At 40.2% G+C, this 144,179-nt stretch overlaps 3 protein-coding genes across 5 annotated transcripts in view; 1 reads left to right on the forward strand and 2 right to left on the reverse strand.

Moving 5' to 3' along the window:
* The first annotated feature begins 9,801 nt into the window (after positions 1-9,801).
* On the forward strand, positions 9,802-85,282 carry LOC137024656 (E3 ubiquitin-protein ligase TRIM16-like). The gene is made up of 9 exons (XM_067392447.1): positions 9,802-9,949; positions 10,417-10,534; positions 10,880-10,987; positions 27,428-28,004; positions 80,006-80,101; positions 80,188-80,421; positions 81,327-81,486; positions 81,640-81,687; positions 84,295-85,282. The coding sequence occupies exons 2-9, from the start codon at positions 10,485-10,487 to the stop codon at positions 84,822-84,824; spliced, it is 1,803 nt and encodes a 600-aa protein (XP_067248548.1). The 5' UTR covers positions 9,802-9,949; positions 10,417-10,484; the 3' UTR covers positions 84,825-85,282.
* On the reverse strand, positions 57,303-59,961 carry LOC137024658 (uncharacterized). 2 transcript variants are annotated; one of them, XM_067392450.1, is made up of 4 exons: positions 59,414-59,961; positions 59,193-59,333; positions 57,914-57,970; positions 57,303-57,566 (listed from the first exon to the last, which is right to left on the reverse strand). In XM_067392450.1, exons 1-3 carry the CDS (start codon positions 59,948-59,950, stop codon positions 57,917-57,919), a joined length of 732 nt encoding a protein of 243 aa, XP_067248551.1. In that variant the 5' UTR covers positions 59,951-59,961; the 3' UTR covers positions 57,303-57,566; positions 57,914-57,916. The 2 variants fall into 2 exon arrangements, with proteins under 2 accessions (XP_067248551.1, XP_067248552.1); XM_067392451.1 differs by lacking the exon at positions 57,914-57,970.
* Positions 85,283-139,283: 54,001 nt separating the features above from the next.
* Positions 139,284-144,179, reverse strand: part of LOC137023992 (guanylate-binding protein 4-like) — a 19,733-nt gene continuing 14,837 nt past the window's right edge. For both annotated transcript variants that reach the window (XM_067391138.1, XM_067391136.1), the window contains exons 10-11: positions 141,232-141,654; positions 139,284-140,774 (exon numbers count right to left, since the gene is read on the reverse strand). In XM_067391138.1, coding sequence (XP_067247239.1) covers positions 140,332-140,774; positions 141,232-141,654 — 866 coding nt within the window. In that variant the 3' untranslated portion in view covers positions 139,284-140,331. The remainder of the gene's footprint in view (positions 140,775-141,231; positions 141,655-144,179) is intronic.

Genomic DNA, 144,179 nt, shown 5'->3' on the forward strand with positions numbered 1-144,179 from the left:
AAACCTGCATAACTTATCTGCCTCAACAAGATAAGGGCCTAATCCACCTGAGATAACAGAACAGGGAGTACCACAATAGTTTTACAACCTAGCTGTTAACTCAACCCATGCACCTACATAAATAAGGGATAGTGGGCATGTGGCCTAACAACTCCATCGGGAGGAGGCCAAAACTAGGAATATGTATCCAATGAGGATAATATAAATAAAGTTATTCGCAAATAACCCTCCTAGCTCTAGCCTAGCCGCTAAGCTTGTGGGCAAAGAAAAACAGCAAACAAAGCCTGTTTTAAATATCACTTTCAATCCCTATAAAAAGAGAGGAAAGCAACATACCCAAGCAAAAATGTCAGGCGGCCGATCAAAGCCGTCGACACTGTATAAACTGAAGTGACGAGTTCTAACTCAAACTATTCTAGAAAACAGCAGATGAGACGCTACTCTAAGCAGGTGGCAAAGACATATGCTAGCCACCTAACAACTTCAGTTTTGCCCAGAAAAACCCCTTAATTTTTTACTACATGCTCAGAAAACTATACAGGAAAATAAGGTCTTATTTTAAACATAAAATATAGACCCCTCCCTGCGGCTTAATGACCAAAGACTCCTAATGCTCCTTCTCTCATGAAAGGGTGGAATCTAATGTTCTTTTAAGCCTAAAAGATCCTCTTACTATCAAACAAAATAGCGGGCCGATAGAAACTATGGGCTCAGCTATTAGTCTGACCATAAGCAGCATCTGAGCATGATATATTTATATATATATATATATATATATATATATATATATATATATATATATATACAGGAGGTGGAAGAAGAGGGAGAGAGGGTAGATAAAAATCGCCCTATTTTTGTAGCTGGGCAATCGATTACAAACGCAGCGTTGTTTACAATCGATCACCCATCTCGCTCTCACTTCTTCCTCCTCCCATCTGTCTGGGTTCAGATCTAAATCTGAAACGGCTAGGGGTTTTTCCATGCCCACCCAAATTCAGACGCAGAGTTCAGAAAGAAATGGAAAGTCATGGAAGCCGCCGTATATATGGACAGAAAGGAACCGCTCGTCGAGTCGTCCTCGCGCGCGGTCCCTTTCTTAACGCGCTCTCACGGCAGCTGCAGCCCGCCGAGAGGCGCGTCCCAAACACACAGCAGCTCACATGCACAAGCCAGAGGAGCGCTCATCAGACGCGATGATGTCAAAAACGAACGTCATCGTCATTCACTCGTTCTCACCAACCCCGAGGAAGTTGAGAGGAGAATACAATTCCCTCACAACTCCCAACAAGCTCATCTGCGAACCCTATGATTGTAGGCACGGTTTTGCCTCGGCATAACCTGGCCAGAACCACCAGGCACAGATGTAGACACCCCTTCCCTCGAGAAGAGTGTCAAACGAGAACGGAGCGTCCACAGGGTGACGCTCACAGTAAACAACACAGACAGCGCCCTCAAACACTGTCTATGCGTGCTCCTCTCCAGACAGAAAACGCCCAGAAAAAATGTGTATATCAAGTGTCAAACACGGGGACACAGATACACATACTTTCTTGAATGTTTGTAAGGCATATGAACACATAGGGTGTGCGTGTATTCCTGTGTCAAGAATCTTGGACACGGATCAGCACACTTCCTAAAGTTCTTACCTTTCTCAGACATTATCTTGGATTGGAAGGAATTCTTAATAAAGAATACACAGCAGAAGGTCGATACAACAGTCCCGAAAAGATGATGCATACTGACTGCTTCCATAGGCGCACCTTTATACTTTTGGAGTTTTTGGTAGTGAGGTTTCGAAACACCGGGTCACGTGGACGTTCCCCATTGCGTCATCGAATGCAGAGTAGAAGTTCCCTTTGAAGGGGAACCTGCATATGGCCCTGCTTCTATTCTATCTAACGAAATATGAAGTAAACGTGTATTTCTTTATATATGCGCATTTTTGGACTAAAAGTTTGTATGTGCATACACTGTGATCAAAAACAAATGGGAGCAAATGCAAATTAATGTATAAGTTTGTCCCTCAGTATTCTATATATACATATTTTATATATATATATCAGGGGCATTTCCTCCGAGTAGGCAAGGGAGGCAGTGCCTCCTCAAAAAAATAGGATGAGAAAATAATCCATATTACATATAAAACAAAACACCCACAGGTAAAGTTACACAGAGGAGTCATGCTTTGCAGTCTATGGAGTCATGCCTCCCTTTCCTCTCATAGGAAACCATAGAAAATCATCAGACCCCCGGCGTGCGGTGGGTTTTGTGGGGGGTAATTGAGAATGAATGGGGGAAAGTCACGTGAGAGGAGGCAAAGTCTCCATCACGCTATGATTGGATGTAATTGGTTATGATTAATTTGTGCAATAAATCCCGCCTCTTGTTGACGTGCGCCTTTCGCGCGTAGGTTTGACTGAACAAATGATGGCGTCAATCGGAAGACTAATTGAAAAGTAAGCAAACAGATCACAGTTAGATATCACCGCTTTATGTCACGTCAAAATCAAACTTGAAATGGACTAAAAACATGATGACTGCAGGGTTTTTAGTGCAATCAGTGTGGTGAAATTAAAAATACAATTCGTGTCTGTGACAGACGGTGTTAATGGAGCATGACTGATGATCCAAAATTACAGTGGCCCAGTAGTGCACAACACAACGAAATTATACAAAGGAATAAAGCCACAACACAATGGAATAAAGCCACAACACAATGGAATAAAGCCACAACACAAAGGAATAAAGCCACAACACAATGGAAGCAAGCCACAACACAACGAAATAAAGCCACAACACAACGGAAATGCTCCCAACCACTAGGGGGCTCTCAGAGCTCGTTATTGTATTCCTTGGCAATGTTTTATGGAGTCGGCAGTGATACGAATACCACGATTAGTTTCAACAGTATATAACCACTGTATATCAACATGAAATATTAATTCAAAATCACTTGAGTGCACAATAGCTTCAAATTTATACCTGCGAATGATTTGATGTGCTACCACGGCGAATGATGAAGGGAATGTCTGGCAATTCCACCAATTGGTTAAAACGTATAATTTGTATTCATTAAAATTACTTTTAACATTTAAAAACAGACATGTTCAAATTCCAAAGCTTTTCAGTCTTACCAACAGGAAGTAACAATTGCTTTGGAATTTGAACATGTCTGTTTTTAAATGTTAAACAAAGTCATTGTAATGAATACAAATTATACGTTTTAACCACTTGGTGGAATTGTCAGACGTTCCCTTCATCCGTGGCAGCGTGTCAAATCATTCACAGGTATAAATATGAAGCTATTGTGCACTCAAGTGATTTTGAATTAATATTTCATGTCGATATACAACGTTTACATACTTAAAACTAATCATGGTATTGATATCTTTGTAAGACTGTCGACTTTATAAAACATTGCCAAGGAATACAATAACGAGCTCTGAGAGCCCCCTAGTGGTCGGGAGCATTTCCGTTGTGTTGTGGCTTTATTTCATTGTGTTGTGGCTTTATTCTGTTGTGTTGTGGCTTTATTCCGTTGTGTTGTGGCTTTATTTCGTTGTGTTGTGGCTTTATTCTGTTGTGTTGTGGCTTTATTCCGTTGTGTTGTGGCTTGCTTCCATTGTGTTGTGGCTTTATTCCTTTGTGTTGTGGCTCGATTTCGTTGAGTTGTGAACTTATGTTTGCTTTTTTAATTTCGTTGTGTTGTGCACTACTGGGCAAAATAGCCTAAGTTGACAATTATATATATATATTATATATATATCAATCATATATATACATATAATGGAGGCCAGCTAGTAGTTGCTGTGCGAGTAAACCTCACTCCTCTGATCTCAAGAGATGCTCTAGCGACTGATGCTAGAGGTTGCAGCCTTCAGCCTCCTTGTTAGAGCATCCAACTCCCACGCCAGAGACCCAGGTTTGAAGCCCTTGCAGAGCGGGGCAAGTAGGACCTGGGTGAGGGGTTACGTATATATATATATATATATATATATATATATATATATAGAGGCCTTTTTTTTTTGCCACCCCAAGATTTGCTGTGGCCTCATCTGGCCACCCCTATTAAAATTTTCTGGGGACGCCACTGGTACTGATACAACCATTAGAGTGTAAATATAGTGTTTAATATATTTATTGAATTTTAAATTTATACATACAAAAACAAAACAATACCCTCCCACAAAAAGCACAATCCCCTGTGCCCGCTGTCAATCACACACAGACAAAAATACAAATAAACAAAAAGAACAGACCCACAGTAATAAAGTCAGCCAGGATATACTATACAAAACTAAGTTACTCTTTCACCTTTGTAGATGGTTGATCAAAAAAGTTTAAGAAAGGCCTCCAAACCTGATTAAATTTATTTTCTGAACCCCTCAAGACAAATCTAATCCTCTCCAGTTTTAGATGGAACAACACATCTTTGATCCAATGTGACACCGTGGGTGGGGCAGCATCCTTCTACTTCAAAAGGATCAAGCGTCGAGCCAACAATGTTGAAAAAACAATGAGCCTCAGACCCCCAGCAGGTAATGCTAAACCCTCAGTATTGACCCCAAAAAGAAATAGTAATGGATTCAGTGTTATTTTGACTCCAAGTACACAAGTCAGTGCTTCACAGATACCTCCCCAAAACTGTTGTAGTTTAGGACAATACCAGAACATGTGTATTAGAGTGGCCTCTACTGTTTTACACCGATCACAGGTAGGGTCAAGTTGAGGATAAATCTTAGCTAGTTTCGATTTATGAAGATGTACCCGATGAACCACTTTAAACTGAATGAGACAGTGTTTCGCACATATTGAAGATGAATGAATCTTCCTCAAAACGTCATCCCAATCTGATTCACTGATGCTAATTTGTAGATCCTGCTCCCAGGATTTCTTAATAGCAAACATAGAAGGGGAGTCTAAACGTGAAATCAAGCCAAGAATTGTGGAAATAGGTGGGGTTAAAGATCATCACATCATCCATCACGTTATTAGGAGGCCTGTCAGGGAACCCCGGGATGGAACCTGAAATAAAGTGCCGGACCTGTAGATATTTAAAAAAATTAGAAGCTGGTAGATTGTATTTATCAGACAACTGCTGAAAGGATGCAAATTTGTTGTCCAGAAATAAATCATTAAAAAATTTCAGTCCCTGCCGCTGCCACCCATGAAATGCGGCATCCAGCATTGATGGTGGAAAAAGGTTATTAGATGCCATTGGAGTTAACAGACTCATCCTTAAAAGACCAAAGTGTTTTCGAAACTGAACACATATTTTAATAGAATTTTGAACAATAGGATTGCTAATTGTCAGGTTTTTAGCTAGCGGAATTGATGCACCAATTACAGCCGGCAGCGACAGGGAGTCAGAAGAGAGCCTCTCCATTTCCACCCATGCAGGCCCACTGTTGTCCGAATAATGCACCCAGAAGGACAAACAACACAGATTGGCAGCCCAGTAATAATAGCGAAAATTTGGAAGAGCCAGACCACCATCTTGTTTCAATTTCTGCAAATGTTCTTTACGCAAACGTGGCATTTTGCCATTCCAAATAAATGATGAAATTACAGAATCAAGCTTCTTAAAATAAACATTGGGGATGTACACAGGAAGACTTTGAAATAAATATAAGTATTTAGGTAGTATAGACATTTTGACCACATTCACTCTCCCGACTAGTGAGAGGAAAAGAGGTGACCATTTAGACAATTCCTGTTGACTTTTCAATTGCAGTTTAGTGAAATTTTCTTTGAAAAGGTCACAAAAATTTCCTTGTAACGGTAATACCAAGATAAACAAAACTATACTTAGCAATCTTAAAAGGTATGGTAATTTTGGCTAAAACAGAATCAGTTAGGTTAAGTGGGAGTAATTCACTCTTGTGCACGTTTAGTTTATAACCTGACACCTCCCCAAATTTAGTCAGAAGATCCATAATATGAGGGATAGTCGTTTCAGCCCTAGAGACAAACAGCAGGAGATCATCGGCATAAAGAGATAATTTGTGCTCAGTGCCCCACCTCAAGATGCCGCGAATAGACTGATTACTTCTTATAGCTATGGCTAATGGCTCAATTGCTAATACAAAAAGGAGGGGGCTGAGGGGACAACCCTGACGAGTGCCACGGTATAAACTGAACGGTTTTGAATAAGTGTTGTTGGTGAGCACCACAGCTGAAGGGCAAGCATACAAAAGCCTCACCCAGGATAAAAAGGAACTGCCGAACCCGAATCTACGCAAGGCCTCAAAAAGGTACTCCCATTCCACTCTATCGAACGCCTTCTCTGCATCCATAGAGAGAAGGCATTCAGACTCAGTTACACTAGGAGTATACATGATGTTAAGTAACAGACGTATACTAAAAAAAGAATGCCGATTTTTAACAAAACCTGTTTGGTCACGAGATACAATGTTGGGCAGAACTCCCTCTAAGCGGCAGGCCAAGACTTTGGCCAAAATTTTATAGTCACTATTCAAAAGTGAAATTGGCTTGTAAGATCCACAATCTAAGGGGTTTTTATCCTTTTTTGGGAGCAAGGTAATGCAAGCCTGGTTTAGATTATCCGAAAGAGCCCCTCTGTTAAGAGAGTCTGTGTACAATGTGGCCAAGATAGGGGTTAATTTATCAGAGAACGTTAAATAAAACTCATTCGGCAAACCATCTGGGCCTGGTGACTTGCGGGACTGTAAAGATTTAATTGCTGCCAAGATCTCCTGCTGCTGTATAGGTGCATCCAAGGCTGAGACCTCATCGAAAGACAAAGTTGGCATATGTAGGCCTCTAAAAAAGTCAGAAAGAAGATTAAGAATTACAGGTATTATTAGAGCTATACAAATTGTTGTAATAGCTCCGAAAAGCATCATTTATCTGCTGCTGGTCAGTAACAGCCTCACCATTCCCAGATGTCACTCCATTAATGGTTTGCTTCGCTCTTGCACCCTTCAACTGCCTTGCCAGAAGCTCGCCTGCCTTGTCTCCATGCTCATACATGCTACTCCGGTTTTTTAACAGTACATATTCTATAGAATGTGAAGTAAGCAAGTCATATTCTGCGCCAAGCCTCAAACGCTCTTTATACAGATCTTGAGAGGGATTCTGAGAGTTTCTATTATCCAGATCGGCAATTTGTCTTTCTAATTGTTTTTGTTTAGAGACAGAGTCCCGTTTCTTTTTAGCCATAAAGGAGATCACCTGACCTCTAAGGTATGCCTTAAGAGCTTCCCAAACCAATGAAATAGGAACATCTGATGTCAAATTGATTTCTAGAAACAACGAAATTTGGTCAGAGATAAATTTTGTAAAAGTGTCATCATTTAAAAGAAGAGAGTTAAATCTCCAGAGCCGCCTGGTAGGGAAAACACCAGGTATGCTTAGTTTTAATAAGAGAGGTGCGTGGTCAGATATCACAATGGGTTGATAATCACATGACTAAATATTGGTGGTCAGTTTATTGTCCGTAAAAAAATAATCAATTCTGCTATAAGATTGATGAGCATTTGAAAAGAAAGAATATTGTTTATCCTGTGGGTGCAAAAAACGGCAAATATCTGAAATACCATAGGTGGAGAGGAATGACTGTAAATAGGAAGTGGATTTAGATACTATATAACCAGGCCTAACAGATGACCTATCCATCCCGGGATCTAGACAAAGATTAAAGTCTCCCCCCCCCCCCCCCCCCAAGATGAGCATGTGTGAATTTAAACAAGGTATCCGTCCGAGAACTCGTGCAAAAAAGTGTGGATCATCACAGTTTGGAGCATATATATTGGCTAATATAACATTAAGATTATAAAGTAAACCAGTGACTATGATATATCTACCATTGGGGTCAGCCAAACTTGAAGAAGGAGTAAAGCGAACACTTTTGTTTATCAAAATTGCAACACCTCTCGCTTTACCCTGAAAAGTTGAGTGAAAAAGCTGCCCCACCCATCCACATTTCAAACGGGCAATATCCAAGGTTTTAAGATGCGTTTCTTGAATAAATGCTATTCCTGCACCCATATTTTTCAAGTGCGTAAGAGCCTTCTTCCTTTTGACTGGATGGTTAAGGCCTTTAACATTCCAGGTGATAATATCAAGTGAGCAAGCCATTAAAGGGTAATATGTATTTTAAGAAAATAGGAAAGTTTCATTATTAACTTGCATTACACATAATTAAATAAGGTGAGTAAAAAAAAATAAAAAAAGATTGTAATAACAATAATATCCTGGCTGAAATTCCTGAGACAAAGTTCAAAAAAAAAGAATTTGTCTGTTAACATTCACAACGATGCACAGAAACCCTCCCAAAAAACCCCTGAACCCCCAGGTGACACCAGCTGCCAGAACAAACAGCACACCGACCCTATCCAATTGCAGAACTTCCATAAACTACTTCTAACTAAACTCCACAGAACCCCATAATAAAAAAAATAGAATAAAAGGAGATGAAACCTACCACACAAAGAGACAAAAAAAAAAAAAAACCAACCCGCCCGTCATGCATATTTGTGATTATAAACACGTCAATAACATGGCTGTACTGCGGCAGCGGTTAGCATAGTAAACGATACACAACTGTTAAAACTTCTTCCAGTTAAAATTGTCCCATACTTCACCCGCTACAAAACAACCTGTTCAGTCCGTCTTGAAGTCCTTCACAAACTTTTCAGCCTCGGCCACAGAGCCGAACATGGATCGGGTACCATCTGTTTTGGTGATGCGGAGTCGCGCCGGGTACAACAGCGACGGTCTCATTCCCATCTTGTATAAGTCCAACATCACCGATTTGTACACCTTTCTCTGGGCAACCACTTCGGGGATGTAGTCTTCGTATATCCGGAACGGTTGGTCCAAGTACTTCAATTCGACTCTCTTCCTGGCCTCCCGGATCAGCAGTTCTTTATTTTGATACCGGTGAAAACAAATGATAACAGGCCGCGGCCTCTCCCCGGGACCAGGTTTGGGGGTCAGGCCACGATGTGCACGATCCAACTCTGGGGGGGAGGGGAAAGTATCTTGCCCAAAAACATCCTGTAACAGCCGTGAAAAGAATTTAGATGGTTGAGGACCTTCAATCCCCTCTGGTAGACCCACAATGCGCACATTATTCCGCCTGTTTCTCCCCTCCATGTCCGCTAGCTTAGTTTTAAGCTTTTCATTACAGGCCTGTAGCGTCACACAGTTAGCCTCCACTTTGGCAAGACGCTGATGGAGAGTTTCGACATCATCCTCCAGCGATGTCAAACGTTCATCATGGCTATCCGATGTCTTCTGAAGTCCATCCAGTTTCCCATTCACTTCGTCAAAAAAAGTTGCTTTCAATTCTGCAACTAGAGCTGTCCTGTGTTCGGCTAGCAAGGCTGTTATGTCGGCTCGGCTAATAGCTGCAGAGGCAACAGCCTCCGACTCCGTTGTTTTTTCAGTTAATTTACTGGATTTGGGTGGCATAACGGGACAAAATAATAGCGCAGACCTCTCAATGTGTCTCAAGGGAGTTTCACATCAAAATAAGCAATTAGGTAGGTTCAATAAGTTAAAGAAAATCAGGTGGTGGATAAAGACGTCTCTACCCCATGCTCGCCAAACCGGAAGTCTAGAGTGTAAATATTTTGTTGTTTTTTTTCAATATATTTTTGTACATTAAAACTTACAAGTCATGTGAATGAATGATTTGACATCGTTTACGTTTATGTACTGTGGATGGAATTTTTAGATGGCCCTTAAAGCAGGCGAATATTGAAAGTGAAATTAACTTTACCACGCTTTGCTTCTCACCTTCCTGCACTGCAGTTAGAATTGATACATGGCGGGAAGAGCTTAATAACAGAGATGAAATAAGGAAGCATCCATTATAGAATTATGAAACAGTCCTAAAATGGATGGATATTTTACGTGAGGAAAATAAGTATCTAATCTCTGAAAGATCTAAAAATCGATTGGAACCACATCGTCTAACAATGTAAGTTACCAGTACTTTCGTGGATTATGCCTCAGCCACATGTTGATTTAATTGTATAATATCAACATTGCAACTCCATGTATATATTAAACTATGCCTCAAACAATCTAAATAGGAAGCAAGTAAGGATTAATACAGTATTCCAATTTTGTACATATCAGTAAAGGATATTGAAAAAGTTTTCATTGTTTACATAATCAGGTTTATGATGGCAATAATGGATTAATAGAGGTACGTTAGATTATTCAATATGCAAAAGTATAGTGTGACGTATACATTTGTGCTGAATGTGAACAATTATATTAGAATTAATGAGAAATAAGAAGTGACAATAGCAGGCTTTATAGCCCAATGTTATTGGCAGGTTATTTGAAGGCAACATTTAGATTATTAATTAAAAAAAACAATGCAAACTAAACATCTGCAGCATTTAAGTCATTAAATCTTAATACAATACACATCAACAGTGAGGATGGAATGCACACTCCAAATTCCAGCTTCTACCCATTCTGCTATTGAATGAAGACGGTAAACCATGGACAAAGCGGAAGGGATACAAGATGATGACTTGTCTCAGTGTAGCCGGTAAGCTAATGAAGTAAACCTAAAGAAAATTGCTTCTCTGTTAAATACAAGGACACATTTAAGCAAAAATAAATAAAAACAAAACACTACAGATGATAAAATTTAAATAAAGTTCTAGTTCTATTTGTTTAGTCTACTGATCATCCTTTGAACCTCATTAGCACAATATATCCACAATATGTAAGAAATGTGTGCATTTATTTGTTTATTTGCGAGTTCATTCATAGTAAAATATTTCATTAATTGCCTTTCACTGCATGTAGTAACCAGTTCCAGGTTGTGAAGTGAAGAAACATGTAAACGTCTATAAATAATTGTATCATTAATGTGTTTTTGCATATCAAGCAAACGGCAAAGATCCAAATCACCACCACCCAGCATGTCCATAGAGAGTACCTGCTCTATAGATCATCCTCTGAACTTCGAAGATGGCAAAATGCAACCTATGGGCAGGTAAAATATGCATCTTGAAATGTCTAACAAGAGCAATCCAATATTAACAGGCAGTAAAATATTCATAAGTAGGGCAGTGTGCGCATTTTCAGGAATGCAATTATATTCATAGTGGGACATTTTGTTCTATAATTAAAAAATATTTAATAATAAATAAAGATACCAATGTTTTTCTTCTTTTTTTTTCTTAGCTCAGAACATTTTACTACTGTAAAAATAAGTATTAACTTTATTATATTAACATTTCCATAAGCTTAAACGCAAAATGTACAGTATTTCATATCTGTTCTAGTACTCAAATTATGTTCTTAATTTGCTTGTCATTGGCATAAACATACATTGGGTTGTCATAAGTTTGGAATTTTTTTATTTTATTTTTTTTGAAAAAAGGTCTTTTATACCCCTTTTCCACCAAGGCAGTTTGAGTGCTGGTTCGGAGCCAGAGCCTAGTTTCAAATCAGTTCTTTGTCTTTCGACACACAAAGCACCAGCTCTGAACCAGAAAAAGTGGTTCGTAAGTATCACCAAAACATTGCTGGGCTAGAAGTAAGAACCGCTTGTGTCAGGGGCTGGGGGCGGGGTTACCGTGACCAACAAGAAACTTGTGACCGCCATTTTTGAAATAGCAGCTAATCGAGCTAATAGCAGCTCGATCGTAATCTCCGTCTATATATAAAAATTACAGTGAGCCGTGTTTGGATGCCGATGTAGGTTCGCACAGCCATGAGCATCAACAGTAGTGAAACATCCGCGATTGTTGATAGAAGGCTTGTTTGAGATGCATCGGAGCAGCGCGATTCGGCGGGTGCCGCGGATCCGCGGGAGCATTTGTAGAGCATACGACTCCTTGTACTTTTGGATCGTTCTCGCTGAGCTTTGATGTCATGCGCCGATCGCTTTGCGAGAAGCCGATGCATCTCAAACGAGCCTGGTGTGTTTGTGTTTGGCGCTGCAGCGCTAGCTTTGCTGTGAAATATGAGACGTATACAGTGACGCAAGACCTGGCTCTGTGCTGCTCTCTAGCCTGTGAAAAGGCAAACCGGTTCTTAGAAGGCTCGTCAGTTGAACCAACTCCGAACTGGCACTAGCACTAGCTCTGAACTAGCACCTGGTTCGTGCTGGTGGAAAGGGGGTATTACAGGGTTGTGTCTGAGTCCACCATTGTCAAGTCAGAGTTGAGACCAAGTCCTTAATCCATGAAGTCCGACTCCAAAGTTGGACTAAAGTCGGAGTCCTTGACATCCGAATCCGTGTAGAGTCCATCCAAGACCTGAAAGATTTAAATGACTTGAAATTGCAATTGTAAACTCAACACTTAGCCTTTAAATGAATATTTTTACCTTCACAAAACATGGCAATTTACAGTTGCATTCATAAGTTTACAGATTTTGCAAGGTGATACTCTACATGATGCTCAAGAAGGCAGCACAATATGTTAAGAGTCAATGATAAACTTTTGAACAAAATGATGGTGTACATTTTTCTTATATTTTCATTTAGAGAAACGAGTAAATATCTTATTTCAAGACTCACAATTTATCTCTAAAAGGCAGCACTAAATGAAAAAAGTTGGTATTATTTTAGTTTATGGTCAATATTCTCACTATTATCTAGTTGTTTATTATCATGCATATTACTAGCATATTGGCTGTTTATTAGTACTTATAAAGCATATATTAATGCCTTATTCTGCATGATCATATTCTACATCCCTTAATCCTACCCAATACCTAAACTTAACTACCTTACTAACTATTAACAAGGAGTAATTAGTCACAGTTAATAGTTAGTAAATAGTGCGATTTGGATCCTGATCTAAAGTGTGACCAAAAAGTTGTCCTCAGTGTGAAAAAAATGGATCTCAAAACCAATCACTGCTGGAAAGGGGTTCAAATATGCAGAAGATCCTAGAAAACCAAACAATCTGTGGGACCTGGATGATTTTTCTGAAGAATGTTGGCCAGTTTAACTTCTTCTCAATGCAGCTTCACAGTGATAATAGGAAAATTAATGGACAGAGATTGTTTTGGCTTCACAGCAGCTCTAGGAAAAAGTTATTATCGAGCTAAAGTACATTTTTGATCAAATCACTTCCGTTGTAAGAATCATTAATTATGAACTTAGGGGCTATGGAAGCCCATGTAGCAATATTCAATTTAAAATGTAATATGCAAAATGGCAATGCAATATGTAAAATAGCAATGGATTTCTGTATTTAAATTTACATTTTCCATATTATATGTACAATGTTTGGAGCAAAATGATCATTCAAATTCAATAATATAATTTACATTTGTTGTTTCCTACACTAATTTTGACATATATTTTAAACATATATTTTAATGCTTTATAAGTTGCAAAATGAAAATGAAAATGTATTACAGAAATGGTTATATATGTTTTAAATGATCAAGCAAAAATTATAGCAAAATGATAATTTAAATGTAATTTTTCTTAATTGCATTTATACTCACAGTGCGATTGCATTTTCATTTAATGTAGCAAAATTCAATGTGGATTTGAAAATGCATTCTGAGATGATCACGTCTCCACCCCACCCCGTCAATCATTGCATCAAGGTGGGGCCAGGTGTTGGAAACATGGCGGCAGCAGAGCTAAGAAGAGCGAGGCATATACTGGCAGATGAAGCTGAGCAAGAACAGAGATATGTCATTTTTTTCTGAAGATTATGCGCATCCTTCAGTCATAGAACCAATATGTTATTAGAAGCATAGATATTTATGGTTAGGACGACTTGTAGAGAACGCGCCTGGCATTTCCGTATTCTCCAAAATGCTGTATGTCCTATGCCTTCCCTATTCTACTTACAGAACGAATGCAGCGCCAGTGAATTTTTTTCGGAAATAGTAGAATAGGGAAGGCGTAGGACATACAGTGTAAACTTTTTGGAGAATATGGAAATGCAGTTTTGCCAGAAGCACTTAGTAGGCGAACATTTGTTTATATAAAGCATATACATTTAATTTTTTCCGAAAATGACCGGTCGTTTCTCTAGATAAGACCCTTATTCCTTGTCTGGTATTGTTTAAAGCCCTTTGAAGCTGCACTGAAACTGTAATTTTGACCTTGGTTCGGTTCCTGGACTTACCTGTGTCTCAGGTCAGCCTATTCGGTGATGCGGTCGAGAGCTTCGCCCAGCAGTTCTCGGCCGCACAGAAGCAGACTGAGGCCATCAAACACATCTTCCCCCGGTGGTCCACAAACACATCTTCCTCCGCCGGCTGCGCAACCTCAGTCTGCTCATCGCCGAGGGCTCACATGCGTTGTCCTCCGCCCCTGCTATGTCTGCAAAGTAGCAGCCGACACCCGCCAGACAGCAGTGAGCCGGTCGGGCCAAGCCAGGTGGCAAGAGAAAGGATGTCAGCTCTTCAGGAGATGATGCCCGAATCTCTCCCTCCCCCGGAGGAGGGCCAAGGGGAATTGGTATCGTATTGTTCCACCGCTGGCTCTCCGGAGTCCAGTGTTACCCACCTTTTCACAAAAAGATCTGTTTCCCAATCCTCCAGGTCCCAAGAGGGTGTGGCTGGCGGTGTGCGGTGCTCCGCCTTGCCACTCTTAGCCCCCTCTCACCTCGCCAGCAGGTTCCAGTGTGTATGCTGAGGCCACCTCCCTTGCGCTGTCTCTCCCATATACACTGCCACCTTGCAGAGTCCGACAGCACTTCTGGCCGCTATGACGTCTGAGTTGGGTCCTAGTTCTCTGCCTCGCTCTCCACTGCCCCACGTTGGGTATGTAACGTCTGGACCAATCAGCCACACAATTATTCATTGTATTTAATGAATTACCCATAAACTCACTCTCCCTATCAAAGTTCTCTGAACTCATCCCCCTAAAACTGTAACCAGCATCCCAATGTTGCTAGCACACAGGCCAACCTAGGTGTCCTGTTACAGTTATATGGTACTTTTATGATCCAGAAGAATTCTGGAGAGACTAGTGACTCATTCTTCCTGAGAAGGACAAATAAACTCTCTTAATCCTATGTATTCTCTATATAACCACTTGGGAAATGTATAAACATGTATCCAAGTTTCCCATCTCATGACTTTCCTTTTATAGGCTTTATTCTATGTATTAATTCTCTCTTTTGAACTATTTTGGTATTAATGTTCCATAGTTGCAAATGTATAGTTAACTGAGATCACATTGGCAGCATGCTTGGTATCTACGGACTCCAACTTTCATTTCCTATTTGGTAATTTATGTCACATGTTACTAACTCTGTGACACATTAGTATTATAAGAATCTAGAAGGTTATTCTCTCATTCATCCAATCCAGTGTCTTATGCTAATATCTTGCTACAGAACAAAGACTCGTAAAACTTCCCTCTGAAAGGGGAACTCCTTATTGGCTCAGACACCTCAAGAGGGTGTGACATCTTCACCCCTTATATTCACTGATCACAAGGAACCCCCTCTCTTCCTGCTCTTCCTCCTCTTCTTCTCTTTTACTGATGAATGCTGACGTCAAGATGATGCTTTAAGAAGCTAGAAGCTTCTAAGGAACCCCAAGCTTGTGCCAGGCCTCGGCCTAGAACTTCCATTTACCAAAGATCCTCTGAATCCAGCCGGTTCTCTTTCGTCAAGAAAATATCAGCAAAGATTCAACAGGAGCCTCCACAAATTGCATCAGGACAGTTTTAATTCAACTTGGAGAGACATGCAAGTATCAAACTTAGTCTCATTATCGGATACATTGAGTATCCTTACCCCTTTTAAAGAAGGGCCTGTTAAAACTAAACTGATGGTTTGCTCAAGGCTGTTGATCTGCTGAATGTCCAACAATGCTGTAACTTCTTGCTTCCTGTACTCTGCTTTCTCTCTCTCTCTTGGTAAACTGTATGCATGTATGTGTGTGAATGTTAGAGTAGTTTAAGTGTTTAGTCTAGTTAATAAAGTCTTGTTCATGTCACACGTAAGGTTGTCCGTGTTTTGCGCTCATGTACGGGAGTCCCTATTCATGTCGGTCCTGACTACAGGCTTTTAGTAGAATAAGATTGTTATTTCCCATAACCTGGAAATGAACATTTCTTAGTTAATAAACAATTAACACTGTGTGTTCATTGAACAACAGGTTAATTGATTGTAATATTAATTTTATTACATTAAGTTAATTTTATTGACTGATTAAAATATTAATAATTAATTATAACTAGTTATGATTAATTATATTTATTTTGAGCTAATTTGCTACAAATGGTGGAGAATGCGGGCATGAATAAACAAAGGTTATGAGCTTAAACCACTGTCAATTTAAAAGTGTGCATTTGATAATTCCAGTCAGAATATGTCAGACGATGCGCATTTTGGTCACTAATTGCTGGCTTGTTAGATGCTGATAAAGTGATGGCTTGAATTGACATCTCTACTGTAACTGAAAGAGTGTACTCTTGACACATTTTAGCATATGTTCAAATGGTATCAGTGTAAAGTTAATCTGATTTTAGCGAAGAAATCCTAATCTCAGTATTAGAGCGTAAGCCTGTGTTGACGAAGGAATCTCAGCTCAGCGGCATGTAAACTGTACCAGAATTGATTATTCTGCTTTGGTTGGAGAAATACCAATTGCAGTATTGCTTAACCTGTTTCTGATGAATGAATCTCAGTACAGTGTTATATAAATGTAGATTTGGGTAATGCTCCCCTGTTATAGTTAAGATTGATGTCATTCATCTTAACTTTGCCTGCACCTACAAGCATAGCTACCTTTTGACCAAAACTGTGTTTCACTCGCTGAAAGGAATATCAGTATTCATGCACAAGACGGACTTAACTATATATGCTTAAACAAGCTTTGACTTACAGCAAACTGTGTAATTACCCTTTTAACAAGTACAAGACGTTGTTTAAAGTAGAGAGAAGAGTTTACATGAGTAAAATTTGCAAATGCCAAAACATATTTGCATTTTACTGAATGTAATATCAAGTTTTTGAAAATCTGAAAGTATAAGCGTCACATTTTAACTCTATACGTAACTTGTTTGAAATGAGCAGACAGTCTCAATAAACTGTTTGAATTGCCCAGATGTGCATCGGTTCCCATGACAACGACTTGTCACAGGAAGTGCTAACTCATCACCCTGTGATGCCATATTGTAAACAAACCAGGCTAGGTGGCTAAGCTAACCTCACCTAGCAGCCCTGCACCTCAGGCTAAGCTAACTAATAGCTTCTACAGTTAGTGGTTAGCATCATTTACGTGAAGCCTTTAACTATAGCTTGTGTGTATGCAGTGTGAACTGATCTAAACCACATTTAGATCAGTTCCCTTAACCACATTCCTGGTTTTCTGATTTCTTTCTTTCCTTACCTTTAATTCTTCTCAGCTAATTTCACCTGCACTTAGGTGCATTTCTCCCTGAACACTGTTCAGCTAAATCTGCAGTTACTAGGGTGATTAAATCTAAATTTAATTACATTTAACGAGTTCGTTTGCCCATATAATCTTTAGGATATTAGGTTAGCTAATTTGGCTTGCTGTCCACTGAGGAGGGGCTCGATGAAGCATCTTCAACTCGAGCTCTGATACACCCCCCAAAAAGTGCAGAATAAATTTGGGACAGCAAGTTGGATGGTTGAAAATGCTTAAGGATTTAATGTATATGGGATACCCAGATGCTTAATGCTTGTTAACCCCCCAAAATGAGCGAAAGATTAAAGCGACATGAAAAATAGAGTTGAGGTGAGGAGTGGCACTAGTGTTTCCTATGCCGGAACACAAGGTGGTTGTGATTAATTGGCCTGGAGTCATGAATGAATACTGCTGCGGCAGTGATATTTAATGAGGCTCCTGTGGGAGCTGGGCTGGAACGCGTCGCCCTACTATGTCCACCATGTGGAGCTATGAGCAGGCTTCTGCTGCGGCAATGTTATTTAAGGAACTCTGTCGGGAGCTTGCGTTTATTGCTGCTGTGTGAGTTTGACTAGGATGCATCTCGCCGCTGCACTGCTGCGGCAGTGACTTCTAAAATTACTCCTGCGGGAGTATCTTGGGACTGGAGGTTTGAGTACGTGGTTGGAGAACGTCCCGCCGCAACGTCTGTAACATGGGGGCCCATGAATTCAGAAGTACATGGGGCCCCCAGCTGCCAACAGGGGGGAAGGAGGTCCTCGTCCCAAAAGGGAAAACGGGCCACTGATATCCAGTGCGAACCTGCCTGCCGTAGAAAAAGGGAGCCTACGGTATATAGATAAAACGCAGAGCTACCGTCCTTCCAAGGTGGTTTGGATCACATAAGGACATGAGGGCCCACTGCAATCCTTATGGGACATACGATCCTTGGTACCTCCAGTCCGCTTGTTCAGATAGGAGGGCCCACACTGCGATCCGAACGGGAGAGCCTCCATGGTTAAGAACATGAAGAATCACACTGCGATTCAGAAAGGGAGAGCCCCCACGGCGCCTGAACGGAAGCTCACACTGCGATTCGACCGGGAGAGCTCCCGCTGCGTTTCGAAGGAGAGAGCCCCCGATAAAATAAACGGGAAGCTCACTCTGCAAGTCGAACGGGAGAGCCCACACTGCAAGTCGAACGGGAGAGCCTGCACAGTATCTGGACAGGGGAGCCCACACAGCAATTCGAATGGGAAAGCCCACTCCAGGAGTGGTAGCTAACACACATCCGAAAAGGGGGAGCTCTCACTGCATCCAGATGAATATGAGCCCTGCGGGGCTTGGTAAGCGGGGAGATGCAAAAATAGTAGGGAGAAGCGGTCCAGACTCAGAAAGATGCTAGTGTTTGTGATGTAGAACTGTTCGAACATATGTTGTTTTAAAGGCGGGGCATCGACCGATCATTTTAATTTGGTGTTCGGATAGGCCCCTCTGGGCTGCTGTGATGGCTGCACCTTTGCAGAAAGATAAGAAAAAAGGATGGTTACAAGGTTGTCTGGTGTTTGGCTGAGGGGGATTGGTTTTGTAAACCTTTGATGAGGAGGGATATCTGGGGACTTGAAGAGTCGGGGCACTGTTGGCCATGGATGAACTTGGAGAGCAATGTATGCCACTGAGGTAGATTTTGATTGTTCCTGAATTAAATTGGTATGATGGAGGTAAGAGATGAAGGATACTGAAAGGAGGGAAAACTCCTGGAAAGCTCTGTGGAAGTTTTTTTTTTTTTGAAGGAACTCCAAGCTGTCCAGTAGGTTTGGAGTGTTCTGAGAGAAACGGCTTGCAGTATGGTATTTGTGGATGCGTTATGAAGAGGTCTTGAGGGAATGGACCAGACGAATGAGAGTTCTGAATCAGGAGGAATTGAAGTTGATTGGAGTCTGCTTCCAGAGCCAATGTTCTAAATTTGAAAAAGAATATAAAACATCTGTGATTTTATTTTGGTGACCTGGGATATGTTCATCTATGATGATGAACTGGTAACAGGCGGAAATTCTAAGGGGCAATTAACATTTCGGAACCCCATAGATTGGCTGTTACTACTATGGGATACAGGTTTATGAGAATGATTGCTTGGTCTATGTTGTGGTGGTGGAGAATTCATCTAATTTGGTTACTCCAATTGGGCTTATGCGGAATAAGGTGGAGAATCAAAATGGGCCGATCATGAATCTGGAATCTAGTTCTTTTTGATGAGGCCTTCCACTATATCAGGTCCAGCTGTTGCAGATTATAAGTTATTGCAGATCAAGCTGGAGTCAGGTATACTTTCCAGACTGCGGCTGAAATGTTCTGTCAGGCCTGAAAAAGAACTGGTTGGAAATTGTCTGGATGGTGTCCATTTCACTAACTAACTGGGAAATAATGATTGAAGAAGAGAGAGGCTGCTCACTTAGCTGCAAAGCTTGAGGTAGATATAAAAATGACTGCTCCAAAGGAAGAAGATCAAATGTCTGCACCTGATGGAATTAGGGAACAGTTATGGGTTGAGAATGTTGGTTGTTCCATGTTAACTGCGTTGGGAGGAGCTGGAAGAGGGACTGCTGTTGCGAGAGAATGGGCTGGCAAGCGGCTCAGACCTGAAGAAGTGTTTGGTGTTGGAAAAAGATGGATGCTGGGAGGAGGGCTCCATTACTGACTAGTGTCCAAGATGGCTGAAGTGAGAGAAAGGGGTTGGTGGGCAAAAAGAGTGTTGAGATCATTTGCGGAGACAACCTCATGCTAGGATCTGTGCCAAGAAAAATGTTAGAAGAAGTTGGGGAACAGAAGGGAGGGGAGGAATGAGGTAAGTTGTAAACGGATAGAGGGTGAGGGATGACTAGCGGAGGCAGCCTCACGCTAGGATCCGCTTCCTGGGTGAGCAAGAAGTAACCATCTGCGAGGGCATCCTGGCGCATGGGTTTATCATGATGAAGATTGAAAAAGAACTGAAAAAGCAGAAGAAATTAGTGATGTTACATATGAAACTGAAGCTTCAAATCTCATATCGAATACACAGCTCAATTATAATGAATGCATATGTTTTCAGAGGAGTGGTGATAAATGAAAGACGTCTCAACTATCTTTCCAGTCACATGAATGCCGTGCGTTTCAGAATGTTGAACCCAGACCACTACTCTACAGGTTTACGGAATTTAAAGTCCATTTACTAATATATATATATTACATTACAGTACATTACATGATCGTACATTCTGCCATAAAGACAGTATAAAACCCTATCATAATTAGAGCATGATTTACTTGCATCAAACTCTGTTAGTATTTTTATTGTTATATTTAAGTTTATTGCAACACATTAGTATGGAAAATATATTATCAGAAATCTACACGTTTAACATTGCCAGGCTTTAATTTGCTTAATGGAATGACTGAGCTGTACATCTATATTCTTTGGCTGCACTGGCTGGTTTATGGCTGCTGTAAATGTATTTATTTTTTAAAGCTTCAAGATTCAAGAGGCTTCATTTCATAATCCATAGAAGGAAGTAAAGTGCGGGAGACAGGAGTAAGTTTGGATAGTTCTTGCCTGAGGAGTGGAGCTGCATATGGGAAGAGCTGGAAAAGCGGGACTGTTTTTGCGGCAGCTGTTGTTGATCGGGCGGAAAAACGGCGGACGAGGAAGTGCGTGCGGCGGCAACGGACTGTGGATTAGCGTGCTGTAAATGTTTATGTTCAGGACATCAGGTCAGAAGAGAAACTTCTGAGTCTTGCTTTTATGATGCTGAAGTGTTTGTTGGCATGCTGGAACTGTTGTTAGAACTAAAGAAGATCGTAGAGTTTAGCTTTTGATGATCTGCGGGAGAAATTAATTCCAGAGCTGGAGAGGACTTGACGTAGGCTGTTGGCGGACCATTTGAAATGGGTAGAATCAGTGTATTAGCGGCGGTAGAATGAAGAGATGAAGTCTGTGAAGAAGACAGATGAGGCGCAGTTAAACGGGCGATCCTGAGCGTGGAGGAGAGAGTGGCTATCCGCAGCGTGGTCTGTATGAGCACTCAGAAAGAGCATCCGTGTTTGGATCTGTGAGATCCGATCTTACGCGAGATGTGACTGTTGGTGTCTCGGGGAAAGTTCGTCGTCTGAAGGGGGATGGTGGAATTTCCGTGGTGTTGGACATTGTTCAGTACGGCACTACCGGATGCTGAAACAGCTGAGACTGAAGAGAGGTAAGCAGCTGCTTATATACTCTGGCTGTTGATTGGAAGATTAGATGGGCTCGCTCCTCCCTAAATTACGTTTAGGAACTTCACGTAAACTGTTTAACTAAAGAAGAATTCTAGGATTTATTGAGATATTTCAATAACACGTTGACTAAACTTCTGGGAGGGACACACACATGGTGTGGTCCTGAACACGCTGCAGCTGTGACCAACTATAGAGTGATTTCCAAAGCTAATCTAATTGTTAATCACTAGTGCTATTGACTATTCCCAATACCAGGTCATTCTGCTGTTTTAATCACTTCTTTAAATATTTTATTGATTTTAATTATAATAGCAGTCAGCTATTTGTTTTTACTAGTATTATTTCTTTCATCTATGTGATTTATTTACATTTTCCTGTTTAGTCTTGTGTGGTTTAATTTCCCAATATAACCACAAGCAACTAGACATACTCTCCTTCTTGATTTTGTTTATTTACAACAGTTGCTTCAATTTTATGAGCCAGTTACAAAGGAATCCGAATGATTGCTATGGCATAATTTTGAGCACCACTAATAAGCACAATCTAATAGGAAAGCTCTCCTCTTCCTCTCTCTTTCTCTTTTCCATTTGTTCGGAGGTCAAGCCTGTTGTGAGCCATCAGTAAGAAATACTAAGAAATAATCTGACCACAAGAACCATCTTAAGTCATTTATTAAACCTAGCTGTATTTTATACACCTGGCTGCTCACTGTGCCTTTAGCCCTAAATTCTGTTTGATCTTGCAGTAGTCTCTTGCCCTTACTCTCACCACAAGCGTGCCTAAATGTTGCAGATGCTCAGCCTAACTGCCCAGATGGCAGACCAAAAGGACTGGCTATGTGTCGTGAGGAACACCCTCCTAACCAGTGCTGCTGAGCAATTACGGCACCAGAGCCAAAAGCAACTGGACAAAGATGGAAGAGTACAAGCTTCTGACCACTCACACAACACCAGCTCAGAGACCTGAGCTTGTCTACTGTCTACATCAACCGCAATGGAACGACCACCACTCCAGGAGACACATACAACCGGAGCCCATCACAGCCTTCCAGCCTTGTGTGCTAGTGGTGTGTCTGATCTTTCTACACCTTCACCGTCGCTCGCTGGTGTCCATAGAAAGAACAACAACGACCGAAAGGGGGGATGTAACGTCTGGACCAATCAGCCACACAATTATTCATTGTATTTAATGAATTACCCATAAACTCACTCTCCCTATCAAAGTTCTCTGAACTCATCCCCCTAAAACTGTAACCAGCATCCCAATGTTGCTAGCACACAGGCCAACCTAGGTGTCCTGTTACAGTTATATGGTACTTTTATGATCCAGAAGAATTCTGGAGAGACTAGTGACTCATTCTTCCTGAGAAGGACAAATAAACTCTCTTAATCCTATGTATTCTCTATATAACCACTTGGGAAATGTATAAACATGTATCCAAGTTTCCCATCTCATGACTTTCCTTTTATAGGCTTTATTCTATGTATTAATTCTCTCTTTTGAACTATTTTGGTATTAATGTTCCATAGTTGCAAATGTATAGTTAACTGAGATCACATTGGCAGCATGCTTGGTATCTACGGACTCCAACTTTCATTTCCTATTTGGTAATTTATGTCACATGTTACTAACTCTGTGACACATTAGTATTATAAGAATCTAGAAGGTTATTCTCTCATTCATCCAATCCAGTGTCTTATGCTAATATCTTGCTACAGAACAAAGACTCGTAAAACTTCCCTCTGAAAGGGGAACTCCTTATTGGCTCAGACACCTCAAGAGGGTGTGACATCTTCACCCCTTATATTCACTGATCACAAGGAACCCCCTCTCTTCCTGCTCTTCCTCCTCTTCTTCTCTTTTACTGATGAATGCTGACGTCAAGATGATGCTTTAAGAAGCTAGAAGCTTCTAAGGAACCCCAAGCTTGTGCCAGGCCTCGGCCTAGAACTTCCATTTACCAAAGATCCTCTGAATCCAGCCGGTTCTCTTTCGTCAAGAAAATATCAGCAAAGATTCAACAGGAGCCTCCACAAATTGCATCAGGACAGTTTTAATTCAACTTGGAGAGACATGCAAGTATCAAACTTAGTCTCATTATCGGATACATTGAGTATCCTTACCCCTTTTAAAGAAGGGCCTGTTAAAACTAAACTGATGGTTTGCTCAAGGCTGTTGATCTGCTGAATGTCCAACAATGCTGTAACTTCTTGCTTCCTGTACTCTGCTTTCTCTCTCTCTCTTGGTAAACTGTATGCATGTATGTGTGTGAATGTTAGAGTAGTTTAAGTGTTTAGTCTAGTTAATAAAGTCTTGTTCATGTCACACGTAAGGTTGTCCGTGTTTTGCGCTCATGTACGGGAGTCCCTATTCATGTCGGTCCTGACTACAGGCTTTTAGTAGAATAAGATTGTTATTTCCCATAACCTGGAAATGAACATTTCTTAGTTAATAAACAATTAACACTGTGTGTTCATTGAAAAACAGGTTAATTGATTGTAATATTAATTTTATTACATTAAGTTAATTTTATTGACTGATTAAAATATTAATAATTAATTATAACTAGTTATGATTAATTATTCATATTTATTTTGAGCTAATTTGCTACAGGTACGTCTGTGGTGCCTTTGGTCCTGCTAGCTCGGAGTCTGGGAGCATGGTTAGTGCTTCCCAGACCGTCCCATGGGCTCATTCATACCATCAGACTCACCCGGCATCCCCTGGGGTTCAGGGCTGTCCACTACACTCGTGTGTCCCTGGACAATCCACCTGCTCTCTGGGCGGAGATTGCTGTCCTCCTGGCAAAGGATGCAATCAAGCCGGTCCCTCCAGCCGATATGAAGTCAGGGTTTTACAGCCCCTACTTCATTGTACCCAAGAAGGGCGGTGGATTATGGCCAATCCTGGATCTGTGTGTCCTGAATCGGTCCCTTCACAGGCTGCCATTCAAGATGCTTGTGCAGAAATGCATTTTCAAATGCATCCATCCCCAGGATTGGTTCGCAGTGATCGACCTGAAGGAGGCGTACATTCATGTCTCGATTCTGCCTCGACACATACCCTTCCTACAGTTTCCATTCGAGGGTCGGGCATATCAGTACAAAACCCTCCCCTTCGGGCTGGCCCTGTCACCCCGTGTCTTTACCAAGGTTGCGGAGGCGGCCATTGTTCCGCTCAAGGAACAGGGTGTTCGCACTCTCAACTACCTCAACAACTCTCCTCAGCTGGTTGGGTCTTCGGGTCAACTGGGACAAGAGCAAACTCGCCCCCGGGCAGAGGATCCCTTATCTCGGTATGGAACTGGACTCGGTTGCCCGGACAGCGCACCTCACCGAGGAGCACTGGCTTCAAGGCCGGGTCCCGAGATGGGCGTGGCACCTTGGCACCATGTGGGGAGCCACGTACAACGGGCATGCAGTGTCAGGTCTGTGGACGGGGTCCCAACTGCATTGGCATATCAATTGCCTCGAGTTGCTAGCAGTACATCACACAAATATGCGTTTCCCCCAGTGAGCCTTCTTGCACAGCTCCTGTGCAAAGTCAGGGAGGACGAGGAGCAGGTATTGCTAGTGGCTCCGTATTGGCCTACTCGGACCTGGTTTTTGGAACTGACGCTTCTCGCAACAGCACCTCCTCGGCCCATTCCTCTGAGGAAGGACCTTCTGTTTCAGAGATGGGGCACCCTCTGGCACCTGCGTCCCGATCATGTTCGATCAGGTCTGTGCTTTCCTTCCTGCAAGACGGCTCGGAGTGAAGGCTGTCTCCACCCTCAAGGTGTATGTTGCCGCTATTGCTGCACATCGTGATGCAGTCGATGGTATATTTTGGGGAAGCACAACCTGATCGTCAGGTTCCTGAGGGGGGCAAGGAGACTAAATCCGCCTCGCTCTTCCTCTATACCCTCTTGGGATCTCTCCCTGGTACCTAAATCTCTCTGGGGTCATCCCTTCGAGCCTTTGCTGTTAGTAGAGTTAAAAGTACTGTCCCTTAAGACTGTCCTCCTGGTTGCATTGGCCTCAGTGAAGAGGGTAAGGGACCTGCATGCATTTTCGGTCGATGAATCGTGCCTGGAATTCGGCCTGGTGACTCTCACGTTATCCTGAGACCCCGGCCTAGATATGTGCCCAAGGTTCCTACCACTCCCTTCAGAGATCAGGTAGTGAACCTGCAAGCACTGCCTTTGGAGGAGGCAGACCCAGCCCTGACTTTGCTCTGTCCTGTCCGCACTCTGCGCCTGCACGTGGATAGAACGCAAAGTTTTAGGATCTAACTCTTTGTCTGTTACGGAGGCCAGCAGAAGGGAAAGGCTGTCTCCAAACAGAGGATGGCTGACTGGATAGTGGACGCCATCGCCTTAGCTTATCAGTCCCAAGGCGTGCCTTGCCCGCTCGGGTTAAGAGCTCACTCCGCTAGAGGAGTTGCCTCTTCCTGGGCACTGGTGCACAGTGCCTCGCTGACAGATATCTGTAGAGCTGCAGGCTGGGCAACACCCAACACGTTCGCTAGATTCTATAGCCTTCGTGTGGAACCAGTTTCTTCCTGTGTACTCTCCTGTGTACTTCCTGTGTGCTCTAGAGTTCCCCGTTGGTGAACCCTATCAAGTTCCTCTGCCTCCCCTTGCGGCTCGGACATTGCAGAGTGTCTGATGCCAGGCCAAACGTCCGTCTCCGACATTGATGTTTGGCTGGGTCCCATATGTCGTGACCCCTCCACGTGAGTGGTCCCATATGTGTATTGTCCACGGTCAAACTTCCTATGGTGAGCCTGTGTCTTTCCCTTAGCAGAGCCAGCTCTGCTGTCACCTGTCAGTTGAGTCTCCCCCTATCTCTAGGCTGGAGCCATCCTAGGCCAGTCCATATGCGTATATCCACCTAATTCCTCCCCTGCAGGGTACGTTGGCTTGTTTAGTTTCACTCTAAGCTGATAGGGCTCTGTGGCGATATCCCAATTCGTCGGTCACTACTGACGTACGTCTCTGTTATATATATAAGTTATATATATATATATATATATATATATATATATATATATATATAAGCAATTTGTTATATATATATTGAAATTAACATTAACAAAGAATTAATGCTGTATACATACAGGTCATTATTAGTTCATATTAACTAATGTAGTTAACTATTGAATCTTATTGTAAAGTTTTAACATTTTCTCTGTGGCTATATACATAAATATAATTTTCTCACCCTGGATCACAAAGACTGTCAATAAACACCACTGCACTGAAGTACAATTGTGACTGAGGGGCTGTTTACATGACACCATTTTCAACTAAAAACGTAAAACTTTTTTTGCGTTTTGGCCATTTTTTTACACAACAACAGTGATTTGGCGGCCTGAAAACACAAACTTTTGAAAGCGGGTTTCAAAGTACAAGTTTTTGAAAACGGTCTCGGTGTAAACAACAAAAATGTAAATCTGTGAAAACGACATGACATCGTGCACATGCATATTACATGTTCAGTCTATAGTGTTTCATTGCCATCTAATGGCCTGGCAGCAGAATACAGTATTTTTAGTCATTTTCACGGATCTGTGTAAATACAGATAGTTTTGACAATGGTGTCATCTGTAAACGGAAAGATAAAAAAGAAAACTTTTTTTTAGTTTTAAGCATATCGTTGTCATGTAAACTTACACTGAGCCATCATTTTTTGTACGGGACTGTTATTACCATCATGCCTTGTCACACTGCTTTACAGACCCTGTTTGGGGTGTCACTCAAACACAGAACCAGGAAACAGGAATTACCTGAGTTCAGAGAAACTGAAACTGAAGTGTAGTTGATCTGTTGTGTGTTTGTGTCTCTGTATTCATGCAGTAAAAAGGCAGAAGCCAGATTATCTCAGGATGAATTCCTGTGTCCAGTGTGTCTGGATCTCCTGAAGGATCCGGTGACCATTCCCTGTGGACACAGTTATTGTAAGAGCTGTATTACAGGCTGCTGGGATCAGGAGGATCAGATGAGAGTCTACAGCTGCCCTCAGTGCAGACAGACCTTCAGTCCAAGACCTGCTTTAGCTGATAACACCATGCTGGCTGAAGTGGTGGAGAAACTGAAGAAGATTAAACTTCCTGCTGACTGTTACGATGGAGCTGGAGATGTGCAGTGTGACGTCTGTACTGGAAGAAAACACAAAGCCGTCAAGTCCTGTCTGGAGTGTCTGAACTCTTACTGTCAGAATCACCTTGAAGAACATGAGAGTTTCTTTAAAAGAAAGAGACACAATCTGACTGAAGCCACTGGACGACTGCAGGAGATGATCTGCCAGAAACATGACAAGCTCCTTGAGGTTTTCTGCCGCACTGACCAGAAGTGTATATGTGTGCTGTGTGCGATGGATGAACATAAAAACCACGACACTGTATCAGCTGCAGCACAGCAATCAGAGAATCAGGTATGAACTTAAAGACGTCTCATTATGCTTATTTACAGGTTCATAATTTTTTATGGGGTCCTACTAGAATACATTTATATCATTTAATGTAATTTAATTGTAATTGTTAGTTTACTTTATTAGGGGCCAAGCACCAAAGGTGCTAAGCCGGGCTGTCACTAACTACTATTTTGGTAATTGAGTAATCGTCTCAAGAAGAAGTAATGCTTTTTTTGTGTAATCATTCTCGCACTAAGAGCTCCCCTCAACAGCCTAGTCAATGTACACATAAGTAGCTCAATGTGTAAAGCCAGAAATCTGATGAGCACTTTTCCTAAAGAGAGTGGGTTCGAATCCAGGGTGGAGAAGTTTTAAGAAATTATCTGGGTCAGGATTGTACTGATCTTTATTCCTCTTGGATAAGAAATAAATGTTTTTAATCATGCTGTTTTCATTTTTATTTAACCCTCTGGAGTCTGAGGCTGATTTGGGGCCTGGAGAACTTTTGACATGCCCTGACATTTGTGCTTTTTTCAGTTGTTCATAAACATATTAATGGAAAAAGTGTCATTACACTGTATTCAGCACAAACTAGGCTACAATAATATGTGAGGAACATGTATGTACATGTTTGTGTTTTTGAAGGAATAACATTTATGCGTGGTTGTTGAAAAAACAAAAAACTTAAGTCACTGAAATAAGGCCAAAAAAAGTATAATAAATCTGTGTTCATAAGACTTTAGGGTATTGGAGGTTGTAGACTAGAGTTTTTGCTTCAAAATTATGTAAAAATTATGCTGCCTACTCCTTCATATTTAACAATATATTGATTTAGTTTTTGTAAGACACTTTTTGCCAAGAAACACAGTATGCAAGGAGGCGTGAATCACCACTGAAAATGGGCCATTCTCACCTGAGAAGACAAAAGAATTGGATAGTAATGAGCTGAAATGACTTGCATATTAATGAGGCATTTCAGTCAGGTAGGCTGTGAAAAAAAACCTTCTGTGATGTCTCAAGCTCATTATGATATATGAAACATACAGAAAAATATTATTACAATATAAAGTAATGGTTTTATATTATACTTTAAAATATAATGTATTTCTGTGATGCAAAGAGTCTGAATATAGGCTTTTAGTTTAAAAGCATGCACATTTGGAGAAATATTGGATTCTCATATGCTTATGTCAATTTTCTATACAGAGGAGTTATTTTTATTTAATATTCACTGTCATTACTATGAGCGCTGGTGTTTTCAATTCATCCTTGAAGTCGGAGGGCGCTCTGTGCATTTTAGTCCACAAATTCATCTAAAAGAAGAAGAGGCTATTCCATGAATGGAGTTTCCAATACATACAGCAGCAGGAGGGCGCTAAAGAAACAAAAACTCATCTAAACTTCATCTGTAGAAGACAAGTAAACAGGAAGTAACTGCATGTCTTCTAGAGATCGCTAACCATGACTTTTACATCCAGATAAACACTTTTCAAGACAATAAATACACGATTGAGATAATAAATGCATGTATTGACTGAATTAGCGTCTGAATAGCGCTGGCTCCGTGGGCGTGGCCGCATTAGCAGATAATGAGCTGAATCACGGATTTCTGACATGGCTCTCTTTTCATACAGATTACATAAACAAAGAAGGTTTGTTTTCGATTTGACTTACATGATTTAAAACCTGACATCTTAACGTTTTTTTAGACATAAGTGTAATTTTTTTGTCATTAGTATTCACTAAGTTACAGTTCATTTTCTGAGAACTATCAGATTGGAGTTCGTTCAGAGGGAGAGGAGAAATCACGCATCATGTTAGTTTTCTTTATTTTACAAAAAGCACAAAATTCTGTCAGACCTCAGAGTGTTAAACTTTTGTACATTCTGAATTCATTCTTACCCATAATTCTGAACTGGCTTTTTTTTCATGTTCGTTCAATTTCTGCTGTTTTTGCTCTTACTGCTTCGCATTGCCCTACAGCATGATGAGCAACCGAATTATCAAAACTAAAATTATTAACTATAACATGCGGTGCATTTCTTCAGCATCTGGATGAACACACATCTTCCCAATGGCGCAGCAAGATGAGTTCTGTGCACCTGACTCAAAGACTTTGGGTTCAAATCCTGTGTGGGGCAACTTTTAAAATTGTGTGCAATGCAGTGTCATTTCAATTTCTTTATTATCAGGGTAAGCATTGCACTAACATTTAATCCTCTTGAATTAAACAAGTGTTTTTGCTCATTCTATGTGGATTCTCACCTGAAGTCGAGTGCCCCGAAAGTTGTGTGATCAAAAAGGATGGTTATAGCAGTCTTTGCTTACATTGCTATCAGAATAATTGAAAGTCAAAGTTAATTGGCTGTTTTCATGATATAGTCATATACTCATTTTTGCCTGTGTTAATTCATCATATTCATCATTTTAGCATTGTGTTTAAAGTAGTGAGCTAGAGAGCAGAAGGTTATGATTAGATGTTGGTGGTGGTCTTCTAAGTAAACCTATTTAGTTAATTGTACTGACTTTTATTTATGCATTATTTCTACCTGTTCTAAGGAGAGCATCACTGACTAAGAGCAATAATACATTTTATTGCAAAGTGTAAAAGTATACTTTCAATTCCATACAAGACATATTCAAGTATAAATTACCATTCAAGTTGCTCAACATTTTAACTGCTGTCCTGAAGACAGTCACTTACTCATTTTAGTATTTCAAAACAAAAATGACTAATAATAGCCTACTACAAATTAAAAGAATATTATTCAAATACTCTATCCACTAAGGTCCACTTTTATGACCTACTTTTTCTAAGAGACACCAAGTCAATGTGAAAAAATGCAATTAATACACCAAGTAGTGTCTATTATCCATTCAACAGAAAGAGGAAAATTGATGGAGTAAATGGAAGTATATGGCTACAGAGACAAAGTTGAATCAATCTTTTATTTATCACATTCTTTATATTCTTTATTCAGTTTTCTTTGAAAATATTTTTCCCTTAATACCCCTGTGAAAAGGCGATAGTGGCAAGGAAAATCTCCCTTAGATAGTATGGTGGAACATCATGGGCAGAGTAATGAGACATTATGGACATAGTTGTGCAGCATAATCAGCAGAGTGGTCATAGAAGAAACCTTGAGTGGAACCAGACTCAGCAGGGGCAGGCCATCCTCTTTGGCTGGCACCCTCCATTCAACATTGTTACTGTGGAGATTATGTCTTCATTTGTAAAATAACTTCACTTTTTGACTGCCTGTGTCTGTTTAGAGTTCTTTCAGGACATTTTGTTAATTGATAGTTGACACTGTTGCTGCTGTCTATTAGTAGAAGGGAAAAAGCAAATAAATAAGGTTATCAAATCACAAAATTATATAATGTTTTCATTAACAACTTAGAATTTATTCATTGTACATTACCTTTTTAATCAGTTGTACACTTCTTTACAAGAGTTCATGGAGCAGAGAATCTCATGATGGGTGTATGGAGGAAGTTATGACTTCAGTGCATTTCAGAAACCTTAAAATATTACATTCATTGAATATTGAGCTTCATAAGTGAAGGGTTTACACAAAATATTTTGCAGCTAATGTAGACACTGTTAGCTCACCTTTTTGTCAGTAGTGGACATTTGTATAGGAGTTCATGGATTTCAGAATATCATAGTTGTCATAAAAAAAGTGTACTGTTAGTAGATTAATTAGAAGGTTAATCAGTGCTTGAAGTAAAGTGTTAATTTCAGTTTTGCAGACAACAAAATTAAATTTACCTTTTATCAGTTATGTGTTTCTTTATAGGAGTTCATCATGGAGTACAATCTCATGATGGACATATTGTGGAAACTATGACAATGTATTTCAGAAATCTGAAAATATTACATTCATTGCACATTAAGTGGTTGATAAATGAAGATTTTACAGAATTAATGTAGACATTGTCTGTTAACTTACCTTTTTGTCAGTTTTGACATTTTTATAGCAGTCTGTGGAATAACACCAGTAGTTATTGAGTTGTTGCACAAATATGAAAATAGATTAAATCAATGCTTGAAGGAATGAGCATCAAATTTTGTTTTGTTGTTATGCAATTAAAATGACTTTTTTATCAGTTGTGCACTTCTTTATATATGTTCGTAGACCAGAGAATCTTGTCATGGGTATATGGAGGAAGTTATGACTTCAGTTTATTTCAGAAATCTACAAAGATTATATTCATTGAACATGACCTACTTTAAAGTCAAGGGTGTAGACAGCAAAAAAAAAAAAAAAGTTTTGCAATTCATGTAGAAAATGTCACTAAGCTTACTTTTTTGTTAGAAGTAGACATTTTTAAAAGAGTTTGTGGACCTCAGAATATCACCAGTTATTCAGCTGCACAAATCTGAAAAGTGTATTGTAAGCAGGTTAATCAGTGCTTGAAGTAAAGGGACAATTTAGGTTTTGTAGACATTATACAGTTAAATTGATCTTTTTATCAGTTGTGCACTGCTTTATAAATGGAGTACAGAATCTCATTATTATATACTTTTAAATAGTCTTTTATGGAGGAAGGTATGACTTCAGTGCATTTCAGAAATCTGAAAAGATTACATTCATTGAACATTAAATGCTTGATGAAGGTATAGGGTTTTTTTTTTTTTTTTTTTTTTGACAATAGTAGAGATTTTTATTGGAGTTTGTGGACTTTGGAATATCATCAGTTACTGTGTAACAAATGGGAGGCTCAGGCAGGAGATCCAAGTGCAGCATTTATTTACAAGTGAGAGTGGTCGTACAGGCAGGGTCAAAACAGGAACAAACAGGAACAGTGAGGAACAGGCAGAGTCGTAATCCAGGTACAGGCAGAGGTCGGGACTGGCAGATATCACTCACAGGTCGGTACACAAAGCAAGGGTCAGGACAGGAAGCAATGGGTCAATAAACAGGAAACAGGCAGTAACGGCAACAAACAGGCAGACAGGAATAATAATGCTCAGAAATGACACACTGGGTAATCAAGACTTCGCGATTGGATGGTGTGAGTGAGAGTCCTTTTATAGTCCAGGTAACAAGCTGCAGCTGGGTGTAGTGATTAGTGTGGAGTGTGCATGAATGTATGTGGCAACAGGTGATTGGTGGAGTGAGTGCATGTGATGACAGGGAGGATTATGGGAAATGGAGTCCAGAGTGAACAGGAACAGACTGTGATCGTGACATACTGAGTGGCACAAATCTAAAAAGTGTATCAATAGGTCAATCGGTGCTTGAAGGAAAGTGTGAAATGTTGGCAAAACTTTTAGTTGGCAAAAAATAATATTAAATGGACCTTTTTATCAGTTGTGTGCTTTTTTTAGAGGAGTACATGGAGCAGATAATCTTTTCATAGGTACATAGAGGAATTTATGACTTTAGTTTATTTCAGAAGTCTGCAAAGATTACATTCACTGAACAAAGTGATTGATAAGTGAAGGCTTCACACAGCAACAACAAATTTTGCAACTAATGTAGACACTGTCTGTTAGCTTACCTTTTTGTCGGTAGTGGAGATTTGTACATTCATTGAACATCAACTGCTTTATGAGGAAAGGGTTTAAAAAACAACAATATTTTGCTACTACTGTGGAGACTGTGTTAGCTTACCATTTGTCAGTAGTGGACATTTGTATATAAGCTTATAAATCTGAAAATATATTGTTAGTTTATTAAGCAGTGCCTTTAAAAAAAGTTTAAAACTTTAAAATATGTTATGTACACAAGGACAAGAATGTCAACTTACCCTTTTATGTGGGCTTTTTTATCGTTTATTGGCTGTTTCAATTTAGTAATTTTAACTCCAGTGTTGTTTGGATGGCTTAGGTTATGTGAGAAATTAGACTGAAAATGTTTCAGCTAAAAATTGGAAATCAGAAAAAACTAATTGAACATAAAAGGAATGTATAAATTAAACACTACAAATACCTTGGCTGGACCAGAAAGAAGGGCATTTATGGGAGAAGTAGGATTGTGCATGATGATCATTGGATAGAACTTGGTATGGAATGGCCTGGAGCTTAGAATCTCGAGATGGGTGTCACATGTTATGGACAAAAACAGAACAGACAGTGTAGTGATACAAACTTCTTCAGTGTGTTGCATAAATCAGGTATATTACCTTACTTGAGCAGATAACTTGCTTGATAGTCTAATAACGTACCATTTCTATTTGCAAACTTGTACAGGACTTTGGGAATCTCAATCTCAGAGTACGGCAGCACGTTAGGGGCAGGGAAAAGAAAAGAATGCAGTTAAACAGTCTTCAATATGCATGAGAAATGTCAATATACCTTCTGAAACTAGTACTTGTTCATGATAACTGTAATATGTTGAAACAATTGCAATCGTAACTTGCTCTGCATCTTACGGAAGCCCTAAACAGCCATGGATTATTATTTTTTTTCTATCTTATTTTCTCATGATCTCGAGATAACAAAAGGTGATCATGACTTAATATTTTCTCGTGATCTCGAGATAACAAAAGTTGTTTTCTCGTGATCACGACTTAATCTCTGCTCTAAATTATACAAATGTGCCAACAGGTGGCAGTATATTACCAAATATGACTGGTGATGTGCTGTAAATATCCACTTTACTGTATTAGTTTATATTGGCTCAGATTGTAGTTGAGTTTCGGACAGAGAGAGTTTTCATGTTCGCTTTATTTTGTGCAGTATTGTGTGCCTTAAGCGATTAACTTAACTGTTAAATGACTGATTATAATTATTTTGCTTGAAAGTGTATCTTATCATTCTATCAGTTGCATGACTCACCAGTTTCATGACCGCAATAGTTTGGTGTGATACTAAACTTATTGTTTATTAAAACTAATTTTGATGTCACTGTACAGTATTCTGTTTGCACCTTATTGAGTATCTTTAAGATGCTATTTTAATCATCGCAGTTTCAGTGTTCGTTTACCTAAATATGTCACTTAAAGGTGCCCTAAAACGTCTTTTTAAAAGATGTAATATAAGTCTAAGGTGTCCCCTGAATGTGTCTGTGAAGTTTCAGCTCAAAATACCCCATAGATATTTTTTTTTAATTCATTTTTTAACTGCCTATTTTGGGGCATCATTAACTATGCACCGATATATAGGTTGGGGCCCCTTTAATTCTCGTGCTCCCCGCCCCTGGAGCTTGCGCTTGCCTTGAACAGCATAAAAGTTTACACAGCTAATATAACCCTCAAATTGGATCTTTACAAAGTGTTCATCATGCAGCATGTCTAATCGCGTAAGTATTGTATTTATTTGGATGTTTACATTTGATTCTGAATGAGTTTGATGGTGCTCCGTGGCTAAAGCTAACATTACACACTGTTGGAGAGATTTATAAAGAAAGAAGTTGTGTTTATGAATTATACAGACTGCAAGTGTTTAAAAAATGAAAATAGCGACGGCTCTCTCGTCTCTGTGAATACAGTAATAAACGATGGTAAATTTAACCACATTTAACAGTACATTAGCAACATGCTAACGAAACATTTAGAAAGACAATTTACAAATATCACTAAAAATATCATGATATCATGGATCATGTCAGTTATTATTGCTCCATCTGCCATTTTTCGCTATTGTTCTTGCTTGCTTACCTAGTCTGATGATTCAGCTGTGCACAGATCCAGACCTTAATACCGGCTTGTGTAATGCCTTGAACATGGGCTGGCATGTGCAAATATTGGGGTCATACATATTAATGATCCGATTAGCCTATATGTATTTATTTATTGTAAACTTTATTATTAAGTGAAGTAAACATTTAGCTGAAATAGCAAGATCGCATGATTTATCCGCAAGAGCGCATGATTTATCCATCGATCAGATGCTCGTCACAGTTGTGTTCGTTACTATAGCAACAGTAGAATCCGGGTACAGCGTGTTTCAGAATCAATCATTGTAAAAATAACTTTTATGTCATGATCACGAGAAAACAACTTTTGTTATCTCGAGATCACGAGAAAATTAAGTCATGATCATGAGAAAACAAGATAGAAAAAAATAATAATCCATGGCCGTTTAGGGCTTCCGTAGCATATTTAATGTAGACGTGGTCTATTAACGTACCTTTTTCAGTTGTAGGATATTGCACATGTTGACTGTATCCATGGAGTTCCATTAATGTTGCAATTGAAGATGATGTTAAGATATCCTCATTGAATTCTCACATAATCACTTTTTTTTTCTGGATGTTTTTCCAGCTCAGCAATGACGTGTAACATATTTTGTCGAAACATGTCAATTTGATATGAATTAGGGCTGTACAGCAGAGCAGCATTCAAACTGATATGTGGAACTGAGAAGTATAGACATTCCAAATTGCAAGGTTCTGAAATGATGACTTGAGAAAGCATGTTTTCACAAAAGTAAATTATAACTCCACCTACTCACTGCTATTTTAAATTAGTGAAAAGTGGAGTGCTGTTATCATAGCACCTAGCTCTTGGATTATGCTTGAAATTAAATCCTGGTATCTGCAGTTCTTCAGCTTTTAGCCACATTTCAGTTAAACAAATACAATCTGCATTCATAAGTTGTTTGTGTGCTTGAATACCTTGAACTTGAGCTTGAAGACTTTGTACATTATGAAGAACAATTCTAAATATACCAGATGTCTTTGAAACTGTAATTTTCTAATGGAAATGTTGGCTTTTTTTTATTACCAAGTTAATTTAGAGACCTGTCCATCCTGTTTTTTCCTTCTCCCCCTTTTTCCTTTACTTGGCAACACATTACACACTGGCTGCAGCATTGGAAGGTTAATGCTTGCATTTGCAGCTTCAGGTATTTAAAATTCAGATGACCTGACCTCAGTCCTCAAAGATTTGCATATCTTGTGCGTGCCTTTTCCAGCACATGTCTCCTTGGTAATTCATGGACTCCAATGTAATTCCTACAGTCATTTATGTTACCCTGGTTTCGTAAAGATTCATTAAGGTGTGTTCATGCCACCAAGACACTGTCGAGATCTTGTGTCATCCAGGTCAGCATGCTATTTATCTTGCTTCTCAACACCGCTGTCAGACTGATGGCTCCACACTGCCTGCTGCGTGATTTTCCAAAGTGGGCATGTTGCTTGATGAAAGGAATAAAGTGGGCATGTTGCTTGATGAAAGGAACCTCTTAGCACTGATCTCTATAGAAATTTGGAACATGCAGTTGAAACATTCAAAGCGTTGTCATCAAGTTTCATAGAAATTAGTTTTTTTGTTTTTTTCTTGTTTGTTTCAGGTTTGTCTCAATAGTGTCATAGTTTTTCAAAAGAGGTAACACGGGTCCTCTTTCCAGAGGGAACGTTGTCCCCTGGGCCATTTGTTTAAGGGGAAGCAGTGGAACCCCTGCCATTTTTTCAAGAGAAGGCGGCCGAACCTCTGTCAAAAGAACCTGCATATCTTCCACCAGAGGAAGCGATATCCCCTGGATTTGAGGGTGCGATGTTCTTTGGTAAAGGGGAAGCTATGTCCCCCTCTGTAAAGGGAAACAATGTCCACTGGTTGTTAAAGTGGAATGATGTCCCCTGTGCCTTTTTATTCAGAGGACGCAGCAGAACCTCACCTGTAAACACATACAGAAAGATTATGCTTAAATGACTCAGATTTGTAGTTTTGTAAAACACCCAGCAATACTCAACTTCATTGCACTATTTGAAAATGATTTTCTTTCTTCGTGTATCACCATTAACTGATTTTATGTTTAAAACAAGAAAAAATATCTGCCAGTGGTGTAAGAAAAAAAAAACTTTCACTATTGAATTAAATGTAACTTTCTTGACCCACTGTCAAGTGGGCAGCACGCGCTATTGTGTTTTCACATATGCTGTTTCCCACGTCATCAAGTTTCTATAAAACTTGATGACAGTGCGCAACTGATCCGAGGCTGTATATCACAAACACATTTATTTTTATTTCAATCCAAAAGTTGTTTCTGAACATGGCATGTCAACATTGCGATTCTCTTTGTATAGACTTCATAGATGTCATGTCATGTCATGAGTCAGGTTTGATATTCTCCCTGTTTCTCTTCCTCCTATCATTATTGCTACTTAGACTCAGCTGTTTGTCACTGAAATCAGTGCTTGCGCTGATCATTTCCACACCTGTTTCTTCTCTACTCTAATTTTCTCTGCTATTTCTCTCTGCTGTTTTCTCACCTCTTTGCCAGATTATTATACGTATTCTCCTACGTGTTATTCGCCTCTTTAAGCTTACCGATCTCCATTTATGTTATTTGTTTTCTGTAGTCTTAGTCTTAGCCCTGTTTGTATAGCCCAGCCATGTACGTCGTACCTGTTCTCTGCCTAGTCTCCCTGCTGCCTGAGATCGCTTGGTCACCTGCCACCTGCGGTGCTGTATCTTCTGGTTCGGGACTGAGTTGCCTTTTGGTGCAAGCTCTCTGCCAGGCTCAGGACTCCTCTTCTATTTATTTGAACTTTTGTTCTCCAGCTATGAGCATCCAAGAGTCTCTGATCTGGCCATTTGCTTCTGGGTCCTCTGTCTCACCCCTGACAGGTCATGTTTAAATGCACTACATTTAAACATTTTATTAATTTCATTAAAGCATGAATATTTATATATTTATATAAAGTAGGGCTGGGAGGTGAACTTGTTAATTAGATTAATTAATTATAGAACAAAAATATTGCGTTAATTTTCTTAATGCACTTGCCCTGCCCCCAGACCTACATGGGCAGGGGCGGCGCCAGCCGATTTTGCCAGGGCTTCAGCCCCGAATGTTTTGAGTCAAGCCCCGAATCTTTCAGGTTTGAGGTTTCTTAACAGTGCTGTCAAAATATCATTTTTCTAAACATATCTCTCTATTAAAATATGTTAAACAGTTCAATACCGCTTTTCTACAGTACTATCCATACATACAGCGGTAGCGCTTTCTCTCTCTTCTCTCCGACAGTGCGTTCACGCACACCGCAGTTGTACAGAGCCACGCCTCCTGTCACTCACTCAGAGCAGCGGCAGGCTTCGAGACTCTCTTTCGGTCCGGTTGAAGGGTTTTTGTTATGATATAGCAGCTGATAATACAACTTTGGCACATTTGTCAGCTAAACATTCATTCAGTGTTTCCCATTAATGACCCGGTGCCACCGTTTCATATTAAACCGAAAATTTAAAACATGTAAATGGTCTACGTTGTATTTTGCCAACGAACTAAAATCGAAACCGTGATATGGCTTTGTGCCTTTATAAAACAGCAAAATACAGTGATTAAGTATATATACAGTCTGTCTGCGCTGCAAGTGCGCACATTTGCTCACGCGATCAGCTGGTGATCTGGTAATCAAAATAAAAGCTCAAGGATTTAGGCCTATCTTAGAAATTAGTACAAAAGTCTTATAATTTCTAATAAAAAGTGTAATTTACTTAGAGAGCTTTTTTTTTTTTTTTTTTACAATATATGGATATTAGTCATATGAATAATTATATAGGCCTAAAACATTATTATATTATTATTTCATTGTAATAATTGTTTGGCATCCTAAAACACCTAAAACCATGTAGACACTATATCACAACTAAAAAGATGATACTACAGACTAAAAAGAACTAAACCCTCTTTCATGTCGAGGTACAATGCTGTTTCTTTGCACACTGTACATGGGTTGAAGCTCTTAATTTTAAGCTTCCAAAGTGCCCCAGATTGATGCATTTAACCTTAAAATGTACTAAATTTTCTTACGGGGGAGCATGCCCCCGGACCCACCTAAAGGAGGTATACAAACTTTTACAAATTAAAGTGCCAAATCATGTACATTTTATGAACTTTATTCAAGAATACTATAAAAAAGCTTCTTTCATGTCAGTAAAGCTGTTAACAGAAAATTAAAATGTCATTGGAAAAATATAGATTTGGGCTAAACCCCGAATGTTAACAATGTCTGGCTCCGCCCCTGTACATAGGTCATCTGACATTTCATACAGTTGACTGATGATAAATGTACAGTAATGCAGGGCAACAACTCACTGTATGATATAGCCTATAGAATGCAGTTAGAATGTCCATAAATATATGAAAGGTGATCGATTTGAACCCTTTGAAGCATACGACAACACCAGTAAGATCAGAACGTTGACTGCTAAATTCAAACGTGCTTTCACGCTTTGGCTGCATTGGCAGCACCCATCAACTGATATGATTTAAACAACAACACATTCAAATATTAGGCGCCGATTTATGTTTCTGTTAGTGTCATTCCTTGCTTTACCCAAGGCACATGTGTTTACTTTGTAACAGAGAATTTGAATTATATGCATCCAAGGTGAAATTACTAGTTCCCTTTCGAAAGGGAACTCTACTCTGTGTTTACCGCATATGGGGAACCGTTACTCGTGACAGGTGTCCGAAATGCCAAAGAATCACACCACTCCAATCCTATTGGCTGGCGACAGCGTCATCATGGCGCAAACCCGGAAGTATAAAGGGGGCGCGTGAGGAAGCAGTAAACTTCTTCTCGTCTTTCGGGACTGTCTTGTTAGGGCCCAAGCGAATTAAGCGCGCAGGGCCCTCTTGTTCTTCTAAGGATTATTAGGGCCCAAGCGAAAATTCGCGCAGGGCCCTCTTGTTCTTCTAAGGATTATTATTATTATTTTTTTTTTTTTTTTTTTTTTTTTTTTTTAGTATTACGGGGCTTTTTGGGGGCCTTAACATGCTCAAAAACTCTTGAAAATTGGCACACACATTGGAATCCGCGGCCATTAGGACGCCGGAGAGGCTGGTACCCGGGCGTGGCAGGGGGGCTCGACAGCGCCCCCTTGAAAAAAGTCTGAAAATTTGGTCCATATATTAAACATGCTTGCACGTATTAGTATGAAACTCGGTACACATATAGACCTCATCGGGCCGAACAACTTTCGCGCTCTAAGTTAATCGCCACGCCAACAGGAAGTCAGCTATTAAGGGTTGTTTGAAAAACGCATGCTCTGGAATTTGATATACTCCTCCTAGACGATTAATCCGATCGCCACCAAACTCGGTCAGCATGAAGTCAAGACACTGATGATTAAAAATTGCCAGGGGATTTTTGATATCTCGAACGGTTTGGCCGTGGCGAGGCAACGAATTTATGGCGAGAAAAAGGAAACAGGAAATGTGTTATAACGTCTTAATACATATATTGATCTTTATGAAACTTCACGAGTGTGTTCGTTATAGGAGTCTGATCACATGGATGTGACTATTGTGAGTCAAAGTTATAGCGCCACCAACTGGCAGCAGGAAGTGTATCACTTTTTGAAATGTTTTGAGATCACCCTCTTATTTTTACCTGATTTGCTTCAAACTTCATCAGTGTAATGTCAATACACAGCAGATGTAGACCTATGACAGGATTTTTGATATTTGAAATATTGTTGCCATGGCAACAGGTCAAACTGTAATAATATTCTTGAGTGTTTTTGAGGCTCTTAACATGCTTCAAATTGCATGAAACTCGACACACACATCAATATTGTCAACCAGTAGACATGGACAAAGCCATAGAAATGGGCGTGGTGGAGGGGCTCAGTAGCGCCACCTTTTGACAAAAGTGGGGGTTAGTTTTTCCTACAGTCACCAAACTCGGTACACATATTATTCTCATCAAGCCGGACAATTTTCTAATTTACATTCATTAGCTCCGACCAACAGGAAGTCAGCTATTTTGGTTTGAATGTTAATTTTTTGAAAAACAGGCTATGAATTTTATACTACTACTCCTACAGGGTTTATCCAATTTACACCAAGCTTTTTTAACTTGTTGCGAACACATTGAAGTTGTTTAATTGCAAACAGATTTTGGATATCTCAAACGGTTTGGCCGTGGCGAGGCAACGAATTTATGGCGAGAAAAGGGAAACAGGAAATGTGTTATAACTTCTGCATACATTGATTGATGTTTATGAAACTTCAGGAGTGTGTTGGTTGTAGTAGTCTGATCACATGGATGTAACTATTGTGAGTCAAAGTTATAGCGCCACCAAATGGCAGCAAGAAGTGTATCACTTTTAAAATGCTTTGAGATCACCCTCTTATTTTTACCTGATTTGCTTCAAACTTCATCAGTGTAATGTCAATACACAGCAGATGTAGACCTATGACAGGATTTTTGATATTTGAAATATTGTTGCCATGGCAACAGGTCAAACTGTAATAATATTCTTGAGTGTTTTTGAGGCTCTTAACATGCTTCAAATTGCATGAAACTCGACACACACATCAATATTGTCAACCAGTAGACATGGACAAAGCCATAGAAATGGGCGTGGTGGAGGGGCTCAGTAGCGCCACCTTTTGACAAAAGTGGGGGTTAGTTTTTCCTACAGTCACCAAACTCGGTACACATATTATTCTCATCAAGCCAAACAATTTTCTAATTTACATTCATTAGCTCCGACCAACAGGAAGTCAGCTATTTTGGTTTGAATGTTAATTTTTTGAAAAAACAGGCTATGAATTTTATACTACTACTCCTACAGGGTTTATCCAATTTACACCAAGCTTTTTTAACTTGTTGCTAACACATTGAAGTTGTTTAATTGCAAACGGATTTTGGATATCTCAAACGGTTTGGCCGTGGCGAGGCAACGAATTTATGGCAAGAAAAGGGCAACAAAGTGTTATAACTTCTGCATACATTAATTGATTTTGATGAAACTTTGGCTTAGTCTTCGTTGTACAAGGCTGATCACATGGATTTGACTATTGTGATTCAAAGTCATAGCGCCACCAACTGGAAGCAGAAAATGTGTCACTTTCAGCATACATTGAGATCACCCTCTTATTTTTACCTGATTTGCTTCAAAATTCATCAGAATAATGTTAAAACTTGGCACATGTAATCCTTTGAAAATGGGCAGGGAGGAGGGGCTCTATAACGGCACCTTGTAGTGCAGTAAATGTGGAGTGAATTTGACACAGTCCTTTGATGTTTAACCGTTTTAAGTGCCTATTGCCCGCTGTGCACAGTTGCCCTGAAGCCACCGGGGTGGCGGTGCCACCGGGCTTGGGCCCGCCATCGCTGCTCGCAGCTATATTTATTATTATTTTTTTTTATTTTTTTTTTTTTTTCCGTCTTCCGGGGCTTTTTGGGGGCCTTAACATGCTCAAAAACTCTTGAAAATTGGCACACACATTGGAATCCGCGGCCATTAGGACCCCGGAGAGGCTGGTACCCGGGCGTGGCAGGGGGGCTCGACAGCGCCCCCTTGAAAAAAGTCTGAAAATTTGGTCCATATATTAAACATGCTTGCACGTATTAGTATGAAACTCGGTACACATATAGACCTCATCGGGCCGAACAACTTTCGCGCTCTAAGTTAATCGCCACGCCAACAGGAAGTCAGCTATTAAGGGTTGTTTGAAAAACGCATGCTCTGGAATTTGATATACTCCTCCTAGACGATTAATCCGATCGCTACCAAACTCGGTCAGCATGAAGTCAAGACACTGATGATTAAAAATTGCCAGGGGATTTTTGATATCTCGAACGGTTTGGCCGTGGCGAGGCAACGAATTTATGGCGAGAAAAAGGAAACAGGAAATGTGTTATAACGTCTTAATACATATATTGATCTTTATGAAACTTCACGAGTGTGTTCGTTATAGGAGTCTGATCACATGGATGTGACTATTGTGAGTCAAAGTTATAGCGCCACCAACTGGCAGCAGGAAGTGTATCACTTTTTGAAATTTTTTGAGATCACCCTCTTATTTTTACCTGATTTGCTTCAAACTTCATCAGTGTAATGTCAATACACAGCAGATGTAGACCTATGACAGGATTTTTGATATTTGAAATATTGTTGCCATGGCAACAGGTCAAACTGTAATAATATTCTTGAGTGTTTTTGAGGCTCTTAACATGCTTCAAATTGCATGAAACTCGACACACACATCAATATTGTCAACCAGTAGACATGGACAAAGCCATAGAAATGGGCGTGGTGGAGGGGCTCAGTAGCGCCACCTTTTGACAAAAGTGGGGGTTAGTTTTTCCTACAGTCACCAAACTCGGTACACATATTATTCTCATCAAGCCGGACAATTTTCTAATTTACATTCATTAGCTCCGACCAACAGGAAGTCAGCTATTTTGGTTTGAATGTTAATTTTTTGAAAAAACAGGCTATGAATTTTATACTACTACTCCTACAGGGTTTATCCAATTTACACCAAGCTTTTTTTAACTTGTTGCGAACACATTGAAGTTGTTTAATTGCAAACGGATTTTGGATATCTCAAACGGTTTGGCCGTGGCGAGGCAACGAATTTATGGCAAGAAAAGGGAAACAAAGTGTTATAACTTCTGCATACATTAATTGATTTTGATGAAACTTTGGCTTAGTCTTCGTTGTACAAGGCTGATCACATGGATTTGACTATTGTGATTCAAAGTCATAGCGCCACCAACTGGAAGCAGAAAATGTGTCACTTTCAGCATACATTGAGATCACCCTCTTATTTTTACCTGATTTGCTTCAAAATTCATCAGAATAATGTTAAAACTTGGCACATGTAATCCTTTGAAAATGGGCAGGGAGGAGGGGCTCTATAACGGCACCTTGTAGTGCAGTAAATGTGGAGTGAATTTGACATAGTCCTTTGATGTTTAACCGTTTTAAGTGCCTATTGCCCGCTGTGCACAGTTGCCCTGAAGCCACCGGGGTGGCGGTGCCACCGGGCTTGGGCCCGCCATCGCTGCTCGCAGCTATATTCTTTGCTATTGTTTTTCATCACCGGTAAGGAATATTTGCAACATGTCTGACAAACGTTTCAGGAAGTGTGCTGATCCTCGTCCCAGGTTTCTTACACCGGAGGACTCATACATACGTGCTCGTGCTCGAACCCATACTCGGCCCGGAGTAAGTCGCAGAGATGGCGGAATGCAAGGATGAAGAAGCAGGACCTGAGGGAGGTGATCGAGCATAGGCGCCAGCAGCACCAGTGATCGATCTCCTCTCTCTCGCAGGGGCTACAGTTTGCCCTCACTCTTTCTTCTTCCTCCGCCTCCCGGGAGCATTAAAAACAACTATGTGCTTGGGCTTTTAACAGTCAGGCTGACGGTTGGGCCCATGATGAATATTTTTCTGAAGGCCCGTCTTCTGGCTTGATAGTGAAAAGTACTTTTAGGCTTAAAAGAACTTTGAATTTTATCCTTCTTCATACAAGAGAAAAGGAGGAGAAATCTTCATTCTACCAGCTGCAGGAGGTAAGCTGGGTCAATATTTTATTTATTATAAAAGTGTAGACCTTGTTTTTCCTGTATAGTTTCCTGAGCATATAGTCAGTAATTTAGAAGGGGTTCTTTTGGGCAAAATAACTGAATCGCTAGGTTGGCTAGTTTTAGTCGTAGGCTGCGTTATGGCCACTAGGTTTAGCCTCCTGTGTTAAGAGTAGCTTCTCAGCTAATTGCTATGAGTTTAGTTTTGAGTTTGCACTTGTCACTTCAGTTATTTGTGTGCGGTCGGCCTTTTTCGGCTGCCTATCACGGTTTGCTTGTAGCGCTTCATTTTTTCTCCTCATATTTAAGGATTCAAAATGAAGCCCAAGCTTGCTTGGTCTAATAGGCCTTAATAGCGGCTAGGCTAGAGCTAGGTTTACGTGTTTGTTGTCACTTCACCCCTATTATTACTATCCCTATGAGGTTGTATAGTTCCTAGTTCTGGCCGCCTCCTGAGGGAGATGCTGGCCGTATGCCCATTTCCCCTGCGATATGTGTAAGTGCTATGGCTGGGGTCACAGCTAGGTTATACCTGGTAGCATATTTATTTGTACCATGTACATTGTCTGTTGGAATGTGTATTCTTAGCTCAGGTTGTGTAGCTAGTTACCCACAATTAGCTTGTTGGGTCTAGAGCTGGTCCACTTTGAGCTTGGTCCCTATTAGGGCTGGGCGATATATCACATGCGATTGTCACGTGCATTTTGTCAGTAAAGCCGGTTCCCTGATTACCACTAAATCGCCATCACCTGCTTTCAAATGGAGCGGCATTTAATAGACAAGTTCACTGACAAGCCACGCAATATCGCGTTCATTATCGAAGGCGATTCATCTGCGATATGAACGCGATTTTGCGTGGCTTGTCAGTGATCTACGGTTCTGTCTATGTCCATTTGAAAGCAGGTGATGGCGATTTAGCGGTAATCAGGGAACCGGTTTTACTGACGAAATAAGCGTGACAATCGCATGCCATATATCGCCCAGCCCTAGTCCCTATTTATGACCACTGGCTGGCGCCACATGGTGCTAAAAGTAGTAGGCACTGCCAGGCCTCCTTTTCAGTTTTCATGTTGGCACAGCTGGGCTGGTTATGTTTGAGACTCATCTCCATGGTTGAGTCTTGTTTGTTGACTCTCACCGCCATCGACCACACCCACTTCTGTATGAGTAGGCCCTAGGTCAGGCCTGTCCTAGAGTACCATGGAGGAGTGTGTACTCCTCTTATCCAAGTGTTAAGGTGTCTTATCAAGTACTTGGCCTACTGGCTGGTTTAGTCATGAAGCTACCACTGGCTGATGCCATGTGTTTATGGAGGTTGAAGTCCCTACCAGGGCCTCCTTTCAGTTGCATGTGGGCACAGTTTGTGTTGGTTTCTATTTGACTCCTCATCATGGATGGGTCATGATTGCCACTTGCTGACGCCACATGTTTACGGGTCGTAGGCCTTTTTAGGCCTCCTATGTATCATGTTGGAGTTTTGGCTGTGTACTCTTCTCGCTTAGAGAGTAAAAGGTGCTTTTACTGAGTACATTTTCTGAAAGGCTTGCCGCTCAGGGTGAGTTCTTGTTAAACCGATTGTTTGGTCAGTTTTATGCATTTACTTCCTTGAGCATGGTCTCCTTTAGCTCTAGTTGAGCTAAGTAGATACCTTGTTTTTAACAAAGTTCTATTTTTGCTCCTAGAACTTTAGTGGCCGCTAGTTGACGCCGCGTGTGATAGGTAGGCCCTCGAGGCCTCCTTGGGAACATCCTGGCATCTACCTTTTACATTCTCTTATATTTTCTTTACTAAGAGAGTAAAGAGGATTTTATGTTACTGGCTGGCCAGGGCTCTGGGTGACTTATTAACCTCCTTTGTAGTCATTTTTTCCCCCGCCTGAACCTTGATAACACTGCCACGAGCTGATGCCATGTGTCTGCTGAGGTTATAGGCCCATGGGGCCTTCTTTAGCATGTGTTGGCATACGTTGTACTCCTCTTGCTTAAAGAGTAAAAGGTTCTTTTACCGAGTACACTGCTCGCTGGATTGTGTTTGGATAGACTGTTTGTGGGCACTCACAGTTACTTAATTGCGTGGTTGGTCGTGCGCTTAGCATGTTATTTGTCAGGTTAGTGGCCTTATGGGCCATCCTGGAATACCACCATGCGATTTGAGCTTCTGGTGTGATATTGGTGTAACCTTTCGGTTTCCTAGCCACATTCCCTGTAAGAGACCACTTTCCACGGAACACTGGTCCCAGATGCCTTGAGCAGCCTTTGAAGGCTTTCTGCGGAATGCCTCTTTTAGGCTCAGCTTGGGCTGTGGGCTGTAGGGAATGCTGTCACAGTTGATCCCGGCTTTTCTCTGGAACTGCCAGACGTTTTTCCTAGTCATTTGGCATGCACTCTCCTTTAGCATGGCGGCGTGGGTATATCGTTCCCCATATGCAGTAAATGCAGAGTAGAGTTCCTTTTCGAAAGGGAATGTCTCAGGTTACGTATGTAACCATGGTTCCCTGAGAACAGGGAATGAGACTCTGCGTTGCCCTGCCATGCTTCGGGCTGCCTGCTGGACAGTCCCTCAAGACGAGTAGGTGTTTACTGCTTCCTCAGGCGCTCCCTTTATACTTCCGGGTTCACGCCATGATGACGTCATAGGCTGTCGCCGGCCAATAGGATTGGAGTGGTGTGATTCTTTGGCATTTCGGACACCTGTCACGAGTGGGCTGAAAAGTTTGGTAACCCCTGTACTAGATGATAATAAAAATCAGGTGATTGCTAATTAGCACTTGTGTTTGCTTGAAAGCTCGCCTCTGTATTGCAATGAATGCAATGTCCTCTGTAGCTCACTGTGATAAGCCACAAGCCCCGAAACTTTCAAGTTGCTGGTTCCAACCCTGTGTGGCAAAAAAAAATTAATAGTGTATTGTGCTTGTAAGATTTACATTGTAGAGGCTGAACCACTGAATTATGGCATCTGTGTGAACACGTCTGCCCAGTGGTGCAACAAGATGAGTGACAGGCAGCTGAGCCAGAGATTGTGAGTTCAAGTCCCATGTGGGGCAACTTTAAAATTGTGTGTAATTTCAATTCCTTTTTTATCTGGGTAAGCATTGTACTAATCTTTATTTCTCTTTGATTAGACAAAAGTATGTTTTTGTTCATTCTGTGTTCATTTTCATCTAAACGTCTGCTAATTTTGAGTTCATTCTCACCTGTACTGTAGATTTTCGTCCTAATTTGGTTAAAGGTCCCTTAGAGCCCTATTTCACAAGGTGCAATATAAGTCTAAGGTGTCCCCAGAATGTCTCTGTGAAGTTTCAGCTCAAAATACCCCATAGATTTTTTATTATACCATGTTTTAACTACCTATTTTGGGGTGTAATTAAAAATGCGCTGATTCAGTGCATGTACACCTTTAAATGCGCATGCTCCCTGCCCCGAGTTCGCAACTCTATAATACATTGCATAAACAAAGTTCACACAGCTAATATAACTCTCAAAATGGATTTTTACAAAGTGTTTGTGATGCAGCATATCAGATCACGTAAGTATGGTATTTATTTGGATGTTTACATTTGATTCTGAATGAGTTTGATAGTGTGCTGCGCCTAACGGGGCTAAGCTACACATTTGGAGAGATTTATAAAGAATGAAGATGCGTTTATGAATTATACAGACTGCAAGCAATTAAAATGAAAATAAAGATATGGCTCTGGTCTCCATGAATACAATAAGAAACAATGGTAACTTTATCCACATTTAACAGTACATTAACAACATGCTAACAAAACATTTAGAAAGACAATTTACAAATATCACTAAGTATATCATGATGTCATGGATCATGAACAGTTATTATAGATCCATCTGCCATTTTCGCTATTGTCCTTGCTTGCTTTACAATAGCCTACCTGCATCCTACCACCTAACTTCTGATGATTTGGCTGTGCAGCTCCAGATGTAATACTGACTTGTCTAATGCCTTGAACATGGGCTAGTATATGCAAAAGTTTGGGGCGTACATATTAATGATCCCCACTGTTGCGTCACAGTCGGTGTTATGTTGAAATTTGCCTGTTCTTCGGAGGTCTTTTGCACAAATGAGATTTACATAAGAAGGAGGAAACAATGGTGTTTGAGACTCACTGTATGTCATTTCCATGATACTAATTATTCAGCTATGCCAAGGTAAATTCAATTTTATAATCTAGGGCACCTTTAACATGCTGAAGAACTTCTTTTCTCAAGACATTCTCAGCAGGCTGGTGAATCTGCATGACCGATTAGCTCAATGTGTTAAACCACGGATCCCGAATCCTTTGCATTGTGGGTTCTAAAGTGTGACACATGCCCAAACCGCAACATGTACTGTGGCAGGAAATGATGCAGAAGTTGCATCTGTTGTGATGGTGTTGTGATGTAGTGTTGTGATGGTACCAAAATTCCAGTAGTCTGTACCAATACCATGATAATTTTATGGTTCTCTGTACCAATTTCGGCAAAATCTGTTGGAACTATTTTACTATTTTATATAGCCTACTTTAAAAACATATTAAATATGATTTGGAGCATGTGTGTATGTTTGTGTGTATATATAGGGTACGTCAATGAAATAAATTTTGAAAAAAAAAAAAAAATGCTCAAACATCCATTTTGTACTGTTGAAAAAACCAGCATATGCTGGTTAAGGTATAGGTTTTTAAACTGGTATGTGTAACACAGATGTAAACATAAGAGAGAGAGGTGGACTCAAATGCAGAAGTTAATTCAGCATTAACTGATACAGACAAGTATTCAGATGAATAGCTTAAAGTGCATCATCATCTCACCCACATGTGATCAGAATATATATTGAAACTCACTAATGAGCGCAATGACGCGAGAATAACGAGTCCAAACCCACTCGGGTTACTATAAACGTTAAACAAGAAACTAGTGCAACTGAACGGCTTCCAAGAAGCACATAACTGGAAAACATAAAAAAAACTTAACTTTTATCCTCCGCAGGGGCAAGACATTCAGGCTGTGTTTGATTTTGCGCTGCCAGAAAAAAGCGAAAGTAAAAATCACCAGCGTCCCAGCCAGCAATGACATGTGGGGCCCAGATGAGGGCTTCATGGGCGGCAAATGTGGGCCCCATTATGGGCTTGCACCCGGGATCCACATTGGGGCAAGCCGTGGAAGCCCAGACGTACTAAAAGTGGGACCTGTAAGGGTACTGCATGGGTCTTAATTGGGCAATTCATGTCAGACCCATTTGGGCCCCACCTGCCCAAAGGGGTCCAAAGTGGGCTTTGCAACATGGCTACACAGATGGGCTTTAAATGGGATCTGTAAGAGTCTTATGTGGGTCCTAACTGGGCAATTCATGCCAAACCCATTTGGGCCCCACCAGTCTGAAGGGGTTTAAAGTGGGCTTGCACCCGGGATCCACATGGGGGCCAGCCGTGGATGCCCAGATGGGTTTTAAGTGGGATCTGTAAGGGTCTTATGTGGGTCTTAACCGGGCAATTCATGACAGACCCATTTGGGCCCCACCTGCCTAAAGGGGTTTAAAGTGGGCTTGCACCAGGATTTAACCGTGAATGCCCATATGGGCTTAAAGTGGGCTCTGTAAGGATCTTATGTTGGTCCTAACTGGGCAATTCATGCAAGGTAAGCCCAACCATTCATTTAAGGGAACAATCTAAGAAAAATTAAAAATGAAGAATGAATGTAAGTACAAGATAAATACAAGACACTTGATGCTTTGAACTGGAAGAAATATATTAAATTGAACAACAAAAATTATCTTTAAAAAACAATGTCACAACATACGGTAAACTATAAATATATTTAAAAAAAATATCTGAAAAAAAAAAAAAAACCCTCCAAAAATACAATACAAAATACACTCATTATATAATACATTGAACAACAAACATAATCTTTAACAATTAAAATTTTACAACGTACCGATAAATAAATAAAAAAATATTTTTTAAAAATGTCTGAAAAAAAGAAAACAAATCATCTCTCCAAAAAATACATCCAAAACAGTCATGGCGTTTGTGTTGATGTTCTTTTTTACCCATAGATATATGAGCAATATCACACTCGTAGCCGTGCGATATGGCTGTATATCAGCACGCTGTGATTCGTCCGTAGGTAATCACTGCGTGCTCATATACAGCCATATCGCACGGCTACGAGTGTGATATTGCATTTATACAACAGTTCGACGGCACGACTTCGGTAAAGTTGGTTTTATATTTGCACATTCGGACTTATGATAAATTCAAACTTTCCAATAAATGTGCAATAAATTAAACCATACGGTAAAAAGAAATATTTTCAAACATATTTTTAAATATATTTCAAAATATACAAAAAATGGCCAAAAAATATATTCGCTATAAATATATTTTCACATATAAATATATTTTCTAAAAATATATTTTTGGCCAATTTTTGTATATTTTAAAAAATATATTTTCAAATATATTTATACAAATATATTTTCCTAAAATGTATTTTTTGGCCATTTTTTGTATATTTTTAAAAAATATATTTTCAAAATATATTTTACAAAAGCATTTAAAAATATATTTTGCCCTACATATATTTCAACCCAAGAAAATACATTCACGTCACATTTGAAAAACCTTTATTTGTTGACTATAACACGTGAACATTTGAATAAAAATCAGCAAGGAACATACTTTACAATGTTCAAAAAATTAACTTTTTTGCTTTCAAGAAGTCTCAGTTTCCCCACATCAAATCCTCAAAGCCTCTTTGGACACATTTGGAAATCTCTTCTTGACTGTGAGACAAAAATCAGTTATTTTTTTAACTTAATGTTTCTAGTAAATTTTCCTTTCACTAAGTATTAACTTACCGTATGGCTGCCATGGTTTCCTCATCAAAGGCACTTCTTCTCTGTCTCTACCACTGTACTCATACAAAAGACAAAACACAATTACTGAACATCAGTACAGGTACAGAGGGCATGCACTTTGTCCTCTAACTAGTTTTGGATTTCCTGATATTTTTGTTTACACTGGAACTAAAACAATTACAGGTATACTGGATTTTAAAGATATTTAATGGGCATATTTTTAGACAGTACAGTAAAGAAACTGATGATTGAGGAGAGGTCGAATTAGCCTTTCTTTACACTTCTGCATTGCATTTTCACTTTTACAAATGAAGGGATAGTGAAATATCACAAAGTCACTCAGTTAAGCTAACTTAACAAAGGGATATTTACCATCATGCTGTTCCAGTTGATTATGACATTCTCTTTTTCTGTGGAATACAAACAGTGATATTTAGAAAAATAATCCATCTCTGTGTGTTCACGCAAGAAGGTCAAAAACCAAAGTGACCTCAGTTGATTAATCAACTTCTTCTGAAGTGAAACAATAGGTGTGTTTTTGGAAAATACTGTTATGTTAAATTTGTTATATTACAGATTTGCCAACTGTCCAATATGGGCTCAAAGTCAACATGTTGTAATTTGTGATGTGTTTTAAAGCTTGTGGAATCATTTGGATGTACAGACTTTAAAATATTAGAATTTTTCTAACACACACCTAGTGTTTCACTTCAACTAGGGTCATGTTGACTATACAAAACAGCTTCACAGTAATAAACATGAAATAAAGTGCCACAGAAATGAAGATGACTTGACTATGAACATTATCCTGTACCTGTGACTTGTGGTTCTCCAGCACAATTGTTGGGCTGCTGGGGCGGACAGCAAGTGGACAAGCGTCTTGACAGATGGGTTTTGACCCGCACCTGTTCCAGACAGAAACAGATATTAACACAAGTGCAGAGAACATATCAATTCATAAATTACACAAATAAAATAATATAATTTGCTTAACAGTGCTTAATTTAAAAAAAAAAAAAATCTTCTTCTTAAAGTGTCTCATCATTCTCACCTTGTTGCTGTTGCACAAACCGTCTCTGCTTCTGCTACTGAAAATAAAAAGCAGATTTTTTCAGTAATGAATGACACATGTAAACCTGTAAGTCGTGACAAATAAGCATCTTCTGTTACAAGCAACTTACTGAATCACTGGCTCAACTGGATAATCGAAAACAGCTTCATTCAGCAGAAAGTGAATAAAAATTATATTATAGTAAGGCTATATTAATAATGATAATAATAATAGTAGAAAAATTGAGCGTATGAAATGCCATTAATGCCAAACCAGCATATGCCTGAACTTTAATAACGAGAAAATAACGTGTGCCTAATTAACAAGTTTAGTAAAACATTAAATTTAGCCAAAAAAACAAAACAAAAAAAACTTACGTTACAGGCAAGGGCGTAGATTTGGTTTGAACATTGGGGGGGGTTGAACGTTGGTATGCTGCCTGTTGTTATTTTTTTTTTTATGTCTATTGTTATTGAATAATTTCTATCTATCTATGTATCCATCTATCCATTTATCTATCTCCATTTATATATCGTTTGATTAAAAATGAGTTGAAATGAACACATGCTTTAACTGATTACAAATTCAACATATACAAATATGAAAGAGACAACATTTAGACATTTATTTTAAGATTTTTACATTCCACCTTAATGCATTTACATTTTTTTGAAAGGGAAACACATCGGCTCTTGAACAACAGTAAACATGAAATGTAGATACACCACCAACGACGTTTACTCAAATAAAACTCTCTTTGTCCAAATGACTTGAAACTTTGTACAGTTGTTAACACCTTCTAGATCTACAAAGAAAAAAAAACTGGAGTGATATCTTGTTTTTATGTTAGTGTAAAAAAAAAAAGGTCACACTCAGGGTCTTCGGGGTCTCCACAGACCACAGGCAGCAATTAACAAAATAATTGTTTTGTTTTTTAATAAAACAAATGTAATTTTACTCTGTTTATTAATGTTTTTACTTCATATTTATGCAGTTTTTGGAGGATTTATCATTTCTTTAAATTTATATAATTTTTTTTTTTTTATACAAAAACAGCTTATGTAAAATTCACTTTATAAAAGACCCGCATTTCTAACTTTCATTCATGTGGATCACATGGATAATTTGACATGGTTTAGTGTTATTTTTGCCCATCTTTTGGAAAATGCAGTTTTAAAAGTAAAAAAAATATATATCACTTTATCCAGTAGATGCTGCAGAGCTCCACTATTTGCTATTTGACTGACTGAAAGATGTCTTTTCTAAAGTTTTTTTTTTTTTTTTTTTTTGGATTCATATCTAAATGTTATGAAATCACAAATAATAAAAATAAAGTTTTTCTAAAATGTTGATTTTGAGGATGAATTTTGTCCAATTTCTCATCATAATGTAACAATATTGAAAAACTGATTTTTTCATTACAAAAAATACAAAACTTTGACAAAAAGTAGCCTTTATTGTTATAATTGTGATTTCATAATATTTAGATATGAATTCAACTGAAAATACTTGTGTAAAGAGTCTTTCAGTCAGTCAAACAGCAAATAGTGGAGCTCTGCAGCATCTACTGGTAAAAGTGATATTTTTTTACTTTTATAACTGCATTTTCCAAAAGATGGGCAAAAATCTCACACTAAACCATGTCAAATTATCCATGTGATCCCCATGAATGAAATTTAGAAATGTGGGGTCTTTTATAAAGTGAATTTTACATAAAGCTGTTTTTGTATAAAAACCTATTTAAAAAATATTTTTTAATTTATTTATATAATTTTTAAAAATATGATAAATCATCCAAAAACTGTACAAACAAAGAGTAAAAACATTAATAAACAGAGTAAAATTACATTTGTTTAAAAAAACAAAACAAAACAAGTATTTTGTTACAAAATAGCATTTTGTTGCCTGGGGTCTCTGGAGACCCCGAAGACCCTGAGAGTACTTCCCAAACGAAGACCGCACAAGAGTTAAATGAAAGCTCCAAATATCTGCTTGCGTCTCTCACAAGCATCAACAAATTCTTGGCACACCAACTTGTTGTTAAGGAGGTCCAACATGTCTTGGTGGACATGACAAACTGCCACATGATTCTGTCTCTTTTGTGACATACTTGAGCGTAGCCAAGTTTTTAACCTTCTCAGGGCGCTAAAGCTCCTTTCTGCTTCAGAAGATGACACTGGTACAACCAGCAGCCACCTGACCAGAGTTTCCACTTCACTGAAAAGGCCACGGACTTCCACTGACAAACCTTTAAGAATGTTTGCTGCTTCCATACTGGATCCAAATGGGTAGTTATGCCTGAACATTGGTAACTGAACTGCAAGCAACTGGCTGTTGATCTCAGGATACTCACAACACACTGAATCAATTTGTCCAGTGAGCAGAGTGTCCTCTAGTTTCTGCAAGGTCAGCAGATCTTCTTGATGAAAACGTTCATTGAGCTCTGACTAAACAACATCAAGCACCTGATAAAACTCAACTCTGTAATACTCTGTTGCAGTTTTTGGCTTGTATGTGCTTGCGTCTGTACTAAAACGCTTAGGAAGTCGCCTTGGTTCTGGGACTTTGATAGGCTCTAGATTTAGAGAATTCACAATCACATTTGCTTGCTCAAAAAGACTTTGAAAGGCATCTTCATTTCTTTTGTCTTTCAAGACAGACTGAACACAAGAAATGGCAGCTTTCATGCCAGAGATAGTCTGTGTCTTTCTTTGGAGAGAAGCATTCAAACACTCCAATTCTCCAATCACAGCTCCTGCCAACACAAGACCCAGTAAGGTCTGGCCTTTGAGAAATTGTTGGTGCAAGCCATTGGCGGTGGCTGCACTAGGAGCATTACTGTTTGACATTTCCTCTAAGGAAGTGAGCACAGAATCATACTGCTTGAGAACAGATGTTACTGCTTGGTGTCGTACTGTCCATTGTGTTTGACAAAGAGGCTTTAGAGTGCTTGCGATACCATGATCTGCCCTAGCAATCTGGTTAAACTGTTCTTTGAATTTACCAGACAGGCTATACAGATTTCCTAGCTGATGCACCCAGTCAAGAGAATCTCGCAGCAGTTTTGAAGCTGTGCATGCCTTTTGGGTAACTAGGTTTACACAATGTGCTCCACAGTGCACATATAAAGATAAAGGCTGTTTCTTTTTGATTACAGCCTGTGCTCCTGAGTATTTGCCAGACATATTGGCTGCACCATCATATGTCTGGCCACGCAATCCAGATAACAGGGTATCTGCACATTTTTCAAGTGCAAATTTAAAGACTTTTAAGACCTTTTCAAGACATCTAAATGGAAAAATTAAGACTATACCACGGCAAAAAAAGATAAATACGACAACTTCAAACTGTTTTCTGTAATAGTTTTTTTTACTAACTTTTGCACACATTTGGTGAACAACAGGGTGCATAAATGTCAACTGTTAGATATGCAAACAGCTTAGATAAGCCAAGTCTTGTGTTTTGGGCCTGCAGTTGCAGCCACTGTAGCAGCAAGGAGAAGACTGAGTTACTGGAGCAAACACCTTGAAACATTTAAAAAAATATATGAAAAAATAAACGGCAAATAGTACCAGTTGGACAAGAACCGCAGCTGGCATTATATGAGAAATTAAAACTGTATAAAACTAGCCCTAATGTAGAGGGGGATCCTGCACCTCAAAATGTACACCTCAAAGTACATAAATAACACAAAATATCCACTGCAAATGGTAACAAAATCAGTATAAAAAAAATTATAAAGATAAAAAAATAAAGTGCCATTTAAAAAATAACAAATAAGATTGAGGTGTTAAATTTTTTTGAGCTCAGAGAGTTTGTCCTCAATTTGTCCATTTACTTCCTTCAACTCCTCCTGCTTCTCTTTGGCCCGTCTTCTCATTGTGTTAGACTTTGTAATCAGCGTAGCCATTTTGGAGCCTGCAGAATTTTCTGCCTGTTCTGCCATTCGGTCAGCGTCACTTTCAAGTGACTTACAAACCTCCTCAATGGACCTCTTCTTTTTCTTCAGCCCTTCCAGATCATCTTCAATGTTTTTCCTCTTCTTGGACTGTTCCTCTTTTTTCTTTTTGCGTCTTTCCTCCTCTAAGTGCTCCCTGTAGCGACTGCGTGCCGAAGCACAGTAACTGATGAGCTCCTTGGTCAGAGGCACTTCCGCTACCCAGCCACATACTTTATAATGGTCACAAATCAGCCTCTGGGTGATCACTGTGTCCTCCGCCATATTACATGTTTCCACCTCTTTATTGGTGGAAAACCCACGCTCAACTTCTGCCTGTCCATGGGACAGAAGAAGAAGTGACTGACAAAATGTCCAGAGTTCAGGGTAGGACTGAAGATATTGCTGCAAAAATACATCCACTCTTGACTTCTCAGAGGGCCTGAAGGACAAGAATTCAACAGCTTTGGCCTCATTAAAAAGGACCTTTTCAAACTGCTGTGCAATCACATCACCTGTAACAATGCACAAAAAATATTTTCAGTACATTTTAAGAAAAGTATATGATAAACAGGTAACACTTTATAATAACGTTCAGTTGTAAGTCATTTATAAGTGGTTAGTTAATGATGAACTAATAATTTACAAAACATTCATAAATGATTAGCAAGTGATATACTAACATTTTATGTATGTTTTGTAAATTCTGTTACAATTCATTTACAATTGATTAGTAAATTATTAACTAATCATTTACAAAACATGAATATGCGTTTAGGAAGAATAATTTATACTTTAGATTAGGGGATGCAGAAAGTGTTGTAAATGGATTTATTCATTCATGTTGAACACTGTTACTTACCTGTTACAAATGATCTGTACGTGTATACAAGCCAACACTTTCTGCACCCTCTAATTGCTACATACACACAAAAAATAACAATTTATTAAACATTTATGAAATGCATATTCATGTTTTGTAAATGATTAGTTAGTTAATAATTTACTAATCAATTGTAAATTACTTCTAACTGAATCTACAAAACATACATACAATAATCAACATATCACTTATTAATCAACTTATCACTTATTAATGTCACTTATTATCACTTATTAAACTTATTAATATCACACATTAATAATATTAATTATTAATGAACAATGTCATGTTTCGTAAATAATTAGTTAATCATTTACTAATCACTTCTAAATGACTTACAAAATATACATAATATGTAGTATATCACTAGCTGATCATTTATGAATGTTCTGTAAATTATTAGTTCATCATTAACTAACCACTTATTAATAACTTACAACTGAACGTCATTATAAAGTGTTACCCAATATGAAAAGGCAAAGTTACTTTCTTGTAAATAACATGCAACTTAACTGTCCCATTGTATCAGAAATGAACCATAATTTTTAGTCAGTGTACAGGATATCAAGAATCTCTGATCACTGAAATCACAACATAAATATACTGATCTAATACACCCTTTCAAACCATGTATTAGTTCATGTGTTAATGTTCATACCATTCATGATGTTGATACAAATGAGAGGAGGTGTCATATTAAGATAATAATCTATTCAATTCCATTCCATTCTATTCTTATTCCTATCATTTACCAGCAGATATCCCGCCTGACAGTTGTTTCTCTTGCACAAACTTCTGAATGAGGCACTTCATTTTCTGAAGGCACTCATCAGGGTTGGTGCACATTTGGCCTGGATCCAAGCATGTCATGTTGCGGACTATGGCGTACTTCAGGGGGCACTTATCAAGAGCCTTCTTGCACATACTTGAAAGGGCATTCTGGCAGTCTTTCTTAAACTGCAGGACACCAAGCTCGCTTACACCGCTTTTGGCCCCTGCTTTTGTGAGTTCTTGACAAAGAAAAATGGTTTGTAAAATCTCCAAACTTTCTCTAGATGCTCAGCAGTAAGTTAGCATTAACTCAGCTGTCCAGATTAAACTATTTGAAAGATATTTCAAAATAAAAATGGCTCTAAAACATCCTCAATTAGCCTGACATCTTTGACTTGACCTCACATTTCCCTGTCATACATCTGAAGATGAGTCATTAGTAAATTTTTCTGAATGGTTAATGTACTGAATATACTGGATGTCTCACCTTGATGACAGCTGCTGCACCCATGCCTATGTCTACATCCTTTGGACTAAGCCAAAGCTTGTGGTCAGTGACTTCAATCCTTACCAGCTTATATGGAGTACTAGGCAGTGCATCAGGCTTCATAAATCGTTTGAGAAGACTCTAAAAATAATTAATAAGATTAAACCTGTTCTATGTCCTGGCCATTTAAGTGTGTTGTGAACTTTATGATGAATAATTACCCTGATCAAATCCTCCAGATCTTTGCACAAAAAAGGCATCATTGGAGCATCTGTCTGGTATTTCTCCAGAAAAGGTTGGAAAGCTCTTGATATGGCCATGAAAAAATGGAGCTTGGCCTGCAGAAGGGGATCCAGTCGAGCCTCAGAGAGGGTGTCATATGATGATGTCCCTGGGTTCTTCACCACTTTTGACTTCACCTGGTCCACAAACTTCTCAATGGCGGGCCAAATCTCTATTGCTCTTTGCACAGTTGGCAAGTTCTCAAGCCACCGATGACCACAGAAGGGTAAGGGGAATGTTGTTGACGACGTTGATGAAGTGAAATCCTCTCTCCTGGCTGGGGCATTGTGAAAAAGATAGTGCAGAGATTTAAGCACCTTCTGTATCTGCCACACCTCAAATCCACTCTTGAAAGCATTATGGAGGGTATGTAGACCACAACTTCCAACAATTATGAGTTGAACCCCCCCAAATTGTACGCCATGCTCCTGCTGTAGGAGGTTCACAAATTTCCAATTAACAGAGGGTCCATCCATCGACAAAGAGATCATGTTCCTCAAGTTGAGATCTTTGGTACACTCCTGAAATCACGAAAAATATAAATATAAATATAATATATTATATATTATATATAATAATATAAATAAAGCCAACTTTATTAACAATAACCGCCATGTTATTTTATTAATGTTTTCATTTAAGTGTTCACTCAGATACGGTTTATAACAATATATTACAACATGTTAGTACAGGACATTGCTTTAAGATAAAGATAAGGGCAAGACATATTAGCCTATGTGATATGCTTTTGTGTCAAAATGACTTGAGATTCTTAAAATAGAAGTATAATTGTTATAAACAAACTATTTTACTTATTTGCAGCATAGGGTACTCCTGGCTTACTTCCAGGGCAAGTGTTATTTTCCCTTCATCCACTAGATGTCACACTTACCCACCATCACAAATATTCATTGCAAGGAAAATGCTTGATTACAGCGAGATTTTTTTTTCTATTCTAAGGAGCATGAAAATTATATAAAAACACTATGTCTACGCATTTTGGTTAGTAAAAGACTAGAAGGGGGATTGCTTACCTTAAAATGTTCCAACAAATCCTCTGCTGTAGAATGGCCCATGAATTGGGACCCAAGATAGCGCGATTGAACGTGATGAGTGCCAGTCTGATCAGTAACCCAGTGTCTGACATGCAGGTCCAACTGTTTACTATTTGTTGCTCTGTTCATGCTTTCGTCAAACATAATGACAAAGTTTCCCTGGTTTATCCGTGCCACAAGCTCCTTTTTCACATAAGGAGCAATGCCAAATCGCGCAAGATAAGCCGTCTTGTCTCTGCCACAACTAAACGCGCTCACACACTCGGAGTCCGGGAACATCGCCTGGAAGACTGTGTGAATGTCATCGTTTGACGTGTAAGATTGGTGGCGGCTAACTGTGCGTAAAACCCAGAGCACTTCTGCCTTTAACGTGGCCGTGTTAGAGAACGTACTGAAGGCAGAGGTAGACGCAATAGGCCGACTAGTAGCAGATGTAGGCCTACTTGGCTGAGCACTGGGTGATGGCGTTGTAAACATTTGAATAGGTAAACTACCCGACTGATCCGCAATGTAGCGCTTGTGTTTCTCGCATTTCGCGTGAGAATCTAGGGCTGTTTGACCCATTGTCCCCAACTGTATATTTTTTTTGCAGAGATCACATCGCGCCTCTTTCAAGTTGGCAGTTTTCTTCAACCAACCCTTATATTTATCATCCTCCAACCACCTGTCGTTAAACAGACATTTGCCCATAATGTCGCTAAGCGCTTCACTAGCTTTCCAAACTCCTCCTCCCGCTCACTCGCGTAGGCTAGGCTACCTGCATATCTCTCACTCACAGTCAGTAAGCTCTCACTCAGCAATCACTACACTTTCTCCAGTAGCCTTCTAGTTCTTGATCTACGAAATGCAGATGACACCCGCACAGAACAAATACTGCCCCCAAGGTACGCTGGTCAGTTAGAAAATTGCGTCTAAAAAATACACGAAACCGGACGGAGACATTTCACTCGCTCGGTCCCATGCGGAATTTAATACCTCCCTTGCGAAAATTCAAGACATTTCATACAATTTAAGACTTTTTTAGGCCTTAAAAAACGAAATTTGTATTTAAGACTTTTTAAGGATCCGCGGGGACCCTGAGATAATGGCAAATGTAATCGAGAGAGTACATCCATTGCCATTTTCGCAAGACTCTCTCCTGTAGTTTCTGTCACTGCATAAAAACCAATGAATTCCTCATGAGGAATCAAGTCATGGTCAACATAACGAAGACAAATAGACTCTTGCTCTGTACCTGAGACATCTTGTGTTCCATCAACAATTAAGGCAAACTGAGTAACAGGAAGAGATCGAATGTTATTAGCTATTCCTCTGATGATGTCGTTGCTCATTATGCCAAGTAGTTCATTCTGAATCTGAGGATTTGTGTAATTGTGCTTTTGTGCTAGCCACTTGTCAAGGGCTGGATCATCTGCTGCCATGCATTTTAGAAGTTGGGAAAAATTCCCCCTCTCTTCAGCATGGCCTCTCAATGCAATACCTTGTCGAGCCAAATACTGAATACTTCCTACAATCTTTAGCAATGTATTTCTTGCTTCCTCCTGTTGTCTAGAAACAACTGAGGAAAGTTGTGATGCTATGCTGTTTGTTTCCTGAGCATACACAGTTGTTGCATGGCAGTGGGATTGGCTTTTAGCATGGGCTGTAAACTTTTCAACTGCCTTTTTCCAGTTCCTAAAACCAGTACTCACAAACGCAGGATCCATCTTAGAGGCAAGCATTGTCTTCTTTGAGAGGACTTTTGCACAATAAAAGCATAAAACCCCTTTTAATGTGGTACTGTAATGCAGCCATGGGAACATCTGAAACCATTTTTGCTGAAAGTGTAGCGCATAGTTTGCTCTAGTCTGTACTTCTATAAACTTGGGATCAGGATGTGCAGGCTTTAAGCAAGTGACGATTTCTGAATCTTCTCTGTCCCTGTTGTCTGTGCTCAGCTGGTCTCTAACATTAGGTTCCTTCTGAAACTGACATTACACACAACACTGTTACACACTAAATAGTTCCCTAGTATATTGTGTACAGTATAGAAAATTGTACATTTAGTTTGTCATATCAAAAATTCTTCCCTATCAGAAATGTTTTATTCTTACCTGCTCATCTGAAATTGCTGTTTGACAATTGTCCTCACCCTGTCCCTCACGCTTTCCCTCACTGTGATGTACACATATTAGTTTTAGCTGAATTTATTGACTGAATGACCTTTTCATTAGTGTTTGTATGTCATTACCTGATCAGATGTTCTTCCTGTCCTTCTTTAGATTGGTTTAATCTGCTGCTACTTTCACATTGGATCTGATATAAGAACAAAACCACTAAGACATACAGCTAAAATACCAAAAACTAAATTACATTTGACTATTTGTAACATTTAATTTGACTATTTTTAATTGACCAAGTAATCCTCGTTAAATAAAACTCATAAAAATCACAGCATACTTTTAAAGATGTATAATAATCTGATGATAAACATTCTTGAACATTTCTGTACTCCTCCCTGTTTTCTTACCCGTTTGTCTGAAAGAGCAGCCTGTCTTCTCCCTGTTTCTCACTGTGATACAGAAAAGCCGGAATGTAAAACAGTTTCTTGACAGCCTTAATAGGAACTTGACTTAGTATAAAGCTGTTTACTGGAGTCTTTAAAGGGATAGTTCACCCAAAAATTTAAATTTGATGTTTATCTGCTTACCCCCGGGGCATCCAAGATGTAGGTGACTTTGTTTCTTCAGTAGAACACAAATGATGATTTTTAACTTGAACTGTTGCCGTCTGTCAGTCTTATAATGCTTGTGAATGGTATCACAATCTATAAGAGTCAAAAATATGCCCAGACAAATCCAAATTAAACCCTGCGGCCCATGACAACACATTGATGTCCTAAGACACGAAACGATCGGTTTGTGCAAGAAACCGAACAGTATTCATATAATTTTTTACCTCTAATACACCACTATGTCCAACTGCGTTCAGCACTCGCTTAGTGAGGTCTGATCGCGCTCTGACAACGGCAGTGATGTCTAGCACTCATTGAAGTACTGTATAAGCACGAGACTTATACAACTGCTGAACGCAGTTGGACATAGTGGTGTATTAGAGGTAAAAAATTATATGAATACTGTTCGGTTTCTTGCACAAACCGATCGTTTCGTGTCTTAGGACATCAATGTGTTGTCATGGGCCGCAGGGTTTAATTTGGATTTGTCTGGGCATATTTTTGACTCCTATAGATTGTGATACCATTCACAAGCATTATACCGCTGACAGACCGCAACGGTTGCAGTTAAAAATCATCATTTGTGATCTACTGAAGAAACAAACCCTGCGTTCCAATGTCCATACTATCCATCCTAAATAGTATGTGAGATTAAAATAAGTGTGTCCCAAAGCATAGTATGTTGAAAAGAGTATGCCAAAAGTCCCCGGATGGTCTACTATTTCCGGTAGATTTTCAAAGTGTGGATCCGTGCACACTATAAAGGCTAATATTGCCCACAACCCATTGCACAATGGACGAGGATTCAGTTCAGAACTACAAACACGAGTAAAAAGAGTTAAAAAACTACAAAACATGGCGGATACACACGATGGACGCTGAGAGGTTTGAGTGACTAATAATCAGTTTAACCTGATAGAAAATATATATTTAATGTTACCCGTGTTGTTTTTCATCTGCAAATACCAATGTGGACTTTTATAAAGATCCGAATGGCCATTAACTTTTAAATGCATCATTATGAATTAATATTAGGACAGTTCTCCACATGAAAGACTCGCGACTGCAGATCAACGTGCTGCATTTCTCTCCGACACGTTAGGAAATTAACTAAATGAAATGTGGAGGGTGTAAGATGATTGACAGGCCAGTTTACGGTGACAGGATGCGACAGAGAGCAAAGACGCAATTGTATGACGTGTTAGTATGTCCCAAAGCTTGTCTACTCTTTTGCTACACACTCAAAAGTAAGTACTTTTTGTTTACAGAAAGAGTACATACTTTTAGGGCATAGTATAAGTAGGCGAATTGGAACGCAGCAAAAGTCACCTACATCTTGGATGCCCTGGGGGTAAGCAGATAAACATCAAATTTTCATTTTGGGGTGAACTATCCCTTTAAAACATTAAAAGCATTAATGTATAGCCTAACTTTACAAAGCTGCTGTTTTTCTATACTTTTTCCTATTTTATTTTATTGATTGAATGGCATCTTCTTTACCTGATCACCTGCTCCTCCTCTCCCTCTGCTGACTTTTCTACCCTGCTGCTACATTTACCTCGAATCTGTTATAAAAACATGTTAAGAGCTTATACACCTCATAACGTTATGAAATGTGTATAATCATTCATCAAATTTTAACATAGTAGTATGTTAAAGATTATAAAAAGAAAGAAATTAAGTATTGAAACCGCCAATAGGCGGCAGCGATTCACTGTTTCAATGAGTGAGCCACTTAAATCGTTCATTCATCCAATTCGTTCAAAAGTCAGATTAATTTAGGAAGAAAACAAACACCGATGTGAATACTCATTGATAATTACAGAGACTATTGAAAAATGAACTAGCAAAACAGACGGCTGTTTTGGCAACTTGTTATACTGATAGTTATAGCTAAACACATTGCAATGGATTAGCTAGCTAAAATATATGTGGTGTGTACTTAGCTATTACACAATATTCTCATACCTCATTCTCAGTACATGCTTTATGTTTTTTTGCGTCCCTCTCTGACCAGCAGTTAAATATAGTCCGCTGTGCAGCGCTTCTCTTCATTTTTGGCGTTACCCGTGTGCTCTCCCATTCAAACACTCGCGTTGCTTTGGTGAAAGTGTGATTCATTGGTTGGGCGTTACCAATCGGTTCAATGGAGGGGGAGTATTTTTTGTCTAATTTAATATGACAAACTCATATTTGATTAGAAACAAAATTAGTGTTACAAAATAAATGAATTCTACATATTTTTCATTTGATCTACTGTGATTTTCATGTTGAAATATTGGGGGGGTTATAATTGATGGATTTGAATATTGGGGGGGTTACCTCCCCCCCACTCCCCCATAAACTACGCCCCTGGTTACAGGCCACTATCAGTGACAGGAGCATCATAGATCGACAACAGCAGGCAGCACCGTCTCCCAAACACTCTAAGTTACAGCTGAAATTTAAAAAGAAAATATTAAACGTTAGTTTTCACTAGTGTCCAAATTAAAAACAACTAACTTTAAAACGGAAATCTGAAAATATCAAATGCGTCTCATGTGAGCAAATAAACAAACGGGGCATTAATTTGACAAATAAAGTAAAAAAAAAAAAAACCCTTGACAATAAAACATTATACATTCAAAGTAGCAATGAACATTACATATGTGAAAAATGACGACTAAAAATAAAGTTATAACGTTAGCTCTTACCTTTTACTCCGAGAACTCCCGGTTGACTGACGACCGTTACAGTTCAAAATGACGCGCATGCGCAGTACTCCAAAAGTCCGTGAGCGCTGCTAGTGGTTTCCCATTCAAATTACATCACAGTTAACATCGTACATCTAGCGATTTTATTAATCTATTGTATTTGATGTAGATCTAAACGCTATATTACACTGACAATAAATTACAATTAAATAAATATATTAATGAATTAATAAGTAATAGACTAAAACACACATTTGTGAGGTGCCATGATTACACAGATCTGTATTTTTAGGGAAGATATGTGAAGTGTTAATGTGGAAAATATGTGTAAATTCATGTTTTTCTGTAAGTGTTTAAAATTCTTCAAACATAATGGATAGTTTTGTTCGCAAGGCTTTCTTCCACGCACATTTGCATTGTCGACTGTAAGATTGGAAATGTATTTTCTTGCGCCCTGAAATATATTTTTATACATAAATATATTTTTCCTGCCCCTGAAATACATGTTTAAATATATTTTAAGTATATGAAGGTTGAAACAAAATATATTTTGTTATAGAGAGTAGGCAATTACCTGTCTGATATATTGCATTACATTCATTCTTCAAGTCGATGTCCATAATATTATATCCATTATAAAAGTCCGTTTGAATGTCCCCTGAGGAAAGCAATTTTTTTTTTTTTTTATTGAAACCAGTTACAAGCAAACAAACAAACAAGGTACATAATCAAATCACAAAATAACATTGCAATTGTAGCGTGTCTGGACCGGTCACTCTCACATTCACACAAGGACCACACGACCACTTGTTGAGATTCAGCACTGTAATTCTGTAATTAAGAGAAATAATCAGTGGAGCAACGGGGCGACAGCTTCTCCCACTCTGGTACACACAGAATATTGTTTGGGGAGTAGCGAAAATCACATGCGTCATCGGCTTTATACACAAGTAGACTGACATTATACAATAATGGAAAAGAATTATATAAATATAAATCAGTTATACTGCTTATAAATATATAAATATCTTGTTTTTCTTATACATCAGATCAATATTCTTATTCTATTACAATAAATATATTACAGTAGTGTATAATATAAAATAATTTGTATATTACAATAGTATATTAAATACAATATCTATATTACATTATTAACATATACATTAACTCAAATATTTATACAATATAACTTCCTATAATAACATATAAACAATTATAATACCATTTGTATGTATAAACCCATATTTCACACATTAAATATCAAAAATGGAATAAAACATGGGATATAATCAGACCGTACCATGTGCAGGCCGCACAAAGTGCGTCACAGACAGCATAAACAATTAAATCTGATTGTCTCTCCCGTAACACACTCTCTGTACAATATACATTCATTATCAGTCAACTAAATCTCTTTTCTTTCTGAAACAAAACGAATTGATCGAACATACCTGTAATTAAGAGAAATAATCAGTGGAGCAACGGGGCGACAGCTTCTCCCACTCTGGTACACACTAAGCATGCAATGCTAATTAGTTAGCGTCATGATATACATCATTTAAACCAAATAACACATTAAACGATACATTTTCATAATAGCTAACATAATCAAATGTTACTATAAGTCAATCACATTCTTCCAGCAACAAATATGCATTTTAAACAAGTAACATCATCATACCAGAATATTGTTTGGGGAGAAGCGAAAATCACATGCGTCATCGGCTTCATACACAAGTAGACTGACGCAATCGCTTGCCGTGCAAGAAGAAACCCTGCAGGTGCGTTCCACTGATAATGTTCCCTCCCCCAACAAATCCCCAAAGAAAAATTCCGCTACTTTAGCGTTATTTTCACATAACTTGTGAACGATAATATAGAAACAAAATTTCGTGAAGTTCACTATATCAATTTTTACATATGTAGAAAAATATAAGCATTTATAAACCAATTTAAGAGAAGAAAAATAAATAAATAAATAAAAATAATACAAATACAGAAGGAAATAGACAAAACAAGTCAGATTAAATCAATAAATTTTTCACACCAGTTACACAATGATCAGGTTGAGCATAGCCAATAACAAACATAGATCACAATAAAACAAACTGACAAAAAAAAAAAAAAGATTGCTTTCCTCAGAGGACATTCAAATGGACTTTTATAATGGATATAATAAATAAAAATTAAAAATAAATTAAAAAAAATAATAATAATAAGTAAATTAATATATATATTACAATAAGTCAAAAGGGGCTTTATTTTAAATTAATTTATATCTGTCTAACAGAGAAATCAATTTAAGGGCTTTTGTGTGTTTAACTAATTTTAAGGATTTGCACAAGAGTTTAACCTCATTCAACCACTGGTTGAAATTAGGACTAGATTTAAACCATCTGCACTTATGAATGAAAAACTTTCCAAGACATAACAAAAAATTACAAATAAACTCAAACTCTTTGTTTTCCAAAAAAATACCAAACCTAATTATCTGTACAGTAAAGGAAGGGAGTTCAACCTCCCTAGACCATAACCAGTTTTGCATATCTCTCCAAAAAGGTTGCACCATCTCACAAAAAAAGAACACATGTTCTAAATTTTCAATATTTGTTTCACAAAAAACACAATTATTCCCATCAAAATAAAATTTTAATCTTAAAAAATCATTGGTGGGATAAATCTCATTTAAAATTTTGAAATTCACTTCTTTCGCTTTAGGAGGGAGGGGAAAGGACAAATATTTTTTTCTTATTTTTTTAATTTCAGAGTTATCAAAATCCTTAAGTATATAATCCCGTTTAATAGGATTTGGATAATAAGCATGTAAAATTAGTTTTCTAATGACTCTGTTTGTGCATTTTTTGTCACAAAAGTCACAACCTTCCAAGGAGAGCTGCCTCAATTCTGGGGAGACCTTGGAAAACAAAATGTCTTCTCTAACCATTAATCTTACAGCAATTGGAATAGCTCTAATCATTCTATTGTAAATATTGACTGAGCACTGCAGTTGGTATTTCTCACAAAATTCTCTGTACAGTAACAAATTTCCATTAACATCTAAGAAATGGGCCACCGCCCAAATCCCTTTGGCTTTCCATTCCTCAAAATATACAGATTTTCTGCCGAACCTTATATATCTGTTATTCCAAACTGGAGTGTTGTGAGGAGTGAAGTTATGTTTGAACAATAGTTTCCAATACAGCAGCACTTGCTGATGAAAGGTTGAAAGTTTAACTGGTAGCGAGGTACACTCAAAGTCACAACGTAAAAAAAATTGTATTCCGCCCAATTTGTTAAAAATTGCATTGGGGACAATAAACCAAAAGGAGTTACTATTTTGAACAAAGGATTTTAACCACTTCAATTTCAAAACCCCATTCATAATGTCGAAATCAATCGCATTCACACCACCTTCCTCATAATTTTTAATCATATCATCCTTTCTTATATAGTGACATTTATTCCTCCAAATAAAATTAAAATTCACCCTATTTATTAATTTAATCATTCGTGTCGATATGGGCAGGGAGAAAGCTGGGTAGATTAATCTGGACAAACAATCCATTTTCGACAAAAGAACTCTTCCAAAGATTGAAAGATCCCTCTGCAGCCATCTATTTAGTATAGATTTACATTTATCTATGTTATTCAACACATTATTACTCTCTATTGCTACTCTATCTTTAGAAATAATTATCCCTAAATATTTAACTTCCCTATTGATTTGTATATTAAATAATGACTGTAAGGGGAAGTCATGTAATGTTAACATTTCACATTTTTTAAGATTCAAATGTAACCCAGAGGCCCTAGAAAACTGACTAACAGCATTTAAGGCTATTGGAATTTGATGTTCATTTTTTAAAAACAACGTTGTGTCGTCAGCAAACTGACTGATAATTATTTGCCTATTCAACACTGTTAAACCTTCAATACCATTATTTTTTATCAATATAGATAAAAGCTCTGCCACCATTATGAATAGCAATGGTGAGCTACCACATCCTTGACGAATCCCCCTTTTAACTGGGAATCTTGTGCAGGTTCCATGACCAAGAGCTACCAAGCTATTTATTCCATTATATAACATTTCAATTAAACTTGTAAATCTTGCTCCAAAACCAAAATGTTGCAAAGTTTTCAAAATAAATGGATGTTCAACCACATCGAATGCTTTGTAAAAATCTAAAAAAAATAAGAAATCCACACCCTTGAATCACATCACTATAGTCCATTAGATCTAACACCAATCTAATATTGTTATGAATTGACCTTCCTCCCATAAACCCAGATTGTGTTTCACTAATTATAGTAGAAATACCCTTTTTTAGCCTCGCAGCGATAGCCCCAGAAAAAATTTTATAATCTGTGTTAAGCAAAGTGATAGGCCTCAAATTGTCTAAAAATCTTTTATCTTTGCCACTTTTGGGAATCAATGTAATTAAGCCTTGTTTCATACTTTCTATCAGTTCTTTTCTTTCAATACATTCTAATAGGGAATTAAATAATAGTTTTCTTAGATCTCCCCAGAAAAAATTTAAAAAATTGTTAGAGAGCCCATCTGTCCCTGGGGATTTATTTAAAGGCATCCTCTCCACCACTGAATCCAATTCTTCAATCTTAAGATCTAAATCACATAAGACTTTAAACGAGCTCTCAATACGTGGAATATTGTTTTGAATTTTAGCAAAAAAGAGATCTGACTCAACTGAGGAGAAATCTGAAGAATAAAGTTTTGAATAGAACTGGAACACTTCTTTTTCGATTCTTCTAAAATCTTTACATTCCTCTTCTAGGATCATTAAAGTACTTATAATATTTCTTTGTTGTCTGCTTTTTTCTAAATTACTAAAATATGAAGAGTTCTTTTCGCCTTCCTCAATCCATTTGGCGCGGGATCTTATATAAGCACCTTGTGCTCTCTCCAGATACAAATGATCTAATTTACATTGAAGCTCCATCACCTTCTCCTTTTCATAATTATTTAAAATTGGTTTGTTACAACACTGACTTATTTCACAAATTAAATTCCTTTCATATTCCCTTTTTTCTTTGTTTAGTTTCTTAGAGAAAGTAATAGAAAATTCCCTAATTTTAAATTTAAGAAATTCCCATTTACTTATATTACAATCAAAAGAATCATCTCTCTATAACCCTTATTAATTCTCTGATTTTATTGCAAAATTCTTCATTATTTAAAAGAAAGGCATTGAACTTCCAGTAACCTTTGTTTCGAAAATGCTTAAATTTAGGTTCCAACACAAGATCTATAAAGCAATGATCCGTTAGTGGAGCTTTAGACATTGTAGATTGTGAAGTATATTTTAAAATGTTGTCACTGACCATCCAATAATCAATTCTAGACTTGCTCTCCCCATTAGGCTTAAACCATGAAAAGCCTTCAACTTCAGGATTTAAATATCTCCAAACATCATTCAAATTGTTTTCTGTTTTCAAAAAATCCACACTAATATTAAACCGCCCTTTGTCAAGTCTAGGAAACCATCGATCTTTCCATTCATCTGGAACCATGTTCCAGTCCCCTCCAACTAACACATTATCTGATGGGTATAAAACTTTGGTTTCTGAAATTATCATTGAAATATCTTCAACTAATTTTTTGTTTTGGGCTGCATTATTAAAGCCATAAATATTAATTAAAATAAAAAAAAAGAACATCAATTTTAAGTACCACCATCAACCAGTGTCCACTTTCATCAGCTTTATAAGTGATAACTTCTCCAGGACATTTATTGAAGCATATTGCCACTCTTCCAGAACGATTTGAGCCATGACTAAAAAATATCTTGTCACCCCATTGATTAGTCCAAAAAGAAGCATCCAAATCTGAAGAATGAGCCTCTTGTAGAAACACACAGTTAGCCTTTTGCCCTTTACAAAATAAAAAAACAGCTTTTCTTTTAACAATGTCCTTTAAGCCCCTAACATTCAGTGAACTAAAAATTATTTTGTCCTTAATCATCAACGTTAAAACAAAACAAAAGACACAGATGAAGAGAACTAGTAAAACACAAATTGAACTACTACTAGTAACTCAGTCTCTGTGTGAACCGAAGCCTAAGATAGCGCTCCCGTGCCCCATTGAAAAGTTCCAACTACCTGACAATTCGAAACGTCGATCCGTCGTCCATCTATGAAACCGTATGGACCACGAAAAAAAGCAAGTTTTCCTGCCCGCCTTGCTTGATCGATTTGAGGCCACAACTTTCATCGGTCTTCCAAATCCTCCCTTGGAAGCATCTCGGCGAATCGAATTCCTTCCGTCTTGCAGATAAGAGAAGCTTTTGTGCGACGCCAGATTTCATCTTTCACCCGCCTTTGAGTGAACAGCACGATGACATTTCTGTTTTTATTGTCCATCCTTCTCCCCAGCCTATGGACAATGTCAACAGCCTCATCCATTTTTGCGTTCATCTCCGGTGCAATTTTAATGAGTAACTGGATGACATGTGATCTGATATCTTCATCTTTTTTCTCTTCTATGCCTTTGATACGGAGACACCACCTCATCCTATATCTTTCTTGTTCTCTCACTCTCTCCTTAAGATCACAGTTGTCTTTGCGCAGATGTTCATTTTGTGTCTCCAAGTCCTTTACTCTCTTCTTGCACTCATTTACCTCTTCCGTGTTGAACTGAATCGCTTTCGTTAAGCTTGCAATCATTGCGCTACTCTGCTTGGCTTGTTCACTCAAATCCGCCAACTTCTCGTCCACCCCCTTTTCCAGATTTAAAATTGCATCCAGAATGGTTTCATTAGAAATCTCATTCTTCTCTCTTTCGGCTGTTGGCTTAACCCTTTTTTCTGCCGGAGTTTTACATGGCGTCGAAGGAAGGGAGCCATCACCTCGTTCTCTTTTATTTAGCACAGTAACCTCCATCGTGTAGTCGTGCTCCGTTTCTCTGGCCTCATCTTTCTTTTCGATATTAGGTGACAAATCTTTTCCTTTGGGGTCTAATTTCAACTTGGCAGGTTTAATCAGTTTTTGTGCAGACATCTTGACATAAGCTGTTGGAATTACTCTCTTTAATCAAACTTTTGGGAACAACTATCACGAGCCTCGGAAAACACGACTGCTCAACCCGCCATCTTAGCACCGCCCCCCCGGAAAGCAATCTTTGTATAACGCCACAGCGCTAAAAAAAACTTCCTTTGCAAAAGTTCCTTTCAATTTAAAAGTCTCTTGTGCTTCACTGACTCATTCCTCCTGTAAAGTGTTGCTGCCATCTAATGGCGTATTAATGTAACTTTCACTCAATCCATATTACTTACTAATGGACATATTTATATAAAATAATATTTATTGAACAACAAATAAGCACAATTGTACAGTTCAGTCAAACAAAGCACTAGTTATTTACAAAAAACAAAAACAAAACAAAAAACATTTACGCTTGTATGTGGGTTTTACAAATATTTAACGAATGAAAAGAATTTTAAAGAGCTTGTGACAAAACCTCTTAACTCCACTGGATCCTCAAACTGTCAATCAAACTTCATTACATTATTCCGCCTCCCCTCGTGAATGAAGTGTGCACGCAGTTTGGACATCTCCTCTATGCAATGCTAAGGTAAATAAAGATCTGATGTTTGAAAAAAAAATTGTAAAGCGTTTTCTTTACTCAAAAAACCCTATGTTTATAAAGTTTAATGTTTTACGTATTTGAAGAGCAGAGAAGAGTCTTCGTCTGATATGTCCCGTCTAGTTGAAGCCAATATGCTAGCCTATATATAATGATGTAACATAACGTCGTTTATTATCAAATTTAACATAGCACAATTCGACTTGCTCTGGAACAAATAATAGATTAATAAAGACCAAAGATTGCCTGTTCTATGTACTCAAATTGAATAATGTCTCATGTTTAACCACTATAAGAGCCAGCGGCAAATCCACGAAGCACTGGCCGAGATTAAGCTGTTCTCGGCGGTTACAGAAGCACTGAACGGCCACTGACGCCCTGGAGCTCACATCTCAGAAAGCGTCAAAACAAGTTGTAAAATAGGCGCTGTTATTAAATATGAGTCACATATTTCAGGTCTAAACAACTACATTATCGCCTAAAAACTATTAAAACTGCAGTTTGTGGTACAAGAAGTAGTATTTGTAAAGCTTGCGGTTGATTTGGTCGGCCGCCATGACGGTCACTTCAAGCGCAGTGATACAAACGGTGAAAAGATAGGAGGAGTGCTGTTATCGCTGAAATATTGCATGGCTATCAGCCAATCAGATTTGAGAACCAGACAGAACTGTTGTATAAATATATATAAGACCCATATATGTGTTCCCAGTTCAAACCCATGCCAACTTGGCCCATAAATATATCATGCAAGACCCATATATGTGTTCCCAGTTCAAACCCATGCCAACTTGGCCCATAAATATATCATGCAAGACCCATATATGTGTTCCCAGTTCAAACCCATGCCAACTTGGCCCATAAATATATCATGCAAGACCCATATATGTTTTCCCAGTTCAAACCCATGCCCACTTGACCCATAAAAATTCTATGCAGGACCCATATGTGCATTCCCAGTTCAAACCCATGTCCACTTGGCCCATAAATATGCCATTCAAGACCCATATATGTATTCCCAGTTCAAACCCATGCCCACTTGACCCATAAATATGCCATTCAAGACCCATATATGTGTTCCCAGATCAAACCTATGCCCACTTGGCCCATAAATATGTCATACAAGACCCATTTATGTGTTCCCAGTTCAAACCCATGCCCACTTGGCCCATAAAAATTCTATGCAGGACCCATATGTGCATTCCCAGTTCAAACCCATGCCCACTTGGCCCATAAATATGCCATTCAAGACCCATATATGTGTTCCCAGATCAAACCCATGCCCACTTGGCCCATAAATACGTCATGCAAGACCCATATATGTGTTCCCAGTTCAAACCCATGCCCACTTGGCCCATAAATATGCCATTCAAGACCCATATATGTGTTCCCAGATCAAACCCATGCCCACTTGGCCCATAAATACGTCATGCAAGACCCATATATGTGTTCCCAGTTCAAACCCATGCCCACTTGGCCCATAAATATGCCATTCAAGACCCATATATGTGTTCCCAGATCAAACCCATGCCCACTTGGCCCATAAATACGTCATGCAAGACCCATATATGTGTTCCCAGTTCAAACCCATGCCCACTTGGCCCATAAATATGCCATTCAAGACCCATATATGTGTTCCCAGATCAAACCCATGCCCACTTGGCCCATAAATACGTCATACAAGACCCATATATGTGTTCCCAGTTCAAACCCATGCCCACTTGACCCATAAATATGCCATTCAAGACCCATATATGTGTTCCCAGATCAAACCCATGCCCACTTGGCCCATAAATACGTCCTGCAAGACCCATATATGTGTTCCCAGTTCAAACCCATGCCCACTTGGCCCATAAATATGCCATTCAAGACCCATATATGTGTTCCCAGATCAAACCCATGCCCACTTGGCCCATAAATACGTCATGCAAGACCCATATATGTGTTCCCAGATCAAACCCATGCCCACTTGGCCCATAAATATGTCATGCAAGACCCATATATGTGTTCCCAGATCAAACCCATGCCCACTTGGCCCATGCCTGTCCCTTATGGGGCCCATGTAATCAGCTCATATGGGCTTCCTATGTGGGACTCGTACTACAAAACCTACATGGGACCCGCTGATTTCACCCAGCCAAAGCCCATGCCCACACAGTACCCATGGAACCTGTAGTTAACCCATCTGGGCCCCACGTGTCATTGCTGGCTGGGGTGTGTGAAACGCGCTATAAAAATAAACTTGACGCGCCTTATAAAGTCTAATAACAATCAGAAACTGTGTTAAATAGAAACTGACGTGCAAGTAAAAAAGATTTCTGTCCTACTGTGTTTTTTTCTATTTTACCACATTAAAGTATGTGAATAGTCTATAAAAGGCCTAAATGCGAACAAAAGAAAGAAACGTTTATAATCCCCTGCATGAGTGAAGATTTGGGAAAAGAAACAGAGATTCCATGTTCAGTGGAAAAACTAATGTAATATTGTTAAATTCTCTGCTGGGTGATCAGATTGTGATTCGCAAAACAGAATACAAAGCTTAATTTTATGGACTCACGTACCTCTGTCATTCGGCATGAACCAAAATGTTTCCATGGCTGCGATGTCACATTTAATTGCTAACCTATTATTTCTTCTGTAAACAAAGCTTTGTGCTTCACTCGTGTCATATTCAAGTAAATACTGGCACAGCCCTATCAGTGGGTACCGAATATACCCGGATCCTCGGTACTACAGAATAGGGTTGCACGGTGTACCGGTACTACGGTAGTATCGCGATACTAAAGCTTCAAAATACTGGCGATGCCATTGTATTTTTTAAACGGTAGTATCGTCAGTACCGTAAGGAATGTTGTATGTGCGGCAGGTACACTTCAATTGAACATGCGTGCCTGCAAAAACATTACAAGAGACTGCCGTTGACTGTCTGCTGTGCCCTGTGTAGTAAATGCTCTGTAGAATTAGCGCCTTATTGTTTCCTGATGCTTCAGTTAATTTTGCAATGAGATAAAGTTGCGCTTGCACGTTGTTGTTGTCATTTAATCTGAAGGAAGGGTCTGAAATTCACTTAATTAACATCATAAAATCTTTATATAAGACTGAATTCTCGCAGTTTTCCGTTGCTCATTTGGCCACTTCTGGAAAAGATTAAATAGTTTGTTTCTAGAAACACGACAAACACGATTCAGACAAATGCACTTCCATTCATCAATAAGTTATAGCGGGTTTGCTCTCGGTTCTTATCAATCATACCAATCGTGATTTTATAATAATAAATGTATTATATGTTTTAATATACATACTGCTCTCCAGTCAGGGTTAGATATTTCAAGATAGGCTGGCAAAAATGCTCCTGATAGTTCGTGACACGAGCAAGAGCGCTGTTTTTGTTTCGTTTCTAAATGAATCTGTTTTTGAACAAATTGTGCGAGTCACTGACTCACTAATCCATTCATTAAGAAAGTCATTTGCTTCGTTCCTGAATGAATCAGCCGTTTTGAACGAATCGGTTGAATGATTCATTGACTTGATCATTAACACTTGCTGCCACCTACTGGCGACTTTAGTCTCCCATCTAAAAGTAGGTCTATTCTATCATTTTTTACCATCTAAAAGTAGGTCTATTCTATCATTTTTTACCATCTAAAAGTAGGTCTATTCTATCATTTTTTTCCGCCAACATTTTTATTTCTATATTCAAATTTTATATTTGAAACATTAATATCATAACATTACTTATGCAATTGTAATTGAAGTGTAAATGCATAAATGTTACATCGTAATGTCAGTTCATACAGCTTTTGTGCAGTGCTAAGATGAATTTTGTTTACAATGATTCATTTGATTGGTAATAAAAGCCTGTTATTCATTCTCATTAATGAAGTAGGCTATTCAGAGAAAACATGTTTTCATGTTTTTTATGAAAGTTTGGTTCATTTTGTATACTGCATGGTATCGCGATACTACTTGGTATCGTGATACTTCAGCTGGTATAGTATCGTAAGACATTTTTATGGTATCGTGACAACCCTACTACAGAAATGCGGGAATCGTCACATTTTCAAAATTTCAGTACCGACTTGGTACCAAAGTACCGGTAATTTTGACAACACTAGTTACAGGCATTGTGCCTAAGAACGATCTAATTTGAAGCTATAAAATACAACATGCAGTGCATTTATGTACAAATTGTTTTTCTTCTTCCCAAATGGTAGTCAATGGCAGTCCTATGAACCATAAGTAGGAATACGATCAAACTTGGCACACTTGTACTGATGGTAATTAAAAGTAATTTGACCAACATTGGAGCATCTAGGACCAACTCTATAGCACCACCACCAGTTCAAAGATTCATTTTTGTAAAGGTTATACATTTTGAACCTTTTGTTTTAGAAAAATGAAACTTAGTTGATCTCTCTCATGCTGATCACATTCAACATCTTACATTAAGACTCCACTCAGTACAGTAGTGGCAATTTCGTGGATGAAATGAATGAGAGTGTACCCGGTAGGTCGATCATTTATTAGCATATGAGTCAATCTAGTTCAGCAATCAGCAGAAAGCGGATGCAAACCGCAGTTATAGGTACTGCACAGACGCTTGTTAATATATTCATATTTAACTTACAGAACTCCACGTTTAACATGATCACAGATTTACGAATGTGTAAATGTCTGACCAAACAATTAAAATGTTAATTATTCAAGAAACCCTTTTGCTTTGGTGATCCAAACCACTTATTTTATTTATTTAATGAGTTCTCTAGTAATGGGCAGTGTTGGGTAAGTTACTCAAAAAAAGTAATCCACTACAAATTACAAATTACTACATTCAAATTGTAATTTGATTACATTACTGATTACTGCATGTAAAAAGTAATCAGATTACTAATTACTTTACATTCAAGTTACTTTGAAACCTACAAATATACTTGACTTAAAAATATTCGTTAATCATCTATAGGTAGATTATTCATTCAAATGCAATCATAACAGTCGCCTGAAGGCGCTCAACGACCACGTCATCTGTGAGTGTGAGATTCTAACAAACTAAAAATAACTTATAAATATATGAAATATAAATTAATAAATATATGAAATATTGTACACTTGTTAATGTTTATTTTTGTTTGCCGTTTTTTTTAATAGTATTTAATGATTATGAACACATATTAAGCATGACAAACCATTCAATCGATTAAACTACAAAGCTGGCAGGTATGTATGATTACAAAATAAAGTCATCAAGATTATTATTAATATTATTTTATAAAATAACATGTAGGATAAAAGTAGGCCTAGTTTTATCACGTGTTGAGCCGTTTCTGTGACAGCTCCAGCTCTCCGACACACAGTTATAGTCTACATCAGCCTCCGAAATTACTCACTTCATTTCGTTCACTCTTTGCAGATATAGTGCACTCAGATGACATAGGCTACACTATATAGGGATTAGTGAATCGGAGAATGAGTGAGCGGTTTTGGACACAGCTTAAACATTCCTTGCTGTGTGTAGCATGTATGTGTGTGGTATCTTAACTTTGTTTATGTTTGTATGTAACTGCATTAAAGACAGGAAAAAAATGCTGAAAACATTTATAATAACGTTTGAAAACAGTATTGTTCAGAAGTTACCTTCTCTCCCGATCCTGAACAAATCGCCTAAAAATCCAATCTAGCTTGTTTAGGAGGTTGGACCGCGCTCGTCTTGGGAGCGGGTATTCTCCTCCACGCGTTCTCCGGTGATTAATAATACCGCATCCGCGCCAAACGTGATTTCTTTAGAAATGCACTTTACCTATTTTTTTTTTCTTGTAACGCAAGTAACGTAATTTTATTGACATCAGTAACTGTAATCAAATTACATAAATTTAAAATGTAATGCGTTACACTACTGCGTTATCAGGAAAAGTAATTAGACTACAGTAACGCGTTATACCAAACTCTGGTAATGGGTCTAGATTAGGCACACATAAGACCCTCTTTTTCGCCACCTGCTGGCGTATTTATGTAATATGAAGAAATGGTCACTGAACAAATCTGAACGAATCATTTTGGTGAACTAACTGAAAATGAACAAATCTCTTGAAAGAATCAAAATGAAAAATCAAATATGGTGGCATGTTTAGTCAGGTGGCATGCATGAGCCAGTGAGGTTTGATGTTATTGACGAATCACCATATTTGATTTAGGCTCTAGAAACAGAGACATTCTTCAGAATATCTTCTTTTGTGATCTGCAAGAGTTTTGAAAGACATGAGGATGAGTAAACAATGAAAGAATTTACATTTCTGGGTGAACTATCCCTATAAAACTAGACATTTATGAAATAATGATGCCGTTGACATTATAACCTTACCATGCAAGATCTTTAACCCCTCAATCTCAGCACTTCACTGATACTATATTCATATCTGTTTACTTGATGATTTATGTGATGTTTCTCCTGTCATTGGTTTGTCCTTTAGCACCAGCTGAAGGAGACACAGAGGTGGTTCCAGCAGAGGATCCAGCAGAGAGAGAAAGATCTTCAGCAGCTGAGAGAGGCTGTGGAGTCTCATAAGGTGAGTCTGGAGAAGAAGAGAAGTTTGAGAAGTCTCAGTCAGGACTCACTGAAGACACTGTGTGATTGTGATGTGTGTCCTAACAGAGCTCTGCACAGACAGCAGTGGAGGACAGTGAGAGGATCTTCACTGAGCTCATCCGCTCCATTGAGAGAAGCCGCTCTGAGGCCACACAGCGGATCAGAGATCAGGAAAAGACTGCAGTGAGTCGAGCTGAAGGACGATTGGAGCGACTGGAGCAGGAGATCAATGATCTGAGGAGGAGAGACGCTGAGCTGGAGCAGCTTTCACACACACAGGATCACATCCATTTCCTGCAGGTAACAGAGATCTAGAAGAACAGGATCATAGTGGACTTGAGCAAGAGACTCACAGAGAAACATTTCATGAGAGCAGAATGAGCCGTTGACTGAAGTGTTGATCTGTGTGTTCGGTTATTATATAATCATCAGTCAGACTCTCATCTGATCATCTTCTTTTGAGAGAAACACACTTACAAATGCAGTTCAGCTCCGGAAATCTCTTAGGAAACATTTTTTCTGAAAGATATATTGAGTTTCCAGACAGAAACAGCTCAAAACTTCACTAATATTTAAACTTTGTTTTATAACAATGTGAAATCCAGCCAGATTTCCCAACATCTCTTATCATTTTACAATCGCTGACTTATACTACAATATTGAGTAACGTTTACAAAAATCAGATAATCCTTTTTCATAACTTCACCAGTAACACATTAATGAATTTGACCGTGAAGTCCTCAAACAGGAAGTGAGGCTGCATATTAGCAATGCTTCAGTGTATTTAAACCATAAAACCTGACCTTGTGATCGTGTCCTAAGAGTCCTTGTGAATTTCAGAGCCACTAACTGCTCAAAAGTTATAAATAATGATCAATCTCAATCTTTGAACTGCTTTTCCTGATCAAATCTACTCAGTGCTGTCATGTGACTCCATTGATGCTCTTAATTTGTTACATTTATGTTATTGTCAGATGTTTGATCATCCAAGTGTTTTCCTAGAGAGTTCACATACAGTGTCTCAAACACTAGAACTTATAGCTCTAACATGATATAATGAATATGAGAAGAATGAATCTGATGCAGTGAAAGTGCTGGATTGAGGAGAGTTACTAAAGATCAACAAGAGCTGCTCAAATCTGACAGTAGTGCAGGTTATTGGCTGAAGTGTGGAGGTGATGAGCTTTGATTTCTGTTTTCTGTAGAGTTTCCAGTCCCTCTCAGCTCCTCCTGAATCTACAGATGTAAATGACAATCCCATCAGTTCTCTCTCCTCTTTTGATGTTGTGAGAGAATCTGTCCGTCAGCTGAGAGACAAACTGGAGGATTTCTGCAGAGAGGAGCTCAAGAAGATCTCTGACAAAGGTAAAGTCCTGGAGATTCATATGCTCTCAGAAATGATCCTCCATCATCTCATATCATGTAGAAGATTATATTAAAAATGTCTTAGGAATGGATGTAGGGATCATTTTCTCTGGACTTGATAATCACACTCTTCATGTCTGTTGATTTCCACAGTCACTTTCACCAACATTGTTCCCAGGACCAGGAATGACTTCCTACAATGTAAGTCACTAAGAAAACAAGCAGAAAAACTCACTGAGTGTGTTCATGTTCTTCCTGTAGAAGGAGAAAGAAAACATGACAGAAGAGTTTTAGAGTTGATCATGTAAATGATGATTTGCACAGGATATCTGGTAAACTGTACTTAGACACTGCTGATATATTGAACATTGACTGCATTTATTTGATCAAAAATACAGTAATATTATGAAATATCCCTATGATTTTAAAGAACCATTTTCTATTTGAATATATTTTAAAATGTAAAATAAAAATGAGGAATGTGTGGAGGTATTTTTTAGGGATGTCCCGATCACGTTTTTTTGCCCTCGAGTCAGAGTCCGAGTCATTTGATTATGAGTATCTGCCGATACCGAGTCCCGATCCGATACTTCTATAATATACATAAAAAAGAATAAAGAAGAGCGAAAAAACAGATCCAGGAACAGTGCTTTTCAGGTTTTTCAGGTATCTAACAGTAATCATAAATTGTAATCAAATATAAAATATCACTGCATATTATCTTTACTGTATAAAATAAATAAAGATTAATCATTATTGAAGTTACAAAAACTATTCAGTAAAGAGCAGTGAGTGATTTCTTTGTTATTTGTTGTTTGATTTAACATTAAAAACAGGCAGCAGGAATAGTTGTTTTCCCTTTAAGACATGCACGATCTAGTTCATATACTCTTACACATGCGGCATGTGTATGCGCTGTCTTTCTCGACTAATATACGTTCACTTAAGACATAACCGACTATGTTTGCTAGGATACTCGCTAGGACGGGCATGTTGACATAAGTTTTGTATGAATGTGGCCGCCAAAGCGCAAGACTTGAAAGCTAAAATTGCGTTAAAGACAGAAAATCCCTTTTTTACAATAAGAAAACTTTATTTAATTTAATGTGAAAATTAAATTATATCTCAGTATGGGCGTTTTCACAATTCTTATGCAAGAATAAAGCAGTCAAATACATGACAAGCCTGAGCTTTGACTATTTCTTAATTAAAATAAATATTTTATATGTCTAACTATAGAGATCTTAAGTAACTAGAACTTTTTGTACACCACGTACATTATAAACCACTGAAATTGGTTGATAAATGTAAACGTTATTTTCGTTTTTATCCAGAAAAACTGCAGCTCGTCCGTTTACTTGTGTTTGTTAACAGCGCAGTCTTGCCCCGCACAATATGGCGGACTCGTTGACGTATCGCAGCAACAGTCCAAAGCGGCCAATAGGGCGTCTAGTGTTTATTATATGTCTATGGTTGTAACGCTTTGTCCACGTTGCTATTTTAAACAAACCATATTAACCAATAGATGCATCGTCATTCGAGATGGACCGCGGTGCAAGTGCGTACCGAACCGTAAGTGGTGAACCGTACGGTTAGATTTTTTTTTACCGAGAACCGTTGCACCCAATACATATATATCCGAGTCCTGATCGGGAGGTAACGTCCGATTCCGATCGAGTCTGAAACCACGTGATCGGGCCCGATTTCCGATCACGTGATCGGATCTGGACATCCCTAGTATTTTTTATCCAGAATTTTTGATGAAAGGAAAGATTGAAATAGAAATATGAAACATGAAAAATAGAAATATGGAAAAACAGGAAATACTGTTTGGAAATACTTCAACAACACAATATGGAAATACTTCAAAAACAGGACATCTTCTAATACTAAGGGATAAAATATGATTATTTTTCACTAAAAGCCAATTTAAAACATCCAAGATTTAGAGGTAAAGTCACAGAAGTAAACAAGAGTTTTAGGACAGTACGAACAAACTGAAAACTTTGTAAATCAAATTATTACGTTGGCTTGAAAAAGTTAAAAACTTACTGATCTGCTACTTAAAGGATTAGTTCACTTTGAAATTAAAATTATCCTAACCTTTACTCACCCTCAAGCCATCCTAGGTGTATATGATTTTTTTCTTCTAATGAACTTATTCTGAATTAAATATTAATAAATATCCTGACGCATCCCAGCTTTATAATGGCAGTGATGGGGATAAATGAGTATGAGCTGAAGAAAGTGCATCCAACCACGTGGTAGAAATCGCATTCCAGGGGGGAGAAATGGGAACGTGGAGGCACCGCAATGCGACCGCAAACGGCACTTTCACTTTCGCGATTAAAGGGGCAGGGGCTCAAGTATTGTGAAAAGTGCTATACAAATAAATGTGAATTGAATTGAACATTGCATAGCAACACCATAGCAACCACTCAGATTACCCTAGCAACCATACAGCAGCAACTTAGCAGCCATCCACCATAGAAACCAATTTTTTTAAACTTTCAAGCCAACTTGAAGTTTGTCTACAAACTTTTTTTATCTTACACTTATTGTTAAATCTACATAAAGGATCCTCGCTGAACTAAAGTATCCATTTCTTTTAAAAAGAATGATACTGACCCCAAACATTTGAAGGGTGTTAATATAATAATAAGAATAATTATAATAAACACAGAATAATAACCAACATTAATACTCAGGGAAGGCATTTAGAAAATATTTGATAATGATAAAGATGATTTGTACAGGATATCAGACAGATTCATGATTCCTGATTCTGATGTGTTTTATCTCCATCAGATTCCCATCAGTTCACTCTGGATCCAAACACAGTGAATAAAAACCTTCGTCTGTCTGAGGGGAACACAGCGATTACTGACAATAACACAGAACAGCCGTATCCTGATCATCCAGACAGATTTAATGAATGTAATCCTCAGGTGTTGTGTAGAGAGAGTGTGTGTGGACGCTGTTACTGGGAGATTGAGTGGAGCGGGAGACGTGTGTTAATATCAGTGTCATATAAGAGCATCAGCAGGAAGGGATCAGGTAAAGATTGTTGGTTTGGATCTAATGATCAGTCCTGGAGTTTGATCTGCTCTCCCTCCAGTTACTCATTCAGACACAATAACATCGAGACTGCTTTCCCAGTAAAGTCCATCAGCAGGAGAATAGGAGTGTATGTGGATCACAGTGCAGGAACTCTGTCCTTCTACAGCGTCTCTGGAGACACAATGAGCCTCATCCACACAGTCCAGACCACATTCACTCAACCGCTCTATCCTGGGTTTGGGGTTTATAATGTTGGATCATCAGTGAAACTGTGTTGATGAATCAGAATAGACTGTAGAGAGATTCTACCCATAATGCTTTGAGCTCATGATAAATCAGTAAGTGAGATGTTATAGAGTCTCTTATTTTCTCTTCATTACAATAATACTACAGCTGAACTTCTGTCAGTGAAATAACATGTCAGAATAAATGTGTGTAATTAATCCTCATATAGACAGCAAGATCAGTGTGTGTTTGTGAGTCATAATGAGTGACGGTGTGTATCTGTGCTTTTATCAAACTCTGTTGATGGAAATCAGTCAGTCACATAAATCATTTTTATTATATCTGTCAAAATTACCTTTGAATTGAAATGATCACACGCAGGATTCATTGAAAAATTTAACATTCAAAAAGTAATTTTCTGTAAAATGTATAAATGTCAATTTATTTATTAATAAATGTGAAATATATAGACCCAGATCATCTGATCATACTGTAAACTCTTGATCAGTGAAAGTATGAGCACAATTATTGTAATCTAATCCAGTTTACTTTAAATAAACCTCTTACTGAACAGAACTGAATTTACAGACCTGATGCTCTGACAACTCTGAGAAAACTTAAAAACAATGATTGATTCAATCATCATCAGTTCAATCCAGATAAGTCAGAACTATATCAGTCCAGATGAATCTCATCATTACTGTAAATGTCAGAATTGTTGGAGTTTCTTTGTTCAGTGGTTCATGCTGCTTGTCCTGATCTAGAAAGTATCCTGACATGACAAAACCATCATCGAGTCTGTCTGATTACATGAAGGAAGAGAAAAAACTGAGACAGATTAAATCCAGAGGAACTGCAGCAACGTTTCCAAGACACTTGAAGAAACCTTACTGCAAATCTATCTGAAAAACTGTGTGCAAGTGTACCAGGACAAAAGCTGTTTTAAAAAACAAAGGGTAGTCACAACAAATATTGATATGATTTAGTTAATAGAAGTTAATTGATAAAAATCTATGATGTTATTTTTTAAACCATCCTCACTTTATAGCATTTTTACACAAGAGCCTAAATTATTGCAGTATTTATAATATTGCAGTTTAAATAGCAATATGACAAAATAATTGCAATATATTAAATCACATTGTGCAGTCCTATTTAATACAAAGAAGAACTGTGCAGAACAGTATACTGCATTTATACTATTGTGATATTAATTATTGTGTATTCTTGCTGATAAATAAATATCAATAAATATAAATGCTTTGATACAATGACAAACTTTAAATTACTTTGATTTGAAGCTAGAAACTTGGGAAGAGGGTCTTGATTCTGATTCTGCATGAAACACAACACACTGATCAACAACGTCCATCTAGATCATAAAGACTTTTTTGTTTCTTCAGACCATTGCTCCCAGCTAAAATATGAGTCCTCTATCCGTAATATTGCTTTCACCAGTGAAAAAATCATCTCCTCTGAATCAGGAGAGAAATATGTACAGATGAAGCACAGTTTACCAGCGAAATGAGTCCAAAGCAGATCTAAACCGATATTTTCTTTTTAATTGGAGGAGGCGTTATTATGGGCTCGTAATGATAGCCAGAAGCGACTATTTAAAGTTAAAACGTCTGAATGATGAATTTAGTTATTACAAACATGCAGCTTTTGCTTCACAAGATGTTAATTGATGGACTGGAGCCATGAAGATTTCTTGTGGATTATTGTGATGTTTTTTTCATCAGCTGTCATTCACTGCAAAGGATCCATTGGTGAGTGATGAAAAGCTACATTTATTTCTTAAAGGACTTGAGGAAGCATTGTGTTTTTTTAAGGGGAGGTTCATGCATCAAAAACTAACAAATGAAAAAGCTGGATTCTTGGTTAAAACGATTAATTTAATCTAATTGTTTGTAGCTGTATACAAGCAATAATTATATAGATGCCTGAAAGATGAGAGCATTTCTCCCTTTACATCTCGGATATTATGATGATGAACAAGATTTGCTACCTTCAGGCCGGTAAACAGCGAGCCTCTGTGATGAAGACGAGAATTGTGGGTCTGTTCAGATCAAAGTTAAGCAGTTATTTGTCTTATACATCAGAGTCCACACACTATTTTAGCATTCTTCCAAATCACTCCCAGATATATGTAATGGGTTATATTACTTATAATTTAGTTCTTCACTTTTATGGACCAATTAGGAAAATCTGAAGATTTGTTTGTTCGACTATGGAGGTAGAGGGTAATTGCTGAAGGAACGACAGGAGACCACAATTAAGGTAAGTACGTAGATTTTTTTCATAAAAGTTCCCTTAAATGCTGGCCTTTCCCCTTTTTGAAAGTAAACAAAATAAATAAAAAAACAATTCAAAGTTACATCAATTCAATGAAAAGAAATAAAAGAACAAATCACTTGTAATCACGATTAATCGTTTGCAAAAAAAAGTCTGTGTTTACGTAATATGTGTGTTCTGTGTATAATAATTATGTATATATAAATACAGACACATACATGTATTTAAGAAAAATTTTAGATTTATATATATATATATATATATATATATATATATTTATATGTAATATAAAATATTTATTTAAACATGCATATATTTCTTAAATTTATACATGTATGTGTGTGTATTTATATATACATAATTATTATACACAGAACACACATATTACGTAAACACAGACTTTTTTTGCAAACGATTAATCGCGATTAATCGTTGCACATCCCTACTTAGAGCAAATCACTGTCACACTAGAATAGTATGAATACAATAGAAAACAACAGAATGACAACAATTTGTCCTGATTCAACAATTTTTTGATATCACGCACACGTCGACGATCAGTTCAATTTCCAAATGTTCAATAACTGATATCAGGTCCCGTATGGAGAAAACACAGTCTTCTATGCAGGAATAGTTTTACCTTGAGCAGGGGGGAAAATTGTTAAAATGTAGTTTATTCGGGTGAATAGTGCATTGCATGAGATGGCGGCGATGTGTGTGCGTCGCGTGAAGGATATCACAGTTACATCTATGTTATATCTAGATGTTATATCCTAACATCTCAGTTAAGGAATATTTATATATAGATAAATAAACATATCGATCTATTATTTATTAATTTTTAATTAAAAAGACGTGTATATACAATTATATTTTGTAAACTAAATATATATTTTAGTCTTAATATAATTTGTATTTGTACACTTAGGAGATATATTTTATATATACTGTATATTGCATTCATTGTGTGATCTGTGGTTAACTACCTGGGGTACTTAACATGTATTTTGTGATTAACAGGCACAATTAAGAGCAGTTGCAGATAACAGTGCCTGTCTGTTTTACTACACAGGTATGTTAAATGGTATTCAAGAGACACTGCAATGCTGTTGTGAATTATTGGTATATAAGAATTACATGTTTGTGAATTTATCATTATTTTATATGACTTATTATTATTATTATTTTTTTTATTACACATACTATTATTATATATAATATTATATTATGTGTATGTGTGTTGTAAAGTGTATCTTACGCTCTTTTCTGCAATGCCATCAGAGAGCAGAGGCACAATTAAGAGCAGAGTTGCAGATAACAGTGCCTGTCTGTGTGTTTTACCACACAGGCACTGCGATTAAATCATTCATGGTAAAAACCAGCTTTGTGTGGAAGATTCTTTTATTTTAACATTAAATTAACACAACGCAGAGGAACAACTGCTACACATGCATAATTGAACTCACCACATCCAGATATTCACTTCAAAGTGATACAACGATGTAATTCATCTATCGATCGTCACAGGAGTAAAATAACCACTGAATCCACTCAATATCCTCCTCTTTCAACTGACTTGAAGAGTTTTACTTTATTTCTACTTTCTTGATAGCTAAATCTAGCAAATTTGTTTCCGTGTTCTTCCTTCTCAGGTCTTGCGCAATCAGCCTTGTCCGCAAGTGGGCGGTCCATATATCAACAGAACTCTGATTGGATGACACTATAACTTGTTTAAATATTACAAATTCTTTTTTTTTTTTTTTACACTTTATTTTATGAAAAGTATTTGTTAATATTGCCAATCTTCAATTATTTACTTTTCTGAACCTCATAGATTTATATATTTTGACCCCTAATTAGTCTGGGTTACACATACTTCCAAAAACACTGAAAGGGCTGAAACAGTTCAGTGCTTCACTAGATAGATCTAACTGACACTACAAGCCGTTCACACACTGGCAATAAAAAAAAGTTAATACATGAAAACCTTACATATATTACATTTGAAGTAATTCTAAATAGGGATGCACTGATATTTCGGCTGTGTAATATTTTTGACTGAAACAGCTGTTCCCTTTCGATACTTCACTCGTACTGCGTATGGGGGAAGGTCTCCTTTTTCCCCGTTACTGAAGCCTTTTTCAATAACGCAGTGTAACTGCATCGTCATTGGTTCACTCATAGACAAGTTGTTGAACCAATGACGGCGCGGCATAGCTGCGCGACCTATGGCGACAGAGCGCGCGAATATTCCCGCCGAAATGGGCGGGGCTTAGGGCTATATAAGCGGGCGTCTCGCCATAGGATTTCAGTTCTCTCTCCTTCAGCAACGACTTCACATCGCTCCTCGCTGATCTCCGGCTGAAGCCTTCGCCGCCTTGAAGAAGCTCGCCTGGAAAGAAGCTCTCGCCGCCGTCGAAGAGGCTCCCGCAGCGGACTGCTGAGCTCGCCGAGGAAGAAGCGCCGGCGCCCTCGTTGACTGCCGCCTCGAGCGCCGTTACGAGCCGCCCGCCTCCCGCTTCCGGCCGCCTGCCAGCCCGTCTCCTGCCGCCATCCGGCGCGCCTAAAAGAGCGAATTTCCCGCGGTTTATTGACGCTCTAAAAGAGCTTCCAACAGCGGTTTTCACCACTCTAGCGGCCCTCGCCGCTCTAAAAGAGCCCCTCAAACGCCGTTATCACTGCGGCGGCGTTGTTACAAATGCCGCGCCACTCGTGTGGCACATGCAGAGCCCCTCTGCATGATGACGACGGACACGGTGAGTGTGTCTGCTGCCTGGGCAGACCCCATGCAGAGGCAGCGCTCTCTGGGACCTCGTGTTCTCACTGTGAGAACATGAGTCTCGCCTCTCTGCGCTCGCGGATCGCATTCTTCAGTGAAGGCGATCTCGCCGCTCGCGCCCTCCCGTCTTTTTCCTCCCGCGAGCCGGCTAGGAAGAGACAGCGGGGCAGAGCGGCCCAGCGCACGGAGTTGGATGACGTCACGCCGGCTTCCCCGCGTGCCTCACCCTCTCCCCCGAGAGAGCAGTCCCCCGTCCTGTTCTCCCGCCCTGAGCTGCGTCCCTCGGCAGATGCGAGTGACATCTCTTTTGGCGGTTCTGAGGACGAGCCGCTTGATGACTTCATGTCTCTCGCGGCCTCTGAAACCGAAGGTTGGGCCGGTGATTCTGACCCCGCCCACCTTTCCTCGCTGGAGCCCATTGACTGCAAGCCGGGTATGGATGCCGAGCTCTTCCGCATCCTCTCGAAAGCTGTAGAGGTTTTGGACCTCGAATGGGCTCCACCAGAGGAGCCATCATGAAGCAGGCTCGATGAGTGGTTCCTGCCGGGTTCCCGCCAGGCCCCTCGTCAACGCGCTGCACCGTTTTTCCCAGAGGTTCACAACGAGCTGACGAAGTCGTGGCGCGCCCCGTATTCTGCCCGCCTATGTACTACTATTTTTCAGCTCTCACCTCTGTGGATGGCTCTGAAGAGAAGGGTTACGAGCATCTACCGCCCCTGGATGAAGCAGTGGTGGCTCACCTCTGTCCCCCCACAGCTGTGGGTTGGAAAACTAGGAGGGCCCTTCCATCCAAGCCCTGCAGGACCACTTCTGCCCTGGCTGGCAGAGCATATACGTCCGCGGGCCAGGCTGCCTCAGCGCTGCACACCATGGCTATTCTCCAGGTGTTTCAAGCAAAGCTCCTCCGTTCTCTGGATGAGTCCGGCGTCGATGCACCTGCCTTCCGTGACCTCCGCAGCGCCACTGACTTAGCCCTGCGTGCCACAAAGGCCACAGCTCAGGCCATTGGACGATCCATGGCCAGCCTGGTCGTGCTTGAGCGCCATTTGTGGCTCAACCTGACCGAGATTAAGGAGATGGACAAGACGGCCTTTTTGGATGCCCCGGTCTCTCCTTCTGGTCTCTTCGGGCCAGCAGTAGAGGGCTTTACGGAGTGTTTTACTGCAGCACACAAGTTGTCTCAGGCTATGCGACACTTCCTGCCAAAACGCTCTAGCTGCACCCTCCTTCACGCTTTTCCCCCGATCGCTCTGATCCCACAGGTCATCAAACGAATCAGGGAAGACAAGCACAGAGTCCTCCTGGTGGCCCCGCTCTGGAGGAGTCAAGTTTGGTCCTCAGAGCTGTTCAAGCTTTCCACAAAAGCTCCGTGGCCGATCCCCCTGAGACGGGACCTCCTCTCTCAGGCGAACAGGACGATTTGGCATCCCCAGCCAGAACTCTGGGCTCTGCACCTCTGGTCCCTCGACGGGAGCCTGCTGCCCTCCCCCGGGACGTGTTGAATACCATTTCTCAGGCGAGAGCTCCGTCCACGAGACGCCTCTACGCCCAGAAATGGTCGGTCTTTGTTGACTGGTGTTCTACACGCAACATAGACCCAGTGGAGTGTGACGTATCTCCGATACTGTCTTTTCTCCAGGAGCGTTTGAATCTGGGTCGCACACCTTCAATGCTCAAAGTTTACGTAGCAGCCATTGCAGCGTTTCACGCTCCTATTGCTGGCCAGTCAGTGGGACGAAACAACCTCGTGGTGCGTTTCTTGAGAGGTTCTAGGCGATTAAATCCTCCTCGTCCTCTCACTGTTCCCACCTGGGACCTCTCTTTAGTCTTCAGAGCTCTTAAAGGGCCTCCCTTTGAGCCACTGCGTTCAGCTGACCTCAGGCCCCTGACTCTCAAAACCGCTCTGCTACTTGCACTAGCATCGGTTAAGCGAGTTGGTGACTTGCAGGCCCTCTCCGTGAGCCCTGCATGCCTTGAGTTCGGGCCCAATGATTCCAAAGTCGTTTTGAAACCTAGGCATGGCTACGTCCCTAAGGTGCTCTCGACTCCATTCAGAGCACAGGTTATTTCCCTCTCAGCGCTTCCTCCCTCGTCGGACGAGCGAGAGCTGGAACTACTCTGCCCTGTCAGGGCATTAAGAACCTACGTTGATCGATCACAGCCTTTTCGGCAATCTGATCAACTCTTTATCTGCTTTGGTGGCCGCACCAAGGGGTCTTCGGTCTCAAAGCAACGTCTTTCGCGTTGGATAGTTGACGCTATTGCTCTTTGTTACTCTTCTATGGGCCTTGACTGCCCCATAGGAGTTAGAGCTCACTCTACTAGAGGAATGGCTTCCTCTTGGGCCTGGTCTAGTGGAGTTTCGATTAAAAACATCTGTGAGGCGGCCGGCTGGTCTTCGCCGTCCACTTTTGTCAGATTTTATTATTTGGACATCCCGACCTTGCAAGCTCGGGTCCTCTCGGTATGATCCAGCGGCCTCTATCGAGCTCCGCTTCATGCCACTCTGGGAGTTAACTCCCTTTTTGTAGTGTAACGAAGGGTTCGACGGCTCCGGCCTTCTCACTTGTCCTCTGGTTCCCTCGCGGTGCCCAAGACAAGTCCAGTCGTTCCCCATACGCAGTACGAGTGAAGTATCGAAAGGGAACGTACTCGGTTACTAACGTAACCTCGGTTCCCTGAGATACGGAACGAGTACTGTGTTACATGCCGTGCTACGAGGCTGCGGCTTCAGTGTCGTCGCTTCAGTCGAATGACCTGAAATCCTATGGCGAGACGCCCGCTTATATAGCCCTAAGCCCCGCCCATTTCGGCGGGAATATTCGCGCGCTCTGTCGCCATAGGTCGCGCAGCTATGCCGCGCCGTCATTGGTTCAACAACTTGTCTATGAGTGAACCAATGACGATGCAGTTACACTGCGTTATTGAAAAAGGCTTCAGTAACGGGGAAAAAGGAGACCTTCCCCCATACGCAGTACTCGTTCCGTATCTCAGGGAACCGAGGTTACGTTAGTAACCGAGTACGTTTTCAATTTTGGGCCTAAATCTGTTAAATAAACAGACATTTAACATCTATTTCATGCACACAGCATGGAAAAACTAAAACGGTTAAACTTATCAGCTGTGTGTACTAGCTCTGGATTGACATTAATTTCTAAATTTTAATAGGTAATGGTATGGTTTCTTAAATCTAAAATCTTTTAGGTCTGTTAATGTGAACAAATTCACTAAATATTTGTAGCATGCCTGCCATCCATTGAAAAAGCTTTGTGCATTGTTATTTATTTTTTTATATGGAACAAAGTCTCACTTTTGTTGATTTTATGATGTATTCAAACAAATGTCATGTTGGCTGTCTTTAATATAGCATGGCAGATCGCTGTAGCATGGATCAAGGGAACGTGAACCGATCATCTCATCTTCTCTTTACTACTAGTTACAGCTCAAAATAAATATGAATGAACATCAGAAGGTATGTTGAACAATACAGTACAACTTACTGAAATGAATTATGTCTGTAATCGTAAATGAGTGTTTCAACAGGGGAAAGATGTCAATAAAACAGTTTGTAGGCTACACAATCTTACATTACATAAATAAAATACATACTTTTGGGTGGGAAGTAAAGAGGAGGTCTGGTTTCCTGGAACATTTTCTATTTCCAAAAACAGTTTCCCGACTGTTAATGATCTATCTCCGTATGTAATGTCAGATATAGGAACCATTCATCTACACTAGAGATAATGATGTAACATTGTGATGTGTGGGTTTGGGACTACACTTCCCATAAGTCTATGGGGTAGTGTAAAGCTTCGGTGCATCTATTTATAGCACGCAGACTACGTCCTTTTGGAGTGTATTCATTATTTCAGAGAATTTGAGAGATCTCACAGTTTTCCTCACTGTAGGGTGTAGTGCACAATACACATCTTCAGTTCCCTTTCAGTCGGTCACGTTCGACGTTCGTCAGTAGTGACCGACGAATTGGGATATCGCTAGAGAGCCCCTATCAGCTTCGAGAAGACTAAAACAAACAAATGAACATTGGCGTGCGATATTTGCATAACGCACCCCTCCCCATCCGGGGCATATAAAAGGGGGAGGAGATGCAATCGCACTCTTGTCTTTCGCTTCGGAGCCAAGCTATTGGTGTCCTACAGCTAAGAAGATCTTTAAAACAAGAAGAAACAGCGTTCTTACCGTGTTTGGTGCAATGACACTGCAGCGAGTCCACGAGCTTCCGGGTCCGGGCAGCAACATCGGCTGTGAAACAGCGTTCCGCTGTAATTCCAATTGTTTGGTCTGCGATTTGGCCGGGTCCCGTGTGTGTGTGTTTACCACACTCCGTGACACTCCCTGTGTGCCTCATTCACAAAAGAGCTGTGAGTTCCCCCTCTATTAGACTTTACAGACGAACCCTGCATCTGGGGAGATGGCATTTCGTCTGTGCGCTACTGGGTGTGGTCGTTCCCTGGTCCCTGCTGATGGGCACAATCACTGTATCACGTGCTTGGGCGTTCAGCACACTGAGGCCGCGTTTGTAGATGGTTCATGTTCTCATTGTGGGAACATGACTATCGCGGTGCTGAGGTCGAGACTCTCGTTCCTTGGTTCTCAGGGAGCGGGGGTCCCCTCCCCTATGCCCCGTGCGGCCGTTTTCTCTGGCTCCGGTCGGGGTGACGGTTCGTCGGCATGTAGGCAGGGTGACTTGAGGGTCACGGGGCTTCCCCGCCGAGCGTTGCTCCGCGGGCCCCTGCCGCCTCTGCAGCACCGCAGCCAGTGGTGTTACCGCCGTGTCATTCCGGGCCCTCTTCGGAGCGTCCGGTATTGTCCTTCGGTGCACCTGCGGAGGACCAGATGTCGATCACGGTATCGGAAGGCGAGCATGAGTCCTCGGGAGAGGATGACTCGGCTGAGCCCCCATCTCAAGGGGTGGCGGCTGTGGCCGAGTCGGATCCTCCACCCTCCACCCTGTCCCGGCCCCTCTCGGCTTGATGATTGGTACCTCGGGGCGGGTCGCGCTGGTCCTCAGTGTCCCGCCCCGATGCCTTTCTTCCCGGAGGTGCACGACGAGGTGACCAGGTCTTGGCGGACACCGTATAGTGTTCGTTCAAGGCCAGGCCCCTCGTCCGCCTTCACCACCCTGGATGGCGGAGAGGCTAAAGGCTATACGGGGATCCCTCCAGTCGAGCGGTCTGTAGCGATGCAGTTGTGCCCTACAGCCGCCGGCTGGCGTGGTGACCCGCGCCTTCCGTCCCGAGCCTGTAAGTTTTCTTCCTCTCTGACGGAGAAGGCTTATAGAGCTTGTGGGCAGGCCGCCTCCGCCCTGCATGCCATGGCCCTTTTGCAAGAATATCAGGCAAAAACGTTATCGGAAATGCCACAGGGTGGTCTTGACCAACATCTGTTGGGGGAGTTGCGGGCTGCCACCGATCTCGCCCTCCGGGTGACTAAAGTGACAGCACGCTCCGTTGGTCAAGCGATGGCTACTATGGTAGTCCAGCAGCGCCATCTATGGCTAAACCTGGCTGACATGAGGGAGACCGATAAATATCGGTTCCTGGACTCCCCCGTGTCCCAGGCTGGCCTATTCGGCAACGCAGTGGAGAGCTTCGCCCAACAGTTCTCCGCTGCCCAGAAGCAGGCTGAGGCGATTAAACACGTCTTGCCCCGCCGGCCCGCTGCTGCCGCCACTCCGCCGGCGGCGCAACCTCAGCCTGCTCGTCGCCGAGGGCGCCCAGCCGTCCTCGTCCTCCGCTCCCGCTAAGTTGGCCAAGCAGCAGCCTCCACCAGCCAAACAGCAGGGAGCCGGCGCCGGCCGGGGCGCCTAGCCCGCTCAAGCCAAGCCAGGTGGCAAGAGGTCGAGGAAGTCGCGATCCTGAAGCGGGCGACCTGGAGGAGGAAGTAGCAGCTCTTCAGGGGGGGATTCCATCTGCCCCTCCACTCCCGGAGGAGAGCCGGGAGAAACTTGTTGTGTCTGTCCCGCCGCTGGCTCTCCGGAGTCCAGCGGTACCCACCTTTTCACAGAAAGAGCTGTCTCCCTTTCATCCTCCAGGTCACAAGAGGGCGCGGTTGTCAGGACCCGGGGCTCTGCCTCGGTGTCCGCAGCCCCCTCTCATTTCGCCAGTGGGGGGCGCCCCGATGGTGCAGGCCGTACCACGTGTACCGTCTCCCATCGGTGCTGTCACCCCGCAGAATCTGACTCCACTTCGGGCCGCTGCGCTGTCCGAGTCGAGTCCCAGTATTCTGCCTCGCTGCCCCACTCCCGGTGCGCCTGTGGTGCCCTTGGTCCCGCTCGTTCGGTGTCTGGAAGCCTGGTTAGCGCTTCCCAGCCCGTCCCGCTGGCTCATCCGCACTATCAGGCTCGGCTATGCGATTCAGTTCGCCCGGCGTCCCCCGGTGTTCAGAGGTGTCCACTACACTCAGGTGTCACTGGACAGTGCTCCTGTTCTTCGGGCGGAGATTGCTGTCCTCCTGGCGAAGGGTGCAATCGAGCCGGTCCCTCCAGCCGATATGAAGTCAGGGTTTTACAGTCCCTACTTCATTGTACCGAAGAAAGGAGGTGGGTTACGGCCAATCTTGGATCTGCGAGTCCTGAATCGGTCCCTTCACAGGCTGCCGTTCAAGATGTTGACGCAGAAACGCATTTTTCAATGCATCCGTCCCCAAGATTGGTTTGCAGCAATAGACCTGAAGGACGCGTACTTTCATGTCTCGATTCTGCCTCGTCACAGACCCTTCCTACGGTTTGCGTTCGAGGGTCGGGCATATCAGTACAAAGTCCTGCCCTTCGGGCTGGCCCTGTCTCCCCGCGTCTTTACGAAGGTTGCGGAGGCGGCCATTGTTCCCCTCAAGGAACAAGGCGTTCGTATTCTCAACTATCTCAACGACTGGCTTATTCTAGCCAGTTCGTGGGAGCAGTTGTGCGAACACAGGGATCTGTTGTTGGCACACCTTAGCCGGTTGGGTCTTCGGGTCAACTGGGAGAAGAGCAAACTCTCCCCCGGGCAGAGGATCTCTTATCTCGGTATGGAACTGGACTCGGTCGCCCTGACTGCGCAACTCACAGAGGAACGCGTCCAGTCGGTGTTGAACTGCCTGAGTACGCTCAAGTGCAGGACAGCGGCCCCACTGAAAATGTTTCAGAGGCTTCTGGGGCATATGGCATCCCCAGCCGCAGTCACGCCGCTTGGATTGCTTCATATGAGGCCGCTCCAACACTGGCTCCACGGCCGGGTCCCGAGATGGGCGTGGCAATGCGGCACGTTCTGTGTTCCTGTGACACCGAGCTGCCGCCGTGCCCTCACTCGGTGGTCAGACCCCTCGTTCCTGCGGGCAGGAGTTCCCCTCGAACAGGTGTCCAGGCACGCTGTGGTTCACACAGATGCCTCGACCTCAGGGTGGGGCGCCACGTACAACGGGCATGCAGCCTCAGGTCTTTGGACGGGGCCTCAGCTGCATTGGCATATCAATTGCCTCGAGTTGCTGGCAGTTCGTCTTGTGCTGGGCCGCTTCAAGGAGCTGTTGACAGGCAAACACGTTCTAGTCCGCTCAGACAACATCGCGACCGTAGCGTACATCAATCATCAAGGTGATCTACGCTCCCGCCGCATGTCGCAACTCGCCCGCCATCTCTTGTTATGGAGTCAGAAGCATCTGAGGTCGCTTCGCGCCATTCATGTCCCAGGTGTGCTCAACCGTGCAGCCGACGAGCTTTCACGGCAGCCTCCACTTGCGGGCGAATGGAGACTCCATCCCCAGGTGGTCCAGCTGATTTGGCATTACTTCGGCAAGGCTCAGATAGATCTGTTTGCCTCCCAGGAGAATGCTCAGTGCCAGTGGTTCTATTCCCTGGCCGTAGGTTCTCTCGGCACGGATGCACTGGCACACAGTTGGCCCCGGGGTCTTCGCAAGTATGCGTTTCCCCCAGTGAGCCTTCTTGCTCAACTCTTGTGCAAAGTCAGGGAGGATGGGGAGCAGGTCTTGTTGGTGGCCCCTTATTGGCCCACCCGGACATGGTTTTCGGACCTGATGCTCCTCACGACAGCCCCTCCCTGGCCCATTCCTCTGAGGAAGGATCTTCTGACTCAGAGACAGGGCACCCTGTGGCACCCGCGTCCCGACCTGTGGAACCTCCACGTGTGGTCCCTGGACGGGATGCGGAGGTTCTAAGTGATCTCCCGCAAGCGGTTGTAGACACTATCACTTCTGCAAGAGCTCCTTCCACTAGGAGTCTCTATGCGTTGAAGTGGAACCTGTTCGTTGAATGGTGCTCTTCTCACCGAGAAGACCCCCGATCATGCTCGGTCAGATCCGTGCTTTCCTTCCTGCAGGAGGGTCTGGAGCGAAGGTAGTCTCCCTCCACCCTCAAAGTGTATGTTGCTGCCATTGCCGCACATCACAATGCAGTTGATGGGAAGTCCTTGGGGAAGCACGATCTGGTCGTCAGGTTCCTGAGGGGAGCGAGGAGACTGAATCCGCCTTGTCCCCCCTCCATACCCTCTTGGGATCTCTCCTTAGTTCTTTCATCCCTTCGGCGTCATCCCTTCGAGCTCTTGCAACCAGTTGAGTTAAAAGTACTGTCCCTTAAGACCGTCCTCCTGGTTGCATTGGCCTCACTCAAGAGGGTAGGGGACCTGCACACATTTTTGGTTGACGAATCGTGCCTGGAATTCGGGCCTGGTGACTCTCACGTTATCTTGAGACCCCGGCCTGGATATGTGCCCAAGGTTCCTACCACTCCCTTCAGAGATCAGGTAGTGAACCTGCAAGCGCTGCCTTCGGAGGAGGCAGACCCAGCCCTGGCTTTGCTCTGTCCAGTCCGCGCTCTGCGCGGTAATGTGGATAGAACTCGAAGCTTCAGGACCTAAGATCAGCTCTTTGTCTGTTACGAAGGCCAGCAAAAGGGAAAGGCTGTCTCCAAGCAGAGGATGGCCCACTGGATTGTGGATGCCATCGCCCTGGCTTATGATTCCCAGGGCGTGCCTTGCCCGTTCGGGTTGAGAGCCCACTCCACCAGAGGAGTGGCCTCTTCCTGGGCGTTGGCTCAGGGCGCCTCGCTGAAAGATATCTGTAGAGCTGCGGGCTGGGCGACACCAAACACGTTTGCTAGGTTTTATAGCTTACGTGTGGAACCGGTTTCTTCCCGTGTACTCGCTTCCACTAGCCGGTAGACGCGTTGAACCTGTTCTATGTGTCGGCTTGCAATGCCATTCCCGCCCTCTGGGCTGGATACGTGCACTTTTGACTCCAGTCGTGTTCCCCGATCGGTGAACCCTGTCGAGTTCCTCTGCCTCCCCTTTCGGCTCGGATATTGCGGAGTGTCTGATGCCAGACCAACATCCACCGTCGGTGTTGTCTGTTGGTTGGGTTCCATATGTTGTAATCCCTCTAAATGAGTGATTCCATATGTGTATTGTCCACGGTTACTCCCTACGGTGAGTCCGTGTCTTTCCCTTAGCAGAGTTCTGCTGTCACCTGTTAGATGAGTCTCCCCCTACTCAGGTGGAGCCATCCCAGGGACTTGTATGCGTTCTGCCCTTCGGGCCAGGCCATATGTTCCACGTAAATTCCTTCCCCACTGGGTGGGTAGTGGCTCCGCAGCATCCCCTACGGGTTCGCTTCCCCAGTGTAGTCTAGTTTACTTAGTGGGTATTTCGGAACAGCAGTAGACTTCCCGGCATAAGCTCGCCCCCTTCTCCGTCCCCCTGGTGCGACGGGTGGCTAGAGCTTGCGCTGGGCACTGGAAGGGGTTCGTAACTGTGGCGTTTTATTTGGGATCCCAATTTGTCGGTCAGTACTGACGTACGTCGAACGTGACCGACTGAAAGGGAACGTCTCGGTTACGTATGTAACCCTCGTTCCCTGAAGGAGGGAACGGAGACGTACGTCCCGTCGCCACAGTTTCTGTACCCTCGCTGCAGTGCGGACACCAGTTGTCTCCTCAGCGAAAAACAGAGTGCGATTGCATCTCCTCCCCCTTTTATATGCTCCGGATGGGGAGGGGTGCGTTATGCAAATATCGCATGCCAATGTTCATTGGCTTGTTTTAGTCTTCTCGAAGCTGATAGGGGCTCTCTAGCGATATCCCAATTCGTCGGTCACTACTGACGTACGTCTCCGTTCCCTCCTTCAGGGAACGAGGGTTACATACGTAACCGAGACGTTTCCTCAGAGGTCCAACGCTCATCCTCTGTTCAAGAACATAAACAGGCTCTTGAATGAGTCTTGTGTGCCATTCTTGCAAAATTTACTTTACAGAAAAAGTTTTTTTTCTGTTTGAATTCTCTACTTGTCTAAGATCTCGATCAATTCCTCCTGGTCCGCACTACATTAGTCTGTTCTGCAGCTCTCTAACACGACACACTCCTTTTCTGAGACATGCTTCAAAAAGTTCTCAATCAGATCACTTTTTACAGATCACTTTTTAAGTTTGATTGGGAGACATTTCTCTTTCTTCCAGCCAAACTGAATTATTTTGGCAACACTTCCCCACTTTTCTTTCCCTAAATCATGCTGAAGAAAGGCAATTTTAAAATTGTTGGCCAGTGTGCATTGATCATAAAATTCCTGCTAAAATCCCTAACATTTACATAAATACATTTACATAAATAAATGTAAAACAAATTAAAAACAAAACTGTGATTGCAAGGTAAACAGTAGTGTTGTGCAGATCAAAAAAAAAAAAAAAAATCTCCCTTGCCTCTACCACTGCTGCATCACTTTCTGTTTAAAATGGCTGCCTACAGGAAAATCCCAAAAGTATATGTAGCGGTTGTTCCTCTGCATTGTGTTGATTTGATGTTAAATAAAGAATTTTCCACACAAAGCAGGTTTTTGACCAAGGTGATTTAATCTTAGTGCCTGTGACACACAGACAGGCACCGTTATCTGCAACTCTGCTCTTAGTTGATAGCACAAACTAATGGTCAAATATAACATCCCATAGAATTCTTTCTCACATTTAATGAACGGAGCTCATGAAAATCGTACCTCTGCTCTCTAGTGGCAATGCAGGAAAGAGGACGAACTTCTGATTGCGCTGCGATTTGAAAGCCTTACCCACGTATGACGTCAGCCGACGTACATACTATATTTAATAAAGGCACGCAACATTTTCAAAATAAAATGCCCCAAAAAAAATAATAATAAAAACAAATAGTATATATAAAAAAAAAATTATAATCTGGTGTAACAACATATCCCTGCTACATCTAGAAGTATAGTAACATATTGTAAAGACTTGCGGGTGGGACCCCACCACTTCTTGCCAAGGTCAATATTGTCCCTACCACTTTTTTAAACATCTTGCGGCACGGATGTATACAATATCATAAGAAACATTTCTAGTTGATTAGCAATTTATTCGTTTGTGTTAAAAAATAGGCGATCTGCCGCTGGGATGTGTTGTTTATGAAATCATGTTGACAGCTCGCTGTCGCTGTTATCAGTGGCACAACAGTGTTCTCGTGGCGCTCATGCACACTGTGTAGTCTTCACGTGGATGAGCGATTCAATCCATCGGTTAAAGCTGTTGCGGCCGGAGACTATTCGTTCTGGTGAAATCACAAAATAAAATGCACATAAACGTGTCCCTGCTCTGAATATACAATCACTAATCTTTTGTTTTAGTGAGAAAAAAATAAAATAAAGACACAAGGGCGGATTAAAACTCAGAACCTCTGGCACGGATCCACGTATTTATAGACAAATGCAAATACTGTCGAGGCTAGCAATATTTTGTGTTTTAGTAGATGTAAAGACGAAACTAATTTTAAACATGATCTATTTAAATAATATTTTCCCACAAAGACAAACAATACAACTAATACTTATTCATAAATAACATTCTGCTTTTGCCTATTACACTTTTCACAATTACCCGTCTTTCTGTGCACTTTCAAACATGTGATGAAGCTGTACATCAAATACCACCATATGACTATTTCTTTCTGTCTCCTGTAACATCGCTGTGAAATATTTGTGTTGATTTCCTCCCTCCATTACTGTGGACACATCATGAAGGTATCCTCTAATTTCGATCTTTGCTGCATTGTCACAATAACTACAACAGGACATTTCTGAAAAAACAATACAACCCGACTAATTATATTTCAAAACTGGTTACATTTAAATCACTGGCAACATATTATTACCTTTTGCTATAAAACACTTTCCAACTTCACTAATCCTTACCTTTCTTTCAATCACTAATTAATCTTGGTCCACCTGACCTCTAGCAAGGCTAATAACACAACCCTGGGTAAACAAACACACATTATGCATTACCACCACCTTGTGGACTAAGCTACAAAACCCTACATTTTTTACTTTGCAATCTTAGTTGGGAATTTATCTTGCAACACGTTGGGAAAATGTACCAGTATCGGAAAACATTCATTAGACAGATGTAACTTATTAGCCACATTACAGTGCAATAATGGAACTTCACCTAGACGCCATCAGTGTTTCCATAAAAGAACATTACACTGACCAAACAATGACTACCTGGCGACGTCATCAGAACGTTATGCTCACTGGGTGCATATCCCTCAGTTTAACACTCTGAGGCCTGAGGGTATCGCCGGCGATACCACCGCGTTTTGTTTCTTACCAGTGTGAAAGAGACTCAAAATACTCTTAATTGTATGTGCAACATTAACAGAGTTATACACCATTTTAATCTGTGGAATATCTTCTTTTATTTGTGTACACTCAGAGTAAAAACAAAATGTTGTGCTTTTTGTAAAATAAAGAAAACTAACATGATGCATGATTTCTCATCTCCCTCTGAAGGAAGTCCAATCTGATAGTTTTCAGAAAATGAACTGTAACTTAGTGAATACTAATCACAAAAAAATTAGACTTATGTCTAAAAAAAAACGTTGAAATGTCAGGTTTTAAATCGTGTAAGTCAAATCGAAAACAAACCTTCTGTGTTTATGTAATCTGTATGAAAAGAGAGCCATGTCAGAAATCCGTGATTCAGCTCATTATCCGCTAATGGGGCCACGCCCACGGAGCGAGTGCTATTCAGACGCAAATTCTGAGTCAATACATGCATTCATCGTCTCAATCGTGTATTTATTGTCTTGAAAAGTGTTTTGAATAGCCATAGTTAGCGATCTCTGGCCTCTGTTAGTTCAGTTATTTCCTGGATTGCCTATTCTTCTTTAGCATTGGCATTTGTGGACTAAAAGTGCACAGAGCGCCCTCCGGCTTCAAGTATGAATTGTAAACACAGTATCCAGCGTTCACAGTGATGACAATAAATAATGAATAAATACTCCTCTGTATAGAAAATTGACATAAACATGAGAATCTATCAATATTTCTCCAAATGTGCATGCTTTTCAGCTAAAAGCCTATATGAAATGCCATAGAGGTAACATAATTGTTCAGACACTTTGCATCACAGAAATACATTATATTTTAAAGAATATAATAGAATACCATTATTTTAAATTGTAATATTTCACAGTATTGCTGTTTTTTCTGTATGTTTGATTTACACCATGATGAGATTTGAATCATGATCACAGAGGGTTTTTTCACAGCCTACCTGACTGAAAGGCCTCATTAATATGCACGTCATTTCAGGTCATTATTATGTGATTCTTTTGTCTTCTCAGGTGAGAATCATCCATTATACATGAGGATTCATGCCTCCACGCATACTGTGTTTCTTGACCAAAGATGTTTTAGAAAATTTAAATCTCTCTATTGTTTTATATGAACAAGCAGGCAGCATAATTTTTACCTCATTTTGAAGCAAAAAACTCTAGTCTACAACCTCAAATACCCAGATGTCTTGTGAACAAAGATTTAATATATATATTTTGGCTTTATTTCAGTGACTTAAGTTTTTTTTTTTTTTATATATAACCACGCATAAACGTTATTCCTTCAAAAACACAAACATGTACGTACATGTTCCTCACATATTATTGTAGCCTAGTTTGTGATGAATACAGTGTAATGACACTTTTTCCATTAATATGTTTATGAACAACTGAAAAAAGCACAAATGTCAGGGCATGTCAAAACTTCTCCAGGGTCCCAAAAATCCTCAGACCCCTGAGGGTTAAAAGAGGCCAATCTTAACAAATAATCGCCTGTGTATACAAGGGTCATTATACGAAAACTTTGATTTTCAAAGTACTGTTTTGAAAATCTTTAAGCCCCTTTTTGGATGAAGTAGATCCTTATCTCTCAGGAAAATGTGCCGTGCCATCTCAGGCTACCTTTTTTTCTTTTTTTTTTTTTCCATGTAACCAATGTAAATGTGTGTGTTTGGTCAACCCTGTTACCGACATATTAATTACTTTTTGAAAAGGTTTTAAATACATATATAGAACAAATCTGATATACTGTGAAAGATAAACCCCCTCTTGTGACATTGAGTGTTTGTGAATTGAGAATATTGAAAGTTTTATTTTTTTATTTTTTTTTTGTGGATGAATACGTTCATTTCCAAATGACACTCTCCCAGCATCTTCTGTTTTAAGAAAAATTTATGGAAACAAAAATAAAACGCCTCAATTCAATTTTGAATGGATTATTAGCCTCTCTTACTAAACATTTACAATTAGTTGATTACATTTTTATTTTCATTTTTTAAATGATATTAGAATATTATACTAGTAACAGGGTTGGCACATCAGTAACAGGGTTGACAACAGTTACCGTATTGGTTATACCGCTTGTTTGAGTTACAGTTATGGTTGTAATGGAGTCTTAATTGGACATTCATAAACCTTTAATTCAACATGACTAATCAGAATATTTTGTAGAAAGCTCGATTGAGATATTTTAGCATAAAAATGATGAAAAATGATGATGATTCTGCGGATGTAAATGTAAACAAATTGTTTTATTAAAACATTAACATTACATTGCAATTAAATGACCAGTTGAACATGTTTGGCCTTAACAGAATAAGCAAAAACCACTAACGATCACTTACTAAAGGCCACTATAAAAAAAGTATAAAAAACAAAATGCAGATCATATAATGATTATGTAGGCATTTGGTGAGTGTGTTGTAACATGGAGGAAGTAAACTGGTGAAAAATCTTATGTCTAGAGAAATTGGGTTTAAAGATTAGACACATATCGACATTACAGTGTGTCTATTTCCTGATTCTATCCTGAAGGTGAATGGTGATGCAGCGATTTCTTTTGTTAACCATTCCCGCCCAGCAGACAGTTGTTAGTCCTCAACTACGTCTACAACAACGTTTTAGGTGTAGCAAAAGGACTCGGACTGGAGCAAAAGGACTCAGTAAAGGAAAAAAAAATAAAAAATTTGGTAACACTTTACAATAACAGTACATGAATAACCATGAACTAATACATAAATTAATAGTTACTTCAACATGAACTCATGATTAGTTAAGATATGAACTAATGAAGAGTGATCCTTAACTACGACAGGAGTCATAAGGATTCATGCATGAAAACAGCAGCCTTAACTACGCGTTAATACATGTTTGATAATTAATGCATTAATTAACATTTAGGGGTAAACTAAATAAATCAGCCTCCATAAGAGTAAACAAGAAGTACTCTGAATTTGAATTAAACGTGATTTAATACTGTCATAATTTACACTGTAATATCATAATCTGCCATCTGCAGCTTTGTGACAAATAATTGCAATGGCACATGATTATTTAGCCATTAATTACATAGATCTGTCTAATCAAATGTGGAAAATAGACTAACTACCACTATTAAATTTAATTTGATCTAAACTGTTTTCTGATTTTTATAGTTCATTTACATTTAGTCATAGCTAAAATAGTCATAGGCCTAGTTTATTCCCGGAACTAAAGTATGTAGGGTTTGTTTTTCTGGCGGGACACTCATTAGTGGCGCACACTAGGTGTTCTCTTCTCTTGGCGCGTTTGTTGTGTTGCTGGCATTTTAAACTAATAAATGTTGACTGCTTTGGTAAGCCGAATTAATAATTAAAGACATATTTACATGTATGTTTTATTGGGGTTTTCAGGAGGTTATGTGCAGTTATTAACTGTATTTGTATTTTTGTCGTTTAAATGTATATGCTTTGATTAGCATTAGCTTGTGGACGCGCGCGATTTTACATGTAAATGTGCCTTATGTGTGTCTTTACAGGTATGTTTATGGCTTGCTTTCAAGTCCATATATGTTTAATTATATAAATAAAAGTAAAATACAAATACTTTTTATTTTAGTTTTTTTGTACCGGGGTGTAAAGGAATAAGGATGGCACTCTATAGTGTTTATTCATGTATTAGTTAATGATGTGTGATATGTGCATCATGTCATGACTTTACTTGAGGGGGCACAATCATAATTAACTCATTATTAACTAAGCATATACTAACATCAACTAATGGTTTGTTAATGTATACTTATGTCATGACTTTACTTGAGGGGGCACAATCATAATTAACTCACTGTTAACAACTTACCAAATTCAGCTCATGATTATCATTAACTTACTATCAAATACACTTGTACTAACACAACTATATAAGTACTCAGCCCAGTTAAGTGATGTTGTGTGACTTTTCAAAAAGTCAGAGAATGGAGGTACAGTATGATCACGGCCTGCGTCTGGATGTAGAGTGAACTTCTGAATCTGATCCCAGCAAACACTCCCTGACCTTAGTTCATGTTTCCTGTTTGGTTATTTTTTTGGTAACCGATTCCTCAGGAACTGATGTAAGTCACAGTAGTTTAGTTTGATAGGAAAGAATATCACAAAACATATTAAGACCTTTTAAGATAAATAGTGTATTTAGTATTTTATATGTTTGATGAGGATAAGTGAAAATAATGGCAAACTAATCCTGTGCCTTTCAGTGATGTTTATAATGAAGCTGCTGATGTCAGTAGTTTAAATTCTGACAAGAATAAATTGTTTAAATTTATTTCAAAGTCCAAATATGTATTATTCCTTCTTATAGAGACTGTTTGATTTAGTTTACCCTAAATGTTAATTAATGCATTAATTATCAAACATGTATTAACGCATAGTTAAGGCTTCTGTTTTCATGCATGAATCCCTATGACTCCTGTCGTAGTTAAGGATCACTCTTCATTAGTTCATATCTCAACTAATCTTGAGTTCATGTTGAAGTAACTATTAACTCAGGTATTAGTTCATGGTTATTCATGTACTGTTATTGTAAAGTGTTACCAAAAATTTTGGTGAGCAAGTTAGATGTCTTCAGGCAGGGCACTTATCAAACGTGAAGTTTTAGGCAGATTGGACATTGTATGCTTGAGTTACAACAACTTCCTGTTTCTTGACGATAATAGCATGCTTTAGCATTCAGCTTAGTGTTGCTAGCATGATTTAGATTGTTTGTAGCATGTTTAGCACTGTATATTTTAGTATGTTGCATCACAGTGTTTAACAAGTCACATCCTGTTGCCAGTGGGTGGCGCTATTACTACAAATTAATATTATGTAGTAGGGGTGTGATGATATCTCGTGTCTTGAGATCTCGCAAGACTAAAATGTGACGAGATTTCTCATCGAGGCGAAAAGTAGTCTTGTGACGTTGCCATGACAGAGTGGTTAGGATGATTAGGAAAGAATATGCCACCGCTACGTTTACATTATACCTCCACTATCATTTTCTTTGTATTTAAATAAAAGACATTTAATTATGTTGGATAACATCCACCGCCGCTCCATATTATGTAAATACTATTAGTAATAAAAGTATGTCTGTTAAAATTCTCAGTCATCCAGGTCATAGTTATCCAAGAAGGGTTGGCTCAGGGGTGACAACCCCACAGAGGTTAAATACCTGGCACTCCCCATCAGTCATTTAGAACTGAAGAAACCCCTTGGATGAGAGGCAGTATCTTCAAATATGGAAGTACCAAGTCCAGTTGCCCTTGATTTAACCATTCTTGGGTATACAACATAGGTAAGACACACAAAAGCATACTTGCGTCAACCCTGTTACCCTGGAATGGTAACAGGGTTGACAGTAACAGGGTTGACGAAAAAGGTTATTGGAGGCCATTACTAGCCATGAGGTATAGGTAATGACACCACATTACGTGCCTTAATGAGAGGCTTAAATGTTGTTATATATGTACATTTTTAAATATGTACAAATAACTTTTTAACGTATGCTTTTCTGGTAACAGGGCTGACACAATGAGCATGTCCCTGTCTTTCAGACATTACATAAACTCAAAGAAAATTCATGAAAAAGAAGAGAACACTTACTTGTCTTCTACCATCAACTTCATGAAAGGCAGATGATGTCACTTCCTGGAACTGATGCAACTTTTGGAACAGTCCATTATCTTTAAAGAGGTGTTTTCATAAAAAGTTAACAGGGTTGACGAGAACCTAGGGACCCGACCAAATTGTGTTTTTTTTATTTATTTTTTTATTTGACACGTTATAAAATCCATTCATGACTAATGAACTGACACTTAAGGTTTTATACAAGTATATGTTTTTGTATGCAAGTAGAAGTAGAAAAATCATACTGAGGGACAGGCCATTTTCAACATTTCTGCAAGATGCTTTGCACAAAAATGTGATTAAAATCCTTTAAAAACAAAAGAAACAGAAATTAATTTATTCTTCTATTATGAGACATATTATGGAAACTAAATTATAAAATATTTTATTTGTTTTATGGTTTATTAAGATTTACAGAGCTTTTTTTTTTCTGAGGGACACAAAATGGCACGTTTTCGTATAATGACCCACAAACTGTTTCTGTTTTTCCCCCGTAACCTTCAAATATTGGGTCATTTTAAGCAACAGCACAGACAAAACAACACTTTCGTACTCTCGTGCTCCTGACGCCGTAGGCCTACAATGCCTCCTGCCAGCCTATGACTCTACATGCAAATGATAAACATTTAGTGAGGACAAATACCATCGAAATGCACAATACACATATATTCTCTGCTAAATAATAGATGTGAAAATACAAAATGTTGCTTGACCTAACTATCCCTTCATTAAAAAACTTAACATTACAGATCCCCCACCCAAAACTACTTACTTGTTTCTCTATCTAACGTTACCCAACTTCAAACTACTACTGCGCCAATAGCTATGACTATTTAAATAATACTTTCATCTACTTTTTAATGTTATACACCTTTAAAAATATACAAAAGTGACTAAACACGTCAGCCAATTACTTTCTACACGTTTCACAAATAACCACTGAAATATATCAAGGAACATCACATTACTTTCGTTAACATCAAAAATATTATGGGTGAGCTAAAATAATATATGGATTATTAAGATTACACAAAAAGCAGAACGCCCATGTTTATTACTTTTAAAGTCTGGGTTCGAAGAAGAAAGTGCTTTTTTTGCATCCCTACTGGAGATGCCTGAAGAGGGTAATGCAACGCATGGAGTCTGGGAGGGCTCCTGGAATTGATGGGCTCCCAGTTGATTTTTACAGATCTTTCTGGACTTTTTTTGGACTTAGTTTGGAGTGGATTTGTTGCAGGTACTGAATGACAGCTTGTCTAAAGGTATGCGTTTAAAAACCACGGCGTTCCCATTGAAAACAATTGAAAAGGTATGCTAGCAGCTGGAAAAAAATGCTTTGGTGGAAACACAGCCTAAACTTAAACTGTCAGTGCGTTCCAAATGGGATATATCACCCCCTCCGAAGGGCACTTCGGAGTGAAAATAATCATGGCCGCCATGTTGAAGGGTCGTTCCAAACCAAAGTGCTCAAAACTGGCCACTTTAAAGGGCCCTTCGGAACTCCCCTTTGCACAGGGGAGTTGTTTGACATCACAGAATGGGTACAGGAGGCTCGGAGTTCAATTTTACCTGTATAGTATTTTTCTATACTACTGTAATATATATTATATTTGGCACATTATTATGGTCAAAATGACATTGTACCTCAACAAATATACTTTACAGCTCCCTTTATCAGTCCATTCAAATGTTTAAAATACATAGACACAATATACAATATTGTGCGATAAACCAAAAATAAATAAATAAACTAACATTAAACAAAAGGTGCAGCTTGCACCATCTACTCCTCCTTGATTGTCTCGTTAGGATGACTCAGAAGTGGGTTCCAAAAAGAAGCAATGAGCTCCTGGAAAAATGAATTACATATTAACAATAATTAGGATATTTGGGAATGTGCATGTTGATCCAGATGTTGCATCTTCTGAAGTCTTAGCAGGAGTCATATATGTTCTCTTCACAGGTGTTGGTCATCTGAGGTCTTCTTAAGAGGCTAGATCCAAACTGAAGCTGATGTACTCTCTAGTCACCTCGGGACGGGTGTCCCCAGGTAAAACAGAAAAGCAAATGGAGAATAATTAGCGTAGCTGCTGTTCATAACATTAAGCAAAGATAGTCATGTGCAATTGATCTGATATGAGATGCATTATGTGAATGCTTGGCTAAAGAGATGCGCCTTTAATCTAGATTTAAACTGGGTGAGTGAGTCTGAGCCCCGAACATTATCAGGAAGGCTATTCCAGAGTTTCGGAGCCACTCTCACTTGTTTACTGAAGATTCTCACATCAACTTCTTTACAGTCAACAGCGCAGGTAATAGTGACCAATACTGGAAACAACTCCAGTAATCCTGATACATAACATCCCCCCTTTTCTTGGATACAAAATTACATTAATTAATCCATGTCAGAAACTAACTTATATACTAACTCATAGAACATCTCATAAACTTTTTCAACCACTTGTAATTAATAATATTTCATTTTCCACAATAAACATACTAACAAACAAAATTTTATAAAACATGCAAACATGTAGGCCTGTGCCTCAACATTTAGCTGATATTTCCCCCCCTTTTCAGTGGTTAAATTTAACAGTCTACATCTATAGCAGTTATTCCATCCAGTTCATGACATAATCAGACAATTTCTCAGGCAATCGTCTAGTCCAGGGGTCTCATTTATAAAGCGTGTGTACGCACAAAACGGGGCTGGAAACGTACGTACGCCAGTTCCCACGCAAAGGTTGTGATCTATAAAAAACAAACTTGATGGGAGAATGTGCGCACCTTTAAGCAAACTTTGAGCTGTGCGGACAAACTTTTTGGAGACAGAGCAGTTTGGCGACACCGATGGTGAGCTGAGGGACTGATGGCAGATGAAGGAAAATGTCTCAGGTTACAGATGTAACCCTGGTTCCCTGAGTAGGGAACGAGACGCTGCGTGGTAACGCATTGGGAACCTTCTGCGTGATGTCGTCACTGAAGCACTCATGTATCTAGCCAATCGCGAAGCGAGACGTCAGAGACGGGTGACGTCACGGACCAGGAAACTATAAAGCACACTCGGATGCAGAGCACGCCAGCTTCTAAGTAAGTCTGAAGCAAGCACTTGCAAGTGTGCAGGGGTACGGCAAGAGACGCAGCGTCTCGTTCCCTACTCAGGGAACCAGGGTTACATCTGTAACCTGAGACGTTCCCTTTCGTGGGAACTGTCGACGCTGCGTGGTAACGCATTGGGAACGCAATCCCAACTGAGCCGTAGCTCAAGCACTTGCCAAGGTTATCTTGACAGGACAGAGGACCCCGGAGTGGAGCCAACATCAAGGTTATAATATTTAATAAATGTGTGCTGGCATGACCATCCAGCTGCATCACATATGTCACTCATGGAGACTCCTGACATCAGAGCTTTTGATGCCGCCATACCCCTGGTAGAATGGGCGCGAACATTCAAGGGAGAGGGCTGTCCGGCCGCTTCGTATGCAAGTGAGATGGCCTCGACCACCCACTTGCTCATTCTCTGTTTTGATGCTGGGCCCCCTTTTCTAGGGGACCCATAACAGACAAACAACTGATCTGACTTACGCCACAGGGCAGCTCTGTGGACATAAGTATCCAAAGCCCTTACTGGGCATAACAGATTCAATTTTTCCTGATCCGCAGATTCAAATGGAGGAGGATAGAAAGATTGAAGCACAATGGGGCCTGGGACATTGGTAGGGACCTTTGGGACATACCCCGGTTTAGGATACAGGAATGCTTTCACCATTCCTGGAGCAAATTCAAGGAAAGAGGGAGCAACAGAAAGTGCTTGTAAATCTCCTATCCGCTTCAGAGAAGTGATAGCTAATAAAAGAATCGTTTTCAGAGTGAGGAACCTCTCAGGAACCTCCTCTAATGGTTCAAAGGGAGCCTCAGCTAACCCTTGTAAGACCACAGCCAAGTCCCAGGTTGGCACCCTTGTGCGCACTGGAGGCCTCAACCTCAGTGTGCCACGGAGGAAGCGTGTGACGAGGGGGTCTCGACCTACCGAGATATTCCCCTCAAGAGGAGCATGATATGCTGAAATTGCTGCAACATAAACCTTTAAGGTTGAGTGAGATAGGCCCTCCGAGAATTTTTTCTGGAGGAATTTTAGCACAAAGCTAACAGAAGAAAGGACAGGGTCCGTATTATTGTGTCTGCACCAGGTAGAAAACAAATTCCATTTGTAGGCATACAACTTCCTCGTGGCGGGAGCTCTGGAGTTAAGAATGGTCTCCACAACCTCGGTTGGGAGACCAGCATTTATGAGTCTGGCCCCCTCAGAGGCCAGGCCCATAGTTTCAGTCGTTCTGGGCGGGGATGTATAATCATGCCGCCCGCTTGAGACAGGAGGTCCTGTCTGAGAGGAAGCTCCATTGGGGAGCCGCTGAGTAACGACACTAGGTCTGAGAACCATATCCTGGTTGGCCAGAATGGGGCTACCAGTATTAGATTGGCCCCTTCTCGGCGTACTTTTTCCAGAACTCCCGGGAGCAGGGCAATCGGGGGAAATGCGTACAGGCGCGGCCTCGGCCACGTCTGTACCATAGCATCCAGACCCAGAGGTGCTGGATGTGTTAGGGAGTACCAGAGCGGACACTGGGTTGACTCTCCCGAGGCGAACAGGTCGACTTCCGCTCGACCGAAATTTTTCCATAGGAGACTCACCACTTCTGGGTGGAGTTTCCACTCCCCGGGCCTTGGCCCCTGCCTCGACAGGGCATCTGCTCCCACATTTTGATGTCCCGGGATGTAAGCTGCCCTCAGCGAGAGCAGCTTCCCTTGGGACCACAGGAGGATCTGACGGGCCAAGTAATATAGTCGGCGAGACCGCAGACCCCCCTGATGATTTATATATGCAACCACTGCAGTGTTGTCCGTACGAACCAACACATGGTAACCTCTCAGGTCTGGGAGAAAGTTTTTCAGAGCTAGGAACACTGCCATCATCTCTAGCCGATTTATGTGCCAAGAGAGCTGATGGTCTTCCCAAAGACCCTGAGCTGAGCGACCACTCATGATCGCTCCCCAGCCCGTGAGGGAGGCGTCCGTCGTAAGCATTACTCGACGAGTAGTGGCCCCCAACACGGGTCCCTGGGACAGGAACCGGGGGTCTTTCCACATGGTCAGAGAACGAAGACATCGTTTTGAGACTTTGATCATGCGAAAGGGATTTCCCCTCGGGGAGAACCCCTGGTCCTGAGCCACCACTGTAGGGGCCTCATGTGCAGAAGGCCAAAAGGTATCACGTTGGACGCAGCTGCCATCAGACCCAGCAGTTTCTGGAACTGTTTTACAGTGAGTGACTGGCCTAACTTCACCCCTTTCATAGCCATAAGAATGGCACTCACCCGAGCGGGAGACAAATGTGCCCGCATCGTGGTGGAGTCCCACACTACACCCAGATAGTTGGTGGATTGAGCTGGAACTAGCACACTCTTTTTGGCATTGAGCCTCAGCCCAAGCCTCTTCATATGGGACAGAACAGCATCTCGATGCTGAACTGCTAGTTGCTCTGACTGAGCTAGAATCAACCAATCGTCGATATAATTCAGTATGCGAATGCCCTGGATCCTCAGCGGAGCCAGAGCTGCGTCCACGCATTTCGTGAATGTGCGGGGTGATAATGATAGGCCGAACGGAAGAACCCTGTACTGGTAAGCTTCGCCCCCGAAAGCAAACCTGAGGAACTTCCTGTGAGAAGGATGGATGGACACATGAAAGTAAGCATCTTTCAGGTCTATTGCCACAAACCAGTCCTCGGACCTGATCTGTGGTATAATCTGTTTGAGTGTCAGCATCTTGAACTTGAGCTTTTGTATTGAGCGATTTAGCACACGTAAATCTATAATAGGTCGTAGACCTCCATCCTTCTTTGGAACAATGAAGTAACGGCTGTAGAACCCTGACTGATTGCTGGGAGGAGGAACCCTTTCTATAGCTCCTTTTCGCAAAAGTGTCGCAACTTCTTGTTCCATAACCAGAGACTGCTCGGGGGTTACCACTGTGGGAAGAACCCCGTTGAATCTGGGCGGGCGAGACCCGAACTGGATCTTGTAACCCTCTTTTATAGTGAGCAGCACCCATTTTGATATATTCGGAAGAAGTTTCCATTCTACCAGAAAATTTACTAAGGGAACCAGTCTCTCGAGACTGGCCTCTGGTGTTTTTTGAGCACCTGATTCGACGCTCTGAAGCGGCGCACCGGCAGAGAACAATCGAATCAAGTGGCCGGCCCTCCTCGGAGGGTCGGTGGAGACCGCTGCGCCCTGACGCACCCTGGGTGGCAGGGTTGGCATAACGATCCCCTGAGGGCGCCGAAGGGAAGCGGCTTTTAGATGTATTTTTCGCCGGCTCCCTTCGGAGGGGGCCGCCCTCATCGGTTCCTGACCCACAGACATCAGGACCGCTTCGAAGCCTTCCGGGCCAGGATAACGGCGCGCAGGTCCGTTCTGCCCCTAGAAGGCTTCGGCTGAGCGGGCCGACCCGATCCCCAAGCTCTCTGCGGGGGAGCACGGGTGGCCACGCTAATCTTTTGTTGCGCTCTGTGGTGCGCTGAGGAGCTCGTTGACGGCCGAGGCTGATCCCGCTCATCAGCCTCGGGGGGAGGGATTCTTGGTTTGCGGGGGATGAACCTCTGGAACGCCGCAGATTGTTTCTTAGCCTCCTGGAACCTCTCGACGACTGTTGTAACGGCGTCGCCGAAGAGGCCCGCAGGAGACAGCGGCGCGTCCATAAGGGAGGCTTTGTCACGCTCCCTTATGTCCGAGAGGTTCAGCCACGAGTGCCTCTCCGTAGCCACCAATGCTGCCATAGAGCGGCCGATTTCTTGTGCCGTCTCTTTGGTGGCACGGAGAGCCAGGTCAGTTGCCATCCTGATTTCCTGGATGCACTCATACGTGGCCTCCCCGCTATTCTCCACTTCCCCCAGCAGGTCGGCTTGATATGCCTGTAGGAGCGACATGGTATGTAGACATGCCGCTGCCTGACCTGCTGCCGCATAAGCCTTGCCCACCAAGCCTGATGTAGTTTTTAATGGCTTGGTGGGCAACGTCGGGGTTTTCAGCGACGATGCAGACTCGGGGGAGAGATAGCCCGCAAGCGTCTCTTCCACCCGGGGCATCGCCGCATAGCCTTGCTGCTTCAGCCCCACGATGTTACTATACATTGAGGTCTGGGGGCTGAAGACACGATATGATGCCGGCTTCTTCCAAGACCTCGAGACCTCGGTGTGGAGGTCCGGAAAGAAGGGCAAACCCCGACGCTGGGGTAGTGACCGAGCGGGCAGAAAGCGCTCATCCAGCTTACTCTTTGGTCTAGTATCTGCCCGCTCTGCTGGCCAGTCAATTTTTAATTTGGCAACAGCCCTGGTCACTACCTCCAGGAGCTCCTCATGTGCTGGGGAAGAGGATGGCGGTTCCTCTTCCCCCACGCTCATCACATCAACCTCCTCAGAGGAAGAGAGATGAAGCGCGGGTGCCTCTCTCTGGGGGAAGAAACCGCAGCGCGTGCTTCCGCCGCCTGAGAAGAGGCACTGGGGCTGGCAGGTAAAGGGCGAGATAAGGCTGGGCCCGTCTCAACCCCCTCTGCCAGCTCCATTTGCGAACCCCACGAATGAAGCCGCCGCTGCGCCTCAGCAACAGCGGGACCCGATCCGCGGGGAACGCCGACCGGAGCACTCTCTTTATCGTGAAAGAGTGCCCGGCGTGATCTTAAAACTCTGAGGGTGAGCTTCTCACAATGAACACAGACAGCCCCCTCGAGAGCTGCCTGTGCATGCTCAACCCCCAGGCAGACAACACACATCTCATGAGTGTCCCCATCTGGAATAAACCGTGTGCATGGGTGAACACACTTTTTAAATTGTCTGCCTTCCGCCATTTCACTCGTGTCTTATTCACTATATATATATATATATATATATGTGTGGTGCACAATAACACTCTTGTCCTCAGACGAAGAGATAATGTTTTCCAAAAATAAGCAGGACAAACAACACCAAATAAGACACACAAGATAACATAGAGCGCTTGCTGAAGACACAGAAGCTGGCGTGCTCTGCATCCGAGTGTGCTTTATAGTTTCCTGGTCCGTGACGTCACCCGTCTCTGACGTCTCGCTTCGCGATTGGCTAGATACATGAGTGCTTCAGTGACGACATCACGCAGAAGGTTCCCAATGCGTTACCACGCAGCGTCGACAGTTCCCACGAAAGGGAACCACATTAAATCCTAATTATGAGTCATAATCATAAATACAGTGTATGTGTTCACAATAACAGTTTAAATAAATAAAAGAATGATTTAAACTCACATGGAAACTCACGTTTTCATTTTGATATACACATTTACATTAATGTTACACTTTCATTAATGGTGTTAAGCACTGAAATTACATAATGCAGTCATTACGGAGAAGTTAATCAAACGTGATATGAATCTATCACTTTTCCTGTGACACGCTGCTTTAATGACAGCGAGGAGCGCTAGGAGCATAATTCCTCTTTAAACTACACTGCAGATGTTATGACAAAATATTTTATGACGATCGATGCACACTTAACTTCGATATTTTGGAAGACACTGCTGGATTCGGTGGTCGAACGGTCCGTTGTCCAGTTTGAATAGTTCCAGTGATAATGGCTTACTGTTGGACTGTACAACCGCAGCTGCAGGAGGTGTTGATGTCGTGTGAAGGATCTTCAAACAATTACCACTGTATATGAAGGATATAATTTGAGGAAAACGGTAAGATTTGCACGTTTCCTTTTTAAAATACTTCAGTGAAGTGCCGAGAAAGAAAATTGTATTTACACTGCAATAAATAAGTAGGCATATCCGTTTACACTAAAAAATATAGCCTATAAACTTTCTAAAAGATATGTTCACCTTATCAGCAAAACTGCATAAATTTGATTCGAATTGTTTAAAACAATTAAAATACTATTTGGCCAGTGGAAATGAATGAATCGACTCTATTCTAAAACCTTTATCTTGGACTTGGGATCAGTACACCAGCGTGGAGCAAGGCCTCTCCACCTGAGAGACGCAAGATGGTGGTCCAGGAGGTACGTCGGGAGGAGGAAGCAAGAAGGTGCGCCCAAGCTGTGGCACAGACAAAGCAAGGGCAGTGGATGACATGGGAAGGAGTGGAGAAGAGGAAGATCTCCTGGAAAGAGCTGTGGGAGATGGAAGCATTCAGGGCACCTTCTCCTGCAAACCTAAGCCAATGGTATGCCAAAGACCCCACGTGTCCTCTATGCCCAAGTCTTGCAACACTGAAGCACATCTTAGTGGGATGCAAGACCAGCCTCATCCAAGGCCGTTACACCTGGCGGCACAACCAGGTGCTAAAGTGTCTTGCAGCAGTGTTGGAAAGTTGATGGACAAGCACGAATGCGCTTCCTCCCCCGTCACCCCAGTGGCAGCCAACTCCATTTGTTCGGGAGGGTGATAAAACTCACCACCATAAGATCAGACTCTGGTCAGCTGGGTAGAGCATGGAACTGGAAGCTGCTGGCAGACCTGACCAAGAAGCTCTGCTTCCCAGCTGAAATCGCATCCATCAACCTGCGACCAGACCTTGTTCTGTGGTCAGCCTCGCTCAAGCTTGTCTACATCATTGAGCTCACCGTGCCCTGGGAGGGTGCAGTGGAGGAGGCCTATGAATGGAAAAGGTTGAGGTACGCTGAACTTGCAACCGATGCGCAACAACAAGGCTGGAACGTAAAGGTACGCCCAGTGGAAGTAGGCTGCAGAGAGTTCGTAGCCACCTCAACATCCAGGCTACTCAGGGAGATGGGAGTGCGAGGAAAGGCCCATCGTCAGGCAGTCAAAGACCTCTCCGCAGCTGCGGAAAAGTAAAGCCAGTGGCTATGGGTGAAGAGGAAAGACTCTGCTTGGGTCTTCAAATGAGTTGATGGCACCTAGGGAGTGAACCTGGGACACTGGGATTCACTGCTGAACCCTTTGGAGGTGTCGTGGGCCTATCAGCAAAACATCAAGGAAGGAGGGCGCCCACTTGATAACCCAAAGGGTGCCATCTCTCAACTGACCATCCCACGGAGTCTCATCGGAGCCTCAAGTATATTAAGGGCCTTGACGACAGTGCCATCACTCAATGGAACATCCCACGGAGTCTCATCGGTGCCTCAAGTATGCATTAAGGGATATTAACATCAAGTCCTATACAATATGTCTTAAGTATTTAATACAATTTTGTTTTTTATGCATATTTTTATATATTTATTCTAAAACATAAGAATATTGGATGCTTTTTTAGCAATGTAATGTGTATGGCACAAATGTTATCCATTTTGTCAAGTGGATGGGAATATGCATGGAAATGATATGCAGATGAGTAGTAAAACTAGGTGTAGTAAGCTCCATATATGGTGATTTCGGGGAGGAGACTGGGTGGAGATGCACGTACGCACAATCTTCCACTGACTGGGATTTATAAAGGGATTTGTGCGCTGGTTCTGGCGTATGCATGGATTTATAAATCTGATTTTTTTTTTTTTTGTGTACGCAGAATCTAGCTTTTGCTCGTAGGTACACTTTTAGGATGAAATCTACGCAAAGTTTTATAAATGAGACCCCAGGTGTCTCAAACTCAAATTGGTGGGGGGCCGTTTCTGTGATTGACACTAGAGGTCTACAAAGAGGACCCGAGGACCCGGGACCCGTACGGGTTCGGGTCTATATTTTAAATGGTCAACTGGGTCCGGGTTGGGTCCCAATCTATTACTTCGGTTCCCGGGTCTGTTTAACATTGTGTGTATACCCGAGCCGATCTGATTCGGAGATCACCCGGCCGTGAGAGTCAGTCAGCGCTGTGCGTGTTTTGTAACTTGCAAAAAAAAACAAAAAAAAAAAAAACACGAACAACCCCAGCCATCAGAAACATAGCGGGCAGAGTTAATGCAAGCGAACGGTGATCACTGAGTTTTCCTATTCCTATTGTGTGGAACAGTAATGCAAACAAACTTAAAATCTCAAAAACTACTTGCAGCCTTGCACACTCACATTTAAATAACATATTTCAAATCATTAACAAAATCTGAGATTAACTATCACACAAATGTTTTCTATGATGCTTAAAAGCTTATGTTTCAGGTTGCTCCAGCTAACACGCATGTGCAGTCTCATGCAAGCGCACTTTCTTTCTCCTGTAAGGGTGGACCTCCTACAGCGGTTCAGACTGTAAGGTTTACCGAGTGACTAAAGAAACTTCATCAGTAAGATGTTAGAAAACTGTACATTTCTTGTCTATTACCACCCACTGCAACTTATACCAACGACGGAAATAAGCGCAGTTACAATAGCAAAATATGTGGGAGAGCGTTGCTATAGTGTGACAATATTATATTGCAATAGGGAGCACATTAATGTTAATACTAATGCAATAGTTAGCACATCATTTGTAATTGAAAGGGTTTAATGACAATATCTGATTATGGTTACACTTAAAATAATTACAAAATAGATGTATGAGATGATAAAATCAAATACCATTAATCGTACAAAGCATGTATGAAAAAGTTACCTGAGAGATAGTTAAAGAGAGAGTGAAAGAGGAAGAGAGAGAGAGGACCAGAGAGGGCCCAAGAAAAGAAGAGCATAAAAAAGAGACCAGAGTAACAGTTACAATCTTCTTTTATCCCTTCCTTGACCATGTGACTTAAACCCAAATGTGAGACATTCAAACTGACCAATCAGAAGATTAAAACTTCCCCCACTGTACTAAAGGTGTGACCATTTGTAGACCCCCGATGTACACACATCTTGGCCCCTCAGGGCTGGATCAATATCAACACCTTTGTGCCTTCCAAATGGCCCTTGTAGCAAGAGAGAGGGGGTTGAAACAGTAAAGCAAATGTCTTTGTTCATTTTAAAATATCTTTAGATATTTTCAATTCTTACACTCCTATTTTTATAATAATATTATGAACAGTGTTGGGGACGTTACTTTAAAAAGTAATTAGTTATAGTTACTAGTTACTTCTCACAAATAGTAACAGAGTTAGTAACTGAGTTACATCATTATAAAAGTAACTAATTACCAGGAAAAGTAACTATTGCGTTACTTTAAAAAAAATAAAAATAAAAATATGCCAAATAAATTGAATGCCCCCAATATTACATATAAGTCTAAGAATAAATTATTCTTGATGCGACTCCTGACTCATGATCCGCTCTTGCTCACGACATGAAATTTCTCTGTACTGTGTTGGTAGCCATTAAAGAAAATGTAGTTTCATATTTATGTTTAAATAGTCCTATGTTATGTTTTAAATCCATTTATTTGATTATGAAAAGTGAACAGCATGAGTAAGATGCATCATAAGATATATCGGGAGACATGGAGTGGGTCAGATATGATTTTGACCACTTCATTAAGTTTTGCTTTGTAGAAAGCCTTTCTTTAAAGTGAATTTCGTTTTGTAAAAATTGTATCTTAATTTTAATCAATGTTTCATCAACCAATTGCTTGGATTTAATATATAACAAGCAAATATAGCAGACAATAAAATCATGACATGGAGGCGCGGGCGCGATCACTGGCGCATGAACTGGAGCGCGTCTTATAGGCTAAATGAACCGAAACTCAGAGGCTGCTTGCCTCGCAGACATGAGAAATATATCTATAGAATGCTTGAAATATCTACTTTAACGAAAATTAAGTAATTAAAAACGAAAAGAAAGAGACTACTCTGATTATGTAGCCTAATCCGAATGAAATGTGCATTATCTCTCTAGGCACGTCCATATGAGCAGATGATCAGCAATGAGAATCAGCAATGTCAACTTCATCTTTGCAGCCGACACTGATTCAGAAAACATTACTTTATTAATAAACAATTAAAATGTCTCCTTGCTGTTTTTGTCACACTCATAATCATTACTTTTGCCGGTTCTTTATGGCAATTATGCGTGCCCTTGAGTGCTATATAGCCTATATAATATAAACGCTCCTTATTATGGTTTATTCTCTCCAGTATTTAAGAAATTAAATTAATATAAATGTGATTAGTCAACTAATAGCTTAAATGAACAACTACTAGTCGACTAGGAAAAAAACTCATTTCACATATTTTCAATCAAGCATCAAAAAGGGTATTCTGGTTTGAGCTTGCGCTTCGCGCTCTGACAGACACACACACAGCGCATCATACATTATTATCAGTTTAAAATTATATTTGTGTATGACTAACCGCAGCACACACCAGAGAAAAAAAACTTTGCAGGTCCTATGGCTGAGAGAGAGCTTACTCGGATGAAAACCGCTTCAGTGAGCTCAAATGTAGTAACGCGGCATTTTTTTTGTCAGTAACGGCAACGGCGTTGTAACGGGAGAAAAAGTAATTCGTTTGATTACTCGTTACTGAAAAAAGTAAAGGCGTTAGTAACTTTTGGACCCGTGAAGACCTCTAATTGACACCTCATAGGAAGGCCATATTAACATTCAAGCGCAAGAAAGCGCAACATTTCAGAAAATTTCCTTTCCTTTGCATTATTTCTCATTTACTTCAAATTTCATTAGGCCTACTAAAATATTTTTATACCTATACTATAAATATTTTATTTACCATACTAAATGTAAACAGCAGTGTCTCTCATTGTTACAGAGGGTAATATAATTATATAATACTATTACTAATATAATACTACTAATATAATGCTATTCATTGCAATAGTCTGGTGCAACTTCTCACATCCAACAAGGTGCATGGAATAAAAAATTAGTAATTTAGAAACAAAGCCAGCAACACTTGTGGCGTGGAGGGGTCAGAAATAAACAAATACCTGGAGCTATATATATCAACTTTATTTTGCCAAAAAATAAAAATCTCTCATTGTTACATACATTATTAGTTTTTAACATTTAGTGGAAGTATTTTCCCTTACTTTGTTAGCTTAAATAACATTAAAATCTTGCACTCAACAACACTGTACTGAACAAATACAATCCCTGTATACATTTGTACACTCTTCTGTTTCTTGGCACCTGGCAGCGCTTCTGCTCACAAAGCTGAGACACATTTGTCCAAGATGCCATTTGAGCATCGGTAACGTTTAATGGTTGCATCGGACGCATTTCGGTGGTTTAAATCGACGCTCGTGACTTAAAGTCGAGTGCTTTTACTGTAATTTAGGCAAGCGCACTCATAATAGAAGCGACGTGGTTGAGAGCGCGGCTCATGGTTGAGAGCGCGGCTCATGGTTGAGAGCGCGGCTCATGGTTGCATAGCAACGACAGATGCCACTGGAGCGAAAGCGCATTGGAAAGAAGGAGAATGTGGCGCGGCCGCTTATGTGACGCGATATGTGAATGATCCTTAGAACGGCGACTTTTTCTTTGCATATCAGACAGGTACTAGAGAATAATAATAATAATAATTTGGCGTTGGATTATGTTTTATTATTGAGATCAGTTGCGGGCCGGATGGAGGGGGAGGGCGGGCCGGCAGTTTGAGACCACTGGTCTAGTCCGTTGGGTCTGTCCTTTTTAGGTCTGTCTGACAAATCAATTTTGGGGGTCAGGTCATGAGATTTGGGGTCAGGACAACAGCTCTGTTCGTTCTGGTCTATTTGTTTGCATTCAGTATTTGCATGAATTGTTTTGCGGGTGTTTTCATCGCTCGACATGAGTGGTGTTTCGTGTGTATCTTGCCCCAGTAGGTGATTCCACAGTCACTTGGTTTCCAGTTTTGCTCACGACTTGCAGGATTGGGTTAAATGGAGTCATGAATTTATCCACCTTTTCCTGTTGCACAAGCACTGTGTCACCTACATTCACGTTTGAGTATTGTGCTCCCCAACGCTCATCTGCATATCTTTTTGCGTTAGCTTTTTGTTCTGCATCCCTGTCGCATACTTCTTGATCTTTACGTGCTTCTGAAAGGTTGGGTAACTTTCCCCGAATCTTCCTATTAAAGAGCAGTTCAGCTGGGCTTTTTCCAGTCATGGGATGTTCAATACTTCTATACACAGTGAAATATTTTATCAGCTCTTTTTTCTAATCAAGTCTCTCAGTCTGTGCAATTCGGGTTCTTTTCATTAGCGATGAGTTCTGGTGTTCCACCTCCCCATTAGTCTGAGCCTATTTGGGAGTGGTTTTGACATGTCTGATGCGTTGCTCTTGCAGAACACATTGAATTGAACTGAGGTCCTTGACCGACATGTGTCTACTAAATATAGACTCCAGGCTGTCTATGATTTTGTCTGATGTTGTCGACATCAGTACATCACATTCATAGTAGCAACTATAATAATCCAATACAACAAGTATGGAGTGACCAGTTGACCAAGTTTTCTTGTATTCTCTGAAGTTTCAGAAGAGATTTCAGCAACATCACACAGTGTTCTCAGAAGACTAAAGAAACTTTAGTTCTAAACTAAAGACTCCAATGGAGTCAAGAAAATGATCAGGAAAATTGCTACAATAAAGGTATCCCTCCCTGCACTTTCTTTGCTGAAAGGCACATTAAATGGCTTATGACCAAATCCTTGACTAATTTGATTATTAATACATATTATATGATAGAAATATTTGAGTTCACATTGAGACATTTGACTTGGTATACACATTGCAAAGTTGTTGAGATCAGACAAATGTGAGAACACCAAAGTCTTTAGCTAAGGAGAAAATTCTGAGAACACTGTGTGATGTTGAGATCTCATCTAAATTTTAAAGGAGACAAATGTGGAAGCTTCAGAGTCTTTAGTTTAGGAGAAAAGTCTGAGCATATGTGTGATGATCTCTTTTAAGTGAAGTTCACAACGTAATTTCAAACATAATCTCAAGAGGAGGGAACCCTAATCTTTCAATTACATCCAGAGCATATAAGCAGCTACTCACCCTGCTCTGGCATCAGTTGTTTCGATATCCCTCCACCTCCCCAACTCCACCACATAATTTAGGCATCTCATCTATCGTACTCCTCTTCCAGGCACTAGTAGTCCCTGGGGGGTATATCCCCTCCACAGCGGACAGCAAGCCAAATATGATTAACCTTATTAGCTTAAAGATTTTATGAGGAAACGAACTTGTGAGACTTTAGAGGAGACAAGAGTGAGAGCATCATAGTCACTAGCTAAGGAGAAAAATATAAGCACAGCGTGTAATGTTGTTGAGATCTCTTCTGAATCTTTAGAGGAGACAAATTTGAGCTATCCAAAGTCTCTAGGTAAGGAGAAATATATGAGTAAAGTGTGATGTTGAGATTTATTCTAAAACTTTAAAGGAGACCATTGTGAGAGTTAGAGTTTTTGTCTCAGGAGACAAGTGTGAGAAGCAGGAGACTCAGTTTTTGTCTCAGGAGACAAGTGTGAGAAGCAGGAGACTCGGGCAAAAGTCTACAGTTGATGTTAAAGTAAACACATTTATCTCTAGGAGACACATTTGAGTTTAAGAGATCTCACTTTTGATTTTTCTTTTCTCTGGGTGGATACCACCTGCATCTGTGACATGACTTGCAGTACTTCTCTGTGGCTTTAAGGTGTGTTCACACGGCCTCGTAATTCCTGTAGTTACGAGATTCTAGCTTGTAAAAAGCGTTCACGTCCTCATAGAGCTTGTAATTACAGCTTGTATGCTGGGAGTTTTCTGAAAGCTCCCACATGTACCATGTGGCCGCTGTACCACCTGACCGCTGTAAATTTATTTAGGCGTTGGAATTATGCGTTTCCATGGCACCACAATCCAGTCCAAGGACCAAAAGGACATGAACAGCTCTGAATATAACGTCACGTGTTGTCATTTCAAGATTCCACTAAATACGAGGTGGCGTGAATGCAGCATTATCCATACCCGGCCACCACACTTTAGACCTGAGATGCTGTTTATTGCCCACAATTCATAAGTGTCCTTCATGTGTTAAAGCCAATGCCCTGGTTTGTAACACTTTTGGTATCACTATGCAAGTTTCACGAAGGACCAACTGGCCAATGCAGCACAGCTCATTGGCTATTGGAGTGTATGCTTTACAGTTCTCAAAGTATCCACTGTTAATTGCAGAGTGTACTACTTTTAATTCTGGGTCACTCTCAGAAGTTTCCTCTCTGGTGGTCAAAGCATTAGCATTGGCAATCTCGGGTTGATACTGTTTGCTGGCAGAGGATACCCCAAAGATCAGTCTTTTATAGAGGTCCACGCCATTATGCACAGCGAATGTAGTGATCACTCTCGATTCAGGGCTGAGCTCAAGCTAATAGGTAACTCCATTTTAAATCCAGCTTGCTGAATATGGTTGAGCCATTGATGCCTTGCAGTATCTCATCTGTAGTAGGGATAGGGTAATGCTCTCTCAATATGGCAAAGTTAGCCTGCCTCATATACAGACATAATCTTATTTCTGAGTTGTCCTCACAATGCTATTGGATAGAAGTGTTTATAGGTCCGGTCATCTGGCCATGAACTCACTCTACCTGTAAACTTCGCATTGAGCTCATCTGCTTTTTTTTGTCAAGATTCAAGTAAGTAAAATTCCTTACATATTTTTTGTTTGTTTGTTTTTTAACTTCTAAATGATCCTGAGATTTTTTTATGAGTGTTGCCCAAGTAGCAGTTTATAGCATTAGGAGATAGAAAAATAGGCTCTGAATGTTCTGGATTTTTTAGAGGGGATGCCTGTTGCATTCTTCAGGGACAGTGAATGGTCTTGAATATGAACCTGTAAGTGCTCTGGGGGGATGCATGTGTTCCTTTAGTATGATAAGTAGAGAGCATAATAGGCCAGCCAGACAGTATTGTTTGAATGTAGTAGAGGAATTTTGATTAGAATTTGCATTGAAATTATAATACTTTGATGGATAACACTTAGATCTCTACCCTCGACACATGGTCTACCACCCTGTCTATTCTTTCAGTTTATCTACTACAATATAAGACCCATATGTATTATGCACTTTTTTTTTTTTTTTTTACTTTTTCCATTTCAGAATGCCCAGATGTCATCGGACCACCCCCCACTGGATGTACGCAAAGACATGATTGCACATTTCCCAGTAAAGACGAAGAGAGGACGCTGCAGACACTGCAATTATGGATACACAAATACACTGTAGCAAGTGCAATGTTCGCCTGTGCTTCTCAGATGAAAAGAACTGTCTTAGTGACTATCACTGCAAAACAAAGACTTCATTCAAACCACACTGAAAGTGATAGAAGAAAAAGTTTTGTTTTTTTTCAATATTTTTATTAATAAATGCTTATTATAAAAATATATTACAATAAAAATATGATTGTTGTGTGATTATTACAGGATTTGGATTTTGACATTTCTGAGGACCAGTGGAAGAACATACTTAGTTTAGTTCATTCTCCGTCTATTTGTGCTAGACACTCTTTAATACAATGTAAAGTGCTTCACAGAGCCCATTGCACTAATGCCAAATTGGCTAAAATGTTTCTCAACAGAAGTGATGCCTGTAACAGATGCAGACAATCCCCAGCTGATCATCTTCTTCAACACGTTGGACTTCTGGTCTGGCATTTTCAGAACTCTCTCACAGGCCCTTAATACCACCATTGCCCTTAATTCCTTGACTGTCCTGTTTGGCCTTTCCCTAACCCCGATTTTACCAGGCACAGCACACCGCGTCATTGCCTTTACTACTTTGCCTGCTGGCCAAGCGTGCTGTCCTCTTTAAGTGGAAGCTTGCCTCTCCTCCATCACATGATATTTGGATAAGGGAGGTATTACAATGCATTCACCTTGAAAAAATTAGACACTCTCTTAAAGGATTGCTTAGATCCTTTTATAAAATGTGGGCTACTGGCTACTATTGAGTGCCTCACCGTAATGCCAGAACCCCCTGTTTAGACTTCTATGCAAGGGAGAGACTTTTCCTCTATTTTCTACTTTTTTTTCTTTATATAACTTTTCTTTTATGTGTATGTACATCTACTTATTTGATCTATTATTAATTTACTTTTTTTTTTCTTTTTTTTACAATTTTGTTTATTTTATTTTTTTATATATATAATTTCTTTTATTTTTTATGGTCCTTCTGTTGGGGTGGGAGATTGGTGGGTGGGGGTCTATGTTGCTATGTTGACCTGTTCTGTGGCTTTTTCATCATTTTCTTTCTTCTCAGACACATTCTCTCATTTTGTACTGTTGTAACACCTTTTATATGTCTGCAGAAATGTCAATAATAAAAAAAAAAAACAGGAGTAAATGAACACACAAGACTTGTGGCCTCCACTCCATTCATTCTCACTTGTTTACTGAAGATTCTCATATCAACTTCTTTACAGGTAACAGCGCCTTCTAGTGACTAATACTGGAAACAATCTCCTTTAATGTCATTCTTTTTATTTGTCTCAGTGGAGCATACAGTGGGCAGACATTTACTGAACAGAAACTGTTTCAAATGAGGATCTAAATGTATAATTACCTCATTATTTGTCTGTTACTTGCCTAATATTGATAGTACTCAATTTTTTTAACTACCCCAATCAAGTCAAGTCACCTTTATTTATATAGCGCTTTTTACAATGCAGATTGTGTTAAAGCAGCGATAACCAGTGATAACTGGTATATAATTTTGGCTGCACAGCAGCTCTTAAAGAAAATGGTGTCAATGCAGGCAGATCAAAGAACTGTTGAATATCAAATCTCGAAAATTTTCACTGGGAGATAAAGTGCTTGTATTGCTCCCCACTTCAAGCTCAAAATTACTTGCAAAGTGGCAAGGACCATTCAAGGTCACATGGCAGATTGGTGAGCTCAATTATGAGGTAATACGATCTGATAGGAGGGGAGCATGTCAAATTTACCACCTCAATCTCCTGAAAAAATGGAATGAGGCAGAATCAGTGATGCTGGCGACGGTGATTAGCGGAGAGGATGATCTCGGGCCGGAGGCGAATATAAAAAAACAATCCCTCGCTCTGGCCCCAGGTGGAGATCACATCTCGCCCTTATAGCTCACTGATTTGACTAAGTTACAAGCAGAGTTTGCTGACGTGTTTTCTCCCCTACAGGGCCGTACAGACCTCATTCAGCACCACATCGAGACCGGGTGTGGTGATTGGCAGCCGGCCATATAGATTGCCTGACCACAAGAAAAAAGTAGTACAGGCAGAATTAGGAGCAATGCTTGAAATGGGGGCAATAGAAGAATCCAGCAGTAACTGGGCCCGATAGTTTTGGTTCTCAAAACGGACAGCTCAGTACGGTTCTGTGTGGATTACCGCAAGGTGAACGCTATGTCAAAATTCGACGCGTATCCAATGCCATGGGTGGACGAACTGCTTGACCGGCTCGGTACTGCTCGATTTTATTCGACATTGGACTTAAAGCTGCAGTAGGTAACTTTTGTTAAAATGTATTTTTTACATATTTGTTAAACCTGCCATTATGTCCTGACAGTAGAATATAAGAAAAATCAAGCTCCTCTGGCTCCTCCAGCTCCTCCCAGTGGTCCTATGGCCATTTGCATAAATACACCGCTCCCGGTAAGAAACAACCAATCAGAGCCAGGAGGAGTGTCTTAGCAGTGTCAATCAAACTCATGTGCGCGCTGATCATACCCCTCTCATGCACAGCGCCAGCACGTACAGGCATCAAATTCAAGATTACCGGTGTGCCGCAGCTTTGCTTATGGCGGACAAACAATCCAAACTGCCAATTCCTTGAGTGGCACCTGCTCATAAAATAAAGATGGGTAAACGGAAAAAGACGATGACGATGATAAAAAAGCCAAAAAGAAAGGATTAGATAGAGCCCGAAATAAAACGAGGCTAAAAACTCCCTACAGCAGCTTTAACGAAGGGATATTGGCAGATCCCCTTGTCGCCATTATCCAAAGAAAAGACAGCTTTCATGACGCCGTTCGGATTACACCAAATTGTTACACTTCCGTTCGGGCTGTTCTATTATATTCAGTAATGACTGGCAGCGGCATATGCAGCATTTGAGGGCCGTCCTGAGATCGCTGAGGGGGGCCGGGCTCATGGCCAACCCGAATAAGTGTGCGATTGGGGTGCGTGGAAGTAAGGTATCTGGGCTTCTACTTGGGACATGGACAGGTGCGTCCCCTAATTGATAAGACGGCAGCAATTGCGACCTGTCCGCCACCCAAGACCAAAAAGGAGGTTAGACAGTTCCTTGGGCTGGCGGGATATTATAGAAGGTTTGTACCTAATTTTTCTGACCTCACCAGCCCTTTGACTGATCTTACTAAAAAGGAGGCACCAGATACGGTCCAGTGGACGAGGCCGTGCCAGCAGGCCTTTACCCAGGTGAAGGCTGCTCTATGTGGCGGGCCATTGCTTCACTCTCCTGATTTTTCTCTCCCCTTTGTGTTGCAGACTGACGCATCGGACAGGGGGCATAGTGCTGTCCTGTCCCAGGAGACAGAGGGGAAGGAACGGCCGGTGCTGTACATTAGCCACAAGCTCTCTAAGAAATCTAATGGCTCCACGGCCTGAGTCGGGTGGTGGGGGTATGTGGCGAGGGGGTCGTGGTTTAGCGGAGTCTGTGGTGGGTGAGTGGGTTAAATGTAAATCACAAACACTTGTTTCTCATTCCAGTAATTGGCGCAGAGACAGGATAAAACGCCAGGAGAAGCAGGAGTGTGTGAGAGAGAGAGGGACTGCTGACTAAGGACGCTGGACTGTTCCTGTGAACAATACTGGAGTGAAGCCCGTCTGTGGATTTATTGTTTACTGTTGTGCATTGCACAGACGTTTTGTTGGAAATTTATTACTGGAAATAAAAGCTCAGTCAGCAGTCAAAGCCGACCCTGTCCTCTTCCTTCCTTACGAACTTTGAACTTGTTACAATGGCCTTCAAATGAAAGATTGGTATCAAAGAGCACACACAGGTTCCTAACTGACGACGAAGACTTAACAGAGCAGCCATCAAGTGTTAGACAGTATTCTAGGTTATTACGTGAAGAAGTTTTTAGTCCAAAAATTACAATCTCTTTTTTTTCTGAATTTAGTAGTAGGAAATTACTGGTCATCCAATTTTTTATATTAGCTATACATTCTGTTAATTTTGCGAATTGGTAAGTTTCGCCAGGACGCAAAGAAATATAGAGCTGAGTATCATCAGTGTAACAGTGAAAACTAACACCATGCTTCCTAATGATATCTCCTAAGGGTAGCATGTACAGAGTGAAAAGCAACAGTCCTAATACTGAGCCTTGCGGTACTCCATATCTTGTGATCGATATGACCTCTTTTTGTTTACTACTACAAACTGATAACGTTCAGATAAGTATGATTTGAACCATGACAATACAATTCCACTAATGTCAACGTAGTTTTCGAGTCTATTTAAAAGAATATTGTGATAGTGTCAAATGCAGCACTAAGATCCAGTAACACTAATAGAGCGATACAATCTGATGATAAGAGCAAATCATTAGTAACTTTAGGAGATTTGAGATCAGCCTGTAATTGACTAATTCTCTAGGATCAAGTTGTGTTTTTTTAATAAGAGGTTTAATAATAGCCAGCTTAAAAGTTTTTGGTACGTATCCTAGTAATAAAGATGAATTAACAATGTTAAGAAGAGGATCTATGACCTCTGGAAGCATCTCTTTCAATAGCTTCGTCAGTATAGTGTCTAACATACATGTTGTTGATTTTGATGATTTAACAATTTTTCAGTTTTACAATTTTTCCTCTACTCAAGCAATAAATGAATTGAATTTTTCCTCAGGGACACTCCAATGCACTGTCTGACATGATACTGTAGTAGATGGTTGCATGGTTATAATTTTCTCTCTAATATTGTCAATCTTGCAAGTAAAGAAGTTCATAAAGTCGTTACTGCTGTGCTGTTTGGAAACATCAGAAGTTGAAGCTTTATTTCTTGTTAATTTAGCCACTGTATCAAATAAATACCTAGGGTTGTGTTTATTTTCTTCTAAAAGATTAGAAAAATAGGCAGTTTTTAAGGCCCTTCTGTACTAAAGCAAAACTTCTAGTTTTGTTTTCTTCCATCTGCGCTTCATTTTTCTGGCTGCTACTTTTAGGGCCCGAGTGTGCTTATTGTACAGCATTGGATTAATTTCCTTAATCCTTTTTAAGCAGAAAGACGCAACTGAGTCTAATGTGCTGTAAAAGACAGAGGCAATAGTTTCTGTTGCAACATCGAGGTCTTCTAAGCTGTCTGGTATGCTAAGGCGATGAAACTGATCAGGAAGATTATTTATAAAGCCATCTTTAGTGGTAGAAGTGATGGTTCTACCATATTTATGGCAGGGAGGCAGTTTAGCCTCTTTGACTAAATGTAGTATACACAAGACTAGATAATGATCTGAGATGTCGTCACTCTGCTGCAGAATTTCAACGGCATCAATATTGATTCCATGTGACAATAAAGTATGATTACGATAATGAGTGGGTCCTGACACATGTTGTCTAACTCCAATAGAGTTTAGAATGTCTGTAAATGCCAATCCCATTGTGTCTTTTTTATTATCTTCATGGATATTAAAATCACCAACAACGACTTTATCGACAACAAGGACATTATCTGCAGCTCACCAACAACGACAACAAGGACTTTATCCGCAGCTTGTACTAACTCCATACAGACTTTATCAGAGAATTTGCTGATTTTCTATCGGTGTCCTGGTGGCCTGTATACAGTAGCCAGCACAAATGTCAACTAACATAATGTTAAATAAAGTATCATCACTTTGAAGGAATTATATTTGAAAGACTTATGACTAATACTGTAAATATTATTATAAATTACAGCAACACCTCCCACTTTGCCTTTCTGACGAGGATTGTGTCGATAATCGTAACCTTGAGGGCTAGACTCATTTAAAATAATGTAATCATTCGGTTTTAGCCAAGTTTCTGTCAAACACAGCACATCTAGATTATTGTCTGTGATAATATCATTTACAATAAGTGATTTTGAAGAAAGGGATCTAATATTTAACAACCCAAGCTTTATCATTTGTTTATCAGTATTATCTCTATTTTTTATTTGTTGAACATCAATTAAATTTTTACCCTTAAATGGGTTTGTAAGTTTTTTGTTTTTACTAATTCGGGGTACAAACATTTAATATTATTTGATAATATCTAGGTGTGAGAGTTTCTATCTGTTGAGAATTTTCTGAATTCTGTAACGTGAGTCAGCTAGCAGTGTGACGAGTCTCTCCTTCCTGCTGTGGCCGGCTGGTGGGTGTGGCTGGGAGACTCATCAATGGAACTATTTCCACCTGTTCTTCCCCTATAAAGTTTGGACTTTGTTTGGTATACGGTGGCTCGAACTTGCTCTTGGTTGTTTTTCCCCTGACTTTTGTTCGTTTATTTTGATGTTATTAATTTGAAATTAGTTCTGTCTGACACTCTGATCATGTGTCTATCTGAAGTTGCTGTTTTTTTGTTAATTTCTAGTTTTATATACTTTTCTATTTATGTTAAATAAATCTTTTGTTGCAACCAAACCATTCGATTATGTCCTCCATTTTCATTTGTCACGGCTGTGAGCCGGTCGTGACAAATGTGGGGGCTCGTCTTTAAACTTTAGTGATTTTGTTTGGTTAAATATTTACTTTTGTTAATTTGATGATTAATTTGTTAAATTTAATATTTTTTTCTTTTGGTAATATTTGTTAAATCGTTGTTTTTTTTTAAATATTTGGAGGATATAATGGTTGGTTTGGTTCTGTTTCGTTGCTTCACGGGAGTTCAGGTTCGGTAGGTATTGGCTACTATTTGTATATTTGAGGGGAGGTTTATTGTTGGATATGCTTTTCCCTGGTTAGGTTTAGCGGGGTATCCTTAACAGGATGCTCCGATATTTTTTTTTTTTTTTTTTTTTTTTATTTTAGTTTGGTTTTTTTTGTACGGTGAAAGCAGTTAGAGCAGTTGTCTCGGGAACACGTCCGTGTTTTGTAATGGTGACTCGTTAATTGGTTGCCATTGCAAACGCTGGTTTACAGTGTATAAAAACCCACTGCAAGTAACTGTACGAAGATTAGGGATGAGTTTAGATCATTTTGAAATTTAGTTAGAGGGAGCTGTTTGTCCAAGTCCTACCCCTCAAATATATATACATTTTTTTTGTGAAAATTAAGTAGCCTATGTTTGTCTTTCGCAATGGCCTCAAAGGTTGAGGAATTTATTAGTGCTCCATCTGAAAGTTTGTTGAATGATTTGACTAAGGATCAATTGGTAGAACTTGCTGGTTATTATGAAATTAACTTGGTAAGTCAAGATAAGCGTTTAAAAGACAACATTAAATCCCTGGTAAAAACAGAGTTAATCGAACGTGGGGTTTTAGAGTCTCAGTCTTCAGAAGTTGCGTCAGATTTCGGTAATATGTCTACAATGTCTCATTTAACATTTGAGCAACAAAAACAATTGTTGTTAATTCAAAATGATATGAAAGGGAAAATGTTAGAAGCGCAAAATCGTGTTGAGATGTCTAAAGTTCAGTTACAACAACAACAACTTGATCTTGAACGTTATCGTTTGGATCTAATAAGGGATGGTAAACTTTCTTTAACTGGAGGTGTAGAACGTGATTTAGCTCTTTATAAATCTGATATAGTGACTAATATGAGATTAATCCCCAAGTTTGACGAAAAAGATGTCGAACGCTTCTTTTTGTTGTTTGAACGCGTGGCAGATGCACGTAATTGGCCAGATGATGATCGTACACTCGTGTTGCAGTCTGTTTTTACAGGCAAAGCTCAAGAAGCGTATTCGGCTCTTAGTGTGGAAGATGCTAAGCATTATTTGACTGTTAAAGATGCTGTAATGAAGGCATATGAATTGGTCCCAGAGGCCTATAGACAATTTAAGTCCTGGAAGAAAAATGAGTCTCAAACGCATGTTGAGTTTGTGCATGATATTTCAGTTTATTTCAATCATTGGTGTATAGCTTCTAACGTGAACACATTAGACTATTTAAAAGAGTTGATGTTGCTTGAACAGTTTAAAAACTCTGTTTCAACACGTGTAGCAACGTACATAAGTGAGCGTAAACCCGACACTGCATATGAGGCGGCCGTTATGGCTGATGATTTTTTTCTGATTCATAAATCCCCTTCTACCTATAAAGTTGGTGGAGAGAATTTTCAGAAAGAGTTATTGTATGATCCTAGCAGATCTTCTAAATTTGTGCATGCTTCACCTGAAAGTCGGCGTTTTGTTTCTGTTGAGGGAAAAGATAGAGCAAACATATGTAATTATTGTCATGCGTTTGGTCACTGGAAGAATGAGTGTCCATCATTGAAAGCAAAAGAAATTGCTAAAACAAAATCTAATTCTTCAGTGAAATCTGTTGCTCTGGCTGTGACCGCTTCGGAAGTCGGTAATGTGCAGAAGAGTTTTTCATATGTCTCAACATTTTCTCCATTTGTTACAGATGGTTCTGTGAGATTGCTTAATTCTACAGAAGATGTTCCAGTCAAAATTCTCTGTGACACTGGATCGTCAGAAACTTTTGTTTTAGAGTCTGTTTTACCTTTTTCAAATGACTCTTACAGTGAAAACAATGTGTTGATTAGGGGTATTGGTTTGAATGTGTTGTCTGTTCCCCTACATAAAATTGTTCTGTATTCTGACTTGATCCAGGGAGAAGTGGAAGTTGCTGTGCGTTCCTGTTTGCCTGTGGAAGGAGTACAGGTAATCTTGGGAAATAATTTGGCTGGTGAACGAGTTTGGCAGAATACTACACCGAATTTGGTGGTTACACCATCTGTGTCGACTTTTGAGGCCTGTTGTCCATGTCACGCGACGAGTTGATTAAAGAACAAAAAGCAGATGTTACACTTACTGAGTTGTTTGACCGAGTTGTCCCGTATGATACTATCGTCAATCTTCCTTCTGGATATTATCTTGAGGAAGATGTTTTAGTGCGAAAGTGGGTGCCGCACTGAGAATTTGTAATTGGTGATCCTGTACAACAAATTGTAGTACCTCAGTCTCTCTATCAACTTGTTTTACAAACCGCACATGACGCATCTGGACATTTGGGAGTAAAAAAGACCTATAAGTTGCTTTTGAAACGTTTCTTTTGGCCAAAATTGAAACATGATATATCGAAGTATATTAAATCTTGTCAAACATGTCAGCTTACGGGAAAGCCGAACCAGTCTATGAAACCTGCTCCTTTGTATCCAGTTCCTGCTATTAGTCAACCCTTTGAACATCTTATAGTGGACTGTGATGGACTGTTACCCTGGTCAAAAGCTGGAAATGAATATTTGTTAACTGTAATGTGCCAAGTGACTAGATATCCAGCTGTGTACCCGATACGTTCTCTAACTGCAAAGTTGGTTGTAAAAGCACTGACTCAGTTTATCTCTGTGTTCGGAATACCACGAATAATTCAGTCTGATCAGGGGAGTAATTTTACTTCCAAATTATTTGGTCAAGTTTTAAAACAACTTTCCAGTCCTTATCACGCTCAAAGTCAGGGAGCACTGGAAAGATTTCACCAAACACTGAAGTCTTTATTAAGATCATACTTTGTTCAGATGGGAAAGGATTGGGAAGCTGGGTTACCTTGGCTTATGATGTCCGCTCGAGAAGCCGCTCAGGAGAGCACCGGATTTAGTCCGAACGACCTTGTTTTTGGTCATGATGTGCGTGGTCCGTTATCTGTTTTGTCAGCAGATTGGAAAAAATTTGATCCACCTAAAAATATCCTGTCTTATGTGAGTGATTTTCTCAGACGTATTTTTGAGGCGTGTCAATTGGCAAAGGCATCTTTGAGTAAAGCTCAAGATCGCATGAAACGACTCTTTGATCGTCGTACAGAATTGTGTTCGTTTCAATCAGGTGATCAGGTCCTTGCCTTGTTGCCTATTGTTGGATCACCTTTCCAGGCCAAATTTGCGGGTCCATATGTTGTTGCTCGTAAAATGTCTGATCTTAATTATTTGATCAATACGCCAGATCGGAAAAAAAAAGAAAACTAGAGTGTGTCATGTAAATTTGTTAAAACCTTTTTATGGTTCCGAAGATTGTTGATAAAATAAATAAAGAAAAAGTTGATGTATCTGATTCTGGTATTAAACCTGTTTTGCTTGCAGGTTCTTTTGCCTGTAATAATGATGCTGAATTGTCAACCAACTCCATTTTGATAAGTGGGGACCAGGATGAGATTGATCCTGGAGATTCTATTCTTCAAGGTCGGTTACACAATTCGGAAGCATTAAGTTCTTTGCACAATCGTTTTAGTTATTTAACAGAGGTGCAGCGTACGGATTTGATCAATTTGATTTTTGAATATGTTACGTTGTTTCCCGATACTCCATCTCGTACAAATCTCATTGAACACGACATTGATGTGGGAGATTCTGCTCCAATTCGTCAGCGTAATTATCGAGTATCTATGAATAAGAAAAAATATCTAGAGAATGAAGTTGACTATATGTTAAAAAATGATATCGCTGAACCTTCTTTTTCTAGCTGGGCTTCTCCATCACTGTTGGTGAGTAAATCTGATGGATCGTTTAGATTTTGTACTGATTACCGAAAGGTAAATGCTGTATCAAAACCCGATTCGTTTCCATTGCCTCGAATTGAGGACTGTATTGATCAGGTGGGAAACGCTAAATTCGTTAGCAAATTTGATCTACTTAAAGGTTACTGGAAGGTGCCTTTAACTGAAAGAGCTCGAGAAATTTCTGCTTTCATTGTACCGTCTGGATTATTTTCGTATAAGGTTATGAGTTTCGGGTTGCACAACGCTCCCGCTACTTTCCAGCATTTAATGAATAAAGTTATTTCTGGTTTGAAGGGATGCGCTGTGTACTTAGATGACGTTGTCGTGTATAGTCAAACTTAGGATGAACATATACTTCAAATTAGAGCACTATTTGATCGATTGGTGAAGGCAAGTTTGACTTGTTAAAATGTGAGTTCGCCAAGGCCACAGTTATTTACTTGGGGAAAGTGGTGGGGCAAGGCCAAGTGCGCCCTGTCCATGCAAAAGTAGAAGCGATTGATAATTACCCTACGCCTACTACCAAAAAAGAACTTATGCGATTCCTTAGAATGGTAGGGTTTTATCATTGTTTTTGTAGAAACCTTTCTACAGTGGTGGCCCCCCTGACAAATTTATTGCAGGGAGGAGTGGACTTTCACTGGACTTCGAGTTGTCAGCAAGCATTCGAAAAGATAAAAATGCTCCTTACAGAGGGTCCTGTTTTAAGAGCTCCGAAATTTGACCAAGCGTTTCAGTTGCAAGTGGATGCCAGCAATGTAGGTGCTGGTGCTGTTTTGTTACAGACTTCTGAAGATGGTATCAATCAACCAGTTTGTTTCTTTTCTAGAAAGTTTAATTCTTACCAACTTGATTATTCATTGATTGAAAAGGAAGCTCTTGCTTTGATTTGGGCTCTGCAACACTTTGGAGTTTATGTGGATTCGTCAGAGGGACCGCTGGTGGTTTTTACGGATCACAATCCGTTAGTTTTTCTCCATTCTTTGCAGAATCCCAATCAAAGGTTGATGAGGTGGTGTTTGTTTTTACAGGGATACCTGCTAGAGATTCGCCACATTAAAGGCTCAGAAAATCTAACTGCCGATGCCTTGTCTCGTGTCCATGTAGTTTAAATGTATAGGATTTGTCCTATTTTTCCCTGTCTTTGTCTCTGTTCTTTTCTTAATTTGCTTCCTAGGCGCCAAGGTTGCTGGAAGGAGTTGGAGAGTTAAGACAGTGGTTTGGGATTGAATCTCTTAATACGTGGACTACTGGAATTTTTGTGGAGTTTTGATTTGTTCTTAAAGACTCTGGTCTTTTTCTTTAGGGGGGGGGTGTGTGACGAGTCTCTCCTTCCTGCTGTGGCCGGCCGGTGGGTGTGGCTGGGAGACTCATCAACGGAACTATTTCCACCTGTTCTTCCCCTATAAAGTTTGGACTTTGTTTGGTGTACGGTGGCTCGAACTTGCTCTTGGTTGTTTTTCCCCTGACTTTTGTTCATTTATTTTGATGTTGTTATTAATTTGAAATTAGTTCTGTCTGACACTCTGATCATGTATCTGACTGAAGTTGCTGTTTTTTTGTTAATTTCTTGTTTTATATACTTTTCTATTTATGTTAAATAAATCTTTTGTTGCAACCAAACCATCCGATTATGTCCTCCATTTTCATTTGTCACGGCTGTGAGCCGGTCGTGACAGCAGACATTCGGTTTAGCCAGTCTGTCTGCTTCCTGACCTGGGTCCTAGTTTGTCATGTTTCAGCTCTAAGACTATGTGTCATGTTACTAGAGAGAAGAGCAGCACCATCCCGGGTGGGATGAATACCATCTCTTTTCAACAGGTCAGGTCTGCCCCAAAAACTTTTCCAATTGTCTATGAAACCTATATTATTCTGCAGACACCACTTAGACAGCCAGTCATTGAGTGATGATAATCTGCTAACTATCTCATTGCTTTGATGTCAGGTGCTCTGGCTGCCGGCAAACATGTGACTATGCTAGCTGGTGTCTCTATTGTTACGTTCTGTGTAATAGAATCACCAATAACTAGGGCACTTTCAACAGGATTCTCAATGGGTGCGTCACTGAGTGGGGAGAACCTGTTTGATGTTCTTACTGGAACGGAAGAGTGGTGTTTTCCATGGCTAGGCCGCCTCACCATTACCCAAGTGCACCGTTACCGAACAATGTACAGAGTTCACTAAGCTAGTTGCATCCAAAACAGTATCTGAAGCCCTTGCATTCTTAATATCCTCAATTAAAGTTTGGATGTGTGTCTCTAATTCTGAGATTTTCTCTGTCAGCCTGACTATTTCCCTACATTTATGACATGTAAATCCCTCGTCGCTGACAGAGAAAGCTATACTGAACATGTGACAAACTGAACACGATACAATTCTATGCAAATGTGTTGTAATAGCGATTTAGATTAAAAGCTAGCAACGTCAGATTAATGTGGTAGGCAATATTAGATATATGGTAATGATAACTTAAGCAACAATGAATCAAAGTAAGAGATTCAAAACAAAGCTATACCGAGTTACAGATGCGAACCATTCTGAGCAGCGAGGCAGACAGGAGCAATCTCTCTCTCTCTCTCTCTCTCTCACACACACACTCTCTCACACACACACACACACACACACACACAGGTTTTGTTTTTACAAATACCATCTGTTTATTTGATGATTACATGGAATGCCAGAGAAATAGTTGAATCACTAATTAACCTTATTTATCACTGTTTAAAATGAAATGGCAATGTCACATAAACGTAATGATAGATCATAGATCATTTACGCTGGATACAGAAAATGTGCTTCTGAAGTGAAATTTAAATTTCCTAATCCATCATATCAAATAACACTAAAGCTTATGTAAAGACAGAATGACTTCAATTGTATCCATGGGTTTCAAAGACGTCACTTCCGATATGCCTGCCACCATATTTGTGTCTGAGATGGCAACTAACACAGCAGCGATTCATTGTATTGATGATCATCTTTAGCTTAGAATACAGTCCCAATCATACTTATTAATGTTTTGCGTTACTTTTTGAGTGCTTGCGCTAAAGCTATTACAATAAAGCTCTGGGTTATTTACCTCAACAAAACACATCCTTTATGAGATTAATCAGATATTTATACTTCAGAAATTTAATATTACAAGTTTTATCTGCACAAAATGACGCGAATGCACAAGTGAAGCTTGAACTAAGTTATGTAATCAATGTTTAACTCCAGTAGACACGCTCTTCCCACAACAAGAAGTTGAAGCAACAACACAGAGAATTCACAACATTTTATTACAATAGTGTTCTTATTATAATGTTATGTAAATTACAGTCGCAGCAATTATTAATGTTGTGCATTGCTGTTTGGCTGCCAGTGGTGTGGTCCCTTTTGATTAAAGCCAACAATTCCGCCAATCTAATTCCTTTGGGATTGAATAAAATTGTAGTTCGGGGTTTCTCTGACGACTGTTGTTACAGCTAACAGCACAACATATTCCAGACATTATTGTAAACTTGTTGTGAACCTTCTGGAAGTGTTTCGTTGGCTTCCTCTGTTAGTTGTAGCTTCTGTCACCATAGACATAAACAGGTCACTCAGCTGTGACCGGACACAAATACGCCGGTGATAAAATACAGTGACGTCACATGAAACCCATGGATAGTTTTATTATAAGATTATACCTCTATCTATATACTGTGATTGTATTTTGTAATTACAATCCTCTGATGAGTTTGATTATTACAGAGGTAAAGCATTTTATGAGATACAACAATCGCCTGAAGAGCTTGCCTTTCTCTCCTGAATGGCCTCCAACTCTTCTTTGTATTTCTGCATCATCATAGCCATTTTCTCCTCATGTCTCTTGTCTGAGCTCTCCAACTTCTCTTTAAACTCTTTAGCTCTGTTACTCTCAGCTTCAGCATTCTGTCTCTTGGACTCTTCCATCTCCTGGCTCATCCTGTCTGCCTTCTCCTTAAAGCCTTTCGCTAACAGATCAGCCTGCTCCCTCAGTTTACTGTCCATGGCACGCTCAGCCTCCTGTCTTTGGAGCCTCAGCTCCAAATCCATCTTCTCTATCATCTGTCTTATCCTCTCTTCATTATTTCGTCTCTCTGCTTCCATCTTCTCTTCGAGTTGTCGCTGCTTCTCCTCTTTAGCTTTGATTTCCTGCTGCAGGAGGGCTGCTTTCTTTATTTCTTCTGATCATTCATTGACAAAAAGAGAAATAAGGAAACGCATGCTTCAAAGACAAAGAATCAATGCAAAACTAATATAATTAAGAGTTTGTTTTGCTGTACGACAGACAAAATATTAATTTTATAAATTATTCATTGTCCTTTAATGAAGTAGACTTATGTGAATGCTTATAAATATATTATTACACTTTCTAGGAAGAACACTTCCTTCCAATTTCAACTCATAGATCATTTACACTGGACACACAAAAATGTGCTTGTGAAGTGAAATTTAAATTTCCTAAACCATCATATCTAATATCACTAAAGTTCATGTGAAGATGGAATAACATCAATTGTATAGTTTTATTGTAAAATTATACCTTTCTCTATATACTGTGATTGTATTTTGTAATTACAATCCTCTGATAAGTTTGATTATCACAGAAGTAAAAAGTATTTCATGAGATACAACATCTACCTGAACAGCGTGCATTCTTCTCCTGAATGGCCTGCATCTGTTCTCTGTGTTGCTGCATCATCATAGCCATAAATTTCTCATGTCTCTTGTTGGAGTTTTCTAACATCTCTTTAAACTCTTTAGCTCTGTTACTCTCAGCTTTAGCATTCTGTCTCTTGAACTCTTCTATCTCCTGGTTCATCCTGTCTGCCTTATCCTTAAATCCCTTCTCTAACAGAGCAGCCTGCTCCCTCAGTTTACTGTCCATGGCACGCTCAGCCTCCTGTCTCTGGAGCCTCAGCTCCAAATCCAACTTCTCCTTCATCTGTCTCATCCTCTCTTCATTGCTCCGTCTCTCTAGTTCCATCTTCTCTTCAAGTTGTCGCTGCTTCTCCTCTTTAGCTTTGATTTCCTGCTGCAGGAGGGCTGCTTTCTTTGTTTCCTCTGATCATTCATTGACAAAAAGAGAAGGAAGGAAAAAGATGCTTCAAAGACAAAGAATCGGTGCAAATCTATGAAATTAAGAGACTATTTTGCTTTAAGACATATAAAATATTGTTTTTATATATGATTCATTGTCTTTTAAAGGGTTACTTCAGGATTTAGCATTAAGCTTTGTATTAGTAGAATACCACTAGTATTTTCGAATTAGCGTGCTTTCCCCCTTCATATCAGCCTGAGATGAGAGATTTATGCATTTTTATTCTGTAAAAAAGCCTCCGATGACGCAAAAATCGTCATTTTGCATCATCGGAGGCTTTTTTGGCCAGAGGCTTAAAACTACAGCCAGTAATAGCAGGTAGTTCCGCATTTTTTCACCACGCCCATACATATGCGCGTTTGAGGTTACTCACGGACATAGATCAAAGATTTTATCAAAAGTGGGTGTCAATTATATTTTTAAGCTTACAGTAATTAACTTTATTTTGTCTGCACTACATTGATGGTTCATCTCGCAAATTTATCGGTCTCTGCAGTCATCTCAACCAATACAGCAACAGGCTTTTGTGGTAACGTTAGCATAAATAGATAAATAAACTCAGTTTTACAGAACAGAGGCTTTACTTTGATAACAGTCAACTTATATGCAACTTATATGTAATTGTCTATCTAACGTTACTTTGCTAAGTTTGCAGTTTTACTGCTACCTACAACACTACATATAGGCTACTGTGTTATCAGTCTAGTATCAGCGAGTCTTACCTCTAAGCGAATACGCTTAGTACCAGATGCCCAGGCTGTTCGTCCTCTGGGAAAGTGAATATCGATGGTATCGCGGTGTCCTTCAGAATGGTTCTCTTCATTGCAAAGATATTTGGTTGGTAGTCCTCGTGCTTGAAATGGAGACTACATATTCTGCGTTTTTTTAGGTTTTCTATAACGGTGTCATCTCCAAACTTCGGGTGTTTGATGGCCCGCAGCCACTGTTTACATCGCTCCAAATCTTTAACTTAATCGGAAAATGATGTAAACTTACTTGTCCTTTCCTGGTTTTGGGTGTACATCCAGGTACAAAGCAATTTAGCACCATTTCGCTGTAAATGTATGAACTAACTCACGATTTATTTGTTTGAATTTTCCTGGTAATGCCGCCTGTAGGCGTGGTTTGGGCGTGGCCTCGCAAGGGCAGCAAAACAAGTGCATTCTGGGAGTTGTTGTCTTTCATCCACATTAGTCAAAAATACATTTTCTGCCTTTTCTCAGTCTAGAAAGCTACAAATTCAAAAATAATTTCACATTTCTACTACATAAATGACCAATTTTAAATACACATTCATCTTTCCAGGGGTGAAGTACCCCTTTAATGAAATATATGTCTGTGAATGCTTATAAACATATTACTACACCTTTTAGGAAGAACACTTCCTTCCATTTTTAACTTTCAACATTTTATTAAGAGTTTATTTTCATCCAAGTGGATGCTGCACACTGGAGGTGGATGAGGAGAGACCCCTGATATGATTGTAAAGCGCTTTGGGTGTACAGTAGTACATATGAAAGCGCTATATAAATGCCTCATTCATTCATTCATTCATCTGAGCTGCACTCTTTCGAAAACATCAGTGTCATATTGAATGTGACATTTGCTAATGTAGCTATGGCCTTGAACTAAATTAGAACCATTAAAATATAGCCAGAAGAGTTCAAAGTATTGACCTTGATTCATAATGACTGTCACGAATCCTGTCAATTCCCGGACTACATTTCCCATCATCCTCCCTGCCATCACCCATTGCCACATACACCTGTAGCACAGTATCTGGACTATAAAGGACTCACTCACACATCACCTGAGCGCGAAGTCTTGTTAACAGTCCCGTTGCATTACTGAGTGTTTATTTTCCTGTCTGCCTGTTTGTTGCCGTTACTGCCTGTTACCTGTTATTGACCGTTGCTGCCTGTCCTGACCTCTGCCTTGTCTAACGTCCTGTGAGTGATATCCGCCTGTCCTGATAATTGCCTGTTTCCTGACTACGACTCTGCCTGTTCCTTGCTGTTCCTGCTTGCCCCTGTTCGACCCAGCCTGTACGATCATGCTCACTGTAAATAAAAGCTTGCACATGGATCTCTGTCTGAGTCCCGTCTCGTTACAGAAGACTTCACGGAAACAACGATCCATCAGCTTTCCCGGAGAGCATCTACACGGTATGGACATTACGCAATTGCTATTGTGGAGTTCGCAGGGCACGCGATCGTTAGAGGAATATGTGCAGGAATATCTAGACATTGCTTACCTCTCTGATCTTCCGGACTGTGCTCTGATTGATTTCTTCTGTGATGGCGTCAACCAACCTCTCCAGAATCAACTAAGACGAGAGGGACCGCGTGCGTCACTCAGCAGCTTTATGGACTATGCATTGTTGTCTGTTGGGTCTCTGTTTACTGTGGGGGTCGCGGAGGAATGCGACACCATGGTAGATCACGTAATGGCCGCCGCGCCACGGAACACGCACCAGATTGCGGCTACC

Source organism: Chanodichthys erythropterus, chromosome 8 (genome assembly GCF_024489055.1).
Source record: "Chanodichthys erythropterus isolate Z2021 chromosome 8, ASM2448905v1, whole genome shotgun sequence".
Taxonomy (NCBI): Eukaryota; Metazoa; Chordata; class Actinopteri; order Cypriniformes; family Xenocyprididae; genus Chanodichthys; species Chanodichthys erythropterus.

What these genes read in the sequence shown, in the direction of transcription:
- LOC137024656 (XM_067392447.1), top strand. Translation starts at nt 10,485, where the DNA reads ATGGACAAAGCGGAAGGGATACAAGATGATGACTTGTCTCAGTGTAGC. An exon ending in AAAATGCAACCTATGGGCAG is followed by an intron (nt 10,988 to 27,427) that starts GTAAAATATGCA and finishes GTATTCATGCAG; the next exon opens with TAAAAAGGCAGAAGCCAGAT. An exon ending in CAAGAAGATCTCTGACAAAG is followed by an intron (nt 81,487 to 81,639) that starts GTAAAGTCCTGG and finishes TGATTTCCACAG; the next exon opens with TCACTTTCACCAACATTGTT.
- LOC137024658 (XM_067392450.1), bottom strand. Translation starts at nt 59,950, where the DNA reads ATGGATGGACCCTCTGTTAATTGGAAATTTGTGAACCTCCTACAGCAG. An exon ending in ATCTGGAGGATTTGATCAGG is followed by an intron (nt 59,334 to 59,413) that starts GTAATTATTCAT and finishes AATTATTTTTAG; the next exon opens with AGTCTTCTCAAACGATTTAT. An exon ending in GTGCAGCAGCTGTCATCAAG is followed by an intron (nt 57,971 to 59,192) that starts GTGAGACATCCA and finishes GTGTGTATGTAG; the next exon opens with CAATTAGAGGGTGCAGAAAG.